Below are 120,000 nucleotides of genomic sequence, written 5' to 3' on the forward strand. Positions count from 1 at the left end.
GAATGGTTAAATAAATGGAAAAACACCAAAATCCCAAATTTTGAGAAATATACATTATCTCCTCAAACATCATCAGCACTACAAAGAACTTTATTATGTCAAGCTTCTTTAATAGAAGATCTATTGGAAGATAATTATAAATTTATATTGACTGCTCGTTTTCAAAGTGATCCGTTAGAAAGAAGATTTGGACAGTACCGCCAAATGAGTGGTGGCAGGTTTTTTGTCAGTTTGAAAGATGTTATCTATAGTGAGAAGATAATCCGAATAAAAAGTCTAATAAAGGAAGGAATTAAAATATTTGAAAATGATATTAATGATGTTCAAGATACACAACATGCTAGATCCTTGATGGATCAGATGAAAGAAAGAGATCATGATTGTGTGATTTTATCAGATGATTTGCGTGAAGTTGCTACTTATATTGCTGGTTTTATTGCCAAAAAACTGATTAAGAAGTTTAAAATATGTTGCAAGTTGCTTTGTAGTCAACATTGTCAACAGGAGTCGAATGACTATAGTTATTTAAATAAATTGTCCAGAGGTGGGCTAACAACTCCATCACTAGCCCTTTTAGAATATGTCTGTGATAGTTTTGCTATGTTAGATCATGTATTTGATGTTATTTATCGATCTCAAATGCAACACTGTAAAGCAGCAAAGTTAGTTCTTGGCAGTAGAGAAAGTTACCAACCATTTTTATGTTCAAATCACCAAAATTGTGAAAAGGAAATTATACACACTATTATTTCAAATATTTATTTTAATAACATCAGAAAGAGAGTCAGTGATTCCATTGTTTCATTGTTGCCTTTAAAAAAAGACAACAATGAAAAAAATAAGAATCTTTTGTTTCACATTTTTAAACAGTTTGTATAAAATTTTTTAAAATACTTTCAAAGCTTACTTTCGAGAATTTGTGTATTCTTATTTCTTGTACAGTCCTTGAATATCTTAAAAATTCTACTGACAAATATAACCCATGTCTTTCTATAATCATTTAAGTAATATATAATTATAAAGGTTAATAAATGTTGTGTTTTTTACAATAAAAACATTTATTAATCATGATTACTATTTATTACTGAAAAGAAACCTAAAAAAAAGCCTAAAATTTTACAAAGTTTAGTTAAGTATAGTATATACTTCGATTAAGTTAACTCAAAATTTTTTATCCTGTGCCAGATTTACTTACTTGAAATTTATAGCTAAATAATTAAAATATTTTGAGAAAGATCGTCCATCCGACAAAATAAGCGTTTTTTTAACTGGCCTTCTATTTTTTTCCGGTTAAAGCAGAATAGAAGGCCGTGTATTTAAGTAGGCCATGATTGCACACATTTATTAAAAGAAAACAAAGTATAAAGTTTATAACTTTTTATAAAGTTATAAAAGTATAAAGTTTATTATTTTTTTCGTTTCTAGTTCAATAGATAAATGTTTATACTATAAACATTTATCTATTTAATTAGAAACGAAAAAATAATTTCTGTCTAGCTCAATAATATACTAAACAAAAAAGAAAATATTTTAGAAAAAAGACATGATTCAAAATTGTGGTGTAGCCCCGGACACGTAGTCAATTCCCGTTCCCTTTCCCGTTTTTTTTTCGAGAAATTCCCGGGAATTTTGTAATTGTAATAGTTGTAATTGCAGGTATAATTTTTTTTTTTTTTTTTTTTGCCGTTTAAAAATATACATTCCGTAATTTACTAACAAAATATAAATATAGCAGGGGCGAGAAGAAGACTAATATGTCTTATCACCAAGTCCCTTTATAAATTCCGTAAATACAAAGTTTAATTTTAAAATAAGAAACTTCGTTAAATTTATAAAATAAACAAATGTACAAAAGTGGTAAAATAATAAATAAAACATCTATTAATAAAAAAAAATTAATAAAACATCTATTAATAAAAAAAAATTAATAAAACATCTATTAATAAAAAAAAAAAAAAAAAAAAAAAAAAGAGAAAAATTAGCTAGAAGCGCTATAGGCTTAGCAAAAAACAAAAACAATAAAAATATATATATTAGGATATAAATAAATTTAACTCAGTCTTTTTCTAAAATTAATATACTTTTCATGTATTTGATAGATAAATCATAATGTAATTTCAGAAATAGATTTGTGGTAAATCATTCTTTATTAATAGCTGTCTTAGTTTTGTCTTTAACTCATTAAGCATTGTTAGAGTTTTAAGTTCAGTTGAAAGTATTTTATTCCATGCCTTTGGTCCTCTTATTGAAATTAAAAAATCAGTTGCTGCATAATAACTTTTGGGCTGTATGTATCTGTTATTTGAATATCTAGTTAGATATTTGTTTTCCTTTATTTTGAATAACGTGTTAAATATTTTTGGAATGATACTTTTATTAATTTTGAACATAAAAATTAGGAGATGATAAATATTTATTTGGTAGATATTTAGTATATTTAAGTTAATAAATAAGGGTCGAGAGGGTGTATAGCGGCTTTTATTGGATATAATTCTGATAGCATGTTTTTGCATATTAAAGAGTTTTTTCAATTTATTTTTATTGATACTACACCATGCAATGCTAGCGTAATTAAGATAGGAATGAATAAAGGAGAAATATAAGAGTTTTAAACAACTTAGATTTAAAAATGGTTTTGCCCTAAATAGCATGCCGATGTTTCTTGATATTTTACCTTCAATATATTTTATCTGACATCTCCAAGTTACATTTTCGTCCAGGAGTACGCCTAGAAATTTTAATGATACCTCTCTTTTTATTTCATAATTGTTAATACAAAGATTTGGAAGTTTTAATGGAAATTTGTCTCTTTCATGATAGCGATGGAAAATAGTATATTTTGTTTTTATTACATTTAGAGATAATTTGTTTGCTCTAAACCAGAAAGATATTGAAGTTCAGTGTTTACAGTTTTAAATAAGATTTTTATGTCATTGTGAGCATAAAATAGATTAGTATCATCTGCAAACAAGATTGAGTCTAATATATTACAAGATTTACTTAAGTCGTTGATATATATTAGAAATAAGAGCGGTCCTAATATAGAGCCTTGAGGTACTCCACAAGTTATATTCATATTGTTAGTTTTACTGCAATTATGAGAAATGTATTGCTGTCTATTTGACAGGTAGCTTTTAAACCATTTAAAGTTCGAGTGTTTAATACCATAGTTTTTTAGTTTGGTTAATAAAATATTATGATTTACAGTGTCAAAAGCCTTACTGAGATCAATAAACACGCCTAATGTATATTTATTTTCATCAAAAGATTTCAGAATATCGTGAACAAGATAGGCAATTGCCTGATCAGTGGAGTGACCGTTTTTGAATCCGAATTGTTTATTATAAAGGATGTTATTAATATCTAAGAAATGGTACAATCTTTTATACATAATATGTTCTAGTATTTTTGAAAAACATGGTAGTATTGAAATAGGTCTGTAATTTGCGACACAAGTTGCATCTCCAGATTTTAGAACTGGTATCACCCTGGCCACTTTTAGTTTGTCAGGAAAGATACCTTGTTCTAAAGAAAGACTGAAAATGTGCAAAAGCGGAGTTTTTAAATAAAATATTGATTTAATTATTATATTGCTACTTACATCATCAACTCCATTACCTTTATTTGATTTTAATAAATTTACAGCATCAAGTAGTTCTTGTTCAGATAACTTATTATTTTCCATGAGATCATTATTAGAGGTCAAATATGACTCGAAGCTAGTTTTGCTGTTTTTTACTTTGGAAGCCAAACTCGGGCCTGTATTAACAAACTCATGATTGAAAGAATTAGAAATTAACGTTTCATTAGTAATTTCACAACTATTTATAATGAGTTTTTTGGGAAGTTCATTAGCGCTTATGTTTTTTTTTCCTATCACCTCTTTCATTATGCGCCACATTTTTTGTGCATCATTTTTGCAGTTATGTAATTGGTTGGTATAATACTGTTTTTTCGAATACTTTATAACTGTCTCGAAAAGACGTTTGTAATTTTTATATTTTGTTTCATTTTTATAAGTTCTTTTTTTTATAAATTTTTCGTACAATTAATTAAAAATACATTAAAGTACAATTAATTAAAAATTTTAGTACATTAAAGTACAATTAATTAAAAATACATTAAAAAAAAATACATTAAAGTTTAAAACTTTTTTTATACCTGGAAATACACTTTGCAGGTGTTAAAAAAGTTTTAATCTTTAAATATACCTGCAATTCTATGTATCAAAATGAATCTTCATAAATTTTACTCTAAAGTCTACCTATAGTTGGTGGTGCAATTATTGCAATATAAAAACGCGTAAAATTAATTAGTAATTATTTATTCAATATTTTTTAAAGTGTAAAGTGCATTGTGCAAGTTTTTTTAAAAGAAAGTGAAAAAGTTATTTTCGACAAATTATCAAAGGTAAATATAAAACATATTATGTTATTTCTTTTTCTAAATCTTTTTCTTTTTTTTTATTTCTTTTCTATTTTCTTCATTTCTTTTTTCTTCATATCTTATCTTTTAATTTTAAATAGCATGTCTTTTGTGTGGAAGCACTTCAAAAGGGAAACAATCAACAAAGATAAACCATATGACGTAGACTTGGGCAATCGAAAGTGTAGTGCTGTTCTTAATTGTGCTGGAGGTTCAACGAAGGATTTGATAGAACATCTAAAGCGTGTTCATCAGATACTTGATCCAATGAAATCTGGATCGACAACTAGCAACCAAGCTCAACCAAGCACTAGCAGCACTGACGATCCTCCAGTAAAGAGGCAAAAGCTGATGACAGATTTTACTAGAGCATCGTTTGGAGAAACCATTTCTAAAGAAGTTACTTTAAATCGATTGAACTTCGAACAGATTGTCAACTCAGATATAATAGCAGAGCACGTGAAAGAGAAGTTTCCAAAAACTTCCTAAAGAATGGATCTGGTGTTGCAAAGATTGTTCGAGGTTTTCGTGAAGACATCAAGGCTAAAATAAAATCGTGGATTCAAACTCATCTAACTGAAGGACATATTTTTTTAACAACCCTTGATGAATGGAATTCTACTGCAGGGCGACGTTTCTTGAACATTAATCTTCATTATTTTGAAAATGGTGTTGATAAAGAAATCAATTTGGGCATGGTTCCAATTCATGGAAGTGCAACTGCTCTTAACATCAAAAAACTAGTTAGTTGGTATTATAATCTTTTTCTTTTTTTAGGTTTCTAATCATTTTATTTTTTATTTTTTTATTAACAGTTCGAAGCAAGATTGATGGAATTTGGCTTGGATCCAGAGAAACACATTGTTGGCACTTCTGGTGATGGTGCGAGCGCTATGGTATCATTTGGTTCTATGATCGCATCAGAATACATCCAGTGCAGCGATCATGGAATTCATCTGGGTGTTACTAAAGTTCTTTATCTAAAGAAATAGTAAGCAGATGCTCCAGTGGATGACGACGACGATGATGTCTTTTTCGTTGAGTGTGGAAATGAAGATGAACCTGATGAAGATGTACCTGATGCCGGCGAGAACACAGAATCAGACGATGAAGAGGAGGCCAATTCACTTCAAATGGTTTTAGCTTATCAATAAACGATCACCAAATTGAGAAAAATCGTGAGCCTCTTCCATCGATCATCGGTCAAAAATGAAATTCTTCAAAAATTCGTTAAGAGGATGAACAACAGGAGAGAACTTAAGTTGAAGTTAGATTCAAAGACTCGTTGGGGCAGCCTTCGTGATGCTTGCAAAAGGTTCTTGAAGTTACTTGGACCTGTGAAGGAAGCTTTTAACCACAGGGAGATTGACGAAACCTACTTATGGGCAGATATCGACTCAAAAAGATTGGAGGAGCTGGTAGAAGTTCTGAGTCCAGCGAAGTTAGCAATTCAATTCTTGTCAAAGAAATCAGTAAATCTCATCGGTTGCAACACAACTATCAAATTTCTCTTGGATAATTTAGAAATGCATGATCATCAGCTCTCGCAGGACATCTTCTTGGCTATCAAAGAGAAAATTAACAAACGCAGACATGACGTTCTTCAATCACTCACCCTTTACTTGCACGACATCAACAGCATCAATGGGCCGAATCACTTGGCTATATCGACTGTTGCAGCTATGAGCAAACTTGCAGTGAAACTGATGGAAAGACTCTTCAGTACTGAAAATAATGATCGTGTAAAACAACCTGAACAGCAAGAAGAACCATTAGCATCAACATCACAGAAGGTTCAAAGAAGTTCAGCTGAGCAACTTTTTGAAACACTTGCCTTGAAAGCTTCAAGAGAGGGCACCAACAGGCGGGCAAAGTTATTGACTACAAAAAAGATATGCAGATGTATGCAAAGACAAAAGTACGCTCACCAACTCTGGATAGACTTTTCGAGGGACTGAAGACAATACAAGCAACATCAGTAGCTGCAGAACGTCGTTTTTCGGAAGCAAGTATTCTTGTGAGCAAAGTTCGCAACCGTCTTTGTGATGAGAGCATCGATGCTATTTCTTTTCTTAAATGTTATTTCCGAAATAAATTAATAAAGTAGATTTAAACATAAATTTTGAGTTCTTTGTATTGTTTTTTGTACTCTTTGATTAAAAGTTTTCAGGTTTTAGAAAGAAAAAAAATGTTTCAAAGCTCATTCCCTGTAACGGTAATTTCCGGGAATAAGCTTTTTCATTCCCGTTATTCCCGAAATTGAAATTCCCAGGAATTTGAGGATCACTATTAATCATGATTTTACTCTTCTTACCCGTGTGACACAAATATAATATACAATTAGTTAGCATTGGACTGTTCTCAACACATTAAAAAAATCGCTTTTAAAAAACGCATCTAATATATAAGGAATAGGAATTAATATGTCATTATTTAGAAATATAAACATTAGCTTTTTACAAATGAAAATAAACACTTTAAAAACACATGTATATATATTTGATATATGAATAAAGATAATTTATATATATATATATATATATATATATATATATATATATATATATATATATATATATATATATACATATATATATATATATATATATATATATATATATATATATATATATATATATATATATATATATATATATGAACTAGATCAAAACATCATTGAACAAATTTTAGGCAGATGTATGCAATATAACCTTATTCCAGCCAGCATCAAAAACAATCTCTTACCATAAATTTTATTGTTAGTAACTAAAAATTTTCAAAGTAAGTGGATAACTAAGATTTAATTCTTTGTTTTACTCGACCAATTAGCCGGTTGACAGATAAACATCAAGCAATACAGTCATACCATTATTTGATTTATTTTAAGTTTCTTATAACAGATTTATAAACTATACAAGAAAACAATTGCTTCACTTAATACAAAGTTGAATTAATTCAAAAAAGTAAATTGTTCTAACTTCTTGGCATCACGTATTAGAAATTTACTATAACCCTTATTATTACTACAATTATTTTCATTACTTCTTGGCATTGCTTATTAGAAATATAATCTAACCCTTATTGTTACAATAGTTTTCATTACTTCTTTTTTTTTTTTTTAATGTATTTATTTAATATTCTCGATTTTAGCTAAACATCTTTGGCGTTAGAGACAGTGCACATTAAAAAAAAAACAGGTAGAAGTTTCAACCATTCGGTAGGATATGTGATACACTCTTAGTAAGGTATAACTTTTTACCTTTTAAGGTAAATAATTATATTAAAAAAATGATTTTTCATACAAAGTTCTACCTTAAAAGGTAGAAAGTTATACCTTATTAAGGGTATATCACATATCCTACCCTAAGGTTGAAAGTTCTACTTTTTTTTATTGTGTGTTTTTTTAAAACATAAATTTTCAATCATTTCTGTATTTTTCACGTAAAAAACCCGGGTCTTTTACCACTGTTTGAGCTTTTAGTTTAATTTAATTGTTGACATATTTTATAGAATTTGAAAAATATTCTTCGTGATTTTTCTTCTTCGCTTTTGTAATAAAGAATCCTTTTGTTTTCCAAAAATTTAAAGATTCTATTTTTTCTGTATATAATTGAAGAACAGTACTAGTCCATTTTTTATCTTTGCCCTTTTTTTCATAATTTCATTTAACTTATGTCGATCTCTCTATGTACTAAAAAAATAATACTAGTCCGCCTTCCATTCATTATTTTTTGCCATAAAGTAGATTTAAACTATTTAAAGAACAATACTTGTCTAGAACTAGTACTGATTTTCTACTCAATTCTTCTAACGCACCAAATCAAGTTTAATAAATTCTATCACCAGAATGCTCCAAAGTTTATAAAATGTCAGCTTAGTACAAACGTAGATAATTGATAAATAATTAACGTTATTGTTTTGTCCCCAAAAAAGCCCCAAAACCCATCAGAGACAACATACGCGATCGTGCATTTTCTGTATCGGATTATAAAATGTTTGTTTATGACAGTGCAATGTCTGGGTATGGGACAACATATTTCTTTATTAATGGACTATGTTTCAGAACTTTTAAACTTGTAAGAAATCGAGTTGAGCAACAACTGCCCACCAAAAAAGTTTATCAGGAACCAGTTGCAATAAATGAAAATAAGATCAATATGATATTAAAAATGATATCAATAATGATATTAAAAAGCTGGAATGTTACATAACCACAAACGCAACTGAGTTTTATAAAAATATATGTACCTGGAAAACAACCGGCAGCGTGGAGGAAGATTTTTAACTTTTTTTTATTGCAATGGCTATTGTTTGTTAATTTAAATACTTATTTGTTAACAAAGTATAGCTTTTCACGTAAAGCTCGCAGTTTTTTAATTCCCTAATTCGTAAAAATTTGATTGTGAGGAAGAATAGTATTTGTCCAAGGATTTTATTTAATTTTTGCAGCAAGATCAACTTTTTTTTATGAACTACCACTATATAAACAGGTCCTTAGGGAATGGAGGTAAACACCTGCTAAGATAACTGCCATCAAAAGTAAATAGTTTATAAAATATAACTGTTTAAAACTTTAACATTGATTATCTCGAAATGAAAATATTGGACTAGCACTGTTCTTTTTTTTACCGATTCAATTCTGGTAACATATTTTTTCTCACAAATATTGTTTAAAGTTTAGAAAGTTGTGTGCTAATCCACGCTAATAATAAGTTGTGTGCTTATCCGCGCTAATAATAAGTTGTGTGCTAATCCGCGCTAATAATAAGTTGTGTGCTAATCCACGCTAATAATAAGTTGTGTGCTAATCCGCGCTAATAATAAGTTGTGTGCTAATCCGCGCTAATAATAAGTTGTGTGCTAATCCACGCAATGTTACTTGGATAAGAATCAATATAATATTATTGCATAATATTAATTACGCAATAATATTATAGTAATTCCTATTCATTTCCTATCAATATGATATTAATACTAAGTTGATAGGAAATAAACTACTTTTATTACGATCCATTATGTTACTATAATTATAGTTATAGGCGTAATATATACATATAATAAATAAATACAGCGAGCAGAGAAAACACCCTACTATAAACAACCAGTTTTTAATTACTATTATGTATTTGCTCCAAATTTTTTTCCACAACTAGAAGTCTAATCTACTTTTAAAAGAAAGTACAGTGGTGTAAAAAGTTATTTGCTCAGGTAGTTTGTTCCAAAATTTTGCTAATCTATTTAATAACTGATTGCGTCTTGGAAAGCAGTTGGAAATATATTCACGCCTTTTTTTAAAATGGTAACCACGATACAAAACGTTAATAAATTTTGGTAAATGTATATCATTAACTAAATCGAAACGATGTATTAACTTCAAGATTTAGATTAGATCATATTGTAGCACTTTAAAGCAGAAAGCTTAAAAAGTGGATTTTAATTGCACCATTCTTATCAACTTTTTGTTACAATTTATTAGCAAACATACCAAATGGTGAGAAAAAAGTATTTGTTTGGTCCTCTCATGTCTAGTATTCTACTCAGATAAGCATTTTTCCTACCTGGTAGAAGGTAAAAAAAAATTCCACTGAAATTCGCAAATTTTTTATACTTTTTAATTTTGCAATTTATTTTAAAATTTAAATGATTTATTCAATTTTTATTTATCATAAAACCTTATTTTGAAATTCTTTTATCTGTTTCAAAAGCAAAAAGCCTAAAATTTTAAAAATATAGCCTTTGCTAAATGAGTAGTTAAAATTTCAGGTGAAAATATAAATATTCCGATATATATATATATATATATATATATATATATATATATATATATATATATATATATATATATATATATAAATTTTCCGAGATATATATGATTTTTGAAAATGTAATATCTTAAAAGTTCCACCCTAAAATAAATTTCTCATCATGGGAATGTTGTCATGGAAAACCAAAAAAAAATTCAGCTGTCCCAAATTGCCCGAAATTGATTTATGGGCATAAGTATGAAAAATATACATTCGTGTTATTATTATTATTTTTTAAATTTATTTCGTCATTTTCAAAATAAGTTATTTACAAAGTATTTTAAGTTAAGATATGACCGGAGCAGACAGAAGACAAAAGTCTTATCATCTACCCCCGTTGTAACGTTTCTACTATCATAGATCTATATTAAAATTTTACAATATCATTAAAATAATATAAATACTTTTAAATAAACATTTTACATTTTTTTATACATAAAAAAAAAATATTATTACACACACAAATATATATATATATATATATATATATATATATATATATATATATATATATATATATATATATATATATATATATATATATATATATATAGGTAGTAAATACAAATTTAAATAAATAAGCAAAAAAATATGTTTTGCTTTTAGCAAACGAAAGAAAAGTTAAGAAATAAAAAAAAAGATATTAAAAATAAAATAGAATTTGAGAAATGTCATTATCAAGTAACTGTTTTTTAAAAATGATTTTGAAAGTTTGAAACGAAATTATAGTTTTACTTTCAATTGGAAGGAATGAGTCCCACAAATGTGGCCCTCGGTATGTTATTGAGAAATTAGATTGTTTTAATAAGGTTTTTGGTACCTGATAGTTGTGTAATGAATGTTTGTTTAATACTTATGATTTATAATAACAAAAAGGTCATCAAAAATATTTAGCAGCATACGATATTTTAATTTAAACACGAATAAAAAAATAGTGTAAATATTTAATTGATAAACATTAAGCACTCCAAGCTTTCTAAGCAGTGAATTGGCACTGGTGTATTTATTAGAATTTAATATAAAGCGGCTTGCTTGTTTTGTTTATTTAAGATACGCGATAATTTTGATGGATAAATGCTGGCCCACGCAATATTACAACAACTAGCTATGAATAAATGAATAGTAGATAAGTTTTAAGCAGTTTTTATCCAACATATGTCTTGTCTTGTACATAATTCCAATACTCTTTGAAATTTTATTTTCTATTAAATTAATGTGGTCTTTCCAACTTATTTGTTCGTCAAGTAAAACGCCTAAGAATTTAATGCGGAATGTCCTTTGTAAGTTTTTTCTATTGAAGTTTTAGGGGCAAAGTTTCAGATTTGGAGGATTTAGAAAAAAGAATATATTTGCTTTTAGTTTTGTTTAGAGATAGTTTGTTGGCTTTCAACCATTCATTGAGGTTGTCAAGCTCACAATTCATAGTGATAAAGAATGACTCTATTTTTGAGTGGGTATAAAAACCTGAGTGTCGTCAGCAAAAAGATTGAAGTTTAATACACTAGAAGATAAGTAAATACCGCAAGAAATGTCTTCTAGTTTAGTACAGATTTTGTCATAAGATACACATTGTTTGCGATTATTAAGATAGGAAAAAAACCATTTATAATTACTATATTTGACTCCATAATTTCTAAGTTTGTAAAGAAGGATATTATGGTCCACAGTATCGAAGGCCTTTGAAGGGTCAATAAAAACCCAAAGAGTATATTGGTTGTTTTCAAATCCGTTTAAAATATCTTTAACTTATTTAATTACTGCATGTTCTGTCGAGTGCCCTTTTCTAAATCCATACTGATTGTTATTAAGCAGTTTATGTTTTATAAAATAATTGTATAGCCTATTATGCATTATTCTCTCTAGAATTTTAAAAAAACATGGAAGTATTGAGATAGGTCTATAATTTAGAAATATCACCGTCTTTAAAAATTGGAACTACTCTTGCTACTTTTAAAAGGTCAGGAAAAATTCCATTATTAAATAAAAGATTAAAAATAATAAGGGGTTAAAATTGAAAAAAAATTAAAATTAAAATTAAAAAAAAAAAAAATTAAAAAAAATTAAAATTAAAAAAAAAGGTTAAAATTAGTATGGGGTTTTCAATAATATCGAAAACTTCTTTAACTACCCAAAGGCTAATGTTATCAAAACCTGAGCTTTTGTTTGGTCTTAACATATTAAAAGCAAACCGAAGTTCATCAGAAGATACTTCTAGCTCATCCATAACACAGTCCTCTTCTTTCATATATAATTTAAAATTTTTATTTCCAGGAGTTATTTTATTTGCTAGGTTTTTACCGACGTTTATAAAAAGATTATTAAAACTCTCTGCAATAACTTTTCGCTCATTAATTACTGTTCTTTCATCTTCAGTGTATACATATTTTAGTAAATGTTTATTTTTTCCTATCACTTACTTTATTATATCCCAAGTTTTTTTCTTATTACCTATTTTATTTTGTAGTGATTTTGAGAAATAATTTTTTTTAGCTTTTCTTTTCAGGTTTTCAAACAGGCTTATGTAAATTTTATATTTTTTTCATTTTATTTTTTAAGAATTTTTCATATAGTCTTCGTTTTTTCTTTGAAGATTTAATAAGCCCTTTTGAAATCCAGGAACTTTGCAGGCTTTTAAACTTAATTTTTATTTCCTTCATCCGAAACAACTTATTGTAAGCATTAATGAACTCATTGTAAAAAAAATCATAAGCTATATTAGCATCTTTGCAATTATTGAGTTGTTTCCAGTTTACTTTGAGTAAATATTTTCTAAACGCCTCAATATTAAATTCGTTAATCTGTCTTTTTACTTCCCTTAGTACTTTGCTTTTTTTTTCCTTTTTTAAAAAAATCCGAAATCAAAAAGATTGGAAAATGGTTGCTTATATCGCCTTTTATGATTCCGCTTTGAATGTTGCATGTTGTAAAGTTGTTAGTAAAAATATTATCAATGAGAGATTCGGTTTGAAGAGTTACGCGAGTAGATTTTTTAATTAAGGGATTAATGTTGTACTGAAATAGAGTGTTTGAGAAACGTTTTACATTGCTATCAGTTTTAACATTAAGAAGATTTAGATTATAGTCTCCCTTGTTTGTATTTTACTTTTTTTAAGTAGCATTTTAAGTTAGTAAAATGTTTTTTTTATTAGTGTGGTTTAATAATTCGATAGTTAGAAATTCAAAGCCCGCGTTTTGAATACTTAAAATTGCTATTTTCTAAAAAAAATTGAGTCATGAACAAAAATGCATCCACCACCACCAATGCTACCACCTCGAGTTTGGTAGATTGCCTTATAACCTGGAATTTGAAAATAATTTTTTTCATTTTTGCACCATGTTTCTATTAAGCATATTACCGTAAACTCAGAGTTTATATTTTTGAGCATTGATTTAAAACTTTCAAAGTTTTTGTTCATACTTAAATATACATCCCCTCAAAATGAGTAGGTTGTAAACTTTACGAGGTCATACTTCTGAGCGTCGTAAGATTTTATAATGAAATTTGAATTCTTTCGATAAATTTAAATTTTATTTTAATTTTTCAAAAAAGCTATATTTAAAATTTAGGTTTTTATTGTTCCCAAGCTCCAATTATCGTAATTTTTTGTAACCATAATTCTAACTCTTACCCATACAGTAGTGGTGTAGTGGCTCGCCTCATAAGCGAGAAGTTCCGAACTCGATCCCCTCAACGTCCCTTGTAGCTCAACTTTTTTTAAAAACCTTATCCAGTAATGACTAAAGCAGGTTTTGTAATCTCAGTGATTCACAATATCTTAGAAACTCTACACTGAGACAGAATGTCGAGATATAACCTTCAGTCAAATTGGTTTTTGATGCAAAATCCAAATGTTATCCAAAAATTGTTGTAATTTCAGAAACATCTGCTAAGTGTTCTGTTCAATCGATGGTGAACCACAAAGTATTAAAGAACATTGGTTTACTTTACAAGGCAAGACCATTTTTGTCACAAAAAAGTATAAAACTTATCTACTTTTCATTCATACATAGCTATCTCATGTATGCCAATATTGCATGGGGCAGTACCCACAAATCTAAATTACAACCACTTTACTTACGTCAAAAACACGCTTCAAGACTAGTATACAACAAAAACAAATTTACTCATGCTCAACCCCTACTGGAACAAATGAACGCACTAAATATATTTCAAATAAATATTTTTCAAAATATACTTTTCATGTTTAAATATAAACTAAGTCTGGTTCCAGAACATTTTACAGCACACTTTTTTAAAAATAATATAAATAAATACAATACAAGAGCAACAGGCAACTTTAAGATACCTTTTGAAACAACAAGACTCTCTAAATTCTCAATTATATATCGTGGTCCCTAGTTATTTAATAAATTTGTTTCCAGAAACGAATCACTATTAAACTTAAACAACGAACACTCTCTGAAAAAAAAGCTAAAAAACTACAATAATCAAATTAAACAACTGTAAGGAATTTTTTTAAATTTGAATAAATGAATAAATATAACATAACTTTTAATACAAATCGATAAAATAAATAATATTAATAACAAGGTATATATGTAACACATACATATATACCACGTATGCAACCGATTTTTTATGTGTATTACACGTCTTAGAAAAGGGTACTCGATGAGAAGACTGGCTTAAATCTTCTGCGAGCTTCCTATGACTACAAATAAGTAATTCTTTTTGTTAATCTTACACAAGTTTCGTTTTTATCATATTTATACACTAACATTATTTTAAAATGTGGTAAATAAAATTATAGTGAAACATCTAAACTCTCCTCTGAAAAATCAGCAGATTTATTTTTATTTATTGTATTTTTTTATTTTAATTGGAGTTATATAGAGATATTTTTCTCGGATTATTTTTACGTACACGTTATTATATTGTTGTAATTGGTATTTATCTTATTCATGTCTCGGAGTTGTAAGCAACTACATTTTTATTTACTTCGTATATTTCGAACTTTATATTTATGATTTAAATTTGTATATCTTTATTGCCAATCAGTGATTTGTTACTTGTAATTACTTTGTAGTTGTAAAATAAACATGTATAAAAAAAAACCCAAAAAAAACCCCACACTTTATCAAGAATTTGAACATATCTAATGCAGTATGTCTAGATGGATTAAAAACAATTGGAAAATTCTACTTAAAAGCAAGAATGTATGGGCCTTATCTCGAAGTGTATACAATATTGGATCCAAAGTGCAATTATTTCTTTGAAACTAGACATAGAAATCACTCAATGGTCAAACCCAAAGTCTTTAAGCCCCCATTTTTGCAGACCTATCTTGCAATACCTAACGAAAACAAACGAATCAATAAGAGCTGAAAAATTAGATATTAGAGAGCAAGTAGAAAGTCTTCAAGATTTTGAACATATAATCAGTTCCTCTAACTAGAAAAAAAAGATAGAAATAAAAATTGAGATGACCATGTTAGACGGCAGGGTGGTGATTATTATAATAGATACAAATTCAACACAATCTTACAATGTTTGTTTTGCCAAGGCTAGTAAAATGAACAAGCTAAATATAATTAGAGAAAAAGTATGCAATGAAAGTATGCAAGCACCAAAGAAATGCTGTATTCATTTTCTATAGAAGTACAAAGTCGTAATTGATAAATGGGTAGGGGTGAGTTTCCCTCACCAATCTCTTGCTAATTAAACCAGTCTCTTTGTTTGACTACTCCACGGCATCCAGTTGGGGGTTTCAACATATTTAGAGAATCTTTTTGCAAATTTAAAAAGCTTTTTGCTTTTTTTCCTTTGTAATACCTAGTGGACCAATTTTGAAGATTTTTTCAGGGAGGGAGGGGGAGGCTACAACGCACTAGTCACTGCACTGCATCAACATGATGTTAAGATATTTTTATCGAACTATGCTTAAGTAGAATAATTAATGATGTAATTTGATAAGATAATTATCATGATCTTTGCATGCAGTAAATTTATTTAGACACCATTATGTTACAACCACTGATCGCCTTAATACTCGTGATCACATGTTGAAAAAACTCTTCAAAATTAATCTACTTATTAAAGTAGATATATGTTATCAAAATGCTTTTATAATGATTCTATTTAAATAAGTAACATCATGTTGACGCAGTGCCGTGGCTAGTGTATCGGAGGCTCCCAAAAAAGGTAACAGTCAGGGCCTTTGAGATAAAATGGAAATGGCGCCCCTATTTCAAACCAAGAAGTTAAAAAAATTTAAGTTTTTTAACTTCTTCAAGAACGTAGCATTATCTATTTCTGATACAGCACATTGCATTTCTGTGTCACTGTTATATAAGGCGCTTAAAAATGAACTTTTCGAGCTTTTCTAACCGTTTTTAGCCAAATTTATTTCAATCGAAATAATCAAAAGGTCAGTAACGCGATCCTAGCCCATGGTTGAACGGAGAGAGTTTTTTGCTACAGATTTTTTGTAGTCAGTTTTTTTGAATCAAAAAGATTGAGATGTAATCATTTTAAAGGTACTCACTGCACATAATTTAAAGCAACGAGATATATTAAATTATTCTGCAGTTGTAGAAGAAATCCAAAATGGTTTCTACTTCACCATCATGTCGCCTGTACCTCTAATACATCTCACATTGGGCAGATAAACTTTGTTATTCGTTTTCTCCTCTCTGAAAGAGAAACTTGTTGCTTGCAAATGAAAGAACAATCCTTTATGTGTTAAGGCTTTTGAAAAAAGAAAGAAGTTGATAGAGTTAAGAATATCATTGATGTGATTGTAAGGGTAAGTTTGGATAATCGAAACCGTCAGTTAAGGATACGATAATGTAGCAGCTAGTTACTGTCAGTTAAGGATACGATAGCAGCTAGTTACTGGAGGGTTCGAATTATTTATTTATGCGACACAATAGTCGCAAAAAGTGACCAACGGAGCCGTCCAGGTACGTAGACCTGGGAGATGTGAAAATAGAAGTAGATTGTAGATGATGTCATTGGGTGAGAATCATAAATGAATGTAAAGACTATTTTGTAGGAGGAATAAAATTTTAGCACTCAGGGATAGGGTGAACAATAACTCACGCTCTAGTCATCCTAATGAGATGACAAAACAATGGTTTATGAGTAAACAAGTCAATATAGATCCGCTGGTTTATTAACGGCAACCATGGGTGAAATTATCGCACCATACAAAAGCAATAAAATAAAATAAGTAGATGACAAAATATTAAGTAAAATGACAAAAAATGATAGTTCGGGAAATATAAAAAGAATAAATAGTCTAAAAAATGTGCTACTATTAATGGTCTAAACTCTAAATAATAAATTGAAAACTGATAATCACCTGCGTGAGATAAAAGTATATAAATATCGTTAATGCAACAAATTCATAATACAAAGCTCACAAAGCGCTATAATACGTGGGTGTAAGAGGTAAAAAAATGTTATATAGCAGCTAGTTACTGGAGGGTTTAATTAAGTGTTAGGAGAAAAGACCAAAATTAAACAAAAATTGTATATAAAGTATTTAAAGTCAAAAATTGATAAAAATAAGGAAAGTTACAACAATTATGTAAAGCTTTTTGAAAGTCAAAAAAAAACTTAAAAAAAATACTATTCAAACTTATTAGTGAAGTTTTAGAATAATGCTAAACGCACATGGAAAATTTTGAATGAAATTACTGGCAATCAAAAAATTAAAACATGCAACTAACCAAAATTTATTAAAAACAATGATGATTTTTTTTATAATCCTAAAGAGATAGCAAATCAAATTAATAACTTTTTTATAACTATTGGTCCAAATTTAGCAAAAAAAATTCCAATTATAACTAACACAATGAATGATTTTAATCTTCCGATAATTTCTATACTTAATAACTTTGAACTCTCCATTAAAGAGTTTGAATGTGCTTACAAAATGCTATAAATCAATAAAGCGATAGGCCTAGATCAAATAAATGGTAACATAATAATAAATTCTTACAAGTTCATAAAAACTATACTCTTTCAGGTCTTTAGTTGTTCAATAAAATAAGGTATATTTCCTGATCAACTAGAGAAAGTCAAAGTTACACCAATATTTAAAGGGGGGATCTATCAAATATAACAAATTTTTGTCCAATTTCTGTACTTTCTGGTTTTTCAAAGATTTTTGAATTGATGCTATACAATAAAATTTATGATCATCTTTCTAAAAATAAAATACTAAATTTAACCCAATATGGGTTTAAAAAAAAATAATTCCACTGAACACGCAGTGCTTCATCTGACTAGAAATATTGCAGATTTGTTTGAAAAATCACAATTTACTCTTGCAGTGTTCATAGATCAATCAAAAGCCTTCAATACGATAAATCATGAGATCATTATTAAAAAACTAAAAAATTATGGAATCTGTGGTAATTTTCTAAAACTACTTAAGAGGTATTTAAGCGATCGTAAACAGTATGTGCAAATTGATGTATCCTCTACAACAAATTTACTAGATATAAAATGTGATGTCCCCCAAGGATCTATACTAGGACCAATTCTTTTTCTCATTTATATTAATGATCTTTATAATGCCTCAAATTTAAAAACAGTAATGTTTGCTGGTGACACAAACTTTTTTCTCTCTAGCAATAATATCATTACACTATTTAATGACATGAACATAGAGCTAATTAAAATTTCAAAATGGTTTGAGTCAAATAAGTTATCAATTAACATAGAAAAAACTAACTAGACTCTATTTCATCCGAAATCCAAATAATATCTTTTGCCAAATAAAATGCCTCAAATATACATACATAATATTCAAATAAAACAATCAAAAGTTATACTTTTTCTTGGTGTTCTTATTGATGAAAATCTTACAAGGAAAAATCATATTGAAATCTTGCGCAACAAAGTTTCAAAAAATATTGGAGTATTATATAAGGTGAGAAGTTTTGTAAATAGACACGCATTAATTCAACATTATTACTCACTTATTCAATGACATCTAAATTATTCAAATATCGCATGGGGTAGTGCTAAAAAAAGTCAATTAGATCCTTTTTATCGACAACAGAAGCATCTAGCACGACTAATAAACTTTAAAGATCGTTTTACTCATGCAAAGCCACTTTTATTCAAAATGAGTATTCTTAATATATATACCAACTAAATGTTTTTAACATTCTTTGCTTTATATTTAAATGTAAGATAAACTTAACACCTATAACTTTTCAAAAGTTATATGCAATAAGGACAAAAAACAAATATGATATAAGAAATGACAACTTTATTTATCAAAATTATTCGCAAACAAGTTTTGGAAGGTCTTTTATATCTTATCGCGGAGCTTTTTTGTGGAACCAAATAGTTTTAAAAAATTTTGATATTTGCCAAAGTTGGAATTTTCTACTTTCAAAAGCAAACTAAAAAAAAGTTATTTTCTCAATAGAAAATATTTTCGAGTTCTTCTGATCTCGATTCTCTTTTATAAGTGTTATCTAAATGTAATTTAAAATATTTGATTTTATTTCTTCTTGTTTTGTTAAACGGTGTTTAAAAAATTGAGATGCCTTATTTTATTTGTATGAAGGTTTTCTTAAAGGGTATTTACTTTTCATTTTATACATTTTTGAAATAATTGGATTATTATTTTTGTATTGTTAAACAGTTCTCGGTGACAGGATCTTACAATCGTCATCGAGTTTCCGTGTTCTTCATTTTTTTGTACCAACGACATTTTTACCAGAAAATATTGTTAAATAATTAAAAAAAGACGTGTTTTTGGTCTGTGTTAAGGTTTTAAATCTCATATTCTCTAAAGTGTGTTGATTTTTGCTTCTTCTTTGCGGTTTTTTAGTAGCTTTAGCAGGGTTTTAAGCACCGGAGCATTTCTTATGACTCATTTTTTAAAAACATCAAAAATGTTTTGTAATTTATAATTAGTTTATTAACAAAGTTTTCAATATCATACTTTCGCATTTATACAGAATTGGAAGTTTTACTCGAAAAACACAAATTTTTTAAGAGAATAATTGGATAAAAGAACATAAATTATTTGTATTTAACTTACGGTTTTGGTATAAATACTAAATAAAATATAAATACTTAAATTTGCAACAGTTACTGCTTCTTGTGTATTTGTTTTCTTTCGTTTAAAAACTATTTTATTGCCTTATTTTTTGATCAAGATACTTTTTAAAACGTTTTTATTTTCAGCGAATTTGTTTTATTGAATACATTAACATACGTCCACTATAGATCGTTACATCATTCCCAACCACGGACACTCCGTTGTAAACAAAATATTATAATTATTTTCTATCTTGGCAACAGCAAAAATGATTTAAAACAAAATTAATTATATAATAATAAGTTAATTATATATTAAAATTACAATATTTAAAGTTTTTTTTAAGTGCCCCAAGAAATCCTTATGGTTTTATTACAATACACCTCATTTTCAATTGATCTCGCAAAACTTGCCCAGAGACGGCTTTGTACCACCGATTTCAAGCTCTTAGGGCAGGCGCGCAACCAATACCTAAAAAAAGTATATATGAAGTATACAAAATCATTTAAATCATCAACCAACTTATTTAACTTTTTGTAATCAATTTTAAAACAAAATAAAACTCATAATTTATTAATCAACTTATTTAACCAAATACATCCTAACCCTATATCAAAAGTCTCACTTCAGCAAGTTTCACTAAAGTATCGAATGGAAATTTTAACATTTTCACCAAAAATTTGAGCAAATAATTAATTTTTTCTATTGGGTTTAAAGTAGGCACTCCGTCTTCTTTAAAGCCGATTCAATAACTCAAACACATGATAACTGACCGGGTCCTGGTTGAGGTAAGGCGGGTTATTTGCCTAAAAGATGCAACGCTGTGATTCTCACCTAAAAGATGCAACGCTGTGATGAATTAAATCCTACTTTTTTCGTAAAAATAGTTTATAATTAATAATAATAATAGAATTTAAGGTTTAAATTTTATTTTTCTATTTACTATTACTAAAGTTTTAACCTAAACACAAAAAATAAGCTGATTTCTTATTTTCAGTCATTAAAATATTTTTATTTATTGTAAAAAAAACAAAAAAACAAAAATATATAAAAGGCCATGGTAGCAGGTATAATTATATATGGAACTAAAACCATGCTCAAAAACAATATTATCTAGATAAAAAAAAGTATAAATATTGTCTATTTAATATAACTTAAGTATTTTTATTAACTTTAGTTCATAAATATGCAATTTAGCATTAAATTATAATAACAACTGGTTTTAAGCTTCATTAACGGTTTGTATATAAATAAATATATATTTGAGTATATTAAATAACATATAAACCGTTGATTTCTGATTAGTCCTAATTGATGAAACACAGTGTAAAATGAAAAATTTTGATAAGTAATTTTCTTATATATATATACATATATATATATATATATATATATATATATATATATATATATATATATATATATATATATATATATATATATATATATATATATGTGTGCAAAAAGTATCCGACACAAAGGAAAAACTTCATTCAAAAAGATCATTCAACAAAATAACATAAACAAACACTATTCTAATGTAATTTTACATGGGAAATCCGAATATCATATCAAAACAACAATATCATTAAACATTGACTTGATAATTGTAATTTTGTAAAAGTTAAGGTTCAAAAAGTATCCAAAACATCGTAAAAAAAGAATTTGATTCGCCAACAATTTGTCATCCGTTATGTTTGAGGAAATATTCTAGAATCAGAAAACGTTGGAACATTCTAGAATGCAAAAGAACGTCATGGAATCTTTCTAACTGCAGTCATTCATTACCTGACATCTTCATTGAAAGGTGGCCTAAATTTTACGCTCTTCAACAATGCCTAAAACTGCAGAATTGTCTGAATCAACTAGAAAATCAATTATTCAGCTGCACAGAGATGGTTTGTGATATAGAAAAATTTCATCTGTGTTAAATATCCCAATTTCGACAGTTGGTGATACTGTACGGAGGTGGAAATCCTTCAATCTTTCGACTAGCCTGCCTCATTCAGGGCGTCCTACAAAAATATCTGACCATACAGCTAAGAATTTAGTTCGAAAAGTACAGAATAATCCTCGACTGACTCGCTCTGAACTGCAAAAGGAATTGCAATTATCTGGGACAAATATTTGCAAGAATACAATTAGGATAGTTCTTTGAAAGAGAGGACTCCACTCTCGTCACCAAGAAAAACCCCTCTTTTGAAGGAAATTCACGTAAAGAAACGCCAGAACTTTGCTGAAGAGCACTTGAGTAAACCTTCAAGCTTTTAGGATAAAATATTATGGTCAGATGAGACTGAAATAGAGTTGTTTAGTCGGAACTGTGTCAGTCGTGTTTGGAGACAGAAGAACTCTGCGTTTCACCCAAAGAATACCGTCCCAACAGTGAAGTTTGGAGGTGGTAGCATAATGTTTTGGGGTTGTTTCTTTTCTGCAGGCCCTGGGGAATTGGAAATCATAAAAGAAAGGATGAACTCCGAAATGTATCGGGGTATTCTTGAGAGATGTCTCGTGAAGTCAGCCGAAAAAATAAACCTTGCTCGAGGTTGGATATTCCAACAAGACAATTACCCTAAGCACACGGCTAGGGCAACTCGTGCATGGTTTTAGGAGAGGGAAATTGACTTATTGGAATGGCCAAGCCAATAACCTGACCTCAATTCAATTGAAAATCTGTGGCAGGAATTGAAATTGAGGGTACAAGAGCGAGATCCAAGAAATATTATCCAACTGAAAGAAATATGCAAGGAGGAGTGGGCTAAAATTCCTATTAGCATACGTGCTAATCTTGTGAACAAGTATTCAAAACGTTTAGAAGCAGTATTGGCTGCTTAAGGTCACATGACGAAGTACTGAGTAAATTTTTTACAATGTGTTGGATTCTTTTTGAACCTTAACTTTTACAAAATTGCAATTAACAAGTCAACATTTAATGATATTGTTGTTTTGATATGATATTTGTTTATCAGATAAGTTTAGCGTAAGTTAACGGGCCAGTTAAAAGTTTGGTTTTTGAAGCAGTTTACTCTTTATTTCCAACGGGTATTGAACTTTTGAAAAAGTCAAAAGGTCGAAATTTTGCATCAAAAAAGTATTATTTATTTTAATATGCAAGGATAGTCTTGTTAGAAAAATAAGAATATTTAACACTATTGACAAGTGTAGTTGTCAATAGTGTAGTGATTCTGGCTAACACTTTATATACTTATTATCATGCTGATTATTGTTGTAAACAGTTTTTTATTTGTTATAACTCTTTTGCCATTTATTTTTAAAAGTTAGAAGGAAGTAAAAACGCTAAAAATTAATATTCACACAATGTATTTTGTTATCTTTTAAAAAGAGGTTATAAAGTAAATGTAAGCAATATTATTTAGCTTTAATTTTAAAAATAATTCATTTTATAATCGATTGAAATCAGACAAAAATTTCAATCTTTTCATTAAGCAAGTTTTTACATTTTGAATTTCATTTTATGCAATCTCATGAATATCTTTTAAATAAATATTTCTATTAAATTATCAAAGTAATCTTATTTAAATGCTTATTAAAATGTAGTTCCCTGTCATACATACGTCATACATGACTGTCATACATAGTTGTCATAAATAGCTGTCATACATGGCTGTCACACATTGTTGTCTTACATAGCTGTCTTACATAGTTATCATAAATAGCTGTCTCACATAGTTGTCATACATAGCTGTCATAGATAGCTGTCATACATTGTTGTCATACATAGTTGTCATACATAGTTGTCATACATAGCTGTCATACATAGTAGTCTTACATAGCTGTCATACGTAGTTGTCTTATATATTCTTCTAGCTAAATAATTGTCTATATTGTTATGAGTGGTTGCTAGTTAGTAGCTACAAATCGGCATGGCCAAAAAACTGTCTTTATCATTACGAATTATTGCTAGCTTATATGGGTAGCTAGTCGCTAGCTTATCTGGCTAACGATCCTCGTGACCAGACATGTCGCTAGCTTAAATAGCTAACTAGTCGCTAACTTATGTAGCTAGCTAGTTGCTAGCTTATTTAGCAAGCGATTATTGTAACCAAATTGTTGTTTTTAATGTCACAAATTGTCGTTAGCTAGTCGCTTGCTTTTATAGCTAGCTAGTTGCTTACTTATCTGGCTAGCAATCCACGAGGCCAATGTCTTTATCGTTACGAATATTGCTAGCGTATTTCCAATCGAGAGACTTCCAATAAATGTAGAACAAACTTAATATATGTTATTGCACAAACCTAGAAAAGGGTGACTACGTTTTTATTCAAATGACCTATTCTCTTGAGTAAGTTAATTTTTAAACGTAAATCAACTATTAACTTTCTTGAAGTGATGTTAGATTAAAAATATCATGGAAATTTCATATTAAATCTACTGAAAATAGAATCTCATATAGTATTTGTATGATATATTTAGTGAAACTATTTCTTACCGAACCTTTGTAAAATATATACTTTTTAATTATTCATAGCTATGTTACCTATTCCAATATTGTGTGAGGAAGTACCAATTTAAGTAAGCTAAAAAAAATTCATTTTTTGTTTACTATTACATTTACAAAAAAAGATAAAATACAATGTCATTAAAAAAATATTTTGTTTTATGTTTTTTTGTAATATTAACTGACGGCGACACTGTAAATGAACTCATGATTAGACTGAAGAACTTCTTGTTCCGGTCGTTTATTATATATAAAAACGGTATTATTGTTGTTATTATTAGGAGTTGTCCATAAAGTTATTATCAGTTATTATTAATTGTTATTAGGGGTCGTCCAAAAAAAGCAAAAACAAAAAAACAAATTTTGTTTATTTGTTTTTTTTTGTTTTGTTGTTCCCCTCCCCGCATTTTTGAGTACCTTCCACCTCCCTAAGGTTAGCTACCCTTTTAATCTACCTACTAAACATTTTATGATACTTTTTTAACTTAGTGTCTCCTTACTTTTATAATTGACCTCACATTTCATATACCTAATTTGCATATCTTCTTTCCCTCATCCGAGCATTTGTACTTTATGGGCGATCCCAATGCATCAAAAAATAAAATAAATGGAATTAAATTAATAGAGTATCTTATTACCAAATGGCATTAATAATGAAAAAATCAAAATTTTTCTTACTAGTATTAGCAAAATAAATAAAAGTTTTTGAGTTTTCTGAAAAATGAAAACATTCAAAAATGACGTCAACTGAGAACTGGTTTGTTTGACAACTTACATTTCGTTGGTAAAACGCAAAAAAAGTTTAGGAAGGTATTATTGCTCTCGTATTTTATTTATATCTAGTTTAAGTGTTTCAATAAATTATATTTACTTTAAAGTTATTATTAATATAATACTCAAAAGTCTATTTACCTAAAAATAAAAAGATTGTCGTTTATCTTATATGGATATTGAACGAAAATCTTTAACAACTTTATAGGATATTTAACGAAGTATCAGGATAACTAGGTATGCAATACAACATTACATATATAATCATGTTTGTTATAATTTATATTTGTTATATGTTTGTTATAATTTTATTTGTTATATGTTTGTTATAATTTTATTTGTTATATGTTTGTTATAATTTATATTTGTTATATGTTTGTTATAATTTATATTTGTTATATGTTTGTTATAATTTTATTTACTTCATTTACAAAATGAAGTAGAATAAAAATAAGAAACTAAAAAAAAATTTTCTCAACACAACACGAATCATAAACTTCAGGCGCGGATCTAGGATTTATTTCTCCTATGGCGAAATTTTTTGTAATTATATAGCCCTCCCACCCCCCATTCGCCGCAACCAGTCTCACAACCTCATCCCCTTTCATGCACACCTACTGTTAAATGCCAAAGAAACGTCCCCTATCAATTTATGAATTGTGAATTTTTCTCCATCTACGCGAGCTCATATTTTCAAAAAATTCTCACTTCACCTTATTTATTATGACCTCCTTCCCTGTTTACTTGCACCCGAGAGTTTTATGCCATATTTTTATTATTATGCATGTTCAAAATCCTTACTAATTTTGGTTCATTATCTTTTCTATAAAAATATCTATAAATTTAAATTAAATTGAAATTAAATCTATATCTCATTCTTGAAATCCACAATTTGAAATCCACAATTTACACTACTAAAAGTAATCAACACAATTTTAATATTCAAAACTAATTTTAAAACTTATAACCTGAAACATCCTCTAAACACAAATAGTAGAGTCGAATTTATAATAATATATAAACTAATTCAGAATATATGCTGATGGTCTACTTCCATAGTATAAAGGTTGAAAGAGTATCTGTCTAGAAGGTATTTGTTTAAAGCACATGAACCACGTCAAGGTTCCTTCCTATTCATATGTACGATTTTTTATGCCGAACGATTAAAGGCATATGACAGAAAAATATACCATTAATTAGAAAAACAGCTTTTCCCTGAACATTTTAAATTCTGGATTACATATAAAATATAAAATATTATGACAATGTGCAGTAATGGATCAAGACTTACTGGGACCCAGAGCTGTTTTAAAGCAGGAAGCCTCTTTCCATGATTAATCAAAAATTTATTTTCAGAGTTTCTTTTAATAATATATTTATCTATGAACCGAAGCCTCAAAAACTATGGGGCCCAGGGCTATTGCACTGAAAATAAACTCCATAAAGAAATAGGTAAATGTTTTTAAAACTTTAAAAAGTTTAAAAAAAAAATATACCCACTGAGCACAACCCACAGCTTTAGATAAATTGCAGATTTAGATAATGCAATCTTCAAAATGTTATTATAAGAAAACTTTTACTTACTACTGCTAATTATACCATTAAATTTTGGATGTTGGAATAAAACGGTGCATCAACATACAATTCTATTGAGGTAAGAACCCGTAAAACACCAACTAAGAAATACTTTTAAATAATAGCTAACAATAGTAAACTATGGAGGCAGCTACCAGATTTGATCTAAAATAAATTCAAATAATACAAACAAAACTCTTACAAACAATTTACAAACTCTTACAAACAATTTTTTTTCTAAATAAATAAAGGTAACCGCCGGTAACATTATGACTGAGGGATCGTCCATAAATTACGTACGTAAAAAATTTTGAAATTTGACCCTCCACCTTTTTTTTTCAAAATTTTTGACGTACGTTAAAAATTTTGAAAAAAAAAGGTGGAGGGTACCTTAGATACTTTATACAACCCCAAAGCACTTTGTTTGTGCATTTTAAAAACGTCTTTAAATATATATACAATTATTAATTTAAATAAAGTTAAAAACATTGCATGAAAGTGTGTGCTTGGCCGAGAGGTTAATGAGTAGGAAATTGACGACAGAGACAAGAGTTCGATTCCCGGAGATATCTATATTGAAATTTATTTTTATTTTAATAACGAATCAAATAAAAATAAACTATAATTAAGGCGGAGATTTTTTTCCTCCGCCATCCCAATTTTTTGCAAGGCCTCAGCATTTGGCATAGGTATAAACAAACTTAAGTTTGGAGTTTGCACGATGTGTGAAAGTGTCCTATCTGGAGCATCAAAAAATCCTGAGGGCGCTTATACATGTGTGTGCATAGAAAGAAACTATACCATCTACTCCCTATACTTTTTATGTTGGCCATCTTTTTATGTTGGCAAACTAGAATCTTTAGTTAGAATTTAACTTTTGTATTGATTAGCTAGTTAATTATGATAAATAAGAAAATCGAAATACGTACTTTTAAATTAAACCCTTCCTCCCCCCCCCCCCATAGGCTTTCGTACGCTTTTTGAAGACCTCCCCCTCCATCCCTATGAGCGTACGTACCATTAAGTAGTTAATCTGGATTGTGATGGCACACGTGTCAATTTGGCTGCTTCTTAATATTAATATATAGATTGTATATTTAGTTAGTATTTATTCCTCCATTTTGACTAACCCCAACTTCACAGGTTATGTGCCCAGAAGCCAATATCAAAGTTTGTTATTCGATGGAAATGAAAGAAAGTTTGAATTATGGGAAATAAAAATATTAGGATACATAAAAACCTAAAGGTTTAAAAGATGTTATTACTGGAACTCAAGAAGTCAATGACGATGAAAACGAATTAGCGTTTGCAGAACTAATTCAATACCTAGACCAAAGATCGCTTTCATTAGTAATGAGAGATGCTCGAGATAAAGGAAGAGAAGCATTCTCAATACTTAAACAACACTATGCTGGTTGTAGCATACCAAGAATTATAACATTATACAATCAACTTACAACTCTTCAAAAATTGAATTTGGAGTCAATTGCCGACTATAAAATAAGAGCAGAAACATTAGCAACAGCATTTAGATCTGCAGACGAAATTGTAAGTGATTCACTTCTTGTAGCAATGGTCTTAAAGGGATTACCAAATGAATATAAATCTTTTATTGTGGTGGTAACACAATCAGAAACTGTTAGGTGTCAAACTGTTCTTCGTTTTTGGGCTACAATTTGGCCAAAAAACAAGGAACAATTTCAGTAGAATTAACTGAGGATGGAAATGTTGTTCAAGTTAAACTAGAAAATATTTTATTTATACCAAGTTACCCCAATTGTATATTTTCTGTTCAAGCTGCTGCATAAAAAGTAGCAATTATTAACTTCAAAGGTAATAAAGGAAATTATTAAAAATGGGACAATATTTCCAATATACCAGAAAGATAGACTATTCAAAACTTCAACAAGTATAGTTCAAAAAGAAAACATTGATACATGGTATATAGTTCTAGGACAATGTAATTTTCCAGATTTGAAGAAATTAGAAAAAGTTGTTGAAGGTATGAAGATTACCAATAGCAATAGTAATTTTTGTGAAACAAAAATTACTATTGCTATTGGTAATCTTCATACTTTAGGAAAACAAACAAATATACGTAACAGAGAACCTAATATTAGAGGAACATATCCATTTGAGTTAGTGTATACAGATTTAGCTGGACTAATTGTGCCAATTGCAAAAGACGGATATAAATATGTTTTTAGTTTCACTGATGATTATTCAGGATGTTTATTCACTAATTTTTTAAAGCATACGTCAGACGCTGTACATAGTATAGAAAAGTTCTTAATAGATATTGCCCCATATGGTAATGTAAAGACTTTCTCATTCAAAAGTGATGAGATTTACCCATTTGGACGTGTTAGTCAAATTAGAAGCAATAACGGAGGTGAATATATTTCAAGGGAATTTCAAGAACTTCTTAGAAAGTACTGTATTAAGCATGAGCATACCTCACCATATTCTCCCCATCAAAATGGTAATGCCAAACAAAACTGGCGAACTTTGTTTAGTCTTGCCAGATGCATGCTTATTGAATCAAATTTACCAAAATTTTCTATGGACGTATGCCATAATGAATGCAACTTATGTTAAAAATTGTTGTTATAGTAGTAGACTTGAAAACACTCCATGCGGAACTATCACAAAGACTAAGTCAAACCTTTCCAAATTACATATTTTCGGAACAATATGCTATCCCTATGAAAATGGTAGTAAAAAGTTGGATCCACATAGTAAAATTGGATATTTTATTGGATTTGACAGAGAAAGCACTTCATGTTTTGTATACTAACCAGAAAAAAGTTCTGTTCTAAAGCATAGATTAGTAAGGTTTACTGAAAATTTTAGACTTATAAAACCTATTGATATTGATGAAGATGAAATCGAAAACTCATACCAAAAATATCAGCATCAACATACCAAGCTACAACCTACTAAATACCGCAGGAACCCAGGAGCACTATAAGGTCACCAAAATATTTAAATGATTACATTATTGACAATTCTGAAAAGAATGATTACATTAAATATATTGACTACTACTATTGTGTAAAAGCGTGGGTACTTTACTTACAGTGATGCCATTCAAAGCAAAGAAGCCTGTAAGAGGAGGAAAACAATTGATAAAGAAATAAAATCATTAAATGAAAACATTACGTACACTCTTACTACCTTGCCAAATGGTAAAAACATAACAGGAGGTAGATGGATTTACTCAGTAAAAGGTGAACCTGATAATCAAATATATAAAGCTCGATATGTAGCAAAAGGTTTCACTCAAAATTGAAGGAGTAGATTACTCTGAAACATTTTTACCCGCAGCTAGAATTGAATCGCTAAGGATAATTATGAATATATATGTACATGAAAATCTAATCGTACACCAAATGGATGCAAAAAGTGCTATTTACATGCTCCAATAGAATATGAAATTTATGTGAGTTAATTTGGAAGTTGAATAAGTCGCTCTATGGTCTTAAAAAAAGTGGGAGAAACTGGAACAAATTATTAAAAGATTGTCTTATTGAAATGAGTTTTACTCAATCTGAATTCGACCCATCTTTTTATAAATACAATGAAAATGATTCTAAAGTTATTATTTTAATTTGGGCTGATGATATTATTATAGCCACCAGTTCCACTAAAGCCATGAAGTGTTTTAAAGAACGGCTAAACCAAAAATTTAAAATAAAATATTAAGGAAAAATATCAAATTTTCTTGGAATAACTTTTGTTTAAAGTTTTGACAAAATAATTATGAACCAAAAGGTTTACCTCACTAATGTATTACAATGATATGTACTCGCCCTATGTACTCATCTTAGTTTTGTTGTCACAAAGTTTATAGATACCAAATAAAAGATATAGGGCAATTCTTAAACATGTTTTTTAATATATAAAAGGTACTCTGGACTATTCTTTAACTTTTAGAAAAATGCAACAAAGTATTAGTTCGAATGCATTTTATGATGCTGATTAGGGAGCATCCTGCACTGATCAAAGAAGTATTACTGGTTATTGTTTTAGTCTTTACCAGAGTGAACCAATCATAGCATTGAAATCTAAGAAACAAACTTCTGTTGCTCTTTCAATATGCAAAGCTGAGTATATGACAATATCTTCCACATGTCAAGAGATAGCATACCTTCCACATGTCAAACAGTAGCATACCTTACCCAATACCTGAAGGATTTATTTGTAGAAATTACTGAACAAGTGAATGTCAAAAGCGATAACCAAGGCTCAATTGGTTTATCGAAGAATCCAGTGAAACATTCACGTTCAAAACACATCGATATACGATACCATTTTATAAGAGAGTATATTCATAATAGAAAGATAACCATGGAGTAAGTACCATCAAACAAAAACTTAGCTGATATTTTTACGAAACCGTTTGAAAAGGACTCAATGAAAATATTTTAAGACGTTATTTTTAAAACTTGACTTTTTTCACAAATTTAGATTTTTAACATCATGTGAGGGTGTTAAAGTGATGTCATCTGCACAGCCGTTATATTTATTATAATAATTACGGACCATTAAGTAGTTAGTTTGAGTTGTATTAGCTTGCGTGTTAATATGGCCGCTTCCTAATATTAGTATATAGATTATATATTTAGTTAGTATTTATTCCTCCATTATGACTAACCCCATCTTAACAGTCGGAGTTAGTCATTACGGAGGAATAAAACTTCTAAAATTCAGCACCAATTATCAACGGTATAGTTTAAATAAAATAAGGCTGATTAATAAAAAATATAAATAACTGACAGTTACTGCTAGGCATAAAGCTTTTGACAACATCAATCAGTTGTATTTATTGTGGGAAAAGTGCTGCTTATATTATAACTGACATCAAGCAAAATCTATATTTAAAAAAATATATTTTTGCATATAAAAACATCACAACAACAATATTACAAAACTATGCAAGCAGTTTGTACTTTGCTAAGACAAGCATATGTATAATAATACTATAAACACGTTTGTATAATAATACTATAAACATTCAAATAATTTATAAATCGCCTTAACTACACTGAGCAGTAAGAAAAGCATAATTTCGTATTAAAACTGTTTTCCTTTCTTTTGTAATTACAAAAGAAAGAAAAACAGTCAAGGTTATAAAACAAGTTACTTAAAAGAAGACCTAGAAACAGCTGTAATTGAAGTAAAAAACCACGGATTTACCATAAGGAAGGCTGCAAAAATGTACAATATTCCATAAGAAACATTACATAAAAAAGGACAGCTTGGGGATCAAGTTCCGAAAAAGCATTGCAGACAGACCAGACTTGATAGTAAACCAAAAATTTATTTGCCCAAACAGTTATTCATAAGACAGACTGGTGAGTACCATTTAATTCGTTGGACATAAGACTTTTTGTCAAATTTTATTGTGATAAAGTGAAGATAAATGACGCTTGATTCAAAAATAATATGCCTGGGATAGATAGGGTTTAGTCTTTCCTAAAGAGATATTGTTTAACAAATAGACTTGCTGTCAATGTAAAACATAATAGAGCCGTGGTAAACTAAGAAACCTTTAACAAATATTTTGATAATTTGTACCTAGAGTTAAAGGATATACCTCCAGAAAATATCTACAACTATAATGAGACCAACATAACAGACAACCCAGGGTCTAAATTCGTTATTGTTTGTCGTGGCCATGGGAACCGTGTTAAAAAAAACAAGAATAATCAAAGCAGTCTATCAGTTTAATATTTTCTGGCAATGCTGTTGGAGAGTTGCCACCCATGTTTGTTTATAAAGCAAAGAATCTTTACTAATGTTGGACTCAAAGTGGACCACCTAGAACTGTTTATAATATCACTCCTAATGGGTGGTTTGATAGTAGAACATTTACTAGATAGTTTATGGAAATATACTTACCTGTTGCTATTTCAAATGCCGGAACATTATTGATTGGGGATAATCTTGGTTCACATTTTTCTCCTGAAGTTATTGAAGCCACAATTCAACATAACATCAAGTTTATAAAAATACCCCCAAATGCTACTCATCTCTGTCAACCACTAGATGTTGCTGTATTTAGAGGATTGAAGCAGCCGTGGAGGAGTATTCTTTTGAAGTGGAGATTAGAAAGTTGTATCAAAGGAGCAATCCCAAAGAAACACATACCTACGCTTCTAAATAAATTGAATAACACTTTGCGGCCAGAAGCTTTGATTAGCGAATTTCGAGCAACACACAGGGGGCCAGAATCCCATATTTTTGGAAAAAAGTCTTATATATTTGGAAAAAAGTCACTTATTTTCCTTTTATCCATAGGCCTAAAAATTTGGTATACAAAGTAATTGGATGATTATAATTTGAATAAGCATAATTTTTTTGTGGTTGCCGCGGCAACCCCAGTTGCATAGAACCACATATTTTGCTTCAAAGTTCCAATGGGTTTTTTTTGCCAAATGGTTCTATGCAAATTAATTTAATGATTCTAATATAATTGAGCACAACTATTTGTTTTAATTTACAGTCACACTTTCATATTTGTACACATTTCCAAAAATATAAAGATACAAAAGACACATTTATAAACTAATATCATCTGTGGATGACCTCAATTAGTCAATAAATCCATCTGGTAAGTTTTTTGGTTTGGTGTGACTTCCTGCTGTCTTTCTCAGAGATGCAATAAATGAATCAGATGTACACAGTAGTCGATTTAACAAAACTTGGTTAGTTTTCAAACGAAATGATTTTCTTGCAAAAAGTTCACGATAGTTTTGAAAGTCTTTATTGTGTGCTTCTTAAGCTTCTTCAGAATACATACAAATGAGCAATGTTAAAGTTTTAATAATTTCAGAACCATGCATTATAATTTTGTGTATAGATTGTTGTATATAGTACTAAGGATAACAATGAACATAAAGTCGAACTGTTTTTAAACAGAAAGCCTAAAATTTATCAGTGTCAATATCTAAACGACATGAAATTATTGCCAATATAATATGCAAATTTAAAATCAGTTCAACATCAATATTTAAAATTTCTGCAAACTTTTCCGCATTTTGAAATTCCCTTCGAGCCGTATTTCCATCGTTTGATGTTCCACTACCACCAGATTTTGAAACATCAACTATCAAGCCCATTTCATCTTTAAATCTTTTTTGAATTTGTTGTTTCAGAGCCTTTACTTTAGATTTATCTTCTACTGTTCTTGCCTGCCACTTTCAAAGTCATTTTATATCCAATATGTAATAAACTTTCAAAAAAACTTATCCAAGCATGTAAGGATGATAATCTAAATGAATAACATCCTGCCATATCCTTTTTCAAAACCAATTTTTCAATATCATTCATTGCTTTGGGACTTGCCTCCCATACAGTACAGCATTGAGTAGAATTTGTAACATCTGAAAGAGCAGTGTGAACTTTTCCATCCACCATAGTAATTTGTATTATATGATGTATTTTGATTTTTTTATTATTAATATCAACTTCAGTATCTTGCAAGTTTGAAATTTCAAGCCTAATAAGATCTACTCCTGATTTAGAAACTGCTGCCGTTTCTTTTTCAAATATAAAACGCAGAGGTCTACAGTACATTGTTGATGATGGCATGGATTTCGCCAAGCTGAGTGCCGTTTTCCATTTGAAAAGCCACACAAGTCCAATGGCACTAGGCAAGTAATAAAAAGTGCCTGCTTATTGTTTAAGTTTATAGTTACTTTTCCTTGCGATATTTGTTTATGTAGCGACTGTCCTGTGGCACCATCAAAGCCTGTTTTGTATCTCGAGTGCCTTCAGTGCTAAGGACATCATACTGTGCCTTTCATATTCTATTTGTTGTATGATCTACCAAAGCTTGAAGTTTTATTTCAACTGAAAAGTCTGAGACAGATATATCTGCAGGATAGCATAACAGCTTTGCATCCCGAACATCATTATAAAAGAGGATATATATCAACTCCCTTTCCTACTGCTTGACTTCAAATAATTTGGTAGGAAGCTTTTTTCAGTTACCATCTAAACGAAGACAAAGAGCTTCATCTTTAGACATTCTACAATCTTTTTTTGAGGTTTTTTCTATTGGATTTTCTTTTCTCCGTTTAATTTCTGAAGCAAATTGTAACGCAGAATACATTTCAGTTAAGTGACTAACTTTATATTTTTTGGCTCTAGTAGAGTAGTCATCAAAGTTTGACTTAATTGGTCTTCCAATAGGTATTGGTGTTACATTTAAATCTTCAGGAACATGGCTTTGCAGCCATTTTTTATTATTTTCTTCAAATTGAGCCATGCTGCTATATGACTTGCGCCACTTATCTCGTAGATGCGTTATTATAGTTCTTAATTGTTGCTTGTTGCAATCCAAATTCATAGCATCAAAAAGTTTGTCAACAATACTAGAGTTAGATATTTGTAGATTATTTGGGTTATGCATAATGAATGCATAGATATCAAAATATTCCCTTTTCATCCTACAAATACAAAAAATATATAATTCACGAGAGATTTGGACAACCAGACATGAAACAAGCTCCAAATATTTATATGTTCATTTTAATGCGATAAAAAAGATGTTTTGCTAAAAAATTGCGATGATTGGAGTCTGAGATTACAAAAAAAAGCCAGAATATTAGCCCCCCTGCCCCAACTGTGACACTTGTAAAAATCATGTATAGAGACGCAGCTGACATCCACCAACAATAGGTAAAATATATATCAATAATGTACATATTGGGCAAGATATTTTAAGTCTCAAATTTCTGCAACACCCTGGACCGCAAAAGCACTTAATTAATTTTCACTAAAAAAGTACTTTAAATACACCATCGTTAGAAATCAATTTATTTGATATAGCTTACGTGCACAATAATCTTGCAATAGCTCATTTGATACATAATACTTAGTTTTATTTAATTATGCAATAAAAAAATTAAAAATGAACAACAATTTTATGGTTATTAGTAACACGAAAAATATTATTAAATTAAAAAAAAAAAAAGTTTGAAAAAAAAAATACCTTATTTATTAACAGCTCAATATGCAAACGGCATGATATTTATACAGAAATATATATATTTTATGAAAGCCGGATGTTTAAGCTATAAAGTGATATATAACAATGTCGTTTTTGAGAATATTTTTTTTTATACTTTTTTCCACCACCTGGTTTACTGTGCAACGGGGATCTACCCTATGGACAAAACTGAGGTTATAAAACACCTTCTAGGAAAATATAAAGATCCTGGTGGTAAAGACACCGTAATGATTCTTAACGAATCCTTTTTAGATATTTAAAAAAAATAATCTAGGATTAGGCGCAAACCCACCTGCAAAACGCAAACCACGTCCAAAGGTGGAACCAGGTAAAAGAATTCATTTCGAAAAGCCAATGCCATCAAGTTCAACAGTGCTTAACAATAACACAGATAGTAATTGGTACTGTGCTTTATGTAACAAAAAGTGGGTAGAGTTAAGCAATGATGTATGGATTCAATGCTGCAATTGCAGTAAACCATATCATCTCCAGTGTTGTGGCCTCATTTATGATAAAGATTATTTTTATGAGCTCAATATTGAAAATATCAACTTTGTATGCAGCATGTGTGAATCATTTGAGAAATTGAAGGATAGTGACAGTTAATGTCCTTTTTTATGTAGGATAGATTTGTAAATATTGCGATACATGTAGATATATATATTAAAAAAGCTAGGTTTTAAAAGTAGTATGTTAATTTTTTCACATTAATGAATTTAAAAAAAATAGTTCTATATAAAGTAAACTTTCTGTTATCTGTTTGAATTTTACCAGTATTATCCCCCATTGTATTATTGTAATATAGCTTTAATTTAGGATATGAAAACAGTATGTAGTGTTCAAAGTCACCCCAAATCGGCCATTCATTTTCACCCCGTCTCGGAAACACGTATATACTCATGTAAAACCAGAAAACTAAGGTATTTACTTCATAGTGTTGATCAGGCTTACAACTATTACAGAAAGCTAAAAAGTATAATGTTCCGTTGCAAAATAAAAATGGTAGTGATTAGGTAAATAGTTTTCCTCCATGATGCCAAAATGTTCAAAAAGCATTCATAGTTATACCCCATTCACGGTACTAAATACAAGCATTATTGCAGGAAGCAAAAAATATCTATGGCATTAATTCTCAATTTTTCTACAGATTTTTCAACAATTGTTGTAAAAGAAACTGAAGAATTTTTTGTATTGCGTGCAAACTTAAATACATTAGAAGAATGTAAAACTTGGGTTAAAATGTATAGTGCTTAAGACTAATTGGATATTTAAAAAGCATAATGAATCCCCTGAAAGGCTTTATGAATTTTCATAAAAAAGTTTATGAATTTTCATTAGTTTATTTATTTTTATCTTTTTAGTTTCTCTGTAATTTGTAAACTCTCATTTTTTTTTAATAAAATTGTTTTTAGTAGCACGTTTGGTTACGTCTACACACACACACACACACACACACACACACACACACACACACACACACACACACACACACACACACACACACACACACACACACACACACACACACACTCACACACACAAACACAAACACACACACACACACACATACACAAACACACACACATATACGTGTGATGTTTCAGACTACATTTAAAAAAATTTAAGTAATTCCATGTAAAAGTGGGACAAAAAATTGAAATTTCTCAATCGCCCTTTCAGATTTCTTTCAAATTTTCAAATTTCAAAAACCAGTGGTACCTATCAATATAACAAAAAAAGTAAAGTTTGAGCTCCCAAATCCAAACGGTTCAAAAGTTACGACATTTTGAAATTCAGCCTAAAACGCCCTATTTTATTCCACTTCCGCTATTATGAACTTTGTATTAGTACTTTCAATTGAATAATTTAAGATCAAGTGGTAAAATGTGGCTAAAAATTGGTACCTGATCATTTTTGAGGGTGCTGTATTCAAAAATGGAGCTAAATTAATGAAATTTAAATTTTTTGATATTTATTTTTTTATTTTAAAATGGCCAGTCAAATTTTTTTTTCTGTTAACATGGGTTGCGCTTTCATTAATTCCCAGAGTTACCCAAGTCTGATGGATTCAACTTTTTTTCAAATGAATTAGGTGCTTCTAGGCTATCTTTATTAAAAAAAATGGTTTTGGTTTCTTAAAGCATAATAAAGATATGTCATTTTGAAATTTAGACTAAAAATTTCTTTATTTGGCCTCTATCCTCTATTATAGATTTTATTGGGATACTTTTTTTTTTAATAATTTAAGTTCTAGTAGAGAAGTATGTATCCTAAAAATTGTACCTGACCATTTTTAAAGGTGTTGAATTCAAGGATGAAAAAAAATCAACCCAATTCCTAATATTTTAGAATAATTTTTGAATTTTAAAATGGTATAATATTACTGAACGATAAAACGGAGTAACATCTTCACAAGTTGCCTGACTCTCATGGGTTCGATTGTGGTGTGTGAAAACAGCTCACCAAGTTTGATTTTGATATATAAATAAAGTATTGTGAAGTGAATTATCATGATGTATAAATATAGTTTTGGGACGTCAGTTACGTCGCTTAAATATAGTTTTGAAACAACAGTTAGCAATAACAAATTTCAAAAAAAAAAAATTATTTTAATTTTAGATTAAATAATTATAAAATCTTGATTGGTAATTCAGTTTCTTAGTCATGGCAAACAGCCAACAGTGCTCCATTGGAATCAACCTAGAAAGTAAATGTCATCTCACAACATATACATCGTTGCTGGGAATTGAACCTTTTGAAGATATTCTTAAGTATGAAAGAGGAATATTAATGTGGAGGACTGGGGTCTCAATAATAAATGTCAAACCAACAATTTGTCTCCATCATAAACATGTTTATTTAAAGCATTATACAACTAAATTAACACGGTGCTGCAATCTATTTAACACTCATAACAAAGGTATTTATAGTAATCATAACTTTTAGTTTTGTGAAAATGTTGTGAGTTACAATAAAGAAACTTTTGTCAGCCAAATTCTATTTTAGCTATATTTAACCTTTTAGCTGACTTCTGAAAGTGCACTATTAAATGCCATACAACTTAAACTTTTCAAGGTTTTCTTAAAGTTTTAGAAAGATAAAGCAAGTTGAAGCAGCAGTTGTTAAGAAGTTTGCAACTGCTCTGAATTTAACCGAATCCGATCATGTTGCACCAGAAAATGAAGTTCTAAAGAAATTCAGACCAAAGCTGGCGATCTCGACTTCTTTGAGAACGCATGAAAGAAAAACTCAAGGTATCTAACAGAAGACAGCAACTTTAAATTTTGACATTAACCCTAAAAATTGGTCCATCTGAAAAGCAGCAAAAAAGTTTTCAGTTTCAAAACACATAATTCAAAATGCAAAGTTTTTACGCAACCAAAAAGGCATCGTAGCATACCCTGATTTGGTTGAACGATATCGAATCAGTAAAGATGCTATTGAACTTGTAAAGCTTTTTTACTGAGACAATGAGTATTCAAGGCAAATGCCAGGTAATAAAGACTGTGTAAGTGTTGGGGAAAAAAATATATGTCAAAAAAATTGATCTAGTGTAACTTAAAAGAGCTCTATGTAGCATATAAGACAAAGTACCCAGGCTATAAAATTGGATTTTCTAAACTTTGAAGTGTTTAGCTTAAATGGTGCATCTTTGCTGGTCCAAAAGTTACAAATTATGTTTGTGTATGTACAATACACCAAAATGTTAAATTAATGTTGAGTGCTATAGGCCTTAAAACATCTTACCATGAAATTGTTAAAAAGATTGTCTGCAGCAGAAAATCTAAAGTTTGCATGATTTACCGATGCAATTGTTGTCCTGGCAAACAAGCTGAATACCGATGGTATACAAGCAAAATACCGATGCAATAGTTGTCCTGGCATACAAGCATATAATAGTTGTCCTGGCATACAAGACATGCCCAAAGTTATTTCCAGCAGTATCTCACACAAAATGATAATCCAAAAGAGCGATATCACAGTGATGAAAATGAACAGTCAGTGGACAACAACAGATAGAACTGAACTCTTAACAATAAAACTTCCATTAAATGAATTCATAGAGCTCCTGTGTGAAAAACTTGATAATATGACTTCTCATTCATTTATAGCAAAATCACAATCTAGATATCTAAAGCATCTCAAAAAAAAACAACAATTAGTATTGTTCTTGCAGATTTTGCAGAGAATTACACTTTCGTATTACAAGACAAGATACAGAGTTATCATTGGAGCAAGAGTCAATGTTCCCTTCATCCAGTTGTCATCTACTACAAGAAAGTGAAATTAAAAATATCTTTTTTTTGTGTAATTTCAGATGATTTGAGTCATGATGTTGGTTTATCAATGAAGTTATGCACAAAACTATTAATCATATTAAAACTCATCTTTGTCCCACAATTGCAAAAATTCATTATATTTTTAATGACTGTACAGGGCAGTATAAAAACTGCAAACATTTTTACAGTTTATGTCACCGCGCTCAAAATTTTTCTGTTCGTTGCATGTGGAATTTCTTTGCAACAAGCCATGGCAAATCTCCCTGCGATGGAATAGGTGGCACTGTTAAAAAGCTTGTTGCAACAGCTAGCTTGCAGAGTCCAATCTTTGAATGTTTGAATACTGTCAAAAGTCAATCAGTGGGAATACATTTGTGTACGTCATGCTGAAGAAATGGAGCTAGTATGAAACAAACTTACTGATAGACTTTTAATAGCAACCACTATTCCTGGGAAAAGAAGTTTCCATCAATTTATACCATCTCATTTAATTATAAAAATGAAAAGAGTATCCGAATATTATGATTTTGCTCTAACATTTGACTTCCTCAAAAAACAAAAACATGAAATTATTAAAATTGACAATATTGTGATGTCACAATACCTATTTTGCAAATACGACAATTTTTACTGGCTCAAATTGATAAAGAAAATGATGATTTTATGGTAAAGTTTATGCATCCACATTATCTAAGTCGGTTTTACTACTGGCCAAAGCGGGATGATAATTGCTGGGTGCCAATAATGAATGTCATTTCTCTTGTTAAAATACCTTCAACATCTTCTGGGCGTCAGTACCAAATCTCAAAAGAAGATGAAACTCTATTTGAACAAGTTTTATATTTTCAGTGAAAGTTGATTAATATTTTCTTTCATTATTTAAATGATATAAACTTTAATTTTAGTAATATTTGGTTATTCCTTTTCATTTTTATTTTTGAGCTTTTTTTTCAATAAAGAAGTTTTTTGATATTTTTCAAAAAAGTTTGCATTTTAGTTTCTTATTTTTTAACGCAACATTTGAGCATGTAACCTAAAATTTTAGCATGCAACCAATATTTTGAATTAATACCTAATTTTTAGAATAATAAAAAAAGAAATTATTTTTTTCAATGTGTTGCATAATAAATTATATTTCCATGTATACTTTTGAAAATATTGATCATAAATATGCAAGTTATGCAAAGCAATGTGATTTTTTATTTTCTTTCAGAAACCTAAACTTTTCCAAAACATCTTATTTCACAATGAGAGTAAGGCAACTCCAGAAATGAGTGAAATGCAAATTACGGTTACAAGAAAAAAAAAGGACTGTTTAAATTTTCAAAATTCAAAAATTATTCTAAAATATTTGGAATCGGGTTAATTTCTTTTCATCTTTGTATTCAATATCTATAAAAATGGTCAGGTACAAATTTTCAGTCATATTTCTCTACTAGAACTTAAATTATTCACACTAAGAGTATCGCTATAAAATCTATAATAAAGAATAAAGGCCAAATAAAGAAATTTTTTGTCTAAATTTCAAAATGACATATCTTTATTATGCTTTAAAAAACCTGAAAAAAAAATCGAATCCATGAGACTTGGTCAACTCTGGGAATTAATGAAAGCGCAACCCATAATAACAAAACAAAAAATTTGACGGGCCATTTTAAAATAGAAAAATAACTATCAAAAAATTTAATTTTAACTAATTTATCTGCACTTTCAGCACCCTCAAAAATGGTCAGGTACAAATTTTTAGTCTCATTCTTCCACTAGATCTTAAATTATTCAATTAAAAGTACTAGGGTACTTACGCCAATTACTGACCACATTTTTACAAGAAACTTCAGTTACAGAAAAATAATTAAATATATCTTACATACTATATAAAAAATTTTAGAGAATTAAAAGCTCTGACATTTTAAGTAAAAATTATTGTGATTATAAATAACATAAAATTATATATAACCCAGATATTAAAGGTAAACAATTTTACTAAATACTGGCCATCTTAACCATTTATTGGCCGTTGGCTGTATTTGATTGAATAGAGCACTGTACTTGATTAATTATCATAAAATTAAAAAAAAATCAATAAAAAGCACACCATAAAATCAAGATAACTTGTTCAATTAAATTATTTATACACTCATTAAGATGAATTAACATGAACGAAAAAACTTAAAAAAAATATTTCTTATAAAATACCATTTTTTTTCATTCACCTTGGTCAATTTCTTCAAGTTTGATATATGATCTAGCTTCTTTTTTGCAGAATTTTCTTTTTTTTCTATTTAAAATCTTTTGTTTTTCAACTTTTCTATTTTTACTAGCTACCCTTGAAGCCCTATCTTCAAGCTTTACATTATAAGTCTCCTCTGAGGTCAGAACAAAAAACTTTAAATTACAGTTTTTTGAGTGTTTTTTTGTTTGTTTAATTTGTGGTGAAGGATATGCAAGAACATATCAATCTTTGTCTGATGGAAAAGATGAATTAACAAATGGAAATGGAAGATCTGTTAATGTTTTGCAAAAAACCTTTTTTTTATCATTTGAATCTAATGTTGATTCAATTACTTCTACTTCTTCAAGACTATATCAGTATCAATATTCAAACCCAGAGTATTGTCTTGAACAGAAAAATCAGTAAGCTCATTTTCTTGTACCGGTTTGACTCTTGCAAAGCTGTGTTCTGTAACAATATTTAAATATTGCACAGCATTGTCTTGAATTAAAAACTTATTTTCTTTTACTGGTTTGGTAGAAGACAGCGAGTTAATTGCTGAGCTGTTTTCTGATAGATCAGGCAATAATGGAAGGTTTTTTATTATTGAAATTTTGCATACATTTTGACTTGGGACAGGTCTGAAAATTTACTATATACATCTGAATAATATATCTGAATTATTATACACATCTGAAATTTTACTATATAAAACGTTTAGGATGCATGTCTCTTTAGGAATAGCACCTGGATTAAAGCGATAAATTCGACAAGCTCTAAATCCTGAGCGTATATTTGTGTCAGTCATAGCATATTTCCATGTTTTTGAAAATAAACAACAAAAGTTAGAATGACACTACTACACCTGGGTAGTAAGTCATTCATCATTGTTTGAGATTCCTCAGAATAGGCAATTTTTAGTCATTCATCATTGTTTGGCATTCCTCATTCATCATTGTTTGGCATTCATTTGGCAAGTCATTCATCATTGCTTGGCATTCCTCAGAATAGACAGTTTTCAGGCTTCAATCAGTTGCTGGTGTGAGCTGGAAGCTCCGATTTCCATTTAGGCACAATTTCCAACATAATCAATTAGTTTTTCTTCAAGGTCACCTAGCAATTCCCCTGGTTTCGCTCCTATTTTGGACTTTCCAGAGATTATGGTTTGCAGAGTCGATTGCGGAACTTTATATGATACACTTGCTTTCCGTTGAGACATACCTGATGCAACTGCATGTACTGCTAGTTTCATGTTATTCTCAGTCCACAGCATGCATTTTTTCGTTATCCTTGATGAAATAACAAGTTTCATGGTTTTATATAATATTATTATCAATTAAAAATAAAAAAATAAAAACATACATTCATAAAATACTTTTAGGAAAATCATATATTTACTTTAATGGTGTATTTTTATTAAATCTACGTTATCAGAACATAATTAACTATAATTATAATTAATTAAAATTTTCTGAGTTCATTCTACTTTTAAAGTAACTTTAAAATTAGTAACTTTAAAAATTTCGATGATTTTAAAAGTAACTTTAAAATGATTGAACATTCTACTTTTAAAGTAACTTTAAAAGTAGAATGAACTTAGAAAATCAGAAATTATTTTAAAATGTGGATGTTGTTAATATCTTAACTTAACTTTTCTCGCACATGAATAATAACTAAGTGTGAGAAAATGTGAAACTAAAAAATATTTATACATGAGACTATTTATTGGCCATGGCCAGTAAATGGAATAATTAACCGGCCAGTAAATGGTTTATTAGAAAATGATTAATCTAATTCAGTTAAAACATTATATGTGAAACATCAACTAAATATTTTTGTTTTAAAGCGTACATAATATATTTATCTTTTCTTTTTTTTTATTTATAAGATTTTCTTTCCTGAAAGGACTGGCACAAATACTCGCAACGCACAAAAAAAAAGACTATAAAGTATGAATTTAAGAAAACAAAGCGTAAAATTGTTACATTTGTTATAATGTTTTTGACATTTAGTTTTAGCGACTAAAACCTTATAGAACTTTCCTGAGATTGCGATATTCACAAAGGTTTAATGAAGTTAAAAACATTGAGTTTAAATAATAACATAGGACAACATGTGCCATAGGGTAACTTAATCAAACCTCGCTCACATCCACACTAAAATAACATTTGAAAGGCATTTTGTAGACCTAAACTGCTGCACAATACCTCATTCGATAGCTTAGTATTTCAGCTACAAAACTACGCAGGCTATTGTAGACTCTTTAAAAGTGTTTGACATTACCATTAAAAACTAATGGTACTGTGTGTCAAAAGCACTGAATCTCGCCCACTTGAACTCAATCTCGCCATTTTGATTTAAAGTCGCCCACTGTCTGCCTTTCAAAAAGAACTTATACTCGCCTAGGGTGACGTTATATACAGGTTAGAGAGATTAAATCTCGTTAGTTAATTTCTATGTTCGATTACACTATTTTAATTAGAAAAGTAAAAAACCATGGGGTTTTTGTGAATGCAAACTTTCACCCCTCCTTAAATTCTGACCTGGATCTGGATGGGACTCGTAATACAAGGGTTGGGAGTTCGAATTCTGTTCAAAGCAATTATATTTTATTGGTTATGCTTGAAATGTGGAACCAACTCATTAAATACTTATGCCCTAGTGGCGGTGCTTTGTGATAACACCATTAGGTCTTATCACAAAATTAATAAAACCATTAGGTCTTAACGTACATAAGACCATTAGAGTGTTCTTAAATAAAAATTATAAAAAAGTTTATATATATAGTTCGAAATTGTATGCATTTTTTATTATATGAAAAAGATTTTAAAATATTTGGTACATATTAGTCATTATTGTTCTCAGGACCAACCCATGGTTGCAATAAAGATGATAGTGATATGAACTTCTTTTTTTTGTTGTTGCTGTAGACTTGTTGGCAAAATTTTCTAATTTTCTTTTCTCATCCAATACTTTTTTTTCTTCTTTTTCTTTGAGTCGCTTAGCAGCATTGATAAGTCGCAGTTGTTTTCTTTCGCATTTTTCTCTTTCCTGTTTAATTTTGTCCTGGTAAAATTTCAGCTTCGCTGAGTATGCTTCTTGAGAAGTTAAAACGAAGTATTTTAGCTGATCATGTCTGTTCGCTTTTTCCGTGCAGTGGCCTTAGGATATGTCAAGACATCATTATCTCCATCACTTGCACATATATAAAAACATGTATTCAATAAAAGTACTAATATTGAAATAATTTTAAAGATTTTAAATTACTTTAAAGTTCATTAAAAGTTGCATTGTTGCTATGAAAATATTGATCACGTGAAATAATTGACTTACCAGGGTAGGATGAGTTTGCAAATGGAAAATCTGAAACTGTAGCAGATTTCAATTTTGGTGTTATAAGTGGTTCTAAGATTATTTTTTTTTAAAACTATTCACAATGAAATCAACATTTTTTTCTTCAACTGGATTGACCAAATATGCAAGCTGCTTATCAGGAACAACAATTTTAGCTTTTAAAATAAAAGCGTTTCTTTGTAGCAAACTGTGAATTGCGTTATCTTCTTCAGTACCATTTTGTAACTGTTCTAGAAGAATAGCAACCTTTCCAGCGTCCATAGAATCATCGAAGTCTGAAAAAATTTTTTTTTTGAACAATTGATGATTGGAATTCCTAAGAAAACAATAAATAATACTATCGAAATGCAAGTTAGTAAACTTTATACTTCATTCGGAATTTTTATCAATTTGTACATAAAATATGAGCATCAAAGTTGCTGACTAAAGTTTTAAATAATGATTTTTATTGTATAGTAGTATTAGCAAAAATAAAATAGTCTAATAATAACCGAAGAACAATTGATTTCAGTGACTTCTGTTTCTTTTGTTAATGCTTGATTTTGATGTTCAGACATATTTTTTGACATGTTGTTGAGAACTAAACGTTTCAGCGCACACCAGGTCACAAACTCGTTGTCGCAAGCAAGATCAAAGCCGTTTTCAAACCGATAGTTGTAGCTTGTCAACTGAGCAGGATTCATTTCAGTTTCCATTATTTTTAAGCATTGCGATGTATCCTGAGTCATGACATTATTAACATTGATAAAAAGTCCAATATCTGCTGCACTCTCATGTACATTCAGATTTTCATTCTCGTTTATGCCAATCAATGATTCACCTGTACCACTATGCAAAACGTTTTCAACGCCTTGATCATTATCTGCACCAGGTATTGAAATATTATCAACGGTTGAAATAGCTAAAATATCCTCTACTGGGTGTAGATAGTTTGGCAAATATGCATCAATCGGAATAGTCTGAGGAATAAATGATTGAATTCCACACAACTTGAACCCAGATGTAGTATTACTAGGAGTCATTGCTTTTTTCCAAGCTGAAGCAAATATACCTGAAAAATTTGAACGACAAGTAATAATTGCTGGAAACTGACCCATCAGATCTTGTGCTTTAGAGCGATAATAATCTTTCAGTGACTTGAATAAGGTGCGGTCGCATGGTTGAAACCAGTTTGATATGTGTGAAGGCATTTTAACTATATCTATCTGGTTCTGGATAGCAATATCAATAAGCTCAATGAAGTTGTGAGAACCGTGCCCATCCAGAATCAATTTTATCCTGTCCAATTTTACATCCAGTTTAATTTTACGATAATGCCAATGTTGAATTAAGGGTAATTAATTTATAAAATAATTTCCTCAATAGTATATAGAATAAAAACACATATAAAATATACTTCTTTGTAAGCAATCAAAAAATGATGTCCAAAATTCGAAATTTTATGATTTTGAATTCCGATTATTTTTTAAATATGTCATCCCAATTTAATCAAAAAATAATAGGAGTACGGCGAAAGGTTTTTTTTTTTAAACCGCTGGTAGGGAAAGAGTTAAATCTCATAAATATATCTTAATGTAACATGCTGCATTTATTCTCGCCCACCCGAGGCGAGGTTGAATGCATTGGGGGATAATATATTTATTCTGTAGGCGAGATCAAGTTAATTGGGAGATCGAGCAGAAAAAACTTTATGAATATTCTACTATTTCAAACGATTGTAAATGTTATTACAATTAGAGAATAAAATGTGGAGAACAAAATAAAATTATAATCTAAAATGCACAATAACTAATTAACTCGGTAGAGCTGCATTAGCTGGTTTGAATTCGGCAAATTAAGTAGCAAAAAACTTAGCAAAAATCTTCCTTAAACAAATTTTCCTTAAGTAATAATTCTTTATTTACGGTTCCTCTGAGGTTGGTTGTTATGATGCTCATAAAGGTTGGCTTGCTGCTCTAAATAAATGTCTTTGTGATGATGTAGCGTGTGTGTTAACGGACATATAAGCAATTAAAGATGGTGGGCGAGATTGAGTGATGGGCGAAATAGCATTAAATTACCCTAAATTTTTATGAGAAAAGCTTTTAAAAGTGGCCAGTAAATGGTTAATGGCCGTTAATTAGCGTATTTACCCTACTCAACGCGGTTAATGCATGTACTGGAAAATACACGAATTTAGCGTTTTTATAAAAAGGTTATGTTTCGCTGCATTTTTTTTAACCCGAATAGTTTTTAGAAAAAAAAGTTTTTTTTTTCTCCTAGCGCTTTAGTTTGTCTAAAGTCAAACAAAGTTAAATTTTTTTTTAATTACTCAAGTTTAGATATAAAATTTTGCTTTATAGTTGATGGACCATATTTTGGCATAAAATAGTGCTGCTCTCAATGAAGTTAAAACATTAAACTGAGAAAACAACTTTTTCAAACAAGTTTTAAGTTATATGTTTAATTTCTAACCAGTCATATGTCTGCAAACATATTAAAGGTCGAAAAAAATTAGTTATTTCAAGTTTAAAATCTGTTTTTTCCATTTTATATGAAAGTTTTTATTAGTATGAGTGTGAAGCACACAAATTGACATACGACTAGTTAGACTTTTAAAGTTAAACCTCTTAAGGTTTATTTAAAAGTCTAAGCTCGAAATTCAAACATTACTGTGATGTGAGCCATCCCTATTTTATAATGCCATAAAACAATTTAACTAAAATTCCGGTCTTTAAATTATCATAGATTAATATATATTTTTTATTTGAATATATATATATATTTTATTTTTTTGTAGAAAATATATATACATATTTTCATACTCCATCGCAAAAGATATGTTAAGTTTTAAACAATATATATATATATAGATATTGGTTAAACTTAACATATCTTTTAAAACTTAACATATCATATTGTTTAAAAACAAATGTTGCAGACCGGAAAAAAAATATGTTTGATATCACCGAGAACAAACAAGACAAAAAAGTTTGAGAACTTGCATTAACGGCGTTGAGTACTACAAAATCCATAATGGCGGACTTAGTAAAAAAAGGAACGTTTTAGGCTGAATTTCAAAACATCATAATTTTTGAACCGTTTGAATTTGGGAGCTCAAATATATAAATATATAAATATATATATATATATATATATATATATATATATATATATATATATATATATATATATATATATATATATATATATATATGTATATATATGTATATATATATATACAGTATCGGACAAAACATGGTGGACAAACTTAAATTTAGAACAAAAGTTGATCAAAAACTAAAAAAAACTAGTAAAACAATTGTACATATTAATTTTTAAATAGTTTATTATGTTCTTAACAAAATTAAAAACGTTTGAATTATACTAAGAATCACAAAAAAAATTTATAACACATTTTTCTCAACAAACAACATTTTTCTTTGGACAAAACAAGGTGGACAAATCAAGACGATGCTTTTTTTATAAGATTTCATTGCCTTTATTCAATTTACCGTATTTTTTTGTTTTCACTTTTATCATAACATTACTCTAAAATAATAGAATAGATTTTGGAACGTCTGACCCATTATTTTTTCAGTTTAACTAAAAATAGATTTAACTCGTCATATATGGCGTATATTGCAACTTAAATTAGCTTACGACAAATTAGGAAGTGTTTTACGTGAAAATATTATAAAAGATTTTAAAAGCGGAAAATGTCAAGCTAAAATTATAAAATATAATATAGCTAAATCGACTGTAAGCTAAACTGTCAAATCATTTGGATCTCGTGACTGCTATAAAACAAACTATCGGGGTGGACGTCCAAGAAAAATATTACAAAGACTAGGTCGAATAATTGTTAAAAAGCTTGAAAAAGATCAATTTTTGTCATCCACAAAATTAACCGAAAAACTTGAACTACAAATCTCTAATCGCACTGTGCGACGAAGAGCTAACGAAGCAAAGTTGTTGTCTCGAATACCTAACATAAAACCGCTAACTTCTTTTAAAAATAGAAAGCTAAGATTTGCGTTTGCCAACGCACATCAAAATTAGACTGCAGACCAGTGGAAAAACATACTTTTTAGCGATGAATCAAAAAATAATATTATATTCTTCACACAACAAGTGCGAAGATAAAATAAACAACTAGACATGCTAAATGCAATAGTTTTGTTTGTATTAAAATAACAAAGCTTAATAGAGATACTATAAAAAATGTTGTATATTTAAATCTGAAAATACCTCTTTGTGCTATTATAAATGTGTCCTGGAATTGACAATTTTATCTTTATTTAACTGAAGCAATTCAGTTACATAAAGATCAAATTTAAATGTCTCAAGAAGTAAGAGTAAACACTCTTGCTGATGCTTCTAGAATTCCAAAAGTATATTCAGTATACTATTTACACTCACTCTATAAAAAAACTCATTTTAGTAAAACTGGTCCTTTACAAAAACATAAAGAAACGTGTGCATAAAGAAACGAGTATAAAAAGCAAGGTATTCACAAATATTTGTTTTAAGTAATCATATTAAATTTTTTGTTCTTGTTTAGATTTGTTTCTCATGAACAAATTATTACTTTTTAATAGTCTTTTCATATCTTTCGTTGTAAAACTGTTTTATTATTTTTTTGTAAAAAGATTTAGTAAAGTTACAGTTATCTAAACGTCTCTCATCAAAGAACAGTTCGTTAATAAACAACAAACCTGTAACGGTTGCAGTACAGATAGTCTACATTAGTTTTAAATGTGCACTGATTTTTTTGTTTTTAGTCATTGTTGTTATTTTTTAAAATTTTTGACTTTTGACTTAGGCATGTGATTACTCTTTAAGATTTAACATTACATTTTTATAACAACTACTTTGTCATTATTATAATTACTTAAAAAAATCATTAAAGTCTAAATATATAATATTACACTTCAACTAACACCTTTGTTACATGACAACTAATGTGTTCAATATAATTCCACCAGTTTCTCAATAGTACCTACCTGAATAATACTCAAGCGGGGATTTTGTATCAGTTTTCTTTCTCTTATTTGAGTTGCTTTCACCTGGGCTAAGGAGGCTTGATGTCAATAATAATGTAACTCTTGATTTAAAACTTTTTAGGAGCGAAGGTATCATTTAGAGATGAAAGAAGTATTTAGTCTGTAAAAGTGGTAACACAATTATGGTAAGAGTGCAACAAAATCTTGCATCTTCTGGGCTTATATTTATTGACTCAACTTCGTCTTGTGACAGTACTCATTTCAATGTTACTACTTTTACAGTGGCAATTAAAGCGGTAGTGGTGTAGTGGTAAAAGTGCTCGCTTCATAAGCGAGAGGTTCCGAGTTCGATCCCCACCACGTCCCTGATAGTACCGCGCTCAACTTGTTTCTCCGCGCAGCGGCCTTGTTTGTCAAGGTTCGTGTTTCAGAGTTATAGAGTTGAGAGAGGGTTATAACCACTATTAAGTAGCCTCCTCATCTGTAGTGGCCTTCTTGGCCTTGAGGAGGTGAATAACAAAAAAAAAAAAAAAAAAAAAAAAGCAGGCGTTACGCCTATTGTTATGCTTTTTCATCAAGCTCAAACAAAGGAAAACTACAGACAAGCCTTCCAATTGTTTAAAGATGAACATCCAAATGCTTTTGGAGGTGGCAGTGTGAGTACTATTTTAAAATTGTTATATATAATCTTTCAATAAAAGTATAAAGGGCCACTACAAGGAATAAATTATCCCTTAATTCATTGCTGCTAGTGGGTTATACACTTTATGAAACCTTTGAGAGTGTAAAGTTTACATTCTTGTATTTACTAATTTCGGATATAATCTAGGTTTTATACTTTAACTTGTATCTAATTGATGTCGCTTCCCATTATTTGACATAATACAGTTAAATTAACTGGAGTTATTTAGTTATATATTATTACTACCCTATATAACCCATTTTTCAGTTCCTAAATTGTGTTTAATTTTATAATTTATAAATGCCAAAATATTCAAATTAGACTTTATTATTTTGGTTTAACAAACATTTAAAAATAATGGGAATATACATCAACCCATTGCAAATGTGATCAGAATTAGTGTGCCATGACATAAGCTGGTCACATTTTTATTTTTTGTCAATTTTTAAATTTTTGACTTTTACTGTTACAACTGTATATACTTAATGCAACACAAACTTACTGAGTAACAATTAATTTTGATTCAGACTCGTAAAGCTTTCATGACTGATGAATCATCTGCTGAAAAAAAATGCACTTTTATCAGTTTTGCCATCTTTAAAAAAGTCTATAAATGGTGCAAAAATAACAATAGTGGTAAAAGTCTTTTTGAAATAAATAGCTGATGTATTTACTCGTGGTCATGAATATAATCTAAAAAACAATCTTCACGATTAAATTTATGTATGAACTTTTTTTCTTTAAGATTAATAAATAAGTGGAACTCTCATCCTAATGACTTTGTATCTGTGTTATCTCTAAAAACGTTTAAGCTGCTTCTAGACAATCAACTAAAAAATGAATGGCTTCTCTACAACTAATCCATATCTTATTTTCTGTTAGTTAGACAAACTCTGTAATTGCAAAGTATTATATAACTAGATTGACAGGCAGTTTATGCCTACACAATTTATTGTAAAACCTTAATGTAAACTTTTGTATCACTTTCAAGTTGGGCAAGCACATTGGAAATGGATTTCTACCCATCTTGAAAAATCTTCCAGAATAAGAGTCATGGAAAAATTTCAAGAAGACTGTTATTTTTTTCCAGATTTAATTAACAAGTTTAATATTTTTTGTATATAAAATATAATATTAACAAAAATAAATTCAATAACGATTTAATTTATTATTTTATTTTGTTTAATGTAAAAACTGTATTCCGTTACTTTTATGTTATCGGTAATGTATGCAAGGACAGAAGAAGATCTCCAGAATGCTCTAAATGAAATAAGAATTGAACATCCCATATTTGTAGCTAATCTCGAAAAAAAGCTTGTACGCAAAACTGAATGGTGTCTCCTATATCGAATGTCTACAATTACAAGAAACCATAATACTAATAATTTCAGTGAAAGTACTATTTGTTTAAAAAATGAAAGTACTACCAATTTGTATGCTCAAGTTCGTTTTAAAAAATATTGTTTTAAAACGAACATGAGCATACAATTTGGTAACTCCCATTGATTTTACAGTGACTGCACTTGAGAACTATTTATGCGAGAGGTTGTGGGATTTTGCTTTTAATCCTAAATCTACTCCAAGATAATTCAATGAAAATCTTTACAACATTACAAAAACTATAATGTTCACCATGTTAAAAAAATTTATAATTTTGTTTATGAAGTCCCAAGCTCTGATGGTAATAAAACTTACGTAATAAATTCAAAGTTGGAAGTTTGTAGTTGTTATAACGGAGTTACCGGAGGTTTTTTGCAAATATTAAGCATTCTTACACTTAAACTTTGAATTTAGCTTACCAAATCTTCCCGTTGTTACGGAAAAAGAGCGTTATTTACTAGCTATTTTAGCACTTGGTGATTATGGATGCCCACATATTTTTTTCTTGGTCTAGAAGAGACTAATTGTGATGCGGGAGTGTTTTTAATTCATATAAAATTTAGCATTAAACAAAGCCAGTTACATAAAATCATTTAAGTAGTATTTATATAAGTTCACAATAAGTATTAGATACCTGACAAAGTTATTTATACAAATTCAAGTCTTACACAAGTGCTAAAGTTAAGATATCTAACTTATTTTTTCAGAAAGAGTAAACACTTTAATAGAAGAAAAAATAGATAATCCGACATATGATAGCCTAAAAGAAAGAGGGCTTTATAAATGAAAAACATGACGGTAAAAATTTAAACATATTTTTAATTTGAAATTCTTTCTTTAGATTTATCTTGCATCATTGTTAATGATCTTAAACTATTATAAATTTGTAGCCCACTCCTACACTTTTCTTTTGATACCAAGTTGTGAGCGTTTTAATAAGATTCGACAAACTACAACAATTTATGTCGAGAAAAACTTACTAATGCCTACATTTTCTTTAATAAATCCATATTTCAAAAGTTAGCTACTTCAATCTTTTAACTTATTGTTGAATTGTTTGATTTTAATATGCTTTTTAAATAAAATATTCTTGCTACAGGTTTAGATGAACATTTACAAAATGACAAATCAGTTAACAAGAATACTGGCACTAAGTGGGCATTCAGGAAAAAAAACATTACGTCATTTGTCAATGTTATTGTAAAAAAAAAAAATCTAGCTTTTGATTTTTTGCAAACAATTAGTTTAGCTGTAGCTACGTCGGCCATATTTAGTGCATCGAGTTCAACCGACATCTATAAGCCGGAAATATACCGAATAAAGATAAAATGGAAATATACCGAAGGGTAATCATAGAATGGCAGCTGGCAGGCCATCATTGATAGATGCAAAGTCGCGTATAAAAAAAGCAAAACGTTGCTTGACATGAGCCATCAAAGATAACAGGCCAAACTCCAAATCTCATTAAATTTTATCAAATTCTTAGTTGTTTGTTTGAATAATATAGCTGATGCAATACATTTATTTTTGAAAAATATTTTGTATTACTGTCTTCATTTTGTTAATAAATATATTCCAGTCAAATAAAAAAACGGTAATAATTTAATATATATATATATATATATATATATATATATATATATATATATATATATATATATATATATATATATATATATATATATCAAAAAAAATTAAAGTATTGTTTAGTAACAAATGTTTCTGAAAATGAAACGTGTGGTATTTAAGATAAATTGAAATGCTTTTGCAATTTTGTCACTTTTCTTAACAATCATTTTAACTCTAAAAAATGTATGTTTTAGTTTGGTTGCGAATTTAATGTCTAATATTGTTTTCTCTCTTTTTTTTGTTTGTTTGTTAGTTCGGTTTTACCTTTATCATCCCAAAATGGTAGAGTTGTTTATACTTTTTTTTAAAAATAATTAAATACTTAATACAATTGTAAGCATGTCTACTTTTTAAAGTAGATTATAATTACTTTAAAAATAGTTCTAATTGACTTCCTACCTTACGCCATTCAGTTTACTTTTGCCTACGGCTTATATATGGGTTTAATTTAGTAAATTTTTCTACTTTAAAATTTGGCTGGTGATATTCCTACACCCAGACGGACAAACAACCTCTGACGATATTCGTCCGTTCGGTTTTACAAATAGGCACTTCGTTTAAGTTTATATTACTGTAATGCTTTTTTTCTGTTTTGTTTTTCAATAGAAGATAAACTTTCGTCGCTTTGCCACCACACACTTTCTATTTTAATAAAATATTTGTGCAAGTAATTTTAATAGATGCAACCTGCTTATTTTTACAGTAAAGTCATAATGTAATTACACACTTCCTATTTTGATAAAATATTTGTGCAGGCAATTTTAGTAGACTGGTTATTTTTACAGGAAAGCCATAATGTAAATATTGTTAAGCAAGTGCAAGTTGGTTTATCAACTTTTACGCAGTCAGACACAGAGCCGAGAGATCCGAGGAATGTTGGCTCTGGTTAGATAAGCTAGATTGGTAGGAAAGAAAGCGTTAACTTCTTGGTTAAATGTTATTCAGCGGTGCATTGTGGAAAAACCGTAAAAAAGCCAATTTGCATTTTTACAAATTATTTTATTCATTTTCGCCCGACATCTATATTTTGCAATAAAATGTTGCAGAAATAGAGCACTTAAATTTAAGTCTTTATATGAATATATTTTAAATTTTTTGTAGTATATTACAGTGTTAGGTCAGACAATTGTTAATTTTACATCAGATAAATGTCTCAGAAACACTCGTGTTTCTTCGGTTAGATACTTAATGAATAATCTTTATTTACAAATAAGTAAAAGCGATCGCTTTTATAATCAAAACTAAAAGTATTGATTTTTTTACACAGTTCTTGCAAAATAGGCCTAACGTTAGAAGCGATAAAATAAACTTATATCTAATTATAATATAATTACACAATTGATATTATATATTATAAACATATTTATATAAGATATATTTATAATAGATATGTTTATATAAGATTCTTATATATATATAAATACATATATCTATATTTATATCTATATATATATATATATATATATATATATATATATCTAAATATATATCTATATATAAATATATATATATATATATATATATATATATATATATATATATATATATATATATATATATATATATATATATATATATATACACATGTATATATATATATATATATACATATATATATATATATATATATATATATATATATATATATATATATATATATATATATATATATATATATATATATATATGTATATATATATGTATATATATCTGTGTGTGTATTTATGTATTATTCTATTATTTCTTTCTTTAATAAGTTTAACTAAATTTAAATGTAGTTAAAATGACGTAAATAAATTTTTATTAAAATTTGCCTTAAATACGTATACCTTTTATTGGAAATCAGCTTAAAATATGCCCGTGGGATTGTTAATTATTTAAGACATAATTTATGCAATTTTATTTTTTCTTCCCGCGTTAATGGTTGTATCTTTTTTTTTTAGTTCACCTCCCCAAGGCCGTGAAGGCCACTACAGACAAGGAGGCTACTTCTGGTTATAAACCTCTCTCAACTCTATAACTCCGAAACTCGAACTACGACGAATAAGGCCGCTGCGCGGAGAAACAAGTTGAGCGCGGTACTACCAGGGACGTAGTGAGGTATCTAGTACTGGTTTAAAAATATGCACGCCGTAACCGTGAATAATAAAAAATGCTTGATTGAACCTAAAAATGTGAAGTAAATTACATTTTTATAGACATATATATCCGCCCCTAAACTTGAAGAACTATAAAAATATAATTCTTCAAGTTTGTGATATATGTTGGGTAAAGAAATTTTTTTTCAGTTTCTTATTTTTATGTTATTTCATTTTGTAAAAATGTTAGCAAACACGATTATATATGTAATGTATTACAAATAATAATATGAATTGATTTTAAAAACAAAAAGGCCGATAAAAGAAAAGAGAAAAAAAATAAAGCCTATTAATAAGACTTTAAGAAACCGTAGATAGTATTATAATATATTATAATTATAATGTATTATAATACCATCTACGGTTTCTAGAGTCTTATTAGTAATATATTATAATTATAATATATTGTAATACTATCTACGATTTCTTAGAGTCTTATTAGTAATTTAAAACTCTTTTCTTGTTATCAGACCAATTGAACTGTATATTTATAAATTGTTTAATATAACCCTCTATAACATTGTGTATTCAATGAATTACATGTAAGTTATCGCGTCCGGCTCAGAAACTTTTTTTCTATAGTTTCAATGATGCTACTGTCTTCTGACGTAAAAAAATTAAGTTATGATTAACTCATTGTTTAATTTTTATTTTGTAAAACAGTCCGATTTTATTATTATAAGGAATGTCTTTACTATTTTTGTTAATATTTTCACAACTTTAAACAATTAAACACGCATTCAGTTAAACTATTGGTTTGTTTAATACCCGGATATTGTTATAAATAAGATTTTCTTTTTGGATTAAAAAAAAAAGACCTAAAAATTTTGATAAGCTATGTCGGATTCTACATATTTTATAATCAGTATTAAACAAGGATATTCAACAACATAATTCTAAGGTGACGATAATTCGCTTCACAGAAACTTAGGTTTCTTCAAAGTCTTATAAAACTATATCATTCATAGTATGAATAATAGAGTTATTTTTAAAACTTATTTGAAGATGAATTATGAATTTCATTCTGCTAGTTTTGAAACAAATTTATTAGATCGATAAACAAATAAGAAAGATGGAGGAGTTCCTAAAACATTCTATTTCACGTTAGGAATAATATTTGTGTTTCTTACGGCCATAAAGTAGGCGTAGCAATTAAAATTTAAATAATATAAAAAAAAGATATCCTAAAGCGCTGTTTTTATAGACTCCAGTTGATGGTTTCATGGATTCCAGCTGATAGTGAGGTAATAGACCTCCTGACAGTGCGTCTGACAATCTCATATGTTTAACTTAATAATAATAAAAATTTATAAATTTTTACAATGAAATTATTATAGCAGGAACGATCAATCAATCGTCCTCTTAGAGTTCTCGAAAACTCAAATGTTTATAATAAAGAATTACAAAGAGGCATTATTTGTGCATACTTTGTGTGTGTATTGGTGTAGTGGTCAGAGGTCTGGGTTTGGTCTTGCGGTGTGCTCTATGATAAAACCGTAGAGACTTCTTAAAACACCTAAATAACTAAAAACAAACTGTGAAAGCCTACTTACGTGACCATTCCTAATTTACCTAACAATCAACGCAATATTATTTCAAAATCTTAGAGAAAATATTTAATAAAAAAACGTATTTATTATGATAGTAATATAAAATCATTCCATTATCAATAATCATCTTTACTTTGGAAATTATTAACTTCAATAATGACGCTAATACGATATATAATAAGTTCTTTAATGGGGTCTTTTTCGGTGTACAAAGCAAAACTTCCACTTTGTGAAAAAATAACCAAACCAAAAATTTTTAACAGCCCATGGATTATCAAAAGACTAAGGGAAAAATCAAACAGAAATTATATATAAATCATACTAAAAGCCAAGTCAGGTGATAATCAAATAAAAACGTAAATTTGAAAAAATTAGTGAAAAATTAAAAAAATGTCATTACTTTTTTTAATTTTTGAAAAATCAAATGTTATTTTTGACCTATACCCGTCAACCTTCACAAAATTTTTAAAAATGATTATATATTACAGAAGATGAGTATATCTTAAAAATAGTTCAATTCAACAAAAGAGTTTAAAAAAGAATTTATAAAAGTCATCCGTAAAATCTCCAATTTGGTAAGTCAAAATGTGCGCTAAGTACCTTTATTGATCTATTGAAAGCATTTAATAAATTAAATCACAAAGTTTTTCCTTAAAAAACTATAATTCTACGGAATCAGTGGTATAATAATAATATGGTATAAAATTTGCGTCAAATAGAAAGCAATATCTCTTATGGAGTTAGTTTCAAAACAAAATATTACTTGAAATAAAATGTAGTATCTCATAAACAATTTCTTTTTTGGTTTATATAAACGATTTAAATAAAGCTTTCAATTTTATAACTATCGTGTTTGCTGACAAAAATAAATTGTTACTGTAATACTATATAAATTGTGACCTTACTACTCACATGTGAATAAAGAATTTCAAAAAAAAGTTTACGTTGAAGGAATGGATCTTATCGATAAAAAGTTACATGAAAGCCTAGATGTTGCAACTTATATCAACTATATTGTTGATATAAGTTGCAACATCTGTTTACCAACTTACATTTAGCAGGAAGTATTGCTAAAAGTTACAACATCATTAATACCATCAGAATACAATAGATTTATTTAAAGACAGAAATGCTGTTTTCTTGTACTTTTTAAGAATGACCAATCATTATGGGTTGTTTAAGTTCTTTTTACACTAAAATCTATAAAAAAAAGGTATGCTTTGTAAAATAATATATTTTTAAACTGAACCTTTATGTAAAAAAAGTTAAATCAAATATAAGCTATCAAGCACTTAGGAATAAAATTTTATGGAATAAAATTCTCGTTTTTCGTGTTTATAGCTAAATTAAAAGACAGTATTCTTTCAATTGAAATTGTTTTTTTTTTATTTCAAATTTAAGAATTTTTTTGGTAATACCTAGTGGAAAATTCTTAAAGACTTTAAGGCCCGAATGACTGGTTTTAGAGGGGGTCTCCGACACACTAACCACAGCACTGCATTCATATATACGTGCATACATACATGAAGTGTTTATAAAACTTCATGCACGATACTTTAACCAACTTCTTAACTTTATCAAAAGTCACTTTTTTAAAATTTCTTATATTTTTGATAAAAATTGCAAACTTCTTTAATAAGGGGAGAGTGGGGCACCTTGGTACATTGTAATTGTGGAGGCATCTTAACAGTTATGTCAACCACTTTCACATGGTAAAACAGTTACTACTAGAGCTATGTTCTGACAAAAAAATTATATAATTATACATTATTAGGCCTACGAAGGGGTTGAAACTTATGTTTCTTGATGACAATATAGTTTATTTGTTTTTAAAGTGGGTAAGTTTTAGAGTATCCTTTTCAATGGTAATACTCAATGATAGACATACCGGTAAATAACATTATTTTGTAAACTAAAACCCGTAGGCTCTTTACTTCATTAAACAAATTCTTAGAAAAAACTAATTGATACTAAGAGTAAAGCTATTGTTTTCTATTAGCATTTGCGAGGGGCCCTAAAACTGTAAAACAGTACTCCATTGTGTCATAAACAATTATGAAAATCATTTCTTTTTTAATATTTACAGTCAATTTTTAAGAGGTTTATGTAAATATAATTATAGAAGATCAAATTTTGATACAAAATTATTTATTAACGCTGAAGAATAACATTTAAAACGATATATTATCTGAATTTCTTAATTGTGATTTGGACCATTGGATGCAATATTTGGGCTATAATTGTTAATTTGTTCGTCTTTTAAGTACAAATCTTCTCTTTGTTTTATACTTTTTATTTACTTTTTTAATAAAGCTCATAGTTTGTATTAAGGTACCCCATGGGTCGGGTATCTTGATACAAACTTATAAATTTACTTTAAATAGTCTCACTAATTTAACATGTTATATTTTGATAATTAATAAATTTAATTCTGTAGGGATAAATTTATTCTACAAGTAAACTAATCGTCTAAAAAAAGGCATTAAATTGTTACAATGCAAAAATCAAAGATGATCATGGTGCCCCACTCTCCTCTACTTAATATTATCCATGTCATAATCTCCAATCTCTATCTATAACTGCAACAGACGGTTTTATTTTAATTTCTTTTTACATCATAGATGTTTAACTTATAAATTTTGTTCAACAATAAATTATCAAACTTTACAAAAATAGAAGTTTTGAAATATTAGAAATGTTTGCTATTTTTCACACGGTTCTCTCTTGAAATTGATGAACACAAAACAAAACATGCAGTATTTTTTTTATTGAATAATATTTAAAATATTTATTTATTTAAAGATAACACATACAGTAACATTTTAAAAAGAAATTTGTAAAGAATCTTTTGGAAAACATTTTTTGGTGTGCACTTAAAAGAAACATTATACTTAATTGAACGAGCTTCAAGTGTACTTTGTAATAACAATTCGTGATAATCTAAAATTAAAACTAAGTATATTGGTACATTAGATACATTTACATAGAACTTTCCAAAATGCTTTAATAAATTAAATGTAGCGCAATTATTTCAGGAAAAAGGATCATTAACTACATTTTTTATAATAAATTTGTTATCTCTTACAAAGTTCAAAGTTAGTGACTCAAATTACACTGTATGTTTTCATCCAATCATTTAACTATTAACAAGCAATACATGCAGAAACCCCAGTTATAACTAGTCGCGCTTTGTTCAACTTTCTAATTTTTATTGGAGTCGCAATCTTGTTTGCAATCTGCATAGTACAAAAATTAAAAAAAATGAATAAATAAAACTACTTGATACTATAATAGTGAGCTAATAAACACAATGAAAAGAAGAGAGAGAAAAGAGAGAAAAAAAGACTTTTTTTTCTATTTGCTTTTTTAACATTCAAGCAACAATAGCAATTAAAAAAAAGATAAATAAAAGATAAAAAAAATTTTTTATTTGATAATGAAAAGATGAACTAAAAAAAAGCTGTTATAAGCAAACAACTCGTGTATATTTACAATGCCAAGTTAGGAGTGAAAAAATATAAAAACAGTTAATTTTTATGCCATGGTCAACTATACTTCTTTGCAAATATCAAACTTAGTATATAAAAAATTGTTGAGTAAATTTGAGCTGAATAAACAAACAAATGTTTGTAAACTATAAAACTAACAAGTTGTGAAATAATGTGAAGTTTCATTTTTAAGAAGTTTCATTTATAAGAAGTTTCACTTTTAAATTGTTGTTTTATTAAGTAAAAAAAAATGTCATTGGAAAGGAATCATGCAATTGCAGCTATAGTACTCGGTGGCATTGAATCAGCAATCGGATTAATTGTATCAATAGCATCATTTGTAATGGCTGGAAAAGCGAGTTTGAGCTTATCCTTGACACCATATTGGGCCGGACTTATTGTAAGTGTACTTATTGTAAGTGTACAAACCAAAAATACAAATGTATTTTTGAAATACAACTATGCAGGGCCGTCGCAAGAAGGTGTCACGTGTGTGTGTGGAGGGTGATGGGAGGGGTGGTGATGGTGGTGTGCAAATAGGCTTTTTGACATTTGCCGACTGACTGTCTAAATTTGCCGACTAATTTGTCTAAACTGTCTACATTTGCCGACTGGGTTGTCTAAAAGGGTCAAATTTGCGCACTAAATTAACAAAAAATTCATTGATGAAGGAAGGAGGGGGGGGGGGAGGGAATGGGCTTCATTTTCCTTCCCCATCCTTCGCACTTGCTCTACATCTAAATATTTAGACATAAATGTTCAAATAGTAGATTCTTATTCGAGAATTTTCACTATACTGTAGCCGTTTTTTAAAACGCCTTAAACTAAAAAGAAATCTCGTTTGACTTATCTTAAAAAATATGACAAAGTTCTTAAAAATTATTAGTTTTGAAAAACGTTTTAAGCTTTAGTTGAAGAAAACCATAAATAATTGGTAAACAGTCAATCTATCTGAGAGGAAAACTGTGCAATATGTTATTTTAGTTTAATCTTTTTAAAGTTTTGATGCGAACCAGATCATATACTAAAGTGTTCCTAGACTTTTTAAAATTCGCATTAGGTAAATATTTTATCCAACGTATTTTCTTCTCTTTGTTTCCGGAAAATCTATAAATTTTTTAAAACGTTTATAAATCATTTGACTTCATCAATGATAACTCGTGGAACAGCAATAAATACATTTCACCATTTTTTATAAACATAAATAAATCTCCCCATTTTCTGATAGACTAAATAAGAAAACCAACAGACGGTGCTATTTAATTTAGTCTTTATAATTATAACAACTTTTTCATTAATTGATTGTTATCCACTTCATCAGGGAGGGGGCCGGGGGGCGCGTAGCCCTGTGTTGTCGGAGGGCACGTACCCCCTGTTTTCTAAAGGACCTTTTTTATTTAAGAAAATTCTAGATATAGAAGATTTTTTTTTAAAATTGGCGATTTTGCCTTTACCCCAAATTGTTTGCTAGGTTGAAACTTTTTTCCCGTGAGCAAATACAGGTTTCGCGTTTTTTATAAAATCCTGACCCAAATATAATAAGTGTTTGAATATCTAATTCATTTTTGATAGTGTATATTATAAACTGTATAAGTTATAACAAATTATTAAAATTAAAATATTATTGCATTTAAAAATATTAAATGCTATAATATTTTAAAAATAATTTTTTAATATAACAAACCTAATATATCGCAAATTATTATAAGAAAATGAGTAAAAATGGTTGAAATAAGTTTTAATAATTCGAGTCTTGATTTTACGAAAAACATAAAACCTGGATTTAGTCACTGGAAAAAAACACCGATCTAGTTGCTACAGTCAATTTGCCATTTTATTTATCTCCCAGTTTAATTTAAGTTGATACACGGCAAAATGGTTGGCATTTTTTCAAAAATTTATGGGATTGTGAGACAAAACCCGTTAAATACATGGGTTTTTCACTGAAGCATTTCATTTTTCCGAATGAAATTTGGATCAGCTTCGATTTTGAATAAATTTTTGTAGCGCCACATTTTATCTACTTGTAACCTCTAATTGCTGTTAAAATTATTTTTCTCTTTAGCATGAATAGTGCAGGGGTGTGGAGTTGTAAAAAAAAGTACCGACTCCGACTCCAGTCATTGAAATTTTCAGAGTACGACTCCAACTCCAGCTCCGACTCCAGCTCCGACTCCAAAGCAAAATTTTTGAAAAATGCTTTGAAAATATAACACGACAAGTTAACATTTTATTTTGTGCCAAATTTATGAAAAGTTCTTTGAGGTTTAGTATGAATATAAGGTTATTTGAATATTTTGTACATGCACGTGCAATACCGAGAAGTTTTACTATTGGAGTCGGTGTCGCGAATTTATTTAGCGACTCCGACTCCACTAAAAATGTCGCGACTCCGACTCCACAGCCCTGAAAAAAAGAAAAATATGTAAAAATTAAAAAGAGAAAACAAAACTGAGCTGACTGTAGCAATTCACTTTTCGCCTTATTATTATTTCACGCAATGCATTAGGGTATTTGTATGTACAGTAGAATCAAAAACTCGCAACATAGTTTTTTTAATTTTTCATTATTTCGTGGTTTGCTCGTGCCTAGATAATAGTTTCCTCTCTTATAATTAATTGTAATTTTCAAAATCTTTTACAAACTTTAATATCTCCGCAGGAGAATAACTGCATTGTAATATAAACAAATATTTTAACGTAGTTGTAGTTGAATTTCGTTAGAGAAGCTTGTTTGAAGTATATTTTACAAGTATACATAAGTAAAAGAATATATAATTAACTCTATAAATATTTCTGCTGGTTCTAGCTTTTTTAAAAGCCCTAACGTTCCACTAATTGCAACATTTGTATATTTACGGAGGCGATTTTACGGGTGTGTGTGTAGGGAGGGGGGGGGTATCACACCTTCTTTTTTTTTTAAGTTATAGTCGATTTTTTCACGAATTTAGTCGGCTAGTCGGGTATTTGACACAATTCAGTCGGCTAAATTTTCGTTTTGATGACCTCTTTTTTTTTTTTTTCAAGCCAGTTGGTACTTTTTGAGGATTCAACCCCTGTCATTTTATTCGTAGAATCGCCTCTGTAACAATGTAAAATAAATTAGAGTCGAACAAAATCTTTTATTATATTGAATTAAACCAAGGAGCGACAATGGCTGTGTTAATTATTGAAATTAAATTTGGTCAAAATAAATTTTGTAAAATATTTATTAACGAGTAAATGAAAAAATGTTAAAAAGTTTAAGCCTAGTTATAATGGAAAAAGTTCTACATTGTTTGGAACATTTAATTTAATTCATTTATTTAACCATAAAATTTGAAATTTACAATAATATTTTATCAACTCATATAAATAAGGTTAGGTGTCACTCATATACGTATATGTAGTTAAAAACTAGTTAATTGAGTGACACCTAAAAAAAAAAAAAGAAAAATTAATGAAAAAACTATGGTAAAAATAATTATAGTAAAGTTTATAACTATGACAGAATTATTAAAATAAACATAACGTTAGCAAAAATTAAGACAATAACCATAAAACTATTACTACAATTGAATCACTATAACTATCAATAAAAGTGTACTTTTTTATATAACGGAAAATTTGAGGTTTTTTATTAGGCCTGAGATGAGTATTTCTGATGACAATAAAGGAATTTTAACAATTGAACTTTAACCAATAGTTCTAAAAACATACTTATAAGTTGCTGTTATCGCCCACCATCTGGCCATATTGAAAGTTTTAATGCATTTTTGTGTAATGATATTTTAAAAAAGAGTTTTAAGGAAAAGAAACTAAATTATATAATTGGTGGCGTAAATTTAAGTTGTTTTGAATATCACGTTAATAACAACATTAAAAAATTTTACGATGACTTATTCGAACAAAGAGCAATTCCACTAATTAACAAACTTACTAGAGTAACCTCAACTTCAGCTACCTTAATTGACAACATTATAACAACCGATATCTTTAATGAAGCTCTTAAAAAAGGTATAATAAGAAGTGACGTTTCTGACCACTTCCCTATTTTTTTCTGTATTAATATTGATGACAAATTAATACAACAACATAAAAAAGTCATTATCAAACGTTTTTTCACCGATGCAAATCTAGCATCGTTTAAGGATCAGTTTTCTTTAATAAATTAGAACCATATTAACAGTTCATTTGAAGCTAATGAAGTATACGATACATTCTTTCAAACTTTCTATGAAGTATATGATGCAAATTTTCCAAAACGTGAATTTATTATAACCAATAAAAGTTTAAAGTCACCATGGGTCAATAAAAATCTTAGGAAATCCTCAAAAATAAACCAAAAACTGTATATAAAGTACTTAAAAAAACCAACACCAGAAAATAAAGTTATTTATAAAAATTACGCTAAAATGTTTGAAAGTCAAAGAAAAAAATTTAAAAAACAATATTACTATGATTTACTAGAAAAACATAAACATAATTCAAAATGCGCATGGCAAATTATAAGTCAAATTACTGGAAATAATAAATTAAAATTATGCTCTGTGCCTAACGCTATAAAAGTTGATGGCGTATTTTTATATGAACCCAAACAAATAGCAAGAGAATTAATAAATATTTCGTGTTTGTTGGCCCTAATTTAGTCAAAAATATTCCAAATATGATTAATCCAATAAATGATTACGTGTTTCCATTAATCTCTAGTTTAGATAAATTTGAAGTATCTTCTTCAGAATTTGAAAGTGCTTTTAAAATGCTTAAAACTAATAAAGCAGTTGGTCCTGATGATATTAATTGTAATATAGTCATAGATACACGAGATACCATAAAACGTATTCTTTTTAAAGTTTTTAAATGTTCTATAAATCAAGGAATTTTCCCCGATCAACTGAAAATAGGCAAAATAAAGCCTATATTTAAAGGAGGTGAACCATCAAATGTCAGTAATTACCGACCAGTATCTATCCTCACTGTTTTTTCAAAAATTTTAGAAAGAATTCTGTTCAACCAAATATCTAATCATCTTGCTGTTAATAATATACTTCACAAAAATCAATACGGTTTTAAAAGAAATAACTCTACTAAACATGCAATAATTCATCTTACTCGTAGTATAACTGATTCATTCGAAAAGTCAGAGTTTACTTTAGGCGTCTTTATAGACCTATCTAAGGCTTTCGACACAATTGACCATGAAATACTGTTTAAAAAACTTGAACATTATGGTATCACCGGTAATGCTTTAAAACTACTAAAAAGCTATTTAAAACATCGCAAACAATTTGTCTATGTCGACGGATCTTCTTCACATGATTATCTAAATATAACCTGTGGTGTTCCACAGGGATCTATATTAGGGCCCTTATTATTTCTGATTTATGTTAACGATCTCCATGAAGTCTCAAAATTAACAACTATAATGTTTGCTGATGATACTAGCCTATTCCTATCTAGTAATAACATCAATAAACTTTTTTATGATATGAACATTGAACTATCAAAAATATCAGACTGGTTCAAGTCAAATAAACTTGCACTCAACATTGATAAAACTAAATGGATTTTCTTTCGTCCACAGTTTAAAAAACATTTACTTCCAAGTAATATGCCTCTTCTTCATATCGTTTATATTCAAATAAAAAGAGTAATTCTCACAAATTTCTTAGGTATCATTGTAGATGAAAATCTATCATGGAAGAATCACATCGGACATTTATGCAATAAAATTGCAAAAAGCATTGGAGTTTTATATAAAGCAAGAAGTGTTTTAAACAAACATTCATTAACTCAATTATATTACTCTTTTATACACTGTCATATTAATTATGCCAATATTGCATGGGGTAGTACCCATAAAAGTAAATTAAATCCACTTTATTGTCAGCAGAAGCATAATGCACGTCTTATAAATTTCAAAAATCGTTTTACTCACTCAAGGCCACTTTTATTTAACATAAATGTTTTTAATATATATCAAGTAAATGTTTATAATAATGTTTATAATTTTAAAAAATTTTGATTTTTCTCATGAATGGATTTATTATAAGTTCAAAAGAAAACTAATAAAAGCAATTTTCTCAATTGAAAATATTTTTATATACTTTTAATTGTACCCAGTTTTGTCATCACTCATTTATATTTTACTTTTATAAAATATTGATTTAAAGTTTATGTGAGAAACTATATTTAAACACCATTATTTGATTTTTGTTAAAAGTAAAAGACTTTATTTGTACAGTAGTTATTTATTGTTTATTTATTTACTTAATTTTTATTTTAATTCGTAATATTTGTAAATAATTTGTATCACGAACGGAAAAGTTTAAAATTTGTATTTATTTATTTTATTTACATTTACTAAGTTCAAAGTTCTTCAACAGCGGTTCTCGGTGACAAGACCTGTATGGTCTTCTTTGAGTTCCCGCGTTCTTTATCTTTATTCTTTATTTTTATTTATTTATTTTTAACAATTTCTTTGCATGTAATTTTTCTTATTGATATGTTTGTAAATATTGTGTTAAATATTGTAATAAAGAACAAAAAAAAAAAAAAAAACATAAAAAATATTAGATTTATAAAACAAAGTTAAATTAATGATTACACAGGTCAACAAAAAAAAATTTTTTTTCTGGTGCCGAGCAAACAATTTGTTTTTTGTATAGCATTTCTCATTTTGATTTAAAATATGTAACTCTTTTTTTACCATCAGGTCAAGTTGTAAAGACATTTAGGTTCAAATCTTAAGTATTTAGGGTAAAGTCCTTAATATTGTCGAAAAAAAAGTTATTCAAAAGTATGTCAACCTGGGTCTCAAAAGAAGCGTATTTTCATAGAGATTTTAGAAAACATAAATATTTTTCCTTAAAATTTATTAACAAAAAAATTATGTGAAAAAATGCTAAAGACCCTTAAAAAAAAGTCAACAGAATGTTATTCACCAAACATACACAAAATACTTATTTTTATTACAAATGAATAACATTTTAAAAATCTCTATGAAAATACGCTTCTTTTGAGACCCAGGTTGACATACTTTTGAATAACTTTTTTTTCGACAATATTAGGGACTTTACCCTAAATACTTAAGATTTGAACCTAAATATCTTTACAACTTGACCTGATGGTAAAAAAAGAGTTGCATATTTGAAATCAAAATGAGAAATGCTATACAAAAAACAAATTGTTTGCTCGGCACCAGAAAAATTTTTTTTTTTGTTGACCTGTGTTATAGTAATATCATTAGAGTTAAAGAAGACAGTATAAAATAAAATTAATCATAGCTTTATAAATACAGTAATATAAAAAAAGCAATAGTAATAAAAGTTAAAATTAATATTCATTAAATATATACTCAAATATAAATTTCTTAATTTGGTTTCGATCGAGAAGAAGAATGTTGGTAATAAAAGTGTATTTAGTTAAAACCTTTTTTTTTATAAATGATATTATTTGGTTCCAGTGAGAAATACATTATTGTTTTATAGAGAGCTTGCCATATTTGATAGTGTTGAAAAAGGAAGTGTGCAAGTTAAAATTTTTAGTATTTCAAGTGTAATATTTATGTGTGTCACTTGTTTTAATAAATAAATTATTTAAAAAAATTGGTAGTTTATTTTGAAGAAAATCAAACACAAAGAGACAATTATAAAGTTTTACAAGATCTTGAAATTTTAGAACTTTTAAATCAGAAAACCCATTTTCGATATTAGATCGTAAAGGAGAAAATGTCATAATTCTTATAGAAGTGGGTTGTAAACTGTTTATATGATATAATATAAAACTACCTTTATGACCTCAAACAGTGCAACAATAACTAAGATGCGAGGAGAACAAGGAATTGTAAATTGATATTAGAATATGTTGGGGAACATTTTGACGTAGTAATGACAACATACTATTGGCACGTAAGAGTTTTTTATTTAATTGAATTATTTGATAGTACCATGATAGATTTTTGTCAAGAAATAGCCCGAGGTATTTTATATATTTAGATGGGAAAAGTCTTTTCCCGTTAAATTTAATTTTCACATTATCACTATCAATCTTTTTTTTGTAGGGTGAAAAATAATAAAATCAGTTTTATTGATATTTAGAGAAAGACGGTTACTATTTAACCAATGACACAAATAATGGAGGTCTGAATTAACTTTTTTACATAGCAGCACGAGTGATAGAAGATTAGTGCCGTCAGCGAAATGGTGAACAACCGAATTATGTATAGAGTGAGACAGATCGTAAATGTATATTAAAAACAGTAAAGGACCTAGAACAAAACCCTGTGGCACACCGTACTTTTACTTTTGAATTGAAACCCATTAATTAAAACCAATTAAGACTAACTGAGTACGATTTTTAAAATAGGATGAAAACCAATCATTTGCGATACTATGTATACCATAGTGATACAATTTTTCAATTAAAATCTTATGGTCAACTGTATCAAATGCTTTTTGTAGATCAATAAAGACGCCACAAGCAAAAGAACCACTATCAATCGCACCACTAATCATTTCAGTTATGCTAATAAGCGCATGAGAAGTAGAGTGTTTTAAACGAAATCCAAACTGGCGGCCGTAGAGACACTTAGAATTATCAAGAAAGTGGTAGATACAAGAATACATTAATTTTTCAAGAGTTTTCCTAATATTTGATAATAATGATATTGCTCTATAGTCATTGCAGTAAAGTTTTGAGTCCTTTTTATGGATTGGTTTAACAGATTCAGTTTTTAAAATATTAGGGAATATACCAGTAGCGAATGAGAGATTAAATAGTTTAGAAATTACTGAAGAAATATCATTAGCAAGAAGTTTTAGAATAAAGGTTGGAACGCTGTTTGGACCAGAGTCAGGATTTGATGTTTTTAAATACTTATGGAAGTTAGTTTGGGATGAATTAATTAAGTTTGCAGTTCTTCAGGGATTGAAATTAAAAAGGAGTTGAAAATTTCCGAGATTTTAACTGGACCTCTTATAATGGTATTGAAGATAGAAAATTTTATATGATATACAAGATGGATATGAGATATCATCCGAATGTATATTCAAAAGATTTCTAATACCCTTCCACATAGCTCTCAAAATATTGCTATTGGTAGTAAAGTAATTAGAAAAGTGTTTTTTTTGCTTTTTCGAATAAGTGTTAAGAGTAAATTTCTATAGGTTTTGTAAGCTTTTTCAAGAATTAGATTGTCATGAAGAATTTTTGTTTTAAGGGACTTCTTAAGTATATTGTTTCGTTTTTTTATCAAGGTTAAAATTGCTGAAGTAATCCATGGTTTAAGGCTCCGAGTTAAGCCACGATTACTTAGTTTTTTTTTGCGGTGCGTGTTTGTCTAGAAGAGAGTCAAAGGTTAAAGGTAGTGAAGAAATCTTCATATGATTTATTTGTATTACTATTTGGAAACTTTGATTCCTTTATCCCAGTTGATTTTCAAGTAATCATTCCTAAATTCTTCACTATTTAATTTTTTGAAGTTTCGAAGAAGAATATTGCTTTTACGAGAATTAATATTTCTTTTTTTAAAGATAAATAAATTAGAAACTGTGGCAAATGATCCGATATTCTAATAGTTACGTTGCCGGAAAAGATATCTTTAGAAGTTGAATTAGAAAATATATTATCAATTTAAGTACATGAGTGATTGGTAATTCTTGTCGGTTAAGATATAAAAGGAAAAAAGTTGTTTGAAGCAATGGTGTTCAAATACTCCGAGATTGAATTATCTGAGTTTGCTTTTATAAGATCTATATTAAAATCACCCATTATAAAGATAGTTTTATTTTTTTCAACAGCAAATTTTTCAAATGGAATAGCTAAATATGAAACAATAAATTCATTAATATCCATGTTAGGATGGCGATAAACACAGCCAGCTATGATATTAGACTTTTTTAGGGAAAATGGTTTCAATAAATACAGACTCTAAGAATTGAGGTTTGTACATAAGTAAATCATTTCTAGATTTATAAACTAGTTTATTAGATATATAAAGTAAAGCACCTTAGATGAAGTTTTTGTTGGAGTATGTTCATAAACATATCCACGAAGGTTTATTGGAGTTGTTGGCAGTAAGTCAGATTTTAGTTAGTTTCTGTAATTCCGATTATACTAAATTCGTAATTTACTAGAGGTAAAAGTGAAGTTAATTCGTCAAAATGTTTAACTAATGAAGCGATATTTAAATGAAATAGAGAAAAACAATTAATATTGATATTTAAAGAGTTAAATTTTTCGATGTCAATGTATTTACAATTGATTGGGTTCTCAACTATGTTCATATCATCGTCCTAATTGTTATTTAGCTGATAAGTAAAGTAATTATTTGTTAAATTTTATAAAATTTATAAGTTGATTAAAAGTATTAGACTCTCGCAAGCAAGGAAAGAGGGAAAGGTTATTTGGCAGATCATTGAGATGTAATATATTGTCGATTAAAGTTTGAAGAAGTAGTTCATTATCCGATATAGAACTAAATGGAAAAATACTGTTGCAGCATGTAATACAGAGCCAATAATTCACGGAAGAGTTTTTTAATAAACTAAAATCATTATTATTTAAAGAACTACATTTCTTGTAGATTAAACTTAGGCAGTGGTTGCATTGAAGTGAATGATGATTAGCACGAATATTTTTATCACAAGTTTTGCAGAGTTAAGACATAATAAGAAGAAATTTGTTTAGAAATAAAGATATTGGTATTAATAAGATTATTCCAACAGAAACAATATAACAATAGTAGTAACTATACAGTAATATAACAATGATGAAGTTTATGATAAAAATATTAACAATAAAATAATAATAACGGATAAAAATAACAAAAACAATGATAATAACAATCACAAAATGAGCAATAATAATAACATTAGTGACGTAATAGCAAAAGTAGTAGTAATGTGTAATAAAAATGTAAATACTATAAATACTAACACTTAATAATAAAATATGCAATTATATAGCTAGTAATAATGTAAATAATAATAGATATGATAAAATGATAAAATAGATATGTAAAAAAGAAAATAAATTGAATTAACTAAGAAAAAAAAGAAAAAACAGTAAAATAAAAATAAAAAAGTTAATGCAACTCCAAGAATAACCGTAAATTCTTAAACTTCTTTATTTATTATACTTTTTACTTGACTTGCTGATGGGTGGCAAATAAAAAAGAGTCCTTTTTCTAAATTCGAATTTCTTTGTTGTTCTTTCTTTCTTTCTTTTTTTTTCTTTTTAGCAGGTCTATATTTTATTGGTTACTCATTTATTGTATATTTTATAACTTTAAATAATTTTTTATTCAAACAAGCAATTAGAAGTTTACTTTTTGACTTTTACATATAATTTGCTGATGCCTTTATCTTTCTTTATATTAATAAATTTTTTCTTTTTATTCAAATAACTTCTTTCTTCTTTTCTTTTTTTTCTCTCCTAAAAACCGTTGGATAGGCATATCCGCCATTCGCGAACACATTGTATCGATTTGTGAAAACTATTAATTAAAACTATTTTGACTGTGGAAAATTAAAGCTTGCCATAATGTTAATCAATGTTGAGAAAATAATTCAAATGAAATCAGGAATAAAAAAAAAATTCAAAAATAAAAATGGATTGAAGAACAAAATAAAAAACTTACTGCATCAAATTTTGGTACAGTTATAAACCGTAGAAATAATACTCCTACAACTTCATTGATAAAAAAGCTTATAAGAAACTGTGATAGTAGTTTACAATCACAAGCTTGTAAGTCGAGAATTGAAAATGATTATATTGCTCATGAAAAGTTTATAGAAAAAGTTAACTGTGATGCTAAAAAATGGGATCTTGTTATAAATCCTTAATGCCTTTACTGGTTCTAGCCCTGATTGATTGAACTTAGACAGCTACAAAATAATTGAAGTCAAGTTAAAAGAGTGTAAAAGTATGTAAAAAGTATTATAAGAAATTAGTATTTTTTTTTATTCTTCAATATTTTTTTTGTTGGGAATTGCATAAAATAATAAATTTTTAAGTTTTACTTAGTTGCTAAAGCATTTAGATACACAACATGTCAAATCCCAACTTCTTTTTTGTTTGTTTGTTTTTTAGTTAAATAACATTGTTTGGTGCACTTATCTTTTCTGCGTAGTCTTGTATAGTGCAAAGTTTACTCCAATAATATAGTTTTTAAAATTTGAACTGAAAATTTAAAAGGTGTGAAATAAAGTACACCAAAGTCTATTGGGACAATCTCAGTTCTTTCAATATTTGACATTTTACTTGACTTAATTTTGTTGTTTACTTCCACGAACATACAAATAATGGATTGCATTTCTGGGAAAAGGTTAATCGCTTTACTTGCTACAGCCTGTATCCGCTCCTGACAAGAATTGGACTGTTGAAATGCTGCAGCATAATAGGCAAAAAGCAAGCCAAGCAGTTTGCAACATACAAAGTCAATATTTGCCAGCTGCTAAACTTAAGCTTTTACTTCTTTGACTACAAAGTAAAGTTATCAAACTCGTATATTATTTTTAAATTTTAAAGAAAAATGTATTAAGTTGTTTTCAAATTAGAAATTATTGTTTTCATGGGCGATTGTACAATATAAATCCAGAAAAAAACTGTCAAAGTATACTTTAAAGCGTGCATTGTGGTTTTGCGGTATCTTGACTCATTACCACGAAAAAAGGAGTAGTTACAAAGGTTCGAAATGTTGGCACAAAAAACCAAACATGTTTTTCACTGCGATTACTTTATTCGTTTTTAAACGTACTTTTTTTTTTTTTTTTCTACAAGTATAAAGAAATTATTTAATGATACGGAAAAAACCTAAAAAAAAGTTTTTAATTAAATTTTAAAAAAGTAAAAAAAGTTTGTTTTACCCATTATCACGTTATTATTATTATTATTATTATTATTATTATTATTATTATTTGTGAGTATAAAAATTTAATTATATTTAAGGAATTTTTATTTTTTATTATTACTTAGAAATAAATTGCTTTCAAAATACATGATGTAAATTATAAATTTAAATATATAATTTGTTATTTTTTGTTAACTTTCATTATAAAAAAATTAAACCTGAATTTTTCTAAATTCCATATAAGTAATAACAAGTTATTGTCAATTAATTAGACTCACCTTTAAATAAATTACTTATAAAATCAGGACCTTTAAATAGGATTTTAAGGTTTAAAAATGGTTCAAAAATAAACAAAAAAAAGTTTATTACTTAGCCGGCACAACTCAGAAAAAAGTTACGGTTAGTTTCTGTTCCATGTTTAAAACTTTCTAAAACAAAAAGAATAACACTTTTCAAAAATGGTTTTCATTCCGTGAAATTAACTATTATTATTTACTATCTTATAACCAGATAAAATATTAATAGTTTCACCGTTACGGAAACGTTGCATTACAATATAATAACTTTCCGTTAGGAATGTGAGACCACATTCCTAACGGAAAGTTATTTTATTGCAATGCAACGGAAAACAAATTTTATCATTTCATTTTATTCACTTAATTATCAACGCTAATAATGTTGATAATAGGGTCCGTCATATCGCGGGTAATATTGACAGTAACGTTTTACACAAAAACGTCATTGTTAACTACCTTTTTAACAATACTTAATAAGTTATATTTTTTTTATTTATTTATATATTTACTCTTTTTACAGAAAGTAGAAAAGTAAACAAGAAAGTTTAATAAAAAATTAAAAACAAAAAATTGTAAGCATTAATGTAATAAAACATACATGGCTTTATAAATTCTGATGATTTCTAACTTCCATGATTCTTAAATGATTTTGATGATTTCCATGATTCTTTGCTGATTTTGCAAACGGAGGACTTTTTAAAATTTAGATTTTATTTACTAGTTTTTTTTTATTATTAGTATATTCAAGACAATAAAGTTATTTTTTCATTTAAATGTAAAGTTGTCTATAAATATACTTTAGTTTCTTATTCCTGGAATACTTGGCCTTGTATCTGGTTTTACGAAAAACCGCTGCTGTGTAAGTTTGATTTTATTTTATCGTTTATAAAATTTTAATCTAAATGTATTAGAATATATTGTAGCGTAATATTGCCTAAATTTGGTCACTTAAAGGTTTTTAGGAAACAGATATTTATATTTTTAATTTATATTGTAAAAAAAGAAATTAAAAAAAAAAAAAAATGAATGTCCAAAATTATAATTTAAATGCAATTATCTATTTATGAATTCTTAACAACAATTTTCTTAAATTTTTAACTTTTATAACTTAGACCACTAGAAAATACACATTTTTATAGCTATAATTTTTATATTTATATTTTGTATATTTTATATTTATATTTTGTATATTTTATATTTATATTTTGTATATTTTATATTTATATTTTGTATATTTTATATTATTATTTTGTATATTTTATATTTATATTTTGTATATTTTATATTTATATTTTGTATATTTTATATTTATATTTTGTATATTTTATATTTATATTTTGTATATTTTATATTTATATTTTGTATATTTTATATTTATATTTTGTATATTTTATATTTATATTTTGTATATTTTATATTATTATTTTGTACATTTTATATTATTATTTTGTATATTTTATATTTATATTTTGTATTATTTATATTTATATTTTGTATACTTTATATTTTTATTTTGTATATTTTATATTTATATTTTGCATATTTTATACTTATATTTTGTATATTTTATATTTATATTTTGTATATTTTATATTTATATTTTGTATAGTTTATATTCATATTTTGTATATTTTATATTTATATTTTGTATAGTTTATATTTATATTTTGTATATTTTATATTTATATTTTGTATATTTTATATTTGTATTTTGTATTGTTTATATTTATATTTTGTATATTTTATATTTATATTTAGTATATTTTTTATATTTCACAAAAACATTGCTTAAGTATTAAATTTTTTATTTTGAAAACGTTTTACTAAAGCACGAGATGCCAAGTGATAAATAAACTTCGTATCCAAGAAAGCTGTTTAACATTTTATTGTTAGATTACCAAAGTTACAGTGGTGACCGTAATTGAGTACTGCAAAAAATGTTACTGAAATATGCGATGAGACATAAATATATGTATTCAAAATTAAATTAACAATTTAACTAACAATTCATTGAGGCAAGATTCATGGCTGATGCACTATACTTTTTAACAATTTAGATGACCAAAGTTACAGACAAGATATTACCATTGAAGAAAAGGTAAAGTTCAATGATTAAAGCTTCTTTATAAATCTAATTTTTGCATCGTAAAAAGTTGAATAACAGCCTTTTACTGAGAAAGATGTTAACCTTTCTCAAAAATGAATTAAGGCAAATTCTGGCTGCTGAAATGATTTGGAGAGCTTTAGAAAATTTCAGTTTGTAAAAAACATGCAAGTAAAAAATGACTGCACCAAGAGAAAAACTCGTCTTTTTCAAGATTACGTTTATGAATATAAATCTGAAGATTAAACCAAAATGGTAAGTTTGTAGCAAGAGAGGAGAGAAAGAAGATGCACGCTTATTTTAACAGAACCTAAACAAATACAACAAAAAGTACAAAGTAGGAATTAGACAAACTGATATTGTCTCTGCTACAGTGATTTATAATTGCTATTTGAATAATTTTAAAACAGATAAAAATCTTTTTTTTATAGACTATTAAGTTTTCGATATTTTTTGCTAATATTACACAGTTTATTTAAAAAGTTTATATAAAAAATATGAACAAAATAAAAAAGAGTTTGAGTTCAACGTGATCCTGTTACACAGAACCTAAAGAGCTGAAACTTTAAACATAATTAATTTGTAATTGATTATGTTAAAGTTTATTTATGTTTAATTTAATTAATCAAGATGTAAATGACAAAGAATGCAAAGTATAGTGTCCCTAGGTTTCAACTTTGGTTACAATAGGCTAATATACACCTATACATATATATATTTGTATATATATATATATATATATATATATATATATATATATATATATATATATATATATATATATATATATATATATATATATTGACAAGTAAAACACATTAAGTGACACTGCAGCTAATTTGAGATAATCAAGTTATAGTTAGTTTTACCTGCTGTAAGAACTTGCGAAACAGCAATTAATGATATCTTTAGATAAAATACTAATATTTCGGATTGATTTACACACTTAGTTACTTTTTCTTGCAATATGTTGTTAATATTTGGGCATCACAGTGCATAAAAGTAAATTTCCCATGAAACTGTACTTAATGAGTTTTACTTGTCAACCGACGGTATATATATATATATATATATATATATATATATATATAAATGTGATTTAAATGTTGTCATCTTTTACAAGAGTATATATATTGGGTTGGGGAATAAGTTCCTTCGGTTTTTTTCAAAGAGCTTTTTTTTAAACAAAAAGCAATAATTATGGCAATAAATTAATCAATTATGTATACGCCGTTACTGTTTAAAACCTCCTCCCACCTCTTAACCAATTCGTTTATGCCGCTCCGCCAAAACTCTCCCGGTCTGGTGTCAAAGAAGTTGTTGAGCCAGTGTTTGAGGTCCTCTTCGGCGTTGAAGTTAATACCCCTCATTTGATTTAACAAGGAGCGGAAAAGTTAATAATCTGTTGGCGCAAGGTCCGGAGAGTACGATGGATGTTGAAGAACCTCCTATTCGAGCCCTTGGAGTCCGGATTTGACGACTTGTGCAACAAAGGTCTGGCATTGTTGTGGAGCAAGATGACTTGGCCTTGTCGGTCCGATCTTTTCAGTCGCATAGCCTCATTTAAGCGGCGTATTTGGGCAATGTAGAGCTCTTTGTTGATCGTTGGGTTCCTTTCAAGTTTTCCCAGTGTATCATGCTTTCCCAGTCCCACCAAACGCAGAATATTATCTTTTTCGGGTGGAGATGTTGCTTGACTCTCAGCGTCGGCGTGTCTCTTAAGGCCACCCACTCCTTTCTTTGTTTCATATTGACGCAAGATGTTGAGCAGCAACATGAAGACGATTTTCTTTGTTGACTTCGTTAAGCTTGTTAGGCACCCAGGCTCCAAGCTTTTTGGCAAAACCCATTAAGTGAAGATGACTGAGGATTGTCTTATGATCATAGTTCAATTTTTAGGCCAATTCACGACTTTTTTGTCGACCATCTTCCTGCCTTGATATGCTTCTCATCGAATTTATCGTGGGTTGTCCGCTGCGAGGTATGTTTTAAGGTCAAAGTTGCCGTTTTTGAACTTTGCAATCCATTTCTGTGCTGCGTGCTCACCTGTGACACCCTTTCCACACACGTTGCATATGTCATGAGCGGCTTCAGCTGCTTTTTTACCGCGATGAAAAGCGAAGAAAATTAGAAGTCGAAAATGGTGATTTTTGCCACCTGGATGTTCCATTTCTATGGGTGGAAAATACGAAATACTAAAAATATTTAAAAAAAAAAATAACACAGTTCTGTAGAGCAGAAAAGGCACTGTGTAATAAATACAAACACTTTGCTGAACAACAAGGGAATTCTTTAAATAATCCGAATAATACTTATTCCCCAACCCAACATAAACTAATTTAAAACATCAGATGATACAAATTCTCTCAATACTAAATAAGTTATTTGAAATTTTCGCCGGATTATAGACACCGGCATCATCAGCATATAATATAGGATAATTACAAAAATTGAGACCGTTAAATAACAACAAAAATTTTAAATTTTGACGTCACCTTTATAATGGCTTCTTTTACTTAAGTATGAAAAAAAAGAAGTCATAAAATTCGTTTTAACATATTGTCCATTGCCCAAATTTATACCACCGTACATTGGAGACATTGATGTTTTTGCATCTCCAAGGCTTCACGGACTTTTCTTTTAAATTTTTTGTCCTCAACTTTAAGTGTTTCGGCTTTATCTCATTCAATGTCCTCATTTTACTTTACTTGATGCAAAGCTAATGCAGACTGGTTTAACTTGCATTCAGTCAAAAATTTGGCGTTGTTTAACCCTTGTTCGTATTTGAAGTTTTGATATACCGACATACACTTTGGAGTATATGCACTTAACTAAATAGGTTCTTGGTTAGCTGTTGCATGGTAATTTTGATTTACTTTAAGACGTTTATAGCGATTTTAGGTTAGCATTTAATTTAAAAACAGTTCTGTAATCAACTTTTCTGAATATTCTTCTAAGTCTGGGAGATATTATTGGTAGCCATGGTAAAGAGATTGTAGGAGGGTTATTGAAGTTTTTTTTTATTTTTATTTTTATTTATTTACATTTTCACAACGAGATATTAGTTACAAATTTTTAACATCGTAATATAAGCAAAATATATTTCCGTTACAAAAGATTATATTTAACCAAATGCTGATAAAATACATTTAACAGAAAAAATAATACTCAGTTAAAAAAGAAGAAACAATTGAAAAAATAAATAAATTGAGGAAGCATTAGTTAAAAATATTATGAAGGACTTGTTAAGATAAATTATATTGTTATAGGGAACTCGTAGAAGACTGAATAAGTCTTATCATCGAGAACCTTGGGTATTGTTTGATAGAATTTCATTTTTATTTGCTAAACGTTTTTTTCGAACCTGATAAGAAATATCTTTTAGCATTTTTTCATTGTACCCATTTTCAGTAAACACTCGAATTAAAAATTCTATCTCATCTTTTAAATGGTTTTCGCTGCATATTGAGTATGCTCTGTGTATTGAATATTGCTTTTAAAATTTTGGAATCGTGATTTGGATATTGATTATAGCATCTTTCCTATAAACCTTGAACTCATATTTTCCTTGTGTATTATTAATAACAGTTGTATCCAAAAAGTAAAGTATCTTATTTTTGTTTTCAACTTCATTAGTATATTTTAAAGAAGGATGATTTCTGTTAAGGATTGTTTGGAACTGTTTCGCTTGCTTTAAGTTAGAAAACCTAGCGTGGCTATCATATTCATATCTATGAATATATATATATATATATATGTGTGTGTGTGTGTGTGTGTGTGTGTGTGTGTGTGTGTGTGTGTGTGTGTGTGTGTGTGTGTGTGTGTGTATGTTAATATAATGTTATAAATAAAATGTCTATATACCAAGTAAGAACAGATCGTTTTTAAAATGTTAAAAAAACGTTAATATTTGTTTTAATAGGTTTTTTAAACGTTTTAAAAACGTCCTGCGCTTACTGGGTCGGACCACTGCAAATCCACTAAAGCAATGTTAGCTGGGTAGTGTTTGATATTTTTTTTTATTCGAATATATATGTTATAAACATTTATTCTGATTTTATTATATGACTTCAGGAGCACTATTAAATTTGTGTTAAATACCTTTACAAACGTATTTATCGCGAATGGTAAATTTTTTTTTTGTACAAGCGAGTTTCTTTTATAAGCAAGTATAAACCGTCATTTTATAACAATAAAATTTTTAGCAGCCGTAGCACAGTGGTTAGCGCGCTTGCCTCAGAAGCTAGATCCGTGGATCAACGCCACCTCTTGGCAAGTTTTATAACATTGGTAAGGAAGGAAGCGTGAACTTCCTTTTAAATGCTCTATTACTTTTGACGTTAAAAGTCTTACTTTTAACGTTAAAAGTTTTTTTAAAAACGGTAAATGGAAAAAATTTTACACTTAAAAACGTTTTTAACGTTAAAAGTAAACCTTTTAACGTTAAAAGTAAATCTTTTAACGTTAAAAGTAAATCTTTCAACGTTAAAAGTAAATATTTCAACGTTAAAAGTAAATCTTTTAACGTTAAAAGTAAATCTTTTAACGTTAAAAGTAAATCTTTTAGCGTTAAAAGTAAATCTTTTAGCGTTAAAAGTAAATCTTTTAGCGTTAAAAGTAAATCTTTTAGAGTTAAAAGTAAATCTTTTAGCGTTAAAAGTAAATCTTTTAGCGTTAAAAGTAAATCTTTTAGCGTTAAAAGTAAATCTTTTAGCGTTAAAAGTAAATCTTTTAGAGTTAAAAGTAAATCTTTTAGCGTTAAAAATAAATCTTTTAGCGTTAAAAGTAAATCTTTTAGCGTTAAAAGTAAATCTTTTAGCGTTAAAAGTAAATCTTTTAGCGTTAAAAGTAAATCTTTTAGCGTTAAAAGTAAATCTTTTAGCGTTAAAAGTAAATCTTTTAGCGTTAAAAGTAAATCTTTTAGCGTTAAAAGTAAATCTTTTAGCGTTAAAAGTAAATCTTTTAGCGTTAAAAGTAAATCTTTTAGCGTTAAAAGTAAATCTTTTAGCGTTAAAAGTAAATCTTTTAGCGTTAAAAGTAAATCTTTTAGCGTTAAAAGTAAATCTTTTAGCGTTAAAAGTAAACCTTTTAACGTTAAAAGTAAATCATTTAACGTTTAATTTTAATCTGCAGATGATAGCTTTCATGGTATTAAACATCATTTGTTTCATTATTGAAAGTGTTTCGGCAATACTGTTAGGCCTTGTTGTCACCTTCTGGAAAATTGCATCTAATACTCTCAATTGTCGGTATAGTAAAGTGGAATCCACATGCTACTGCCAGGGTACCCCAGTGACAGGTGATTATTATATTTAACATTAAATTGATATTTATTTATATGTTTTCATTACAAAAAAGGCTACTAATTTTAGAAAATGTCGTTAATGAAACATTGACAACAACCTTAAATTCTTTGCCCCTAAATTTGTTATATAAACTGAATTGCTTTGTGACATAATGTTAGTACGATATGACTATGACAAAGTTTAATATACCTCTAATAAGAATTATAAGTTGACATACTATTAGCTTACCATATTAATACGCCTACCAAAAATGTACAAAAAATTTTAAAACTAGTCTTTAAAATATTTACTAAAGGTTATCATTACTTTAAGCGCTGTAACAGAAATGATTTATTTGCTTTTTTGATCATGTTACAATTACTACAGAAGTAATTCAGGCCCTCCGAAAAAAATAAAAAAATAAACCATATGCCGGTTTAGGGTTTATAATGGTTTTGGTAAAGGTTTTGATTATGATTGGTCAGTTTAGGGTCTAGGTAAGGGTTAGATCACCCTAATCAAATTTTGATTATAGTTTTCATTTTATAAAATTCAGGTTTTAGTTTGTGGAAGAACTTGTTTCACAAGTATCATTAAAGGTGCATTAAAACTAGTTTACACTCTTATCACGCTTTGTATAAATATATTTGTAAAGTACTTTTAATAGTTTATTATTTGTATACTAACAATTTAAACTGACAAAAAAATTAAAACAAAACTAGATTATGACGTAATTAAACGAGCGCATAAAAGCAATGAAATAAGTTAGTTTTATTCTGTTTAACTGAAAACATTTTTTGTACCATAACTAAAGCATAATTAAAAATCAAAAAGACTGAAGAATATTTTGTTGAATTTATTTAATTACGCTACCAAAAATTTTAAGGAAAAATTATAGAAATGATTCCTTAGTTAAAGTAAGGAAATAACTCCTTGAAAATCAATTTCCTTGATTTAGAGAGTTTTTCCTAGTGTTAAATGGCAATCAAAAAAAACTCCATTGTTAAAAAAAGTTCTTTTATTAAAACGAAATCCTAAAAACAAGGAAATCAATAATTAATAACTTTTTTAAATTAAGAAAATATGTTTTCAATGCATATAATGGAAGATTATTACGTTTAATAACTTTGGTTATTTAACGTAATAACATTTGATTTTCAATTATTAAGTAAAGAGGGGTTATTTTTCAAAATAACTCATATAATAATTTTTTTTTTTTATTTTCAAAATTGTCAGATCGTAAACAATCATCTTAGAAAAAACTGAGCCAAATTTTAAAACAATCGGTAGAATATATAATTTACATCCTTCGACAGAAAATTAAAAAATATAATTTATAAAAACAGTAAATAAAGAAAAATAACTAAAAATATTATATGAAAAGTATATAAAAATGATTCAAAAGTCTCCTTTTTCATAAATTTCACCCTTTTCTTCATTATTTTTATCATCAAAACCTCTTCTATTGGCTCATAACTTTTTTCGTTGCCTTTTTCCTGAATCGGTTGACTTTTTGTTTACTTGATTAATACGCAGTTTGTCTTTTTCAGTTAAACTTTGTATTTGAACTTTATTATTATGAATATTCAAATTTTTAAAAACTTCCAAAATACCATTTGATTCATCGTTAAATAATAAAACTGCTGATGCTGCAGCAATCTCAATTATACTTCTACCAGCATAAACAGTTTTTGGAGCACGCGACCATATAATATTATTCAATGACTCATTGATATTTTGAGTCTCCCCACCTAAACATCTTTTAAAAAAGTTGTTTGAACCAAGTTCTTTCCAAGTAAAAAATTGCTTTGATTATATCACTTATAGCCTTGGGTAGAGATATACTGTCCTTGTATTTAGAAGTATTTTTTAGCTTATCCAATTGGTACTTACATCAGGATTCAATAGTTTGAGGGCAAAATTTATGATAACCTTCAGGATCATCGTTTGCTAAACAATGATGTATGAGTGCAGCAAAACTTTTTTTTATGCCATATATATCACTTTTATTTTCACGCATGGCCATGCTATAAAAATTCTGAAGCGTATTAATAACTTTATCAGTCATTCTTCTCTTGCCAGTCAGTCGCTTACCATCACTTAATAGTTTGCCCTTGTAACTAACTTTCAAAGCTCTTAATCGCGATGCAACACTTTTCTGAACATGTCCAACACATTTACTTTTTACAATTAAATATCCCGGGTATGGGTCTGCATCAAATATATCTTTAAATAATTTACTATCACCATTATTTCTGCATTTTGTATATCGTAAACTGTTTAAAACGTTTAAACTTTGAAAGGGCGCCAGCTGAATCCGTTGCCTCAGCACTTACTTTAAGGTTAATGCTACAGTTATGTGAAGTTTATTATAGGCAGTTATATTATAGGCAGACGATTCTCTTTTTAACTTCTAGTATTTGCAACCTTTACAGTTTTTGGACAGTGTTTGGGTATCGACACATTTACTGTTAGAAACAACAGTCGCCACGCCATTAAGGAATGAATATCTGCATTTTTGCCATGTACCGTCCACACTTACAGTTACATTCCTTATCGTATCACCTTTCACAAACATAGGTAAATCAAGTTGAATATTGTTCTTTATGCATTTTTGTGATACTTACTAACAATGAGCTGTAATAGTATTGAACGAAGTTAAATTCTTAGGTGGTGGCATGTTCATAACGCTACTAAATATTTTTATACTGGTAAGACCTTTGTCAATTTCTCGAAATGCCACTGCTACTCTAATATTAATGTCAAAAGCTTTTCTCCCCTTCTTGTAAATGATGACATCATCCTCATTTTGATCTTCTATTGTTTTAGAGGAAAAATACTCTTTTGACCAATTACATCTCGAGCAGTAAATAAAAAGCGTATGACCTAATCCTTTTTTTTGCAGAAATGTCATGCTTTACTTGTAATTTTTTGCATTGACAACATGGACAAGTCCCAAAAAAATTGATAATATCTCTAAGTATATCATAGCATTTAGATTCATTTTTAATTTTATTATGGCAAGCTATAGAACCCATTTTTATTTTTTTCGCAGAAGCTTATTTGTTTTAAGAAGTGAATGTTGTTACTTTATCTATATCTGTATATTTGCTTTCCCTAAAGGTTTGTACTGTAATTAAATTAACTGGACGTCTCTTTGCTCTCGACTTTTTTCTTCTACCAGATGATCTCATATTAAAGTCGTAATATAAATAAATGCTTAGAAAAATCCACAAAAAAAAAACACACCTATCTTGATCATTAAAATGCTTTCCGTTCAACTTGTGGTTTAAAGTTATGGATTTTAAAGCAAAAACAAACAGGATACTATTTTGTTTAAACATCCACTGTGTTCTTACTAAGAAAATACTCACCTATTAGGGTTATCTAAGAGTCTTGCAAGGTTGCTGTTAGCGTTGCTAGGGGCTGAAATTTCACTACCTTAAAATAAAGTGCCATTACAGGTATTTATAACTTTTTTTTACAAAAACAAATTTCTTTTTTGATTTCTTTGATATTTAAACTATTTAAAAATAATGTAAAAAAAATATTAAAATTATTAAGAGATGTACCACCTTAAAAGTTCTACTTTTTTATGATTTTGTTATAAAGTTGAAACCCTGACACCCAAAGTTTATTTTTTGGGACACTCTAATATATATATATATATATATATATATATATATATATATATATATATATATATATATATACATATATATATATATATATATATATATATATATATATATATATATATATATATATATATATATATATATATATATATATATATATATATATATATATATATGTATATATATATATATATATATATATATATATATATATATATATATATATATATATATATATATATATATATATATATATATATATATATATATATATATATATATATATATATATATATATATATATATATGTATATATATACTACATAATATAACAAAATCAAATTAGCCAATAAACTTATCAAGAAATAAAGCTTTGTATTGGCTCTATACAAAAAATTTTAGAAAATTTTTTGGAAAGGAAATGGTTAAGATATTAGGACTGCAGCAAAATATCAAATGTTTTAATAATAATAATAATAATATTTAGTACTAAACCAAAAATGGTCTCAAGCGGAAAGCTAAATAAGCGCAAATTTCATAAGTGCAAACTGAAGTTAGTGCAAAGCGTTGCAAAAACTGACATAAATGCGAACTGACATAAGTGCGATTTGACATAAGTGCGCTGAATAAATTTGCAAACATTTGCATAAGTGCAAATTGGCATAAGAGCAAACTGGCATAAGTGCGAATCAGTTACAAAAATTGGCATAAGTGCAAACTGGCATAAGTGCGAATTGGCATAAGTGCGAATTGGCATAAGTGCGAATTGGCATAAGTGCGCCAAATAAAACTGTAAATATTAACATAAGTGCAAATTTTGCACTTATACCAATTCACACTTATACCAATGTTTGAAAATTCTTTCGACGCACTTATGCCAGTTTGCACTTATGAAATTCGCGCTTATTCAGTTGACCCGTCTCAAGACATGAGTAATATATAAGTTAAGCCATATAAAACTTACTACATTCGATATATGGTTGGAAAGAGGTTGAGTCAAATGAATCGATGAAAAAAATCTCTAGGTTCTAGTTTAAATATAAAAAAAGGTATGAGAGTAAAGCTCATGAAAGTTATGTGTTTTTTGTCAAATGTCAAATGTTTTTACAAGGTCTTCTATATACCTGGTCTGCGCACTCGCAAACTATTTTTCTAATGGCGGATTTCCGATTATAAAGAATTGTTAGTTTCAGGTCCATGCTTAGTATTATTGGATTTTATGTAATAATTACGACAAGTGACAATAATGTTGTCAATCGTAATTTTATCATGAAAGAGTTGTGTTCAGCAAAAATTGACTCCTTTTATTATTCAACCAACGAGAAGCCAACAAGACCAACCAATGAGAAGCCAACAAGACCAACCAATGAGAAGCCAACAAGACCAACCAACGAGAAGCTCTTTTTATTGATTCTACTCACAACTTCAAAAATGCTTTTAACAATTTTGAAAGTTAAAAATATTTCCTATTTCAATATCATATATAACAAGAGATCAGTTATTGCCTAACCAATTACAAGTTTTAATTTCATGTTCTGGTTTAAAATATATCAATGCAGATTTTAATGATATTTTACAAATTTTTCAGAGTGAGAGTAAAAACCGCCTAATATAATGATTTGTAGAAATTCGAAAAATAGGAAATGTGAAATTTCCACTTGTTGATTCACATAAACAAGACATGCTTACAAAACCAATTCAAAACCCTTAAGACCAAAACTTGATTAGTTTTGAAAATTTAGTAGATTTTCTTAACCAATGCAATCGCTTAAAAATTCACTACATAGGCTTATTCTATCCAATAATTTAGCTTTTGTACAAATGAGTAAATGTAATTGTAACGGGTGATGCGGAAGTTATTGGATAAATCTGAATTTAATTATTTGAGCATAATAATTTGTTTTTGTGGATTTATGCATAGGCATAAGGGTTCAATAAAATATACACTTTATTATTTTAAACACAATTATTTAAAATGAGGTTAAATGCAGCTGACTGAGAATCTTATCAAAAAGTGACTCAAAATATTTTTTGTAAATAAACCTAATATAAAAAAAAAAGGAATAGTAAATCATTTCGAAAAGGAAGGATTTACTCAAAGTGCAATATATGATAACCTAAAAGGACTCAAAACATTTCAATCCTTTTCTGATAGGAAGCATCCTGGTCGTCCAACATTCTGGAATAAAGAAAAGAAAGCCGAATTTCAACAATTAAAAAGCGGTCAGTCAAAGAAAAATAGGTTTTAAATTCGGTGTAAAACAATCGACAATTAGTTATCAGTTAAAAAAAATAAATATTAAATATATAAAAAACAACAAAAAATAATCTAATGAAGATTTTAAAATTTTATTTGAGGTTTTTTTGTTTGCTTGTAAAAGCTAAGTTTTTTGAAGCCGTTATGAATAAAAAAACAATTTTTCGCGCCATTAGCGTAATTCCGAAAAATAGAGCGCAAACCAGGTATATAGGAGATCTTGTTTATTTCCTTGCACTTTGGAATCGCTAATATAGACTATAGTAGTTACATAGACTAGATAGTAGACAGATATATAGTCTATAAAACGATATAAAAGTAGATTTTTTACGTACTGTAAGTAAAAACCTGAATGTTGGTACACTGAACAGTTAATACTCATCAAATATTAAATTTGAAGAACTGAATATTTATTATGAATGATTTTAAATTTGGTGTATACTTTTTTTTGTCTGTGTTTACCTCAGTTGTATGTTTATTTACTCGAAATTATTTGGTCTGAATATTTCCATCTTTGTAATTACCAAACACAACCTATTTTCTAATTAAGCCAGCATAAAATTTTCAGACGTGCTGCTTGCAAAATTGGTTGGTAACTTTAAAAAAAGTAATTACACAGTCTGAATTTTGCAAACGCAACACCCACTCTAGCTTATTCGTCAACCCTGACAGAAAGATAAATTGCCGACCCGTGAAATTGAACTTTTTAAATATAACTATAGTAAGGTAAGTCACAAGACATGTGACTGTACTGGGTAGCTTCATTTATGATTGTTAATTCGCTAAATATCATTCTAGTCTGTTGAATAAAAACAGATGATTTTTATTTCAGATAATAAATACCATAACACGGGGTTACTTTATGCCTTGCGGTCCTACTTGAATTTACTTACAGAAAATTTGAGTTTCATGCTTATCCTGTTCAAACGTTTTAAAAGTGGTGCGTTTTTTTCTATTTTTTAATTTATATATGACTAATTCTTTTATGAAACCATATTGTCTTTGCCGCACACTAAATAATTTAACTTTAAGTTGGATGTCAAAAATGAACTGAATTTGCTAGTGAAATTCACTTGGCAGAACTTTTATGTGGTTTGTTATTATCGCACACACTACAGAGATAAAAAATCTCTGAGTTTGCTAGATTACCTTTTTTTTTTTTTTTTTTTAAATTTGTAATTTATTTTTTTGTTAATTTTTAATTTTTAATGTTATACCTTTGTTTTTTATCTGAGTTTAAAGTTCATGGATACTGTATTTTATTATTATTTATTATTATTATTTTTTTATTAATTTTTGAATTTTTTTTTAAAAATTTTTTCAATATTTTTTATTTTTTAATACAATTTTTATAGTTTTAATTTCTGAAGTATTACTTTTGTTTTTTTGTATTAGTTGTAAGTCCAGTCATCATAATTGTATGAAGAACTTTTTTGGATTTGTATATTGCTTTCAATATAATCCCTTGATTGTCCGATGGGTCTCTTATTTGCTTTGTTTCTTTTAATTTGTCGTTCAAATTTTCTCTGATCATGTTCTGCTTTTTTGTATGCCTTAAATATTAATAGTTCATCTTCCGAGCATTTTGTTTAATCAAAGCAAAGATATTCTGAGGGAAGTTCGATTATTTTTTCTGGTTCTTCTACTTTTTCTTTTAACGATATGTTTGCTTCATTTACGATGTTGTCGTTGTGAGGCTCGATTTTGTTTTCAATATTATTATTGTTAAAACTTTGGCTTTCTTCCATGTGAGCTTCTGTTTCTTGTGTTAGAGAATTTATTTCAGGCGGTTGTGGTGTTTGTTCAGGTGTCTTTGGTTTTGTTTTATTTATGTTATTGGTATCGTTGTTTATAATTTAGTTTTCGAGAAAGTTTTGACATATCACCAAAGGGGCTTCTGATTCTTGTGTTTTAGAAAATTTAACTGTTAGTTTAGGTATTTCTTCCGATGTTTCTGGTTCATTAGTTTCCGTTACTTTTTTTCTAGGTTCTTTGGTCACTTCTGTAAAGTTTTCTTTTGGTTTTTGGTTATCTTCTTTGTTTTGACCGGTATAGATTATCCTGACGTTATATCCACATAGTTTTAAAGATCTTGGTATTGGTTAAATTAGTTGATCCATCATGGCAACTAGTATTCCTGTATAGTAGAATGTTCCGTTTTTAGGCATTTTGTGATATACTGCTCTTGTGTGTATGTGTTTCCCATATCCGAGTTGCTCAAGAGCCACACCGTCAGGTAAATATTTTTTTTCAAGCGGCAAACCGAGCACAGATACAGCAACTCGTTTGCTTATGTTTCTATTAGGTGTAGCGTTATAAAAATGGTGAGTTACACCATTAATTAGGAGTCCATTTTCTTGGATTGACGATTTAGCTTTATCACTTTTCATAACAAGCTCAATCATCGTCCCTTTTCGGATGAGTTGTAAGCCTTCTAGATCTTGATCTAATCGGGCGTTTTCAAGAGCTGATAGAATATCAAGCTCGGTTATATTTTCGGTGATTTCACTCAGAGTTTTTTTTAAGATGCTAAATTCATTAGACATTTTCGGATTAAATATAGTTGCTGTAGCTTGCGCATAGCTTTTAGTAGAGATATTTAAGACTGTCATAATACTAGATGTTTCCATAGTATGGTTGTTTAATAGCATGTTAAGGGTTTATCGATTAACGTACTCTTACAACACTCATAATAACACACAACTTCTCTACTCTTAAGTTGTTTTAACTCAACCTAGAGTCCTTACCAACTAAAGTTACCTTACAGGAAACCCGTGGTAAGAGCAAGGTAAAAACACGCACACTCAATATTTATCTCAATTCTCCACTCAAATACTGCCTTCTAACAACTTAGTAAAACCCTACCAACTAAAGTTGCTTTACAGGCAGCCCGTTGTAAGCGAACGGTATGAAACACAGGGACTAAAAAGTTTCAGTATGTGTTTTATTCCGTTTGATTAACACTTTGGTGCTAGATTAGGACTTTGGTGAAAAGATTAGAATATTTTTTTAACTATTTTTTTATTTAGCTGTGAGAAAAAAATAACTAATCACATATAAATTAGTTTTTATGTAAAAGTGGGGTTACTTTAATCCGGACTTAAAGTAACCCCATGTCATTTATTAAATCTCCAATCATTTTATTTATATTAAATAAATATACTTTTTTATTTATTTATTTTGGTGATATGATTTATTTCTTTATTAAATGTATTATTATCATTATTATTATAACAAATATAATAAAGTTAAAGTCATTAACATTTAATATAATATATATTAATAATATATATAATATTATATGTTAATGACTTTTTGTTGTTATTGTTTGTCTATTTTTGAATTATGTTAAGTTTCTGCTTTGAATTAGTTTTTACTTACTATTTGCAATATTAATTGCTCTTTACAAAAGTTCCTCTACATTTTTTATTCATAATAATAGTATTGTAATAATTTTGCAAAAGCGGTATTTTATACTGTAAACGGTATTTTTGTTGTTGGTAAAATATATTGATTTATATTTCAGCTTACGAAAATGCCAAGAATGTATTCTAGGAGACCGGGCTCCAGAAAATATCTAGATTATTCTCAAGAAAAGCTCCAACAGTGCCTTAATGCTATTAATGAAGGTAGAATGAGTCAGAGAGTAGCATCTAAACATTTTGACATATCTAGAACTACTATTCAAAGTAAACTAAAGCTAAAACACAATGGACAACCAGGACATCCTACAACATTTACTGCTTTGGAAGAATCTACTTTTATTTCTCACATGTTGGTAGTGTCTGAGTTTGAATTCCCTGTTGATGAATTGGATTTTAGATTTATTGTAAAGGGTTATCTCTCTTCCCAAAACAAAACTATTCCACAGTTTAAAAACAATTTTCCAGGACTTGAATGGAGTAAATTATTTAAAAAAAGACATCTTATGCTCACCACGTGGTTGGTAGCTAATATAAAACGTAATCGGGCTGCTGTTAACGAAAAAACCTAAAGCGAGTTTATTGAAAACCTCTCCCAAGTTGTTACAAATGTGCCGGCAGAAAATATATACAACTATGACAAAACAAACCTAAGTGATGACCCAGGCCGCAAAAAATTATATGTCGTAGAGGTTGTAAATACCCTGAAAGAGTAGGTACAGTCACACAAAACATGGATGGTTAAATAGTATCACAATTGTGGAGTTGTTTTAATGCTCACCTGCTTCCTATACTGAAAAAAACAACTGGAAAAAAAATTCTTCTTGGGGATAATTTATCATCACACATTAGTCAGAATGTTTCAAAACTGTGTCATGTAAATAACATAGTACTTGTGTGTTTACCTCCTAACTCGTCACATTTGACACAGCCTCTAGATGTTGCCTATTTTAGGCCACTAAAAAGTAAATGGAAAACTGTTTTGAATTCAGTTTTGAAAACTGTTTTGAATGCAACAAAATTAAAATTAATGAACGATTTCGTTTTTACCTTTTTTTTATTTTTTAATTTTTACTCCTGTTTACTTTTTGAGAAAAAGTTTTTTAAATTTAATTTTTGATAAATTTTAACTGTTTATTTTATTATTTATATATTTTTTTAAATTATTTTTAGTAATTCTTTTACATTTTAAAACTTTAAATCTTTTTTTCTTTCATAAAATAACAAAGCATTTTTATTTTCAAAATTTAATTTAATTAAAAATAGAGAAATATTTCTTATTATCTATTAATGTTAATGTTTATTCGTAATATTTAAAAAGACATTACAAATAAAACTTAAGAAACTAATGCTCTTAGAAATGGAAAAACATCTTAGCGCTCTTATGCTATTCGATCATATAAGTCCATTATCTAAAACTTTAACTCTATAACAAAACTTTAAATCTATAAGTCAGCTTTGAATAACTTTAAAAACACTATTAAGCATAAATACAAATAATAGGACAAAAATCCTAAATTTGTATAAAAATATCTATATATTTAAAACTAAAAACAACTTTTACTTGGCCTATCCAATTTTTTGATATTTTTGGCTCTTTTGACCCTACTTGGATATGTTTTTTAAGACGCTCTCTTTACAACCTAGATCTGTCTTCTCTAGCCAAAGTACGTTTAAAAATAAAGAAATATTAACTTTCAATATTTAGTTATATGTTTTTTTTAAACATTAATACGTATAAGCTTTTTTACAGTATTACAGCCAGCGAAGTAGCCAAAAAATTGGCTTTGGCCATTATGGTTCCAGACTCAAATCTTGCGCAAGCTGTGTTACAGCAATAACGCTGTATGTAAAAATAAAACAACTGTCAAGGTTTTCATTATATGATATAATATTCATTTGAACGCGTTTTGTAACTAAATTATTAGGCCCTTAAATTAAAAGCAAAATAATTTTTTATTCATAATTTAATATTTGAAAGTAAATTTTGTTACTTTAGCAATAACTTTATTTGCTTCAATTTACGTATTTAGGAGTTGAAAGTTGCGATGTTTTGTCAACAATTTCTTCAATTCTCACCTTTGTCCTCGTATCAGTTATTATTGCCACTATAATTGCATTAGCTGCAAGTATTCTTGGATGTGCTGCTGTTTGTTGTAGTAGTGTAAGTTTTATAGTTGGTTGTTTAAAAATAATAATAATAATAATAAAGGAAATGTTAATTTACTTTTAATAATTTCTTTCTCACTCATATATATATATATATATATATATATATATATATATATATATATATATATATATATATATATATATATATATATATATATATATATATATATAAATATATATATATATATATATATATATATATATATATATATATACATATATATATATATATATATATATATATATATATATATATATATATATATATATATATATATATAGAGAGAGAGAGAGAGAGAGAGAGAGAGAGAGAGAGAGAGAGAGAGAGAGAGAGAGAGAGAGAGAGAGAGGAGAAAGGGAGAGAGAGGTTTTGAGAGAAAGAGAGATTTTGAAATAAGTTAACAGTTTTGTTACAATCTTTAAAAAAGTTTTAAGCATATTCTCAATTGAAAGAGTTCAAAAAATTTCAAGAAAGAAAATTTTTTTTTGTAAAAGAATCTGGTATTAAATTTTTTGTTCATAAAAATATTCTACAAAAGGTAAACTGTATATTATGATATATTTATTGTAGATGTAAAGCTTAATTGAGTTTGCTATAAAAGTAAGCAATTATCATCTTTTATATCTAATAAAAATATGGTAATATAAATATGGTAATATAAATATGGTAATATAAATATGGTAATATAAATATGGTAATATAAATATGGTAGGTACTGATTGTAAAAGGTAAAATAAAGGCAACATTACGATAACATTAAGGAGAATTGAGTTTAACTGCTAGCTATAACTTCTATGTTGTGAATTTAGATCTTTTTTAAAAAAGCAAGTGAATTATTAGACAACTCAGCCGAAACTTTACTATTATTTAAAAGCAATTATCACACACGGTCTGCAAAAATCAGGTTAAATGCTTATGGCGGTTCCCATGAAAACTCTTTGGAAGAATGGCTATATACATATAATGTATATAATCCGTGTAGTGCGATTAAAAAATATCAAAATCATATAGTTTTGTCCTGGGGAGATACTCGATCTTTGAGATTTTAATAAATAAGCCCTTAAAATAGCAAGTTTCAAATAAAAATGTTTCTCCATATATATCCATTTATTTAACCAAAAATTGAAAAATTACAAATTTTTATAATTTTACAAAATTAGGTTAGGTGTCACTCATATAGTTAAAAACTAGTCATTGGAGTGACACCTAAATAAAATAAACAAACAAACAAAAAAATTCAACAGTAATATTAATAAATGAAAGCAAGTGTATATTAAATTAATTATAAAAAAATAATGATTAAGGTATAATAAATTAAATAAAATGACAAAAAAATATGAAAACATTCAATTAATAACAATAATAAAAATCATTAGCAACAACTGTACAAACTTTACGCAAACGAAAAGGCAAGCACAAAAACTACAAAACGAAAACAAAAATTACATAACGAAAAGGCAAATACAAAAACTTCTACAAAATAAAATAAATTATATTGTTACTCTTGCAGTATACAGAAAAGCGTAGAAAATTTGTAGTGAATAATTTTTGTTTAAAGTTCTTTTTGTTATTTTTTCGAACTTCTTTTCTTTTAAGTTGTTACCTCGCTTTTAATTGATTGTTTTTGTTTTACTTTATCCAAATCTATTTGTTCTCTCTTAACTTTAATTATAAATAGTGTTATAAAAAAGGGAGAACTATATATTTTCGCAGCGCAACACCAACATTAGCCAATCCCATAATTTTTTTTTGACAACCAATTTATATGCGGAGTGGCTAACGAGTGGCGTAGAGGTCATATTTATATGAAAAATTTTTGATATATTTTCATACTTTTTAAAATTTTTTCTTGATAGAAATATTCGCGCCGATTGTTCGAAGTTACGCTTTTTATTAGTTTTGACTAAATTTAGGGCAATTTCATTGGCGCGAATAGATTCTGATGTCAAATCCAGTTAATTTGTTCAACGATATTTTCTTATCGTGTTCCTGTACAAAAAAATCACTGTGCTAAATGATTTAAGAAATATGTTGTGTCTATCTTTCAATGATTGCTGTAGATAAATTATTATTTTGGCTAGCTTTTTTCTTGATCTTTGAGCTTTTTTCCAGTTATACAACAAACCTTATAACTTTTACCTCAAGTACTGCTACTGGATCAAACAAATCCAATTCCAAAATGGTTTCTTTAAAAGATTGGGTAAAAAAATGTATATACACATTTTTTCTGTGGTTATTTTAGGTGTTCCAAGAAGACCTAATGGTCGCATCACAGAGCACCGCAGAAAAGCATTTAACTTGGAAGTTTACTCTTGCTTCATGTCGAAAAAAGTCTACAGTAGGCATCGAACCACAGATCAGCGAAAGATCCAGCATTTTTTAGTGTTTGAGATAACTAACAGACATGGCACGAACTCCAAACATTTGTATGTTTATACTTATAATGATACTTAGCAAGATGTTACGATGATTGGAGGCTTGGAACAAAAAAATCTCTAAAATTTTATCCCCCCTGCCCCAAACGTGAGAGCAACAAGTTGGTAAAATAATTTTTTTGTTATTCCTAATTAAGTTTATATTCAACGGTAAATTTATGTTTCATAGTATTTTCTCTCAGAATTCATAAATTATGACAATATAAAGTTTAACCCCGCTCAATTTGAAGGAGTTAAAAATTTTTTATGGTCATAATTTTTGAAAGTTTGGAGATTAAAAAACAATACTTAAAGTATTTAAAATACTTTAAAAAGTAAACAATAATTAAAGTATGAATATAAATCAATGATAAAGTATCAATATAAACTTAGTTAAGAATAACACAAAAGTTATTTCATTAACTTGTTGCTCTCATATTTGGGGCAGGGGGGATAAAATTTATTGGTTTTTTTGTTTCCAGCGTCCAATTGCTGCAACTTTTTAAAAAGCATCATTGTTTCACATAAGTCTAAACTTACAAGTGTTTGGATTTTGCACCATGTTAGCTATCTCAAATACCAAAAAATGCTGGATCCATCACTGCCACAGATCTCTTGTTTCTGAAGCAAATTTGCTTCAAAATTCAGCGTTTAAACGCTGCAAATGTACATTTAATACTTATATACATATAAGTTTTCAGCTTAAGACAAATATCTCAAAAAAATATGTAAAAAAAATAAATTTTAATGTGCTTTTAAGGTTCAGAGTTTGCAGTTAGGTATTGGATCTAAATTTAATTTATTAGAGCTATTAAATAACAAGAAAGCGAGAAAGCAGTCATCGTAGCTTTGTCATTGAATTCACTCTTCTTCTTTTTGATAGTTTTTTTGCCGGAACTCTTTATTTGTAGCAGCTTCTGGAGCTTCTCCAAGCTTATCACACGCTTTTCATTATCTTGAATAAATTTTTATGTAAGCATGCAAAGTTGAATTTTTCAATACGAAATATTTTTCTTAAACGAAGAAATACGTTTCTTGTTTTAAGAAATAAATATCCTACTCTGCAATTTATTTTTAAAAACAAGAAATATATTTCTTCTTTTAAAAAACAAATTTCTTATACTATGCTCAATAGATTTACGATTTTGCTGAGAGTTGTGATGAGTCGTTAACAACTTTGAAAGCTTTTAAAAGTTTTAGAATTCATTGTATCCATTAAAGTTTGAGGGAGTCTCATCTATAGGCACTTTTTCAAACTATGAATTAGAAAATTAAAAATTAACTCGTAGTCTGGTGAAATATACTTTATCAATGAAAATGCTTTCAGAAGAATTTGAGCTTTGATTCTATCCGTTTTTACATCTTTTCGGACCTCCTTTTGTTTTTGAATATAGAATTTTTTAACCATTTTTATATTGTGATCTTGGTCAAAAGATGTTAACGCCTGCACCAAACACCTCTAAGGTTTTACCATTATTTGAATTTCACCTCTGCAGCAGGCCCAATATACATCGCCAATAGTCTTGTTGACCTTAAAAGTTTATATTAAAAATTATGCAATGTAAATAAAAGTAGGTTCATGTTAAATATTTATTTCATTTATTTTTAACATAAAATTAAAGTGCTATTTCTATTGATTTCATTTTTATTATATTTCTACCGATTTTAAGAAAAGTCTTTCATTAGAAAAAAAAAATTGGTTTAAAGTTATATTCTTTTTATTTTTATCTGATTGTAAACCATTTTGCAAACCATTGTTTTTAAACAATTGGTTACTTTATGAAATAAATTATTCTTAAATAATAATACTAAATATCAAAACTTATAATATTAAGTTTTACTTAAAAAATTGAAGAATCATAAATGTCATAGGTCATAAACCACTCTCTTATAGAGAGAAATGTAGTCAGCCATTCTATCGATCTCTTTGAGTATTTTATTACTCAGAATAAAAATCTGCCCGATTTTAGAGTAATGTAACTTGAATTTTATGAAATTCAAGACGTTTGAAACAGCTTCATATTTGTTAATTTTAGCCTAATGGTCTGATTTTTTCCCGCAAGTTCACAATAATCTCTGCACTTCTCAAAAGTCAAATAATTCTAAAATTAGAACTTATAATTTTTTTATTTTTTTTAGCATAGTTTTATCTTTACCTTAATATTTTTTAGTCTCTTACGGTTTTATGAAATAAAAAGTTTATTCTCCAGCTTAACAGTTTTATTTACGGCTACGCTAAATAAAGTTCTCCGAGATAATGGCAGGAGGTTAACAAGAATAATGGTCGGCCACGAAACTTAGCTAATCTTGTACAAACCCCTATTAAATAGCCAGGGCTTGAAGTGGGTGAACTATATGAGATAAAAAGCATCTAACAAATTTCTAATTGCTGTGCAATAATAAGTTTCAACGCTATCGTGAAAGCCACGTTTTTTTAATTTTATAACGAGTTTGGGCGTTTTAAAAATACCACCAGTTAACAAAAATAATAGTAATAAAAATGCGCGCAGTTAGTAAAGATAAATCTTCCATTACTTGTAATGACGTTATTATATAGTTAATGATTTGTAAATTTCTATTCGCGCCGATTGAAATAAAATACCCGTAAAAACTCAAAAAATGTAAAAATTTTAAACTTCAAATGAGTGACGCAGAGTATAAATAGTCATCCAAAATTAAAAAAAAATTACTTTCATATGAAAACAATTCCTTGGGAATATTTTATGACACTCCGCCTATTAAAATTTGTTCATGAGGGTCAAAATAGGATGGGCTAACCAACATAATATAACTTTAAAAAAAAAAAAAATGTTTAATACTTTAAACAGTTGCTTCAATGACTTTACTGTTGAAGTTAATAATGCACTGCAACAGCTTTTTTCCATTATAAGGATGGGATTTATTTCTTTTCCACCTTTTCTGGTGATCTTTGAATATTGAAGGCATTTCTTCTGTCGTCTATTTACTAAATATTCCGAGTGAAGTGCTGTAGCATTCTGGAATTCTGGTAGACAGCATGTACTTTGGCTTACAGTAGCTTGCAAGAACTTGAACTGTTGAAATTTTTACAGAAAATTGTCTTCTAATGCTAGTTCAAAACATGAAGCAACAACGCTTTTGAAAAGTTTAAATGTGATTCAACAAAACCTATAGCTTGAAATGCGCAGGATTTTCTGCCACGTCAACATTTTTTAATAAAGTAGTACACTTGTTTCTTTTAAATTAACCGTGAAATTGTTTAATTTTGCAGGCCAGTCTCTTATTTTGGGCCAACAATGAAAAAGCTTTTTAAAAAAATGATTAAAAACCCTCCCCCACCCTCCCACGAAAAAAATAAAAGATGAAGTTCGTTTGGCAGAATCAAATCTAGAACAAGTTCAGAGTTTTCAGCTTTGACCAATGAAGCCACTATCATTTTATTGAATTCTGAGGATTTTCTTTTATTTGATCTAGATGCAGCAAACTTACTGTGATTTGTCTTTAGGGTTTTGAATGTTAATAAGACTTCTCTGTTAGAAACATTTTCATAGTCAATGTCACAAAAAATTGGCAACTTTAAAATCGCAAAAGATTTTTAACCTAACATTGTTTACGTTTATTAAATCTAGCAATGCTCTAATACTTTTTTAGGATTCTGGATCTTTTGAAATTGCTAAGATTAGGTTTCGTTCATAAAGTTCGTAAGTTCAGATAGGGGAGAAGGGGCCTGTAAATGGCGTATATGAAATGGGGGGCAAGGAGTCAACTATAAAAGTAAGGAGACGCTAAATTAAAATACTATCATAAAATGTTGGGTAGGTAGGTTAAAAACGTAGGTACTTTAGGGAGGTGGATGGTACTCAAAAAAGCGTATAACAAAATGGGGGAGAGAGGTAGGAGGGTCAAAATAAAAGCGTACAATATTGTAGTCTAAACCCTGTTGACTTGTTTGAAGTAGATTCTAATTTCCTCATTTTGGTATTAGAAAGACCAGTATTAAACTGATCATTGATCATATCTTGGTTTTAAGTGTACTTGCTTAAGAAATCTGTGTTTTTGACTATCCTAAACTAATCAAATATTCGCTTTATTTAAAAACTTATTTTTTTAAATTTATGCCTTTCATAATTTAATATAAAAACAAACTTATAGACTTGGAGCCTTTTAATGAAAGTTTTATACCTAAAGTTAGTGTCGATTGTTTACCACCAGTAACCTGGTTGAATTTTGTGGTACCATGAGGTGATTGTTCCCTTGTGGCAATAACTGATGATGAAATTTGTTCTTGTCTAATTGGATCATATAACACCAAAGTTTTCAAATTTTGATTTCATTTTCTAACAGTGCTGAAATGACTTTGAATTTGACCAATAATTGATAAACACTTTGAGCATCATTTTTCAGTCTGTTGCGTAAATGTAGCTCCTAAGATTGTTGATGAGCATCATCAATTACATCATGCAGATGTATCATTTGTTTTTGTTTGTCATTCATACCTTGAGATTTTTTTTTTCCAATCTTGCAAATAAAATATTCACAGTTCAGATTATTTCAAGTAGTTGGCCTACTATAAATTAACTCAAAATTAAACAACTCAGGCAATAAAACATTTTTGTCACGTTAATTCAATTTTTTGAACAACTTTCTGCAGTTATCGCAATTTTTTATTTCAAAACCTAATTCTTAACTATTTACAAAAAATATTGCCTAATTTATGACTAGTTATGAATTGCCTTTTTATTACTTACTAAAATATTTAATTTCTTCCATTTTAATCATACTTTTAATTTTCTTGTAACTTCCTATTTATCAACTTAATAACTACTTCTTAAATTGAAACAACATACAAACTATCGACCTCAACAACAAACCATCGACCTCAACAACAAACCATCGATCTCAACAACAAACCATCGACCTCAACAACAAACCATCGACCTCAACAACAAACTATCGACCTCAACAACAAACCATCGACCTCAACAACAAACCATCGACCTCAACAACAAACCATCGACCTCATTGCTTTGTTTTGTAAAATTTATTTTAGTACTTCTATTTTTGATAAAATCGTTTAGAAAAATTTTGAAACTGTTGTCTTCAAATTAATAAGAATGTATCTTCTAAAACATTTTAATCACTGTTCAAAAAAAATCAGAACAGATATCTAACCAGATTCTCATTTATCAGTTACATTTAAACCAAAGGTTATTTTGCGGCGACTGAGTTTTCAATTTCTACTAGAGGGCCAAAATTATGGAATAAAGTATTAGTAACTAATGAACTTAAAACAATTGCAACGCTTAACGAGTTTAAGACCAAATTGAGGCAAAAGCTATTTATGAACGACGTAGCACTCAACTTTTTCTTAAGAGTAAATGGTAGCTAGTCATAAACTTATCTAGCGACTGGAGGTTCCTCATTACCAGCTTAGCAATTTTAGAAAGAACCATATCACTTGTTATTGCTTCTGTTCTTATTTTTTAAGAATTTATGATTTGTAAAAAGTCTCTAGATATTTTATAGTGTATCCTGGTTTAAAAGAAAAGCTTCAGGATTTTGTGAGTTTACTCGCATGCGTTATGATAATATAGTTTATATTATGCTAAACGTTTTATCTTCGTACTTAAAGTTTTTGTTAAGCAATACAAAAAAAAAGTTAATATATGATACTAGAGCCTATGACTTTTATTAATCATAGGTCCTAATATCCTATTTTTATTTTATTAAGTCTTTATAAAAATGTTTTATATTATATAGTGTTACTGTTTAATATTTGTTATTTTATATTTACGGTACAGATTAGGGGGCTTAATAATAAAACAAATTATGTTTTCTTTTTCTCCCTGCTATTTGTATTTATATTATATTTTAAGGATTGATTAAATCTATACGGCAAAAAAAAAAAAAAAAGTTAATGCTTAAAGAAAAATAATTCTCATTTAAAACTTGCTAGTTTAAAGTGTTTTTTAGCGAAATCTTAAAAACTGATAATTATCCTCAAATAAATATAAAAGATTTTGATATTTTGGTAAGTTAATTATCTACTCCCCCCCTCCCAAGGTTTTCTATGGGAACCGCTGTAAGCATTAAACCATATTTGTACAGACCATGTACACACATACTACGAAAAATGTGACAAGTATTTTATACAAGAGTGTATAAAGGGAGGCATTTCGGATTTTGAAAATGGATTGGTTATATGGTATTCGTAATAGGTCAATAGTGAAAAGAAACTTGATAAAATGTAAATAAGACGTTGATAAGACAAAAAGCAAAAGACTAAAAAAAAAGAAAAAAAGTTCTTGACTAGTTTTTGGTTTTTAGTCAGTTAAATGACCATAAATCAATAGTAAAAAAACAACAATAAAGTTGGCTCCAATTGAAAATTAAAGAGAAATTAATTATTGAAAAGAAAACAAGTTAAAATAAGTAAAAATTAAAATAAATTAAAAAAACAAAAACGCAGTGTATTTTATAAATCCTCCAATGCAAAGAGTTATACAGATTTATTTCAAAAATGATGCGCACTTACAACTTTATTGTAATAATGGACGTTACTATGCAAAAGTTTAGAAAAATAGTTCAACTTGACTTTGAGATCATGGAAATAGTTACCACAGGACTACCTGTTGCGTACTCGTAATTTTGAACAGGGGGAACAACGTATAGTTGATTAATCGAAAATTAATTTTTAGTTCTTCATTTTGAAAGTGCCGTATTTAGCAGAGATAATGGTATTGATGATAATGCAGAGATAATCTAGGATGTAAATTCAGGATGTTCTAATTCTTGGATGCAAATCAAAATATCTCGCTAGAAATAAAAGCAAGTCTTCGCTTTAATAAAAAAATGTACTTGTTTATTAAACTCTATTCCGCTAACTAATACTTGAAATAAAATAGATGCTACATTCTGTTCAAGATATTTTCCATAAAATTTTAAAAGTAAATGTCAATGGTAAAAATAGAAACTCCTTTCATTTTTCTCCGACAATCTGTCAAGTGAGATAGCAACTCAACCTTTGAACTTCTATTCTTTGGACGTTCCTTTTTTATTTAAGCAAGTATAGTCATTGGTTCTGTACAGCAATATAATTCTGCTAGTATTGACAACAATTAATCAATTCAAACTTTAGTACACTTTTTGAAAGAGTTGAACAAATCCATCCTAATGGGATAAGACCTAGCGACTAGCTAGCTATTCGCTAGCTAGTTGCAACCTATGGGTATAAGACGTCTTTAAGACGCATAAAATTAATAGTAATACGTGTTTTAGACGTTTTAAAGATGTTTTTTTTCATCTAGCCATCTTTTTCCCACCGTGATGGTTAAGAAAATGTAGAATTCTTCTACTTTCTGATTAAATCAAAAAACTACTAAAAAAAAAGTTTTTCAAATATATTTTAAATAGCAAAAGTTACAAAAGTTCAAAGAAGATTTATAAAATGGTAACGATTCGTACCCCCCCCCCACTGAATATCTTGTTCTAGCTAGTAACCAGACTAGTCTATGGATAGACTTACAACACAGACATAGACAATTCTGTATGTTGTAATGGACACAACAAATGTTTAATTTTTTGTCCTTGTTGTGTCTATCAAATTTTTGATGGTGTCCTAAGATTGCTCAGTTAAAAAATAATTTTCACTTCATAAGTCTACAAAGCATAATTTTTTGTCTATTTGGTGTCTATGATTTTGTCTAAATTTACTTGATTTCATAAAACTTACTAATCCATATTTTAAAAAGGACAACTCCTTGATCACATATTTTTAAAATAATTTTATTGAAGGTGATAAAGATTTTAGTGACTAAGGAAAATTTTTTAAATGATAAACTTACCTTCAACTTTTTTGAAGTAATCCCAAACTGGAGAGGGCATTTTAAAAATAAATTTTCACGCACATTCACTGAGAATTGAAAAACAACTGAACTGAGTAATTAATGAACTTCAATTGAGCACAAAATAGTCCATTTTGAGGTTTTTAAATAGACATTAACTTTTTAATCAACAGCACACGCTGGACAAAAAATTAAAAAATGAACTTCTGTTAGAAAAATTGTATTTTTAATTTTGTGCTCGTTTTCAGTTTTTGAAACGATGCTGCAGTGAAAATTTAATTACTCGTTATAAGTCCAAATTATATATTAAATAGATCTTCTATACCTCATTAAAAAATCGAGATTGTTCATTTAGTGTCCGTTTTTAAAATGATTGTCTAGAAAGACAAACATTTTTTATAGACAATTCATTTTTGATAGTTGTAATTAAAATTGTTGCAATTAGTGCTTTGTCGAAGTCTATTTTTGTCCTTTTATAATAAGTCCATTAGAGATTGTCTGGTTGCTAGTTCTAGTTATAAGTTTCCAAGTTTTTCAAAAACCTTTTATTAATCAAAAAAGCATTATTCAATATTTCCATTTATCTTAATATTATTATTTTCTCTGCTTCTTTTCTCAATTTAACCTAATTACAAATGTGCTGACATTGCCAATTTTATCTTATTCTGTCACTTCATAACACAAATCACTTCATAACACAAATCATTTCATAACAAAACATATTATAATGTTCTAATGTCCATTTCGGCGAATTAATGTTGTTGCGTAACTCACGTGATTTTTTTAAAATTTGAAAAATTGGTGTCAACGAATATTTATTGGTTCAATTACAAGAAAAATGAGCTGTTTTGAATTACTTGGTACCAACTCCTAAGTAATTTCCACTTAAATTTGACTCATTGCTAATTTTAATGTATTAGAAATATTATTAACAGTTGTCCTAATATAACACCCTTATATATAATATAACTATAACTACCCTTATATAATACCCTTATATAATACCCTTATATTATATAATATAACGTTATAACTACCCTTCGGGCATTTTTTTTTTAGAAGTTACGGTTTAAATGTCTTTTAAACGTTTTTTAAACGTCTTTTTAACGTTCTTTACGTAATAATGTTAAGAAGAAGTTTAAAATACATTTAAAATACATTTAGAACGTAACTTTTAAAAACAAATGGCCGCTGGGTATAGCATTAGTTAAATTATTTAAATCTTTTAATTCAACATTAATAATTGAGTCTTTAAGGGATCCCCAAGTGACGAGACAAGCTGTATTTATATCATAAATAAACATTAGAAAATAAGTTAAAAGTTTACAAAAAGTTTCAAAAACAAATTATTGAATTAACATAAGTATTTGCTGTTTTGCTATTATACTTCCGGTTAAGAGCCTAATTTTAGGCTCTCAAATCTGCATAGTTTTTCCTTTTACAAAACATCTGGTTTCCATAATAAATGTTTTCGCTCACCGCAGTTTTTTAATAACAGTTCAATTTTACACAATCAGATTGGGTTTTCCCCTTTATCTTTGTCTGCGATTGCTATAAAAAACGTTCGCTTAAAGCATGTTTTTGTTTTTTGTTCATCGTACTCGGCGTTGTTAAGGCAATTTACAAATTATTCGCATTCTTTTCTTTGAAAATAGCACGATTTCAGCGTATTATGTCCAAACAAAAGTTTTCAATGGTAAAATTTTTTTTGCTTTTTGTTTTTTTATTATTTAAAGAAACTTATTTATATAATTTTCACCATTTTGGAGTCAAGATCAATTTCGCTCATCGGCGTTATCATGAAGTTAGTTAAAATCTTTCAAAAAAGTTCCTTTATTTGCTATTTGCTTGTTCTAATCGGTTCTGACGTATATTAACTATTTATAGTTGTCAAAACTCAACATTTCTATTAATTTTCACAAAAAATACTTGAATTCCGACCAAGAAAGAGCTTATAATTATGGAAAATTGCCAATAAACGATCCGAAAAAATCGTATTGTTAAACTATAATATTCATTTCACCTAAAAAAACGTATTAATTTAAAATCTTATTCGAATTCGGACAAATTTATTTAAACCCCCCTCAATTTGAAGGAGTTGCAAATTTTATATGGTCATAATTTTTGAACACTAGCATATTTACTATGAAATTTATAATTTATCGATGAATATAAGTCAAGTTGAAAATACTACAAAAAATATTTCATCATCTTGTTACTCTCGTGTTTGGGGCAAGGATCGCTAAGATTTTAGGGTTTCTTGTTCTTATTCTCCTTTCAGAGTCATTTTTTTTGTGAAGAATCTTTTTGTCATAATTGTGAACGTAAAAAAGTTTGGATTATTCTTTTTGTTATAAAGTTGGTTTATCCAAACATTTAAAAACTTTCATACGTCACTCCATACATCGACTATCTTATAGCCTGCTGCTACAAGGAAGTGCTGCTACATCGACGAGGATTTGCAGGGGGGCAGCAATCTTTTTTCTTGTATTGTTTTACCTAATATTCCTAATGTTTAAAAAGCCTCCTCTAAAAAGAGCGCAATAAGCAAAAAAATAAAATTATTTTAGGCCTCTTAACTGTAGAATTACCACAACATAATCCAACATGGTTAAATTTTGAAAGATTTAAAAATCTTTTTATTTTAATGATAAATTGAGGAAACCGTTTTAAAAATGATCTTATATATATTTTTAACTTAAGTTTATAATAATTTATATTTCTCATTCAAGAAATTGTTTTTAAATGATTTAATATATATTTTTCATATATACAAATATATAAAATTTATATTACAGGGTTATTCATTTTTATATGCGCGTCTATTCATTTTTACATGCGTGTTTATTCATTTTTATATGCGCGTTTATTCATTCTTATATGCGCGTTTATAAGCGAGTCAACCACCCATAAAATTTCTAATATAATTTTATATAAACTTTTATATGAATTTTTATGTTTTTAAATAATATATAATAATTTTATATAATATAAATTAATTTATATAACTTATATAAACTTTTATGCTTTTATATAGATTTATTTAAAATATAAATTAGGTTGTTGCCACTATTTATTTAAAAAATGGTTGCCGAGCCAGCGCTGGATTTATGTAACTACACATTTGGTTGTAAAATGGAATTAAGTTAAACTCTGTAGTTTCCATAATTTTTTTAAGTTTCCTGATTACCCCAACCGTATATCGAGGCCTTTCTCCCTGTTTGTAAGTATGCTTTAATAATGAAAAAGGTTCTATTGGATTAAGCTGAAGCGTGTATGCTGACAGATACTTAATAGCTATGCCATGATAGGCTAGTGTTTGCCTAGCAGAAAGACTTCAGTGGAATCTACAATTGTCCATAACAAGCACCGGCGCTTCCACATCTGCATTCCTAATCGCTGGTGCCAACAGTGTAGTAATGAAAGTACAAAATGAATCTGCATTCTAGTATTTATTTTATAATGCAGCACTCCCATTGTTAAAACAGCACTTATCAAACTAACATTCTTGCCACGACTACAGTTTTTTCAAAACAAATTGTTCTTGTTTTCTGGTAAACGAGGTTAAAAATACCTAAGACAAAAAATTTTACATTTGATGATACTTTATTTATTTTAGTATTAGATCTTTGTTTAATTTTATTATTATATTTATTGATTCATTAAAGTATAATTTATCTAAATATTCATTTATCTAGATTTAAATTTAATTATTTATAATTATTATTAATACTCAAATATTTACCTGATGGATGGAAGAGAAAATAGCGGTACAAATCATAAAACAAGGAAAAATGTAAGAAAATAGCAAAATTAAAAAAAAATTAATATGCTTAAGCATTTAGTTGTAAGAAATGAATCTACAACAAGCATTTTCACTTCTCTTAATTTATCTATGGACACAGTTCAAAATCTTGTCTTTAAGTTTAACAGAGGAGAATTCAACGACATGACTGTATTCAAGTCGTTATCTGATAAAAAACGAGGTAAAAGACCTTTAAACACTCAAATAAAAAATATTATTAAATTATGCGTACAAGAAAACAATCTTCGTACGCAAGAAGCAATAAAAGAAAATCTTTCTGCAGCAGGCTTCAATATGTCTCAGCCTACTATTTCAAGAAAACTCAAACGCTCGGACGTATGAAGAAAGCGTGTTTTGCATGTGCCAGAAGAACAAAACTTAACACGAGTTAAGTTTTGTTCTTCTGATTCTATTGATGCACGCTACGCATTTCCAAGTAAAGTTAACAGAATTTCAAATGAAAAACATTTATTTGGATGAAACTGGATTTAATGTGTACACTAACAGAACATATGGTTATTCGCTAAGAGGTGCACCAGCAATTTACAGTCGTCTGCAAATCGTGGCAAGAATGCTAGTTTAATTTGTGCTGTTTCAACAATTGGAGTGCTGGCTTATGACACAAAAATTGGAGGCTGGAATGCAGATTCCTTTTGTACTTTCATTACTACAATATTGGCACCAGCGATTAGGAATGCAGATGTGGAAGCGCCGGTGCTTGTTATGGACAATTGTAGATTCTACTGGAGTTTTTCTGCTAGGGAAACACTAGCCTCTCATGGCATAGCTATTAAGTATCTGCCAGCATACACGCTTCAGCTTAATCCAATAAAAAAATTTTCTTTATTAAAGCATACTTACAAACAGGGAGAAAGGCCTCGATATACGGTTGGGGTAATTAGGAAACTTAAAAATATTATGGAAACTACAGAGTTTAACTTAATTCCATTTTACAACCAAATGCGTAGTTACATAAATCCAGCGCTGGCTCGGCAACCATTTTTTAAACATATAGGCAACAACCTAATTTATATTTTAAATAAATCTATATAAACACATAAAAGCTTTTTATTGTTTATACAAAGTTATATTAAAGATTTTATGGGTGGTTGACTCGCTTATAAACGCGCATGTAAGAATGAATAAACGCGAATATAAGAATGAATAAACACGCATATAAAAATGAATAGACTAGCATATAAAAATGAATAACACTTAAAAACTTGAATCTTACATTTTTGTTAAACGCCAGAAGGAGAAATCCCTGCAATTTAAACTTGATTTAAGTTTAAGGGTGGAATGCAAGAAACGAACTAGAGCCAAGTTCGACTTGAACTTAACATTTTAACCAATAGCGACAGAGTATTTTTTGAGAGGAAAACCCATACTCTGTTGCTATTGGTTGAAATGTAAAGTTTAAGTCGAACTTGACTCAAGTTCGCTTGTTGCATTCTACCCTAAATTGCAGTTCCGGCTCTGAATTTACTTAAATTAAGGGTGAAATGCAAGACGCGAACTTGAGTCAAGTTCGACTTGAACTTTACATTGTAACCAATAGCGGCAGAGTATGGGTATTCCCCTCAAAAATACTCTGCCGCTATTGATTACAAAGTAAAGTTCAAGTCGAACTCAAGACTGACTCAAGTTTGATTCTTGCATTCCACCCTAAAAGAAGGGAACTTTTTTTTCGCCAGAAACAAAATGGCGTTAAAAATTAAAAAGTTTTTTGTTATTATCTTATTCAATAATTAGTTTCGGAAAGTTTGATGAACTTTTAACTTATTTTTTAATGCTTATCTATATTATAAACACAACCTTTCACTTGGGGATCCCCATTATTATAAGTATAATAATAATGCTACTGATTCAAAAACTCCAGCGTTTTATAGATTACAGTAATTCATAATATGTTAGTATCAGTAGTAAGTATTGACCCTATTCATTTTGTAACTAGAGTTTTTAGTTTATACTGTATGTTAATCTACATAGGGCAACTGATTCAGGAAATATAAGTAAAAATGATGCTAATCCTAGTAATCGCCCCGATTCAAGTAAAAGTAAAGTTGTTTCTATTCTGTCTACTTTGCTAAATAAAAGCATTGGAAAGGTCTAAGAAAAACATTTTCGTCTTGTGTAAAATATATTCAAGTTTTTGTAAATTCTTTGTATAACTATTTCAGCACCGTAAAACGGAAAATTTAAGAAAAAAATGTTTTATGAAAGCTAAAAGCAACCCCAAAAACTAATAATAATTAACAAAAAAGTTTTTAAGAAAAAAAGCTGTTAGATATTTTAAGGATAATAAAAATGTCGATATATATCCGTTTTACCAAATGAACAAATTTTTAAGAACCAAAACATTTAAAAGCCTTAGAAAAATAGAGATAAATGTTTTTTGGAAAAGTTGAAGCAAGTGGCAGTAAGTAACTTTCAGAAGTTAAACTAACTTTAAAGTAATAAATAGAAAAAAAAAAAGTCATTTAAAAAAAATTCAAATCTGTAAAGTATAATAATAAATTTGTACCAAGGTTGCTAAATGCGAGTATTGATATTTTTTATTGATAACTTTTTCTATTTTTTTATTTATTTAGCAAAGTTGGCATAAAAACCGTTTTCCGTTTTGTAATTGTAAGCATAAAATATTTAACAAGTCAAAACTCTAAACACTAAAAACTTTACAAACTCTAAACTCATAAGTTTAAACGAGCTTATGGAGCTATTTTTTAGTTTCAAAAATAATAAAAATGAAAATGAAGTATTTGCAAACGAATTATTTTTTTTAGATACGTAATATTATCATACTATTAAGATGTCATGAAATATGTGTATATATATATATATATATATATATATATATATATATATATATATATATATATATATATATATATATATATATATATATATATATATATATTTATATATAGTTATTTATATGTATTTTTAGCCTCCTAACAACGGCGCAATAGTGATGGGAGGCACAAGCAACACCTTACCGGAAAAAGGAAACCAACCACCTCCATATATTCATTCATAAGTAATCAAAGAACGCAGATTTATGCAGTAACTGTGTTTGTATGCGGGTGTGTGTATTTTCATATGCTTTTATTTGGAATAAACTTGTTTCTAAAATATAAAAAAAATTTTTCATTTCTTTTTCATAAGTCTATAAAAGAAACTTTATTGTCATTCATGAAGTTCAGCAGAATTGTTTTCAAAATTCTAATAAATTAAAAGAAACCTTATGTTAGCCATTTGAATTAAATTTAACAGAAAAAGATAAGTAAATCCACAAAAAGAGCTAAAAAAAAGTGTTGCCAGTTTTAATGCTTAGCATTGTTACCGTTTTCACTTTATTATTAAACATAACTTATTATTAAATAAAATTGTTATTAAATTCTTATTAAAATATTGCTGTTCCAGATAATTGGCGGCCAATTTAAAAAAATATATTTTTGAATTTTAAAATAAAAATAAAATAATTAAATAATGTAAACTAGGTGAAATAGGGACAGTTTTTAGAGTTTTTCTGGTTCCACTGACTGTGATATTTTTTTTTTTTTTTTTTTTTTTTTTTTTAATTTGTTATTCGTGGTACAACCCTCTCTCAACTCTTTAACTCCGAAACACGAACCTTTCCGAGCAAGGCCGCTGCGCGGAGAAACTAAGTTGAGCGCGGTACTTCCAGGGACGTGTGGTGGGAGTCGAACTCCGAACCTCTCGCTTATGAAGCGAGCGCTCTTACCACTACACCACTACCGCATATATATAATATGCGTAGATATAGTTTAATGATTGTATTTTTCTGGTTCCACTGACTGTGATATAGTTTAACGATTGTATTTTTTAATGCTAAGTATGGTCACAAGTTTGGTCATTGCTCATTTAAAATTATGCTTTTTTTGATACTTTAATGGCTAATCATATTATCTATTATAGATAAACATTTTTTGTTATCTGTCTGACCCCGTATATAAGATAAATAGAGACACCAACTGTTTTAGATTTTTATCTCTGTTTAATCTCATATGATAAGGACATTTATAAGGTTTTTAAAAATGTGTGTGCATACCTTAAGTGCATTGACAAACTTTCAGGATGCACAATAGGCACATAATTGAAAAGAATCCTCATTTATCATAAAACAAATAAATACTAATGTTTTTGCTACAACGGTTATTAAAAAATGCAGTTTTTTTTAGTTCTGAGCATCAAAATTACATTTTTAGTATAGTATGACCCAGTAAAAAATAAATGAGACTCAGTGGTACATAATGAACACATTTTGAAAATTAAAAATCTAAAACATTAAAAGTTACAAATTAAATTGTAAAAATACAAGAATGAGCACCGATTATTTAATACAAAAAAAATTACTTTTTAAAATAGAAAAAAAAAAATTCACTTGTAGAGTATTCTTAATATTAAAATAATGGTTCAGGTACGCTGCCTATGATATTAAATAAATATAGATATAATTAAGTATTAATATATTTAATAATAAATAATTAAGTCAATACTATTAACACAATGGAAATTGTCACAATTTCTACTGTGTTAATAGTATTGACTATTAACACAATGGAAGTCTACTATGAACACAATTAATGTTTACAATGAATTTTGAAACATCTCTACATTCTCATTTTATTTGTGAATTACCGAAAAGCGATTTGTTCTCAACTTGAGAGAAACAAAGTAAGACCATCCCTGTATTTTACAGATTGCAGAAATGTTCCGTAACATTCTTATAAGTACAAAACTTGATCAACTTGGCAAAGATACAATTTTCTCTTCTTTTCTGAATTCTGGAAAAAATTAATAACAACCCACACTGTCCGAATTCACACCGATATTGATTATTGTTTCTTATAAAATTGAAATCAATCAAAATATATTAGTTTACGTTAGATGTATGTTCTATAATTTCTCCCAGGTTTATTAAATTGCTTAAGCAACAATTTATAAATTTTCAATATTACACCTTCTGTGCTTTTGTTTGAGCAAAAAAAGTTTATTCATCCTTACTTTTTTTTTGACTTTTTACATTTTTTTACAGGATCTTTTTTTTTAACAGTTTTTTTTCACTGCTGTAAGTAATATCGTTGCAAAATTAAATGTTTCACTTGTTTATTAGCTGTCTCTGTCGCTTTGTGGTTATTCAAAAAAAATTTCTGGTGTCTGTCCCTATTAACCTCACGGTTCCTATTCACCCCTTTTACGGTACTTTAAATTTTAAAACTTTGAATAGAATAAAAAAATGTCAAATTTTGTTAATATGGCAACTTTCTGAGGAAAAGTTTCTGAATAAATTGAAATTTTTATTTTTAATTTATGAGAAGTTTATCTTTTTTACTTTTGTGTTTGCAAAGTCATCAATTACTGTTTAATAGTCGAGCTCAGAAGCAATATCATTTTCCTTTGAAAATTGTGCTAATTCAACAAATCTATTTTGTGTAATTGTTGAGTGTAAGTAGGGGAGACCGGGGCTAGTTGGCCGCAGGGGTAAGTTGACGAACTGCGTTTATCTTTAGAGTCTTTCATCAGAAAGTGACAAAAATTACTCAGAAACTTCCTCATTGACCATTTCATCATTCACTGTAGTATTGTCAGGATTCGCGCATGCGCATGGGAGATATTGAGATTTATGCGTTTTTTGGACAAAACGTAACTTTTAGAACATCGCTTCTTTTTACTTTACAAAGAAAATATTCAGTCGTATGAAAAAAAAATTATTGTAAAAGTTCCAGTCACAATTAGTTTACTCTATCCAGTCAGACTTTTTTTTCAAAGCTGCCGTTTTTCAGGATCTATAGACTGTTTATTAAAAAAAAAGCTTTCGGGGTAAGTTGACAAATTTTTCACGGGGTAAGTTGGCTCATAGCATTTACTATGGAAAAAAATATTTTTTTTTATAAAATTTTTTATTTTTTATTTTTTTATTTTTAACAATATTGAAAATATTTATTCTTACAAAAAAATTTAAAAAAAATTTTGTTTAGTTTTTTTTTCCACAGATAAAAGGTGGGTTACTGTTTGGCTTTTATACGGACTAATATTTGGTACCAGCTAAAAGTAATATTAAATTTTGGGATAAAATTGTTGCAAAAATTAATTTAAAAAAAATTTCTATTAATTTTGCACGTAATAGTGCATTAATAATCATTTTTATAGTTTGCGCCAACTTACCCCGTGGTGGGGTAAGTTGACGCAAATTTTGAAAAAAACATTGTTCCATTGTTCTATTGTTCAATTGTTTCATTGTTCTATTGTTCGATTGATGCTGCTATTAAAGGTATTATTAAAAAAATTTTGAAGCAGTTGTAACAAAGGGAAACCTGTCTTGTAATCTGATATTGTACCGTTTTCTTGTAGCACGTGCAACAGGGTACAATGAGATTTATATGTTTTTGAAAAAAATAAAACTCGAGTTTTAGAAAAGGTGTATTCCTATGTAAAATTAAATTTCTTGTTAGGTTTGTTATGGACTACTTTTTGATCAGAAAACGTCTTGATACCCAAATTTTCATATTTGCACATTATTAAAATAAAAAAAACTTAAATTATTGTAAAATACGCAAAATCCGTTTTTATGTAATAAATTCTTTTATTAAGCACAGCGAATTAATTTTAATAAATATTTTCACTTTGCTCTCCGTTGTATAAATAAATAAATAAATATATATATATATATATATATATATATATATATATATATATATATATATATATATATATATATATATATAAATATATACACACACATATACATATAAAACAAAAATAATATTTGCAAAAGTTTGGTTTTAAATCACAGAAAAACAAAAGATAGAATTATATGAAGAATATCAAAAAAATATTTCTGCTGATATTTCTCTCAATGACAACTATAATCCAGTTAATTTTAACTTTACTTTAAAACAAGACAATGAAATTAAATTGTTGGTTGAAAGGCTTCTAAAGGATAAATTAGGTGTTTATGCTTTCCTTGTAACACGATTTTTAGAAAAGAAGTCAATAAAAAACACAGCAATGGCTAGCATAAGGTAATCATAGATTATTATTTTGTTGAGCAGCAAAGTAGTTTTATTTTATAGGTTTGGAATTTCACCTGCCACAACTGCAGCAATTGCTACAAGCTATCTGCAATATTTATTTGAAGGAGGATTTCTCACCCCTGAATACTCTTACCTTACTTGTGATCCTTCTAAGTTGACGAGAGCGAGAAAAAAAGTAATGGTAGTAGCAGAGAATAATGACAATTTCAATCTTCCAAAAGCAGATAATTTTGGCATTTACTTTGATGGAAGGAAAGATTCAACGAGAGCGATAATAAATGATTCAAATGGACAGCTATAACCTATTATTATCAAAGAGCAACACATTACTGTGACTATAGAACCTAGTGGTTGATATCCTGGTCATTTTACTCCAAATGCACATACTCATTCAGATAAGCCAGTTAAAAAGATTGCTGAAGGTATTAATAATTTGCCGCAGCAATATAAACTTACTGAATCATGTTTAGTCACTACTGGCATGAGAATAGACTATATGTGGACAAGGAAACATAACTTAACTGATCAGAATTTGAAAAATCTTGAGCTACTTGTCTTATTTTGCTTACAATATTACTTTAAACTTTTTTTTGACATTAAAGTTAAAGACAGACTTGAAGATGCTTCCAACCACATTCTGTCTTAATTGAGAATTCTTAGAAATCAACCTGTTATGGTAAGAGAAATTGTGACTCCCTACATCCAGTTAGGCGCTTGGTATGCGAACCATGAAAGTTTATTAATCTCTTTATTATCTTGTAATAATGCAGAAGACCGCAACTTTGCAGTTGACCGAATTTTGGAACAAAGGAGTAATAATATCCTTGGAGACATGCTAATCAGACCAAGAAAAACACCTAAACTGAATTTTGAAGCAACTACTCTTCAAGAGCTAGTCAAATAGAAAAATGGCGTAGTACAAGAACCTGTTTTTACTTGTTTGCTCACTAAAGATAAGTTGGTATTGCTAAGATTGACACCTCTAATAACTTCTTTTGTTAAAGTTCATACTCAAAGTACCGAGCGTGCTGTAAAACAAGTAACAATAACATCCATGTCAGTAGTTGGACCGGATGCAAGAGATGGATATATTAGAGCTAGAGCTCAACATAGAGAGTTGCTACCTGTTTTTAAAACAAAGAAAGAAATTTTAATAAATTTTCAATATCAATAGATTTGAAAGATATGTTATTTTATTTACTGATTTTTTAATAGTGTTATAGTAGTGTTAGTTATAGTAGTGTTATCAAAATATTATTTGGGTAAGGTGGGATAAACCTCCTGCTTTTTGGGGAGACCACATCACTGGCACCAACTTTATTTCTAATGAAACAAAAAAAAACAAATGTTATAAGCAAATTTGTTAATCATTAAAACCTCATTGAAAATTGAAGACCCCCTCTCCTGAAATATCCGGAATCTGCATTGCTGGTATGATCCATACAAGATAATGAATTTGAAACAAGTATCAAAAAAACTAGCAACTGGTCTAAAAACATTATTTGCATTTAATATTTCATCGCAATGAAAAAAAAGGACATGTAAAACATGATAAAGGACAAATGTGACAAATAAAATTTTACTAAACTTTGCAATTTCTAAAAGTGCAAATTTTTTAAGGAAACCCTATTTAAAATTTGATTTTACATAAGAATACACCTTTTCTTAAGTTTTTAGAAGAAAAAAAATTTCTTGCTGTACCCTAATAGGCAAATGATTTCAGTTCGGTAAATAAGTTAAGTTCATTACTCTTAGATTTGGAAGGAGTGTTAAGTTCATACATATTATGAGACACAGAAACAGAAAGTATAAAAATTAGTTTTATGCAGGGCTCTCATAGATTTTAATCAGAGCAATATTTTATCCGAAATTTTAAATAAAAAATTAAAGAATCGAAATTTTTCTTTTAGACTATTATAATGTCTGATCTTTGGCTTTAGAAGTAAAATCTTCCTCAGTTTCTTTACTTCGAATTTCGAACTGCTGGAGGAGATGTGCGTTCTTCTGAAAACATTTGAAGGGCTCAGTGGAAAAAGTACTTAAGTTACATTTTTTCAAAAATGAGTTTAGACCGGTATATTATTTGATTACCTCTCCTAAACCATCCCTGTAAATTTGGGCCATGGAAAAAGTACCGAAGTAGCTTAAATCGAATACTATACATCAGCTGTTTTGGTAAAATTTTGAAGAAAAAGTTCTTAAGTGCTGATCTTTAGGGAAAAAAGTTCTTAAATTTTACCAACCAATCACAAAATTACTGCCAGCCAATAAGAATGCACCAAAGAGTCACAGCCTTCCTGTTACTTTCAACAGCAATGGCTGACACCGTAGTTGAGAAAAGTGAAAACAAAACTGGGAAAAAAAGAAAATCTACACCAAATAAATGGTCAAAGACTGCAATAAAGCGTGCCAAAGCTTCAGGTATGATGTTTATGGAGTAATCAAAATAATGAAATTAAAGATAGCTATGTATAATAACTTATATTTAAAAAAAAAAAATCACTTTACTTTAAATCATGCCATGAGGCATGATGCTATAATTTCAGCTTCCATGCTGTACAGACTGTACACAGCACTGTTATCACTGCAGAATTTCGGCGATTTGAGGACTTTATTAATAATATTATGTAAAATCTAGATCTAGTCTGTTTTAAATTATACGTATATTAGCCTTAGTTATTTATTTCTATTGAATTAAACAGTTCTCAGTTCTATTTTTACATAGTAGGCCCTATCTTAATTTGATTTTTTTTTAATTTATAGTTTATAGATCTAGTTACTAGATTTAGTATTAGCCTATCTATACTATTAGTATTACGCCCTCTTCACCTCACTCATTTTATGTTGTAGCCTAATGTAAAATGTAAACTTTAATTTTGCAGGCGAAATGATGTTGATGAAAGGAGCCAGCACTATGTGGACTGCAGGTGCAAATGCCTAGAGAAGTTTAACGATGGAGAAAAGAGTAATATTTTCAAAGAATTTAATGAGCTTGCTGAACATGAGAAACAAAACATTTATTTAAGGGGTTGCATTTCTGTAAAAGAAGAAAACACTATTAGGCGAAAACAGAATCAGGCAGTCCCCAAAACATTCCGTAGCAGCTACAGCTACACAATAAAAGAAGCTGGCTCTCCTATACCTGTGTGCAAAAATGCTTTTTGTGCTCTGCACGGTATTAAGGAATCACGCCTGAAAAAAATAGTCCTTGACTTTGAAGAACCCCTCCAAGACTTAAGAGGAAAGCATGGCCATCACAAACAACTTAATGATAAGATTCGCCAAGCAATCCGTCAACATATTTCTTCATATCCTGCAAGAGAAAGCCACTATTCTCGAGCAGACAATAGAAAAAGGATCTACCTAACCTCTGACCTTAACATTCCTGAGATGTTTAGGTTGTTTTTGGAACAACACCCAGACGTAAAAACTATCGCGAAAGAATGGATCTACAGAGATATTTTCAACTATGAATTTAATATTAGTTTAGGGTTTCCACGCACAGATGTGTGTGACACATGTGAAAAATTTAATGCTGATGTTAAATCTGCCACTGTCAACATAAATAATGATTTGGTGTTAAAACTGAGAACTGAACATGAAGTTCACAAAAGAAAAGGGGATGCCTTCTACGAGCAGATAAGAGAGGACAAGCATCTTGCTCTTTCTACTGATGATACTCAAGTCATAGCTATGGATTTTCAAAAGAACCTGCTTCTACCTGTTACTGGGATTGGTCAGGATTACTACAAAAGACAGCTGGCTGTGCATAACCTTGGCATTCATGATGTTTGCTCTGGAAATGCTTCGATCTACATTTATGCCGAAAACTTTACTCACAAAGGACCCAATGAGGTTCTTTCATGTCTGGAACACTATATAGATGAATTGCCAGAGTCGATAAGGAAACTGGTCATTTTCACAGATAATTGTTTTTCACAAAACAAGAACCGATACATTGTTGCTTTTGTGCAAAATTTATGTAATACTAAACTCAGTGAAGTTGTTATTAAGTACCATATTCCTGGTCACAGCAGAATGCCATGTGACAGAGACTTTGGCAGGACTGAAAAAAAAAAATAAAAACAGATAAGTTTCATAAGCCTTCTGACCTGGTAAATCTTATTGCCAAATCAAGCATTAATAGTTCATGGAAAATTGTGTATGTCGAACATCCATTTACTGACAATTTGGAAATGGACAGTAGACCTGTTGTATGGGTTAAAGATTTTAAAACTAGCCTGGATAAAGTAATTAAAGCGCCAGAGGGTATTGCCAGTCTCAAAGGGATTTTTTATGAAAGGCTGAAGAACCGTGTAGGCAGAAGCTCAATGACTGGCCCCCTCACTTCCACTTTAAATTTATTAAAAAGGGGAAAATCACTGAGCACCTTAAAATCGGCAATTAAAGATTGCCCTTTGGCATTCAACGGTTTTCTTCCAATAAAAAAAGCAAAATTTAATGATATTATGTCACTTTTGTCGCATGTCCATCTTCCAGAGAGTGTAACTTTTTACACTTCCCTCAAGCCTATAGAAATGTCTCCAGAAGAGGATGAGCAAGCTGATGATTTTGAATAGGGCATTAATTTAATTTAAATTTGTATAGATAATTATTATGGTAAATAGTGTTACCATCAAGAATGTAAATAGTTATCACATCACATTTGTTTTACTATTTTTGTTGACCAATAGTGTAAATTCACTTTGTGTTTATACTTTTTTGTTTAAAATTTGAATGGAAATAAACATTTTGACATAATCATAAACAGAATCTTGTCAAAAAAGTGTGTTTATTGTTAAAGAATATTACTATTTGCCATTAGATGTTTACCTTAAAGGCAGTCTTTTAATAAAATGATTTTCCAGTAGGTATTATTCAAATAGCAACTATAACAAGTATCAGTAGATTGTTCCATCTTATGTAACCTACACTAATAGGCAGATGATCACTGATGAACTTAACACTGGTAAAAGAAATGTTATCTACCTATTAATTAAACATCATACTAACAGCTGCTTGAATTATAAATAAACAGGGTGTGAGAAGGGGACTATTATAGATTGACAAAAACATTTATTGGTGCAAAACATTGCTGGTAAATTTAAAAAT

At 28.4% G+C, this 120,000-nt stretch overlaps 1 protein-coding gene across 1 annotated transcript; it reads left to right on the forward strand.

The window, feature by feature from the left end:
• The first annotated feature begins 61,955 nt into the window (after positions 1-61,955).
• LOC136091369 (uncharacterized) lies at positions 61,956-110,973 on the forward strand. The gene is made up of 5 exons (XM_065818843.1): positions 61,956-62,182; positions 75,712-75,768; positions 82,147-82,312; positions 93,649-93,779; positions 110,778-110,973. The coding sequence occupies exons 1-5, from the start codon at positions 62,033-62,035 to the stop codon at positions 110,865-110,867; spliced, it is 594 nt and encodes a 197-aa protein (XP_065674915.1). The 5' UTR covers positions 61,956-62,032; the 3' UTR covers positions 110,868-110,973.
• Positions 110,974-120,000: the final 9,027 nt, after the last annotated feature.

Source organism: Hydra vulgaris, chromosome 15 (assembly GCF_038396675.1).
Source record: "Hydra vulgaris chromosome 15, alternate assembly HydraT2T_AEP".
NCBI lineage: Eukaryota > Metazoa > Cnidaria > Hydrozoa > Anthoathecata > Hydridae > Hydra > Hydra vulgaris.

Bases quoted from the DNA above. Each gene is read 5' to 3' on its own strand.
- LOC136091369 (XM_065818843.1), top strand. From the start codon at position 62,033: ATGTCATTGGAAAGGAATCATGCAATTGCAGCTATAGTACTCGGTGGC. The intron at 62,183-75,711 runs GTAAGTGTACTT...AATATACTTTAG, and splicing joins CATATTGGGCCGGACTTATT to TTTCTTATTCCTGGAATACT. The intron at 93,780-110,777 runs GTAAGTTTTATA...ATGTATTTTTAG, and splicing joins CTGCTGTTTGTTGTAGTAGT to CCTCCTAACAACGGCGCAAT.